Below are 144,179 nucleotides of genomic sequence, written 5' to 3'. Positions count from 1 at the left end.
AAGGAAACAGTTGAGGCTAGCTCATTGAATGTATTCAAGTCACAGATCGATAGATTTTTAACCAATAAGGGAATTAAGGGTTATGTGGAGCGGGCAGGTAAGTGAAACTGATTCCACCGCCAGATCAGCCATGATCTTGTTGAATGGCGGAGCAGGCTCGAGGGGCTAGATGGCCTACTCCTGTTCCTAATTCTTATGTTCTTATGTTCTTAACCCGGGTCGGAAATTACCAAATTAATTGAGGAGTCCCAGTAACGACCACAACTCTGTCACGTTCTGTGGTCTTGGCGCGTTCTTGATGGCCTCTGTCTTGGCGTCGGTGGGTCTGATGCCATCTGCCACGATTCTTCTCCCTAAGACCTTGATCTCTGGTGCCAGGAAAACACACTTCAAGCGTTTCAACCTGAGTCCCACACGATCTAGCTGACTCAGAACCTCTTCCAGGTTCTGAAAGTGTTCAATGGTGTCCCGACCTGTGCCCAGTATGTCGTTCTGGAAAACCATGGTGCGCGGAACCGACTTTGGCAGACTCTCCATGTTCCTTTGAAAAATAGCCACAGCCGATCGAATCCCAAACGGGCATCTATTGTAGATGAACAGACCTTTGTGCGTGTTGATGCAGGTGAGGTCTTTCGAAGATTCTGCCAGCATCTGCATCATGTAGGCCGAGGTCAGGTCCAACTTGGTGAATGTAAGGGCAAAAAACCTTCATTCGGGGTAAAGTAATTCGGTGTAATTAAAATAAAGTAAGAAAGACTGGGAGTAAGGTCTAAAATCCATTCATGGTAGAATAGCTGAATTAGACAGAAAAACTAAGGTCAGAGAAATTCTCTTAGGAGATAAGAACACCCACACGATTTACATAGACAGCTCACAGAAATAATGAGAGAAGGCCATGATGTTCCAGACACAGGAGATAAGAGGGACAAAAGCCTCTATAAAGCAGAGTGTAACCCAGGAAAGTACACATAACCTGCAGGGCTGTTCCCTAGCAACAGCTGTCAGAACTGAATGTACCAATAGAATCATTAGAAATTATTGTAACCAATAAAATTGCCTGTATCAACCAATGTATTAGTAGTAGGTGGGTGGGGACTGTTGGCAAATAACCAATGGAACACTTCCCCGCCTTGTTTTTGTATTTTGACTCTATAACATGTAATTGCACCGCCTGTCCTGTGAGATCGGCGTGGAGAGCACTCAGTAACGGTACTGAAGCGGCCAGATCTCCCTTGATTAATCAGATTTTTATAAACAACTCTTTTCTCTATAAAAGACCTTTCGTGTGAGTGTTATATTTTTAATACTCCACAACATTTGGCGTAGTCGGCAGGATACAATGGGCAGCCTACAGACGAGCGTATACGAATCCATCCCGAGTGAGTATCTTTAACTACCACTCATAATCTGATGTGAGACGTTATGAGACGTGTCTGTTGCCCATGGTGCCAGAATCTGTGAAAGGTCTGTTATGGTGTAAAAGACTTGGGGGAATTGGGAAGTCACGATTGAAACTATCAGAAGTCATCAATAGTTTCTTCTATCGAAGAATGTGGCCTCTGAGTTCAAGGGGAACCGAGTAGAGGCACCATCAGTATCTAGAATATAGATAAATCGATAAGGGTATCAATGGGACTGCAGACTCTAGGGGTAGGGGAAACCGATTAGAGGGACAGTCGGTATCTAGAATACAGTTTAAAATCGATATAAAGTTGGTGAGAGCATAGACACCGGGGTTAGGTGATGAACAGGTAAATCTTGGGGCAGGATTAAAGTCGAGTGAAGGGGCCAGTGCGGTGGGACCGCCCATAGTCAGATCACAGAATGGTGTCAGAGAAAGAGTTAGACTGGGGTGAAGAAGGCACCCTTACTAGATTCTATGCAGGTGACCAGAAGGGCTTAATCGACAAGATGCTTAAGGATAGATAGGATCCAGAGAAGGATCCCACCGAGCAAAAGACCTAGTGGCAAAAGATATTTTTCGGCCGACCATAAAAAAACCTGATAGTGACTATCTTAAGTGACGTATGGATCCAAAAATAGAGCCGGCCAAACAATTAATAAGCTTTGTTGAATGAAAAGAGACTTTTGTGAATGTCTGTCTTTGAATGAAAGTGCTTGTGTGATTTTTGACTGCAGAATATTTGAGGTAGGAATTAATGAATTTTTCATGTGTCTGAAAACCTGTTTGAAAAAATGGTGGAGCTCTCTGTTTCTTTTAGCTCCACCCACTTTTTCAGACAGAGTGCACAATTTTTAACCCTTTGTAGTGTTGTCCTGTATGTGGGAGGTTTTAAGAAAGTGTGAACCTAGAATTGAATTCCATTTTAAGTTAGAAACGCAGGTGCGGATTTATTCGGATGATAAGTTACGGAGCTAGGAAATGCACAACGGATAGGTTTGTTGAGCAAAAGATAAAAAAATACATGATCCCCTTGGTTTTAAAAAAATTTTGGCACGCTCACTTACTTGTCGGATAGAAAACACGCAATCATTGATTACATTGGGTTGAAAGACAATAAATTTAGTCTAGGAATGAGATAAAGAACGGAGAAGGAAAGTTGTAATGCCTTTAAAAAAAAGCCTGTGTGGGTCTCTCGAGGCTGCGGGCTGGGGAAGTATGCTCCCATTTTCCTTTGTGTAAAACCTTGACGTGAAAGCTTCTGGTCCAGTAAAAAAGAGTTTTAAATAAAAGATTGGCAGTACAATATTTGAATTGGGATTTTGAGATATTTTAGGTGATTCTCCTTGATAAACATTTTGGTTGTATTGGAAAATCTTGGGTTTGGAAGCCTTTTGAATAAAAGTACACATACTGCGTCAGAAGCTGAAGCTTAAAAAGATGTAATTTATGAGATACTGTATCACAAAATTGAAGTTACAGAGCAAAAGATTAGAGTTTTCGATGTTCAGCTTCTAAAACAGAAGTTAGGCACATAATTATAAAACAAGTGCTTTGCATTCTGTGATCTGTGAATCACTATAAGCATAAATGAGAAGTCCGATGTTAAAAAAAACAGTTTTACCATATTTGACATTTTGTAATTCAACAATAAATGCAAATACTACAAAAGGGGAGCAGAAATTAGGATGGGAACAGTGAAGAGTTAATTTTGTTGTGAAGGTTTCAAATAACACTGGTTAAGAAAAGGCACAAGAAAATGCGATACATTTAAAATAAAAAGTTAAATCTGATCTCTTTAATAAAAGAGAAATAAAACTAAAAGAATTGGAAACAATCTAGTTGAAATCAGACAAGCCATGGTACAGTACCTGGGACACAAAATATCCCAAGGAACTAGGACCATGTCCAATAATAAAATGGATCTGGAAAAGGGCACATGCCCGGAGAAACGGTGCAAACAATCTAGTTGAAATAAAAATGGTAAGACTCTAACTAAAAACCTAGAATATCCAGGATGTGTTTTATTAACAGAATATAAACTTGATCACCACTGCCCTTCCGATTCTACAAGGATAAGCTACAAAGCTGCACCTAGGGGGCCCAGAAGCATAAACCCACAGCGGACGGTACAACAACTACATAAAGCAGCCCCTAGGGGGCGGCATCCGAGTGTCAGGAGCGTTTATCTTGAAGCCACAAGATAAGTGGGTAACAAAATGTTACCTGAATATTGTAAACCAGGGGAATTAACCTTGGGAAAGTGCGTGGTAATTAAACCTGGAACAGAAGTAATGTTGTTATTTGACAATGTGCAGCATGGAATGTTGCCTTTGAGCATAAATTTAACAGCCCAATACCTGCCAGAAAAGTTTAGCCCCAAGACTAAAGCATTGTACACACGATTGCTCAACACAATCCTGAGAAAAGCTATTGACACATCAGGATCAAGGACGATCACAATCAGCTGAGACACATAGGAGGAAGACAGAGGAGATCTATAGGGAATGACGTATTAACTGGAGTAAGTACAGGGATCTCGCTAGTAGATGCACTAGATATACAGGCGATCCAGGCAGGCGTAGATAGTTTGAGGGGAACGATGGAGGTATTAATGAGGAAACAGGCCAGGATAGGGAAAGAATCTTCAGAGTTAGGATCTAAAACATCTAAAATACGGCTAGAGGGTATATCCATATTGGAAGGTCACGCACGAACAATAAGCAGGAATGAGAGGACGATGCCGAGAATAGGAAAAGAGACACATGACATGCCTAGGGGGAGATGGATGATTGGTCAGGTGAGACACAATATGGATCAGATACAAACTGGCGAGTTCCAGGTAAATAGCACCCAGTTGAAAGAAATGGCACAGCACACTGGGCCATTAGATGCCTGCACCCTAAAGGAATGACTAGGGTGTATGCGGTTACAGGAGGATGTGAGGGGATAATACGAAGGGAAGAGTACATCCGAAATGGACCAGTATGAGATCAAAAAGAATGGAAATTTAAGGGGAGTATCTTTATCCGGGTGCTGGAGAGAAGGAAGCCTAACTATATGCCCTCACCCAGTGGGAGATGGGAGCAAGGAGAGCTGCGGGTTTGACAATACTACGGAAGGATGTGTCATTGGAATAAGCCCTGCCCGAACCGAACCCACACATTACACCTATCAAGGGCGAGGAGAATATTGTGTGGTAACTAGCCTGGGAACTTACGATTACGGAGGCTTGACTTGTAACATTACGATGCCTAACTTTTGCTTTACTCCCAGAGTATCAGTGGCAGTGGGAAGAGCACACGTGACATATATACACGCCAGGAAGACAATGAAATTAAAAATAAGCAATGAGATTAAGCAAGATATTGATGATTACATGGAAGAGCAAGCACTACCAATTCCCATGACGATTTAACTGAACTCAAAGGATTATTAAGAAATAACATTAACGTAGAAATATAGAAACATAGAAAATAGGTGCAGGAGTAGGCCATTCGGCCCTTCGAGCCTGCACCACCATTCAATATGATCATGGCTGATCATTCCCTCAGTATCCCTTTGCCGCCTTCTCTCCATACCCCTTGATCCCCTTAACTGTAAGGACCATATCTAACTCCCTCTTGAATATATCCAACGAATATGCAAAGTTAAAGCACATGGGATTGGGGGTAGTGTGCTGACGTGGATTGAGAACTGGTTGTCAGACAGGAAGCAAAGAGTAGGAGTAAACGGGTACTTTTCAGAATGGCAGGCAGTGACTAGTGGGGTGCCGCAAGGTTCTGTGCTGGGGCCCCAGCTGTTTACATTGTACATTAATGATTTAGACGAGGGGATTAAATGCAGTATCTCCAAATTTGCGGATGACACTAAGTTGGGTGGCAGTGTGAACTGCGAGGAGGATGCTATTAGGCTGCAGAGTGACTTGGATAGGTTAGGTGAGTGGGCAAATGCATGGCAGATGAAGTATAATGTGGATAAATGTGAGGTTATCCACTTTGGTGGTAAAAACAGAGAGACAAACTATTATCTGAATGGTGACAGATTAGGAAAAGGGAAGGTGCAACGAGACCTGGGTGTCATGGTACATCAGTCATTGAAGGTTAGCATGCAGGTACAGCAGGCGGTTAAGAAAGCAAATGGCATGTTGGCCTTCATAGCGAGGGGATTTGAATACAGGGGCAGGGAGGTGTTGCTACAGTTGTACAGGGCCTTGGTGAGGCCACACCTGGAGTATTGTGTACAGTTTTGGTCTCCTAACTTGAGGAAGGACATTCTTGCTATTGACGGAGTGCAGCGAAGATTCACCAGACTGATTCCCGGGATGGCGGGACTGACCTATCAAGAAAGACTGGATCAACTGGGCTTGTATTCACTGGAGTTCAGAAGAATGAGAGGGGACCTCATAGAAACGTTTAAAATTCTGACGGGTTTAGACAGGTTAGATGCAGGAAGAATGTTCCCAATGTTGGGGAAGTCCAGAACCAGGGGTCACAGTCTGAGGATAAGGGGTAAGCCATTTAGGACCGAGATGAGGAGAAACTTCTTCACCTAGAGAGTGGTGAACCTGTGGAATTCTCTACCACAGAAAGTAGTTGAGGCCAATTCACTAAATATATTCAAAAGGGAGTTAGATGAAGTCCTTACTACTCAGGGGATCAAGGGTTATGGCGAGAAAGCAGGAAGGGGGTACTGAAGTTTCATGTTCAGCCATGAACTCATTGAATGGCGGTGCAGGCTAGAAGGGCTGAATGGCCTGCTCCTGCACCTATTTTCTATGTTTCTATGTTTCTATGAACTACCATCAACAACTCTCTGCGGCAGCGAATTCCATAGGTTAACAACTCTCTGAGTGAAGGCGTTTCTCCTCATCTCAGTCCTAAATGGCCTACCCCTTATCCTAAGACTATGTCCCCTGGTTCTGGACTTCCCAGCATCGGGAACATTCTTTCCGCATCTAACTTGTCCAGTCCCATCAGAATCTTATATGTTTCTATGAGATCCCTTCTCATCGTTCTAAACTCTAGTGAATAAAGGCCCAGTTGATCCAGTCTCTCCTCATATGACAGCCCAGCCATCCCTGGAATCAGTCTGGTGAACCTTCGCTGCACTCCCTCAATAGCAAGAATGTCCTTCCTCAGGTTAGGAGACCAAAACTGAACACAATATTCCAGGTGAGGCCTCACTAAGGCCCTGTACAACTGCATTAAGACCTCCCTGCTCCTATACTCAAATCCCTGAGCTATGAAGGCCAACATACCATTTGCCTTCTTTGCCGCCTGCTGTACCTGCATGCCCACTTTCAGTGACTGATGAACCATGACACCCAGGTCTTGCTGCACCTCCCCTTTTCCTAATCTGCCGCCATTCAGATAATATTCTGCCTTCGTGTTTTTGCCACCAAAATGGATAACCTCACATTTATCCACATTATATAGCATCTGCCTTGCATTTGCCCACTCACCTAACCTGTCCAAGTCACCCTGCAGCCTCTTAGCGTCCTCCTCACAGCTCACAACGTAACCCAGTTTAGTGTCATCCGCAAACTTGGAGATTACACTCTATTCCTTCGTCTAAAGCATTAATGTAAATTGTAAAGAGCTGGGGTCCCAGCACTGAGCCCTGCAGCACTCCACTAGTCACTGCCTGCCATTCTGAAAAGGACCCGTTTATCCCGACTCTCTGCTTCCCGTCTGCCAACCAGTTCTCTATCCACGCCAGTACATTACCCCCAATACAATGCGCTTTGATTTTGCCCACTAATCTCTTGTGCGGGACCTTGTCAAAAGCCTTTTGAAAGTCCAAATACACCACATCCACTGGTTCTTCCTTGTCCACTCTGCTAGTTACATCCTCAAAAAATTTGAGAAGATTCGTCAAGCATGATTTCCCTTTCATAAATCTATGCTGACTTGGTCTGATCCTGTCACTGCTTTATAAATGCGCTGCTATTTCATCCTTAATGAATGATTTCAACATTTTCCCCACTACTGATGTCAGGCTAACCGGTCTATAATTACTCGTTTTCTCTCTCCCTCCTTTTTTAAAAAGTGGTGTTACATTAGCTACCCTCCAGTCCATAGGAACTGATCCAGAGTCGATAGACTGTTGCAAAATGATCACCAATGCATCCACTATTTCTAGGGCCACTTCCTTAATACTCTGGGATGCAAACTATCAGGCCTCGGGGATTTATCGGCCTTCAATCTCATCAATTTCCCCAACACAATTTCCCGCCTAATAAGGATATCCTCCAGTTCCTCCTTCTCACTCGACCCACTGTCCTCTAGTACATTCGGAAGGTTATTTGTATCTTCCTTCGTGAAGACAGAACCGAAGTATTGGTTCAATTGGTCTGCCATTTCTTTGCTCCCCATTATAAATTCACCTGAATCCGACTGCAAGGGACCTACATTTGTCTTCACTAATCTTTTTCTCTTCACATATTTATAGAAGCTTTTGCAGTCAGTTTTTATGTTCCCTGCAAGCTTCCTCTCGTACTTTATTTTCCCCTTCTTAATTAGACCCTTTGTCCTCCTCTGTTGAATTCTAAATTTCTTCCAGTCCTCAGGTTTGTTGCTTTTTCTAGCCAATTTATATGCCTCTTCCTTGGCTTAAACACTATTCTTAATTTCCCTTATTAGCCATGGTTGAGCCATCTTCCCAGTTTTATTTTTACTCCAGACAGGGATGGACAATTGCTGAAGTTCATCCATGTGATCTTTAAATGTTTACCATTGCTTATCCACCGTCAACCCTTTAAGTATCCTTTGCCAGTCTATTCTAGCTAATTCACGCCTCATACCGTCGAAGTTCCTTAAGTTCAGGACCCTAGTTTCCGAATTAACTTTGTCACTCTCCATCTTAATAAGGAATTCTACCATATTATGGTCACTCTTCCCCAAGGGGTCTCGCACAACAAGATTGCTAATTAGTCCCTTTTCATTACACATCACCCAGTCTAGGATGGCCAGTTCTCGAGTTGGTTCCTCAACATATTGGTCTAGAAGACCATCCCTAATACACTCCAGGATATCCTCCTCCACCGCATTGCTACCAGTTAGGTTAGCCCAATCAATATGTAGATTAAAGTCGCCCATGATTACTGCTGTACCTTTATTGCACACATCCCTTATTTCTTGTTTGATACTGTCCCCAACCTCACTACTACTATTTGGTGGTCTGTACACAACTCCCACTAGCGTTTTCTGCCCTTTGGAATTCCGGGGCTCCACCCATACCGATTCCACATCATCCAGGCTAATGTCCTTCCTTACAATTGCATTGATTTCCTCTTTAACCAGCAACACCACCCCGCCTCCTTTTCCTTTCTGTCTATCCTTCCTAAATACTGAATACCCTTGGATGTTGAGTTCCCAGCCTTGGTCACCCTGGAGCCATGTCTCCGTATTGCCAATCACATCATATCCGTTAACTGCTATCTGCGCAGTTAATTCATCCACCTTATTCCGAATATTCTTCGCGTTGAGGTACAGAGCATTCAGGCTTGTCTTTTTAACACACTTTGCCGCTTTAGAATTTTGCTGTAATGTGGCCCTTTTAGCTTTTTGCCTTGGGTTTCTCTGCCCTCCACTTTTACTATTCTCCTTTCTGTCTTTTGCTTCTGGCTCCATTTTATTTCCTTCTGTCTCCCTGCATAGGTTCCCATCCCCCTGCCATATTAAATGATATTATGAGCTAAAGGATAAAGGCAAAAGAATTGGACAGCAAAATAAAGGATAACCTGAAAATCCCGCCTTGGTACTTAAGATTATACATCCGTGGATAAGAATCCTCTCACATACCCTAGTGGCTGTACAGATAGGAATAGTCTTGAGTTTGTTGGTGATGTTATGTCACAAGTGCAAAGACAGGAGAGGCATACCCGAGTAAAGATAGGGATTAGAATTATATCCCATGTGTTAGCCCTAGTGCAGCAATAATGGTGCTGATGCTCCGGGGAGAATGTGCAGGCAAATACAAGAGACGCAGAGCAAAGATGTTGGCCAAGACCCGTAACCAAGAAGGCAGAAAACCTTTGCTAGATCCAAAGAGGGGTAATCAAACACAAAGACGGCATGAATACCTGATATGAATCGTGAGTGTCCCAATCCTATCGCCTGATCAACGAAACCGAGGTGGGAGACACACGAATCAGGACAGGTAAAAGCAGGAAAGGAAAAATTGTTGTTCATGGTAGGTATTAGGGGTTACCACCTGATCAAATGGGGGATTGTAAAGGCGAAAAACCTTAATTAGGGGTAAAGTAATTCAGTGTAATTAAAATAAAGTAAGAAAGACTGAGAGTAAGGTTTAAAATGTGTTCATGGTGGAATAGCTGAATTAGGCAGAAAAAGTAAGGTCAGAGAAATTCTCTTAGGAGATAAGAACATCCACACGATTTATGTAGACAGCTCACAGAAATAATGAGAGAAGGCCACGATGTTTCAGACACAGGAGATAAGAGGGACAAAAGCCTCCATAAAGCAGAGTGTAACCAGACTCTGGCAAAGATAACAAGCCTGGGAAGACGTTTCCAGGAAAGTACACATAACCTGCAGGGCTGTTCCCTAGCAACAGCTGTCAGAACTAATGTACCAATAGAACCATTAGAAATGATTGTAACCAATGAAATTGCCTGTAACCTGTATCAACCAATGTATTAGTAGTAGGTGGGGACTGTTGGCAAATAACCAATGGAACACTTCCCCGCCTAGTTTCTGTATTTTGACTCTATAAACATGTAATTGCACTGCCTGTCCTGTGAGATCGGCGTGGAGAGCACTCAGTAGCGGTACTGATGTGGCCAGATCTCCCTTGATTAATCAGTTTTTAATAAACAACTCTTTTCTCTATAAAAGACCTTTCGTGTGAGTGTTATATTTTTAATACTCCACAAAGGTGAATGTCTTCCCTCCTGCCAGTGTCGTAAATAGGTCGTCTGCCTTGGGTAGCGGGTACTGGTCCTGCAGCGAAAAACGGTTAATCGTTACTTTATAGTCCACACAAATTCTGACCGTGCCATCGCCCTTGAGGACTGAAACAATTGGACTGGCCCACTCATTGAACTCCACCGGCACGATGATGCCCTCTCATTGCAGCCTGTCTAGCTCGATCTCCACTTTCTCTAGCATCATATTTGGCACCACCCGTGCCTTGTGGTGGATGGGTCGTGTACCGGGAATCAAGTGGATCTGCACCTTTGTCCCCGAGAAACTTCCGATGCCTGGCTCAAACAATGACGGGAATTTGCTCAGAACCTGGGCACATGAGGCGTCGTCAACGGACGAAAGCACTCGGATGTCGTCTCAGTTCCAGTGGATTTTTCCCAGCCAGCTTCTGCCGAACAGTGTGGGGCCATCTCCTGGTATAATCCATAGTGGTAGTTTGTGCACTGCTCCATCATAGGAGACTTTTACTGCTGCGCTGCCAATTACAGGGATCAACTCTTTAGTGTAAGTTCTCAGCTTGGTATGAATAGGGCTCAGCTTGGGCCTGTGTGCCTTGTTGCACCACAGCCTGTCGAAGGCCTTTTTGCTCAAGATGGACTGACTCGCACCCATGTCCAGTTCCATGGATACTGGAATTCCGTTCAGTTCAACTTTTAACATGATTGGTGGACATTTTGTGGTGAAGGTGTGTACCCCGTACACTTCTGCCTCCTCGGTTTGAGTCTCTAATTCAGTTTGATCTGCCATGGATCCGTCTTCCTCTGCAACATGGTGGTTTGCAGGGTTTGCAGCTCGTCTGCACATTCGCTGGAGGTGTCCCATTGTTCCACAGCCCTTGCATGCATAGTGTTTGAAGTGGCATTGATGGGCTCGATGATCACCTCCGCAGCACCAACAAGATGTTAATTGCCTCGCATTAACGCTTGATGGCGGACTCTGGGTCATCTGATGTCGTGCAGCTGCAGGCATGTACATTCTGCCATATGCATTCCTGCCTGTAAAGGACATTACTTTGTGTACAGTACTTGCCGAAACATCTTTATGTGGCGAAATTTGTTTGGTGTTATCGCTGGTGGACATAAATGCCTGGGCTATCGTTATGGCTTTGCTCAGGTTCGGTGTTTCAACAGTAAATAGTTTGCGAAGGATAACCTCATGGCCAATGCCAAGCACAAAAAGTCTCTGAGCATTTGCTCCAGGAATTCATCGAATTCGCAATGTCCTGCAAGGAGCCTTAGTTCGGCGACGTAGCTTGCCACTTCCTACCCTTCAGACCGTTGACATGTATAAAATACCTTGCCATCAGAATGCTCTCCTTCGGATTTAGGTGCTCCCGGACTAGCGTACACAGTTCTTCATATGATTTGGTTGTTGCTTTCATCGGAGCAAGAGGATTCTTCATGAGGCCATAGGTTGTTGCCCCGCAGACGGTGAGGAGGATTGCCCTTCATTTGACTGCGTTCGCACTCCCTTCCAGCTCGTTGGTCACAAAGTTTTGGCCTCCCTTCTGAGAATTTCTCCAGTATACCAACCGTTCTCTGCATTCTCTGCATGGTTTGTTATCTCATCACCAGTTGTTAAGTCTTGAATAAAGTAATGTAACGGAGTACTGTAGACGTGAGTAAGTGTGACCTTAGTCTCTTTATTCTAACTCCAGAGTACTGGTACAGCATGGGAGGCCTGCTTATATACAGTGCTCCCAAGGGATGCTGGGCTCCCTTGGGACCAACAGATACCCCCTCTGGTGGCAGTAGTATGCAGGTTACATAGGGTTGCATACATAACAGAAAGAGACATGAAATCATTCTGTTGAATACCATTGTCTCTAATTTACCTCAAGTAATTCCTCCACTAGAAAGTTGCCCAAAGTCATGAATTCATTTTGGAAGGTTTGGCATAGATGGACTATCTGTACTGTGCCACAGAGTCATGGAATGCTGATTTTCATCCAACATCCTCCATACATTGTATCTCTGATTACATTGCTGTAAAATCCAAGCATTTTTCACGGGGTTTAAGGGGAAATGTGGAGTAACAGTTAGCCAGAATGGCTGATGTTTTCATCATTCTAGTAGCATGTCTTGGAACAACATCAGTGGTAGTCACCCCTATCAGGTGTGGCGGCTGTGCAGCATAAGGATCTGCAAGAAAGGTGATGAGAGAAAATGATAAAAAAAGGAAGTTTCATCTTGAAGAACTTTGGTTTGAATATTGTAATATCAGGTATGCATAGTAAAATATTGCCTGCACACATGGAATCTGATGAATACGGACATTAGATTTGATGGAGATTGTTACAGGCTCCAGAAACAGACTGAAAGGAAATAACCAAATATTCCATGGAACACAATATTTTCCTTCCTGCAGAAATTATGTTAATATAATCTGGGAGCACTTCTTACATCAGTTTGTCATTTCCAACCTATGTTTAAAGTGATGGCAAAGTTTTAACATTTTTGGACCAAATATATCAATTAATGGCAACTATCGTGAGTGATACTTACACAGTAATTTCTGAATTATGTGATTACTTATTTTGAGTAATAGGTCACAATCGAACCAATCCTGAATTTAAAGCCAGTGGTGGAAGTCATTTTCCATTTTGGAGCTGACATAGAAGTGGGATATAACTGTAAGCATCTGCAGTGGGTTGTCTCACAAATCTAAACCTGCATGATGGAAGCACTAAAGGAAGTGGAGAAATGCTGTTTGAATAGCAAGAATAAACCCTACATTCTTTGTAGTCCAACAGGTGGTCCAGGTAACAAAATGCTCTGGAATAGAGTTGCTTAGGCAGAAGAATGTGTGCAAAACTATCATTGCTATACTCTACTAATGGTTTCAATTTATCTGGAATGCTGAGGTGTAGTTACAAAAGTTATTTTGTTTCTGCCATGGATGTGGAGGTCTGACTTAAGACCTAGAATTTGTTTGGTGTTGCTCCACTCATGAACTTGTAGAGGATGGACTGCCAGGCAATGTTCGCTGAAGGTGGATCCCAACATAGACCACTCCCATTCAGTCAACCAGCTTGCTTAACTTTGAAATTATTTCAGTTTAGCAACAAGAGATTGGTTTTCTCTGCAGCAGGGATATAATATTTTAACAGCGGCAAATATAAAATTTGTAGAATATTGAAGTTACCAATGGTGACAAGTAGACTCAAACCTTTGTTAGATTCAATAATAGTGATCATGAAGCTGTCAGATTGTCAAAAAATCCCAATTGGTTGACTTATGTTCAATCGAGAAAGAAACCTGCTGTCCTTACCTGGTCTGGCCTATATGTGACTCCAGTGTCTCACAACAACCCCCGGAATGTCTGCACTTCTTTAATTCTGCCTTCTTGAGCATCCCTCATTATAATTGCTCAACCATTGATGGCCGTGCATTCAGTTGCCTGAGTCTTAAGATCTAGAATTCCCTGCCTAAACCTCTCTGCCTCTCTACCTCTCTTTCCTCATTCAAGACATTCCTTAAAACCTACCTCTTTGACCAAGCTGTTGGTCACCTGCTAGCGCTCAACTCAGAACTCCTTCATGGCAAACTAGCCAAAGGTGGGCAAAGGAACCGTTACGAGGACACCCTCAAAGCCTCCCTGAAAAAGTGCAACATCACCACCGACACCTGGGAGTCCCTGACCAAAGACCGCCCTAAGTGGAGGAAGTGCATCCGGGAGGGCGCTAAGCACCTTGAGTCTCATCGCCGAGAGCATGCAGAAATCAAGTGCAGGCAGCGGAATGAGCGTGCGGCAAACCTGTGCCACCTACCCTTTCCCTCAATGAGTATCTATCCCACCTATGACAGGGACTGTGGCTCTCGTATTGGATTGTTCAACCACCTAAGGACTCATTTTAAGAGTGCAAGCAAGTCTTCCTCGATTCCAAGGGACTGCCTATGATGATGATGGTCACCTGCCCCAATTTCTGCTTATGTGGCTTGGTGTCAAATTTTTTGTCTGATAATACTCCTGTGAAGCATCTTGGAATGTTTCACTATGTTAAAGATACTAAAGAATTACAAGTTGTTGTTGTTGAGGAAGAGTTACAACAAAGGTACTTCAAACTCAAGTCAACCAACATTTTTTGATAGATATGACATTGAGCTTAGTACAGAAGAGAGTGTAATAGAAGTATAATAGAGGTCCCCCTAGTGGACTACTGCTCCACCTAGTGGACTACTGTGGTAATGCAACTACTGCTTATGTGGCTTGGTGTCAAATTTTTTGTCTGATAATACTCCTGTGAAGCATCTTGGAATGTTTCACTATGTTAAAGATACTAAAGAATTACAAGTTGTTGTTGTTGAGGAAGAGTTACAACAAAGGTACTTCAAACTCAAGTCAACCAACATTTTTTGATAGATATGACATTGAGCTTAGTACAGAAGAGAGTGTAATAGAAGTATAATAGAGGTCCCCCTAGTGGACTACTGCTCCACCTAGTGGACTACTGTGGTAATGCAACTACTGATGTAAATAATGAGTGTCTATTTGCACTAGTTTTTGTGTGTCCTTCCGTGCTTGCGCATATTGGACTCTGCCCCCTTTATGAGCATGGGCCCTCGCTTTGGTCACGCATGCACAGTGCGATGCACGAGGAAGCTGGAAGTCAGAAGCGGGGCCAAAGTATGAGCTGCGTGGTGCTGCTGCTAGAGCTGGAGCTGCTTCCAGCTTTTGGATTATTTGGAACATTTTTGCGGCTTTCTGTGGGAGAGAAAACATCGGAGGTAGTGGTAGAGAGACCGAGAAGGGATAAAGGGAGAGAGACTGGAGGGGAGAGAAAGACTGGGGAGAGAGAGACTGTGGGAGAGAGCTAGAGAGACTGGGGAGACTGGGGGAGAGAGAAAGAGAGACTGGGGGAGAGCGAGACTGGGGGAGAGAGAGAGAGAGAGAGACTGGGGAGAGAGGGAGAGACTGGGGAGGAAAAGAGAGAGAGACTAGAGAGGGAGAGAGAGAGAGAGAGAGAGACTGGAGAGGGAGAGATTTGGGAGGGAGAGACTGGGGGGAGGGAGAGAGAGAGACTGGGGGGGGCAGAGAGAGAGACTGGGAGGGAGAAAGAGAGAGACTGGGGTGGGGGAGGAGAGCGAGAGAGACTGGGGAGGGAGAGAGAAGACTGTGGGGAGAGAGACAGAGACTGGGGGAGAGAGAGCCGAAATGGAAGAGGGGATTGGAGGGCACAGAGATAACTCAGGGAAGACGGATCATGTTCTTCCAACCCCGTTTACACCCACACCCGATTTCTCAATGAGCTCGGTCATGTGTAACAAGGGACATCAGTGGAGTGGATGAAATCCGGAAGTCACGACACAGTCACTATTCGCTTCATACCCAATAAACCTGTTAACAATCCATGACCCACACACAATGCCCCATCTAAGGCGGGGCGGGTGGCGGAAGGGTGGGTAGGTGCGGTCAGGTCAGGAACTTGGGTTGGGGTGGTGGGGAAGGAACTTGGGCTGGGGGTGGGCATGAACTTGGGCTGGAAGGGAGTCAGGAACTTAGGCTGGGATGGGGGAGCTCTATCCTGTCTGGGGTCTGAAGTAAGAATGGCTCGAATTACACTTTGCAAAGTCACTCAGAACTTGGGCTGAGTGGTTCTAATTACTCATTCTGGGTGTGGCTTACCCGTAACAATAAGATCATGTGATCATGTGAGCCTCTCAGAGACAATCAGAGCTTTTTGCGAGTGCAAATAGCTGCGTCCAAATAATAAAGAATCATGTGGCAAGGTCAAATGTTGACAGTTTCTGTATTAGAGCCATCTTGTAGAGTTTGTTTCTTAGTGATGTCGTATTTCCATATTGTCTCTGAATGTGGATATTATTCATTCTAGGCCTTTATTTAAATAATTTCATTTTCAGCGCTGAATCTCTCCCATTTCAATATTTTTTTTGTCCAACTTCATACATTTAATAAAATTAATTAATGTTCTGCCACTTGTCCTCTGCTTCTTCTGTTATTGTATTTGAACATTAAATATCATCTCTGACAAGTGCTCATGAATGACATTGACCAGCAAAAGGCATTACAGAGCTTGCACTGTAATGAGATAATAAAACTGCAGCTGCAGGGAAACAATACATGTAAACCTATGTTTGGTGTATGTTTTAATTTCTGTAACTTTGAGATGCCATGTATTTGTGCTACACAATGTATAACTGAGCCAAAAACAATTGAGGATTAAAAATATAATGCACAGATTTAGAAATCATGTGGCCAATTTTCAACTTCTGTTCAAAATAGGCCCATAGTTGTCGATATGACTTTTCATCGACCTGGAACTTTTACTCTGTTTCTTTCTCCACAGATGCTGTCTGACCTGCTGAGTGTTTTCAGCACTTTTGTTTTTATTTTAGATTTCCAGCATCTGCAGTATTTTGTTTTTGTAGAGAAAGGGAATGGTTGGCTGGGTGGATTAGTATCAGAGGCCAGCATCAACGTCATGGTGATCTAGCACAAAGGACCAGATCACCGTTCATAGCACAATGCCACCTAGTGTCCACAGTCCAAAATTGCAGATTGAATGAAAGCAATTTTTTAAGATTGGAGTTATTTGCACTGGAAAAGTGCTCTGATTGGATCTCCGTTATCACATGACCTGATTGCTGATTGGTCTCTTTGGAGGATAAGCCGCACCCAGAAGTTTCTCTGGAATGTGTAATTGGAACCACCCAGCCCAAGTTCTGAGTGATTTTGAAGCCATTCTGACATCAGAACTCAGAGAGGATAGAGCTCCCCAACCCAGCAAAAGTTTCTGACACCCTCAGCCCAAGTTCCTGTCCCCTTTCCAGCCCAAGTTCATGCCTCCCCAGCCGAAGTTCCTGACCTTAGCTCACCCTCGACCCCCCCCCCTCCCTCCATTTCCCCTTGGATGGGGTATTGTGTGTGGGTTACTGATTGTTAACAGGTTTATTGGGTACAAAGTGAATAGTGACAGTGTCGTGACTTCCGGATTTCATCCACTCCAATGATGTCCCTTATAACACATGCACCGAGCTTTCCGAGAAATCGGATGTGGGTGTAAAAGGGGTAGGGTTGGAAGAACGTGATCTGTCTTCCCCGAGTTCCTCAGATGTTTTCTCTTCCACAGAAGGTCGTGAAAATGTTCCAAATAATGCAAAAGCTAGAGACAAATCCAGCTCCAGCATCATAAAATGTTTTAGCAGGGGACTCCTTGGTGGAAGATCAGCAGCACAACTCCCAGCTCAGTCAACGCGGTCGGAACAATGTGGTCGTTGTGCGTCCCCACTTCCAGTTTTGGGTCCGAGAAGTCTGCGCATGTGCGTGAAGCGGCAGAGGCGGAGTCCAGAGGACACAGGTGCAGAAAAAACAGTGCAAATAGTCACTCTTTTTTTAACCTTAATACTACATATACACATTTACTACATTTTCATAAATATAAAGAGCTTGGCTGTTACATAATATTAGTTCTGAAGCAGAACAGTTAATTACATTGGAACCCCGTCATAGTGCCACCAATAGGTGTAACAGGTAACTGCACTCTTATAATGGATTTTGTCACAGACAGATATATAGGAATAGAGACCATTCAGCCCCTCGCACCACTTGCACCATTCAGTTAGATCATGGCTGATCTGTATCTCAATTCCATTTATCCACCTTTGCACCATGATAGTTTTACCCAACAAATATCTATCAATCTAAGTTTTGAAAAATTTAATTGACAGAGCATCCAAAGACTTTGTGTGAAAATGTTTCCTGCTTTTACTCCTAAATGGCCTAACTCTGATTTTAAGATTATGCCCTTTTGTTTTGGACTCTCCCACCTAAGGAAATGGTTTCTCTGTACCTACCCTATTGAATCCTTTATCATTTTAAACACCTTGATTAGATCACCTCCCAATGTTCCTAAACCCAAGGGAATACAAGGCAAGTTTATGTCACCTGGGTAATGAGCGGGCCATTTTTGATGTGACCCTTTAGGTCAGAGAGAGTGAGGCCACCGAAATGCCACATTCCCGCTTTGTTCCATCTGCTACCATTTTGACACCCGAAATAAAGTCGGAGGACCAAGCCATTTTGATGGTGAAGTACTTGCATGTGGAGCAGCTTGTCAATTGGGGGTGCGGGGGGAGGGATGACAGGCGAGAAATTCAAGGACTCCTCCAAGAGCTGAGCCGAAGTTAAGGGGTGTGGAGGGTTGATTATCAGGCAGGTCAGGCGTTAATGCACTTTCTGGCCCCATGAAAATTGCTAATAAAAAAAACGACATTATTAGAGCGGCCTTCAGCAGTCCGTTTAATGACCATTGGTTTGGATGCTTTATGTCCAGTATCATTATTGGGTGGAGCATGCTCTGCTCATTGTTATTTGACAATTGCAGGACCCCAATTGCATTATACTGTATAATGAAGCTTCTGTTTCCATTTGGAGACTTGGCCTTCTATCTGAAGGTCCCAGTCAAAATGGCAGTGGATGGAACAAAGCGGGAATGTGACAATTAGTACTGCACTCCGATTTTGCGCACATTACTGCCCTGTTCCTACCCATACACGGTGATGAAAACTAGCCCCAAACACTCTTTTAATTCATAACAAGGTTTGGATGGAAAGGGAGTGGCAGGGTAAACCCAGTTAACTTTTACGTTTTTTTTCATCTTGCCACTCCCCTGAAAGTCTGCAGAGATGCAAATCACATCTGTTGTTCAACATTATGGATGTTTGACACAAATAGAGGTATTTGCTCGCATAGTCTGGGCCCTTGCCCCAGTGGGTTGCTGCTATGCAACTCCTGTTGCTACTATAAGTGATTCCGGACATTGCATACTGGTCAGGAATTGTCTGGAGTAGAGTTCCCACCCTCAGTAGTGGGACTCAGGCAAGAGTGGAGTTGGTGGAGGAGGAAGAGGGTAGATACCAGGTACATAAACTTGGAGAGGGGATAAGAAGGCAAAAGCTGGGAGCATCGCTTTGGATATGGGGAGGAAGAGGGGGGTGGCAGGAGTGGTGCAGCTAGAACTCAAAACCTTCTCATTTTGATGCAACAGTGCTACCAAGTAAGACAAGCCGACAATTGGATGTGATGCTTTGAGGGAAGAAGAGAGGAAGAATTGAGATTGGTGCTTTGGCGGCCAGGAGGGGAAAAGCGGAAAAGCAAGGAGCAGAGTGGGGAGGAAGAAGGCTCAGGCTGGAAGGAGCACTTCTGGGAAGTAGAAGCTTGGGGGAGGAGTGGCAAAGATGTCAGCAGCACTTTGAAGGGGTAAGAGCAGGAGAACTGCAGCAGAAGTACCAGTTTAACTTACGACTTGAAATTAGATACATTATTTTCTTTTTAGATGAAACAAATGCAATGTCCATGTTTATTGTAGATTCTAAATAAAGTGTCATTAATCAAACTATTCAGGGATGTCAGCAGGTCATGAGAAGTCTCTGGAAAAGAAATCGGCTTTCAACATTTGATCCCCTTTCAGATTTTCATGTGCTTATTGTGCTTTTTTGACCCTAATATGAGTGAAGGAATGTTAACTTGCAAGTCCAGATCCCCATCACTTTCAGCTCCGCTGCTTCCCCCCTCCCCCCCCCCCCCCCCCCCCCCACCCACTGCCCCTTTTTGTTTGTCTTGACATTGTGTATGCTTCTATTCAGAATTGTTTATGAGTTGTTGCCTTTTTGGGAGGACTGTGTAAGATTTTTTGAAAATGTTGAGGTGAGGGAATCACTCTGCGGTGACAATCCCTGGCATTTACTATGGATAGTGGATGGACCACTTTGATCGAAATATTTGCATTGAATCATAGAATGAGATAGTACAGGAGGCCATTCGGCCCATCGTGCCGACTCTTTGAAAGAACTATCTAATTAGTCCCACTCCCCTGCACTTTCCCCATGGCCCTGCAATATTTTAAATTTCAAGTATTTATTCAATTCTCTTTTGACAATTAAAATTGAATCTGCTTCCACCACCCTTTCAGGCAGTGCATTCCAGATTATAAAAACTCTTTGTGAAAAATGTTTTTTCCTTGTGTTGCCTCTGGTTCTTTTACCAATTTCCTTAAATCTGTGTCCTCTGGTTACTGACCCTTCTGCCTCTGGAAGCAGCTTCTCCTTATTTACTTCATCAAAAGCCTTCATGATTTTGAACACCTCTATCAAATCTCCCCTTAACCGTCTCTGCTCTACGAACAACCACAGCTTCTCCAGTCTCTCCATATAACTAAAGATCCACATCCCTGGCACCATTCCAGTAAATCTCCTCTGCACCCTCTCCAAAACCTTCACATCCTTCCTAAAGTGTGGGGCCCAGAATTGTGCACAATACTCCAGCTGGGGCCCAATCAGTGTTTTATAAAGATTTAGCATAACTTTCATGCTTTTGGACTCATTGTTTTAATTTATAGTGAAGGATCCCTCATGCCTTTTTAACAGCCTTCTCAACTTGTCCTGCAACCCTGAAGGATTTGTGTATATATACCACAAGGTCTCACTGCTCCTGTACCCCCTTTAAAATTGCACTATTTCATTTTTGGATGAGACATTAAACCAAAGCACCATCTGCCCTCTCAGCTGGATGTAAAGATTCGACGGGCACTATTTCGAAGAGCAGGAGTTCTCCCTGGTGTCCTGACCAACATCACTAAACAGATTATCCAGTCATTATTGTTGTGTATAGAGAGTCAGACTGAACACTGAGCTCAAAGTAAAGTGTGACTGTAGTCTTTTATTGCAGGTCTCCAGAGTGCCTTTCCAACCTGTGAAGCCTCCTTAAATACCTGTGCTCCCAAGGGATTATGGGATCCCTTGGGACTCCAGGGGATGAGCCCTCTGGTGGCTGTACAGAGTAAATGCAAGTATACATATATAATAACACTCTCCCCCAAAGTCAATAGTGTAACTATTTACGATGTGAGTCGATCTGGGGCCCTTCTTGCCCTGATTGATTGTCTCGGTGTGAAAGCTGGTGTTGTTGAATCATTTGTTGGGTCCTCGCTGGGCTGCTGTGCAGCTGGCCTTGCTGGGTGGCCTGGTGTGTTGGGCCCTGCAGGACTGCTGTGGATGATGAGTTCTGCTTCGTGGTCAACCGTGGTGCTGGTTGCCACTGGTGTGTGTGTTGGGGGATCAAAAAAGGTAGGGTCCAACATGGGCTGCTCAGAATAGTCCCTGAATCTGAGTTTGATTTGGTCCAAGTGTTTTCGGTGAATGAGTCCATTTGAAAGTTTGACCTGAAACACCCTGCTCCCCTCTTGTTTTGGATCGATAATAATAGACCCAGGTTCGGGATCGAGATGAATGTTAAATAAGAGATAAGACAAATGAAATAAAGATAAAACACCGTTTACTGAGAGAAAAGAAACATAATAATACAGTTTTCGAAGAAAAGAAAAGTATGATAAGATGCAACAAAGCTCACAGCCTTCAGCCCGTCGGGAACTCCGCAACAACGGCTGGTCAGGAGCCTTGGGGGTCCCGGCACCGCTCGCGAATCACGGTCCAAGGTGAAGTTCAAAGAGCTACTGGACAGTTCCGTTTCTTTATACTTTTGAACAAACATGGGTGCATGTGGCTTGTGGCCAACTCCTAATCTGTAAGGCCCCAGCTGTTCTTCCACAAAGCATGAGATCTTGAGGCGCCGACCATCCCATAAACAAGATGGTGTGCGCCTCAAGGTCTCTCTCTCTCTCTCTCTCTCTGCATCAACAACATACCACGAGGCATGTACCAGAAACACACTGTAAATGTCGAAATATCATAATTAACCTTATGTAATTAACCCTATACAATACAATCCACCATTGATATTTAGACATTCTAAGTAATATAATCGAGTTGAAGGTGTAATGCGTCAGTGTTAGCTAACCGCCACCCTATACGGCCATCCCATGCTGTGTTTGAGGATGGAAGTAGCACAGTCACAGATAACGAGACACAGAGACTTGCCAGCACAAGTTGGTAAGTCGCCATTTTGGGCAGAATCCCTGTGGGAGGAAGCATAAGTATATTAATTCAGCCCCGTTTAGTCAATTTACCCTTGTCAACACAGAGAGGAATATCTTGACCAGTCAGGAGCACCCAATAAGTGTTTCCTTCTCCTTTCGCTAAGATTTCCCCTGTTTGTAAGGGTTTCTGGGGGTACTACACGCACACTTTTACACTTTTCCTCCTTCACAAACTGTGTCCTGAGTCTGATTTCCTTTTTCAATAGTAGGGACACTAACTTTGCCTAACATGTGGCTTATGGGAGTTTCCCCCCCCCCGCAATGGTCGGTGATTCAGATTGCGCACTGCTTGCTGTAAGACCTTTAACCACCCTTGCAATGTGTTAGTGGGAGCTAATATTTTAATCTGTTGCTTAAGTAGTCCATTCATGCATTCTATTAACCCTGCAGCTTGCGGATAGTAAGGTATGTGAAACATCCAATAGATCCTGTTGTCTACCGCCCACTGTTCCACTGTTTGACCTGTGAAGTGCAACCCATTATCAGACTGTACTTCTGCTGGCTCACCGTAGTATGTGATTAAATTCTCCAGTCCTTTAATCATACTTTGTTGATTTGCTTTAGTCACTGGATAAGCTATCAAAAGTCCAGAATAGGTATCAACAGCAGTGAGCAAATATTGGAACCGTTGTTGCAATGGTAAAGGTCCTACATAATCAACTTGCCATATTTGTACTGGTTGAGTCCCTCTCTTAATATGGGCACCGAGTTGTCGTTGTAGGGGAAAATGCTTCACCTTTTGACAAATTTCAAAGGTGTTTATGATCTGATTAACACCGTCCGTAGTCAAATGTAACCCCCTATTTTGTGCCCATTGTATCGTACCCTGAATGCCCAAATGTCCAGATTTGTGGTGGGCCTACTTGCCTATCCCATATTCTTCCTCTTCCGCCTCTTTGACAGCCCGTACCCGGGCTATATTATCAATGGTGTTATTATATTCAGAGGTCTTTGAAGTGTTTTTCATGTGAGCGTCCACATGATATACAGTTAATTTCATCTTCTGGGCTTTGGACCATATTTGTTCCCATAGATGCTTTCCCCACAAGTCTTTCCCAGTTATTTGCCAGTTATATTCATGCCAGTTTCGCATCCAGCTCGCCATGCCATTGGCTACTGCCCATGAGTCAATATATATGTGTACTTGTTGTTATTCCTCTTCTAACGCAAGGACTACAGCTGCTAGTTCTGCTAGCTGGATGGAGCCTCCCATGCCCTCATCATGCACAATTGTCTGGGTTTTCGGATTGAAGATAGCGGCTCGCCATCGCCGAAGGCCGTTTCACCAGATCGCTGAGCCATCTGTGAACCAGGCATGGCTACGTTCTTCAGGTGTTAACTGTTCAAAAAACACGCCCCAGGAGATCGGTGACTCTTTGGTTAAACTGACAGACAACTCTCACTCTCAGCTGTTTGTGGGTATTTAACCACATGCTCATGTAATCGGGTGATTCCTTTTTTTCCTTTACTTGCTCTGTCTGCGATATACCATTTCCAGCGCACTATGGTGCTTTGCTGCGCTCGCCCGACCTTGTCTGTCTCATTTTCTGAGAGAACCCAGGATAATATGGGTAGGTCTGGTCTTAAACTGACTTTGTCGTCCCCTGTCTGTCCGTCTGTTTCTGTTAGGGCCCAATAACATGCTAATAATTGTTTCTCAAATGGAGTGTAACGAGTAGCAGCATCTGTCAATTTTCTAGACCAGAACCCTAACGGTATACGAGTGCCATGTTGAACCTGCCACAAATTCCATACTGCAGTATCATTGGTAATAGATACCTGTAGCTCAAAAGGCTGCCCAGGCACTCGCGGGGCTAGGGGTAAAGCTTGAGCTACGGCTTCTTTGGCTGCATCAAAAGCCACTTGATGTTCCTTTCCCCACTCGAAGTGGGCCTTTTTTCTTGTTACGGCATACAACAGTTTTAATAACATCGTGAGGTGAGGTATGTGTCTCCTCCAGTAACTCAATAGTCCCATGAACCGTTGTGTCTCAGTTTTATTCGTGGGGGTGGCCATTTCTTGAATTTTATTCTTCACAGGCTCGGGTATGATGCGCTCACCCCGAGACCATTGGATCCCCAGAAACTGGACAGTCTGGCTAGGGCCCTGCACCTTCTTCGGGTTTATCTCCCAGCCCCTGTCTCGCATGTGTTGGACTAAAGTAGCTAGGGCTTCTAACACCACTGCCTCAGTGGGACCCCTTATTAGTACATCATCGATGTAGTATGCCAGTGAGACATTAGGAGCCAACGTGCACATGTCCAAGTCCCAAGCCACCAATCCGTGACATAGGGTAGGGCTATGTAGGTAACCTTGAGGTAGGCGTTTAAACGTGTATTGCCTCCCTTCCCAAGTGAATGCAAACTGGTCCTGGGATTCTTCCACTATTGGAATGGAGAAAAAGGCATTTGCCAGCTCGATTACCGCATACCACTTCGTACCTTCTTCAGACAATCGCTCTGTTATAGTTACTACATCTGCGACAGCGGTTGCCAGGGGAGGGGCAAATTTGTTCAGTTGTCAGTAGTCCACAGTCATCCTCCAACTTTTGTCGGGTTTCTGCACAGGCCAAACAGGTCTATTGTATGGGGACACCGCATGTCTAATGATAACCGTCTCCAAGAGCCCTTGTATGGTTTCCCCTATTTCTTTGTGTCCCCCAGGTATTCGATACTGTTTCATAGTCACTATACGTGATAGCCGTGGTATTACCACTGGTTCCCACTTTGCTTCCCCTGCAATCACAGTGATCTCCCGTATCCCGAATGAGAATCACCCGAATGAGGTGTTGTGTGTGATTCCCTTTAAAAGGTCCATCCCAATAATATATTCCTTTACTGCTGATATTAAGACCATTACCCAGCGCGGAGGCTCATTTCCCAACGCCATTCTGATAGTTGTTCGGACAGCGGGCGTTTCTGTCCCTCCGAACCCATTAATCATCATACGGGTCCCTGTGTGTTTCCTAGGATTTCCATGGATAATAGTAACTTCTGCCCGTGTCTAGTAAAGCAACATCTCTTTGTATGTTCCCCCCCCCCCCACCGCCAATGTATCGTAATCGGAATGTGTGGCCTCAGGTGCCCAGGAGCTTGGGTTGATGTGGTTCTAAGGGGGGGTACTTCCGGATCCCGACCACACCCCTAGTCGAGGGGATTACTAGCCTTCCACAGCTCTTCTACGTTGGGGTATAGGCTAGCGGAAGGTGGTTTCTCCACATCCGCAGACTTATCGCTATCCGACTTAGTCTCCCTGACCTCCCTCCTTTCACCCTTCCCTGTTCCCGCGATGCAGTGTTGCTTCCACATAGAATACATCGCTCCTGTTGGGATTCCATCAATTTTTTCCTTGGGGACCCCTGCCTTCAGTAAAGCCTCTGCATAATTCTTTTTTTCGTCTTTCCTGACCCTGTACCTTTCCCAGAGGTCGAACCTTGTCGCTGGTCCCGATCCCCCTCTACATTAGCCGTTCTCGATCTCGCACACTATGTTCTACATCCTCTAACTGTCCTAACAATAGGCAAGCGTGCCCCACCCGCTGCCCTTGGGCTGGTCCCAATAATGTGAGTAGCGCACCCCTCATCATAGGAGAGCCATTCTTCATCAGCCTGCTCCGCATTCCTGCCGTAAAGAGCTCCTGATCTGGCCCCCCATATGGTTGGTGATATATTCCTCCCTGTGTTGCCATGTTGCGCAACTGTATCGCACCCTCTACCATAGTATTCCAAGGTTTTACCTCCCCTTCCCAATCAACGGCAGAGGGATATTTTTGCCGGACCCCTATAGTAACCATGTCCCATAGCGAACTTGTGCCCTGGACATTCCATAGCACTGCTGTGATATTGTGGTCCGTAGTCATAGTCCTCATTTTCGTTGACTCTTCGGGGTTAAGTATTACGCCTGATGCTCCCTGGTCCCAAATCCGCGTTAGCCATTCTGACAATGATTCCCCGGGTTTTTGGTGAAATCGAGACCCTATTTCCTGTAACTCACTAGTGGTGAAGTCACACACCCCTCTAATGGTTACCAGCTGTTCCCCATCTTGCTGTTTCGTCTTATTTGTCATAAGGGCTCTCGTTTTTATGCTCGGAGCGTATGGGGGAGGGTTTTTAGTTTCCTCCCGTTCCCCCCCCCTCTCCATCTGTCCATTCATATTCTGAGTCAGAGGAGTACCAGATGTCTCCGTCCCAACGAGCTGGATCTCAAGTGGGTCCAGCTACCAATTCACGTACCTTTGACCGATCTATCTGTAATTTCCATCATCTGGCTTTTAAAAAATTTTGTACTGTAGCCAGACGGCATATTAAAGTTTCTGATTGTTCATTGACTTTATCCGCCTGTTCTTGTGCAGTGCGGACCGCTTCAGTCAGGGTGGAGTTTTGACTTTCCAAAACTTTAACAGCTGTTTTTAACTGGGTTTTCTGCCTCATTTTCCTTAAGTTGTTTACACATCGCCCTTAATGCTGTCAACAAAATCCATCCCATTTGTGGGGGACTATTTTTCTCCTGTGGGAAGCCCGCTTCCTCCAGGAGAGACAGCACCGCGTCTATCTTTGCTCTGTTCCAATAACTGCTGTTCCAATGTTGCGGGGGTCCAAACCGGGCTAGCACATTGGCAAGAGAGCCAAAACCCTCATCCCTCGTGCTCCATCCTGGTATTCTATACTTCTCTCCCACAGGAGGAGACTGCTTCTTGTCTTTTCTCTTAAACATTTTACCAGACCCTGCTCACAGCGCCAAAATGTTCTGGATCGATAATAATAGACCCAGGTTCGGGATCTGGATGAATGTTAAATAAGAGATAAGACAAATGAAGTAAAAATAAAACACCGTTTACTGAGAGAAAAGAAACATAATAATAGTTTACGAAGAAAAGAAAAGTATGATAAGATGCAACAAAGCTCACGGCCTTCAGCCCGTCGGGAACTCCGCAACAACGGCTGGTCAGGAGCCTTGGGGGTCCCGGCACCGCTCGCGAATCATGGTCCAAGGTGAAGTTCAAAGAGCTACTGGACAGTTCCGTTCCTTTATACTATTGAACAAACATGGGTGCATGTGGCTTATGGCCAACTCCTAATCTGTAAGGCCCCAGCTGTTCTTCCACAAAGCATGAGATCTCGAGGCTCCGACCGTCCCATAAACAACCTGGTGTGCGCCTCAAGGTCTCTCTCTCTCTCTCTCTCTCTGCATCAACAACATACCACGAGGCATGTAGCAGAAATACACTGTAAATGTCGAAATATCATAATTAACCTTATGTGATTAACCCTATACAATACACCTCTTTGGCCATGACAGTGCCGAGAAGCCACTTGGGACCATGTCCATAATTTAATACAAATACAGGGTCATTGATTTGAATCTCGTGTGACACATTTGCACTATCATGGTATGCACTTTGTTGAAGCCGCCTGCTCTCTGCCTGTTCATGTAGATCAGGGTGAACTAACGAGAGCCTTGTCTTAAGTGCTCTTTTCATGAGCAGTTCAGCAGGTGGGATCCCAGTGAGTGAGTGGGGTCTCCTGCGGTAGCTAAGCAGGACTCAGGATAGGCGAGTCTGCATTGAGACGTCAGTTACCCTCTTCTAGCCTTGCTTGATGATTTGCACTGCTCTCTCTGCCTGACAATTGGACGCTGGTTTAAATGGGGCAGATGTGATATGTTTGATTCCGTTACGGGTCATGAATTCTTTGAACTCAGCACTGGTAAAACATGACCCGTTGTCACTCACCAGCCAACGAGTAAGCCGTGAGTGGCAAACATGGCCCGCAGGCTTTCAGTAGTGACAGCGGACGTGCTAGCTGACATTATCTCACATTCAATCCACTTGGAGTACGCGTCTACAACCACAAGGAACACTTTACCCAAGAACGGGCCTGCATAGTCGACATGTACCCTAGACCACGGTTTGGAGGGCCAAGACCATAAACTTAGTGGCGCCTCCCTGGGTACATTGCTTAACTGCGAACATGTATTACATCTGTGAACTCAGGACTCTATAAGTCCGCATCGATACCGGGCCACCACACGTGGGATCTGGCTATCACTTTCATTATTACGATGCCTTGGTAGGTACTGTGGAGGTCATTGATGAAGGTGTCTCTGCCCTTCTTGGGGACCACTACTCGATTGCTCTACAGAAGGCAGTCTGCCTGTATAGACATTTCATCTTTGGGCCGCTGGAATGGCTTTATCTCTTCCTGCATTTCCACTGGGTCACTGGACCAGCTCCCGTGAAGCACACGGCTTTTGACTAGAGATAATAAAGGGTCCTGGCTTGTCCAGGTTTTGATCTGCCGGGCAGTAACGGGTGATTGCTCACTCTCAAATGCTTCCATAACCATGGCTAGATCTGCGGGCTGTGCCATTCCACCCCCGTGGTGGGCAATGGCAGCCTACTAAGAGCATCGGCGCAGTTTTCTGTGCCTGGCCTGTGGCGGTCGGATGGGATAGTTGTATGTGGACAACATGAGTGCCCATCTCTGGATGCAGGCTGTGCGTTGGTATTTATCGCTTTATTCTCAGAGAACAGGGATATAAATGGCTTTAGCCCAAACAGGTATTGATGCATTTTCTTTAGCCCATAGACACACGCTAACGTTTCTTTTTCAATCATGATGTAGGCTCTCTCAGCCTTAGACAGACTCCTGGATGCATAAGCAACTGGTTGCAGTTTCCCAAAATGTTGCAATACACACCCGACGCCATATGACGATGCATCACATGCTAGTACCAAACGCTTACATGGATCATACAACACAAGCAATTTGTTTGAGCAGAACAATGTTCTCGCTTTTACAAAGGCATTTTCTTGGCTTTTGCCCCAAACCCACTCGTCCCCTTTTCGTAGTAAGATATGTAGTGGTTCTAGCAGTGTGCTGAGACCCGGTAAGAAGTTACCAAAGTGTTTCAAGAGTCCCAGAAATGACCGCAGCTCCGTCACATTCCGTGGCCTCAGTGCGTTCTCGATTGCTTCCGTCTTCGCGTTGGTGGGCCTGATGCTGTCCGCCACAATCCTCCTTCCCAAAAACTCCACTTCACGCTCCAGGAAAATGCACTTCGAGCGTTTTAACCTGAGCCCCATGCGGTTGAGTCGACTAAGAACCTCCTCCAGGTTCTGCAGGTGCTCAACTGTGTTCCGACCTGTGACCAAGATGTCGTCCTGGAAGACCACAGTGTGCGGGACCGACTTCAGTAAATTTTCCATGTTTCTCTGGAATATCGCCGCCGCTAATCAGATTCCAAACATGCATATGTTATAAACAAAGACCTTTGTGCGTGTTGATGCAGGTGAGGGCCTTCGATGATTCCTCCAGTTCCTGCGTCATGTAGGCTGAAGTCAGATCCAGCTTCGTGAACGTCTTTCCACCCGCCAGCGTTGCAAAGAGATCGTCGGCCTTTGGTAGTGGGTATTGGTCCTGCAGGGAGAAACGATTGATAGTTATTTTGTAATCGCCACAGATTCTGATGGTGCCGTCTCCCTTGAGGACTGGGACAATAGGAGTGGCCCACTCGCTGAACTCGATTGGTGAAATGATGCCCTCTCTTTACAGTCAGTCTAGCTCAATCTCTACCCTTTCTCTCATCATGTACGGTACTGCTCTCGCCTTGTGATGGATGGGTTGCGCCCCCATAATTAGGTGGATCTGCACTTTTGCTCCTTGGAATTTCCAGATCTCTGGTTCAAACAGTGAAGGAAATTTGTTTAAGACCTGGACACACAAAGTGTCGTCAGCGGGCGATAGCGCTCGGATGTCGTCCCAGTTCCAGCGTATCTTTCCCAGCCAGCTCCTGCCGAGCAGCGAGGGACCATCACCCGGTACCACCCAGAGTGGTAGCTTGTGCACCACTCCATCATAGGAGACCTTTACCGTTGCACTGCCGATTACAGGAATCAGTTCTTTAGTTTAAGTTCTTAGTTTCTTGTGAACTGGAGTTAAGACTGGCCTTGAGGCCTTGTTGCACCACAACCTTTCGAAGGTTATTTTGCCCATGATGGACTGGCTCGCGCCCATGTCCAGCTCCACTGACACCGGGAGTCCATTTAGTTCAACATTCAGCATTATCGGGGGACAATTCGTGGTGAATGTGTGCATCCCATGTACCTCTGCCTCCTCGGTCTGAGGGTCTGGTTCGTCGTGATCCTCCGTGGATCTGTCCTCCTCTGCAACATGGTGGTTTGCAGTTTTAACAGGCTTTGCAGCTTGCCTGCACACTCATTGGAGGTGTCCCATTGTTCCACAGCCCTTCCAAACGTACTCTTTGAATCAGCATGAATGGAAACGATGATCACCCCCGCAGCGCCAACAAGGTGTTAATGGCCTTGCATTCATCACCCTTGATGGTGGACTCTGAGTCATCTGCGGATGTGCAGCTGCAGGTATGTGTGAACTGCCCTGTATGTTACGATTCAAAAACAACATCACTTTGTTCACAGTACTTGTAGCAGCACTTGTGTGCTGAGAGATTTGCTTTGTATTGTCACTGGTGGCAATGAACGCCTGGGCTATCGCTATGGCCTTACTCAAGGTTGGGATCTCTATCGTCAAAAGTTGACGAAGTATGGTTTCGTGGCCAATGCCAAGTATGAAAAAGTCTCTGAGCATGTGCTCCAAATGTCCTTCAAATTCACAATGTCCTGCAAGGCGTCTTAGCTCGGCGACATAACTCGCCACTTCCTGGCTTTCAAACCTTTTGTAGGTATAGAGCCGATACCTCGCCATCAGAACGCTTTCCTTCGGGTTCAAATGGTCTCGGACCAGCGTGCACAAATCGTCGTACGATTTCTCTGGAGTGAGCAGATTCTTCATGAGGCCATACGTTGTTGCCCCACAGACGGTGAGGAGGATCGCCTTTCATTTGGCAACGCTCTCTTCCCCATCTAGCTCGTTGGCCACGAAGTATTGGTCGAGTCACTCCACAAAAGTTTCCCAATCATCTCCCTCCGAAAATTTCTCCTGGATGTCCACTGTTCTCTGCATCTTTGGGTTCGCTATCTGTATCTTGTCGCCAGTTGTTGTGTATGGAAAAAGAATCAGACTGAACACTGTGAGCTCAAAGTAAAGTGTGACCTTAGTCTTTTATTGCAGGTTTCCAGAGTGCCTCTCCAACCTGTGAAGCCTCCTTAAATACCTGTACTCCCAAGGGATTATGGGATCTCTTGGGACTCCAGGGGATGAGCCCTCTGGTGGCTCTACAGAGTAAATACAAGTCCACATATATAACAATTATCACATTGCTATTTGTGGGACCTTGCTGTGCACAAATTGGCAGCTACATTTCCTACTTGCTTCAGTGACTATGCTTCAAAAAGTACTTCATTAGCTGTAGTGTTTTGGGACGGCCTGAGGACGTGAAAGGCGCTGTATAAATACAAGGTTTTTTAAAACTGTTAAGAAATATAATGGGGGGAAAATTGTGGTTGGAGGCTTCCTTCGGACGAACGTCTCCCAACCAGAAAATGTTTTGCGAAAATACATGGTGGTCACGGGGGCACCTTCGATTGCGGTCGGAGGCCTTCATTCGATGCGCAGCGTACGGGGAGAGGACTTCCCCGTACGTAGGGAAATGCTGGAGTCACGTGGCCTGGACCACCAGTCTCTAGGTAGTATTCTCATTGATAATAATGGGAACTCCATTTGTGCGAGATCGCATTACTATCAATGAGAAAACCCTGCTAAAACAAGAAACACAGCATTATAAATAAAAAAAACTCCTCACATATTTAAAATTACAGTGACTATTTGTCCTAATTCTCGCTTCTGCATGCGTCGGAGAAGCCGACTCAGCCACTCCCCCAGCACAATTTCCACTAACCCTTTTCTACGCATGCACCCTCCCTCCGCTCCCCCCACCCCCAGAGCCAGAACCGACACTGAACACCACGTTGCGTCCATTGTGCAGACTGATCCTCCGATTCATCAGGCCCGCCCCGAGCAGCCCCAACCCTCCGAATCAGAGAAGAGGGAACTCAGGGAAGACGGATCATGTTCTTCCAAACAACTGGTGCGTGCAAGCTCGGTGCATGTTACAAGGGACATCGTTGGGGTGGAGGAAATCCAGAAGTCACGACACTGTTCACTTTATCAACAATAAACCTGTTAACAATCCATTAACAATGCCCCATCTCCTCCATACTCCCCTCATCCCTTCCCCCCATCCCTCCTCGCCTCCCCCTCCCTATCCCCCTTACCCCTCCTCCCTATACCCCTCACCCCTCCATCCCCATCCCCCTCACTTCTCCTCCCTATCGCTCTTCCATATCCCCATCACCCCTCCTCCCTATCCCCTTACCCCTGCACTCTATCCCTCTCACCCCACCTCCCTATTCCCCTCACCCCTCCTCCCTATCCCCCTCACTCCTCCTCCCTATCCCCCTCAACCCCACCACCCTATTCCCCTCACCCCTCCTCCCTATCCCCCTCACCCCTCAACTCTATCCCCCTCAACCCCCCACCCTATCCCCCTCGCCCCTCCTCCCTATCCCCCTCACCCCTCAACTCTATCCCCCTCAACCCCCCCACCCTATCCCCCTCGCCCCTCCTCCCTATCCCGCTCCCCTCTCCACCCTATCCCCCCTAGCCCCTCCACCCTATCCCTTTCGCTCCTCCTCCCTATCCACTTCGCCCCTCCTCCCTATCCCCCTCACCCCTCCATCATATCGCCCTCATCCGCCCACCCTATCCCCCTCGCCCCTCCTCCCTATCTCCATTGCCCCTCCTCCCTATTCCCCTCACCCCTCCTCCCTATCTCTCTCATCTATCCACCCTATCCCCCTCACCCTACCCTATCTACCTCACCCCTCCACCCTATCCCCCTCACCCCTCCACCCTATCTACCTCCTCCCTATCCCCCCCACCACACCCTATCTCCCTCACCCCTCCTCCCTATCCTCCCCACCCATCTCCCTATCCTCCTCATCCTATCCTGCTTACGCCTCCTCCCTATCCCCCTCACCCCACCTCCCTATCCTCCTCACCCCACCCTATTCCCTCACCCCTCCCTATCCCCCTCACCCTACCCTATACCCCTCACCCCTCCACCCTTTCCACCTCGCCCCCAACCTATCCACCTCACCCCACCTCCCTATCTCCCTCAACCCTCCTTCCTAGGCCCCTCACCCACCCGATTCCCTCGCCCTCCCTACCTATCCCCCTCACCCCACCCATCACCCTCAGCCCTCCTCCTCATCCCCCTCACTCCACCACCCTATACTCTACCGTCCCCCCTACCTATCCCTCTCACCTCCTTCCTATCCCCCTCGCCCCATCCTATCCCCCTCACCCCTCCTCCCTATCCCACTCACCCATCCATCCTATCCCCCGCACCCCTCCACCCGATCACGCTCCCGCCCCCTCACACCACCCTATCCCTCTCGCCCATCCTCCCTATCCCCATCACCCCACCTCCGTATCCCCCTCACCCCTCCTCCCTATCCCCCTCACCCCTCCTCCCTATCCACCTTGCCCCTATCTCCCTCACCTCTCCTTCCTAGGCCCCTCACCACACCCGATTCCGTCGCCCTTCCTCCCTATCTCTCAACCCATCCTATCCCCTCACCCCTCCTCCCTATCACCCCCACCCTATCCCCCTTGCCCCTCATCCCTATCTCCCTCCTTATCTCTCACCCCTCCACCCTATACCGCTCACCCCTACCCCCCTCACCCCTCCACATTATCCCCTCACCCCCACATGCTATTTCCCTCATCCCTCCTCCCAATCCCCCTCACCCCTCGTCCCTATTCCTCTCACCGCTCCCCTATCCCCCTCAACCCCCCATCCTATCCCCCTCGCCCCTCCTCCCAATCTCCCTCGCCACTCCACCCTATCCCTCTCACCCCACCCTATCCCTCCTCCGCCCTATCCACCTCACCCCTCCTCCCTGTCCCCCTCACCCCACCCTATCACCCTCATCCCTCCACCTGATCCCCCTCACCCGCCGACCCTATCCCTCTCACCTCCTCATATCCCTCGCCCCTCCTGCCTAGCCCCCTCACCCCACATTATACCCTTTGCCCCTCCTCCCTATCCCCATCACCCCACCCTATCCTCCTCACCCCACTTCCCTACCCCCTCACCCCACCCTCTTATCCTCCTCACCCCACCCTATCTCCCACACCCCTCCCTATCTCCCTCACCCCTCCACCCGATCCCCCTTGCCCCCCCCACCCTATCCCCCTTGCCCCACCTCCCTATCTCCCTCGCCCCTCCTCCCTAGGCCCCTCACCCACCCTATTCCCTCGCCCTTCCTCTCTATCCTCCACCCCTCCTCCCTATACCCCTCCACCCTATAGCCCCACCCCAGCATATACCCCTCGCCCCCCCCTCCCTATCCCCATCATCCACCCTATCCTACTCACCCCTCCTCCCTATCCTCCTCACCCCATCTCTCAATCCTCCTCACCCCTCCTCTCTATCCCCTCACCCCTCCACCCTATCCCCCTCACCCCTCCACGCTATCCCCCTCGCATCCCCACCCTTTCCCCCTCGCCACACCTCCCTATCTCCCTCGCCCCTCCTCCCTAGGCCCTTCACCCCACACTATTCCATCGCCCTTCCTCCCTATCCCCCTCACTGCACCCTATCACCCTCACCCCTCCTTCCTATCACCCTCACTCCACCACCATATCCTCCTCACCCCACCCACCCTTTCCCCCACCCGCCTCTTCACCCACCCTATCTACCTCACCCTATCCCCCTCGCCCCTCCTCCCTATTGCCCTCAACCCACAATATCCCCTCACCCCTATTCCCCTCACCCCCACCCAATCACCCTCACCCCTCCTCCCTATCTCCCACACCCCTCCACCCTATCCTTCTCACCCCTCCACCTTATCCCCCTCAACCCCCCCCATCCTATCCCTCTCCTCCCAATCTCCCTCGTCCCCCCACCCTATACCCCTCACCACCCCTCCCTATCCCCCTCACCCCTCCTCCCTATCTCCCTCGCTCCTCCTCCCTATCCCCCTCGTCACACCAGCCTATCCCACTCACCCTTCCTCCCTATCCCCCTCGCCCCTCCTCTCTAACACCCTCGCTCCTCCTCCCTATACCCGTCATCACTCCTCCCTATCCGCCTCACCCTTCCACCCTATCCCCCTCCCCTCACCCCTGCTCCCTATCCCCCTCACCCCATCCCCTCACCCCTCCTCCCTATCCCTCACCTCTATCACCCTCACCCCATTCCCCTCCTCCCTATCCCCCTCACCCCTCCACTGTATCCCCCTCACCGCTCCGGCCTATCCTCCTCATCCCATCCCCTTCACTCCACCTATCCCCCTCACTCCACCCTATCCCCCTCACCCCTCCTCCCTATCCCACTCACTCCCCACCCTATCCCGCTCGTCCCACCTCTCTATCTCCCTTGCCCCTCCTCCCTAACCCCTTCACCCCACCCTATACCCCTCAACTCTCCTCCCTATCCCCCTCACCCCTAGCCCCTCACCCCACCCTATCCCCCTCACCCCTCCACCCTATTCCCCTCGCCCCTCCTCCCTATCTCTCTCGCCACTCCTCCCTATTCTGCTCACCCCTCCTCCCAATCCCCTTCACCCCTCCTCCCTATTCCCCTCACCGCTCCCCCATCCCCCTCAACCCCCCATCCTATCCCCCTCATCCCTCCTCCCATTCTTCCTCGCCACTCCACCCTAGCCCCTTCACCCCACCCTATCCCTCTCGCTCCTCCGCCCTATGCACCTCACCCCTCCTCCCTATCCCCTTCACCCCAACCTATCACCCTCACCCCTCCACATGATCCCCCTCACCCGCCGACCCTATCCCTCTCACACCGCCATATCCCTCGCCCCTCCTGCCTAGCCCCCTCACCCCACATTATACCCTTTGCCCCTCCTCCCTATCCCCATCACCCCACCCTATCCTATCCTCCTCACCCCACTTCCCTACCTCCTCACCCCACCCTCCTATCCTCCTCACCCCACCCTATCTCCCACACCCCTCCCTAACCCCCTCACCCCACCCTCCTCACCCCAACCTATCTCCCACACCCCTCCCTAGCCCCCTCACCCCTCCACCCTATCCCCCTTGCCTCCCCCACCCTATCCCCCTCGCCCCACCTCCCTAGCTCCCTCGCCCCTCCTCCCTAGGCCCCTCATCCCACCCTTATACCTTGCCCTTCCTCTCTATCCCCCATTCCTCCTCCCTATACCCCTCACCCCACCTCTCAATCCTCATCACCCCTCCTCTCTATCCCCCTCACCGCTCCACCCTATCCCCCTCACCCCTCCATGCTATCCCCCTCGCAAGCACACCCTATCCCCCTCACCACACCTCCCTATCTCCCTCGCCCCTCCTTCCTAGGCCCTTCACCCCATACTATTACATCGCCCTTCCTCTCGATCCCCCTCACCGCACCCTATCACCCTCACCCCTCCTCCCTATCACCCTCACTCCACCACCATATCCTCCTCACCCCCTCCCGCCTCCTCACCCACCCTATCGCCCTCACCCCACCATATCCCCTCACCCCTCCTCCCTATCCCCCTCACCACACCCTATCGCCTCACTACTCCTCCCTAGCCCCCTCACCCTTCCTCCCTATCCCCCTCACGATCACCCTCACCCCTCCTCCCTATCTCCCACACCCCTCCACCCTATCCTCCTCACCCGCCACCTTATCCCCTCAACCCCCCCACCCTATCCCTCTCCTCCCAATCTCCCTCGCCCCCCCACCCTATACCCCTCGCCACCCCTCCCTATCCCCCTCACCCCTCCTCCCTATCCCCCTCGTCCCGCCCTATCTCCCTCGCCCCTCCTCCCTATCCCCCTCGTCACACCAGCCTATTCCACACACCCTTCCTCCCTATCCCCCTCGCCACTCTTCTCTAACACCCTCGCTCCTCCTCCCTATCCCCCTCACCCTTCACTATTCTCATCACTCCTCCCTACCCGCCTCCCCTCACCCCATCCCCTCACCCCTCCTCCCTATCCCCCTCACCCCTCCTCCATATCCCCCTCATCCCTTCTCCCTATCCCCCTCACTCTATCCCACTCCCGCCCCCTCCCTGGTGCAAGGGTCAAGGATGTCTCGGAGTGGGTGCAGGACATTCTGAAAAGGGAGGGTGAACAGCCAGTTGTCGTGGTACATATAGGTACCAACGATATAGGTAAAAAACAGGATGAGGTCCTACGAGACGAATTTAGGGAGCTAGCAGTTAAATTAAAAAACAGGACCTCAAAGGTAGTAATCTCAGGATTGCTACCAGTGCCACGTGCTAGTCAGAGTAGGAATCGCAGGATAGCTCAGATGAATACGCGGCTTGAGCAGTGATGCAGACGGGAGGGATTCAAATTCCTGGGGCATTGGAACCGGTTCTGGGCGAGGTGGGACCAGTACAAACCGGACAGTCTGCACTTAGGCAGGACCGGAACCAATGCCCTAGGGGGAGTGTTTGCGAATGCTGTTCGGGAGGAATTAAACTAATATGGCAGGGGGATGGGAACCTCTGCAGGGAGACAGAGGGAAACAAAATGGAGACAGAAGCAAAGGCTAGAAAGGAGAATAGTAAAAGTGGAGGGCAGAGAAACCCAAGGCAAAAAACAAAAAGGGCCACTTTACAGCAAAATTCTAAAGGGTCGAAGTGTGTTAAAAAGACAAGCCTGAGGCTCTGTGCCTCAATGCGAGGAGTATTCATAATAAGGTGGATGAATTAACTGCACAGATAGCAGTTAAAGGATACGATGTGATTCGCATCACGGAGACATGGCTCCAGGGTGACCAAGGCTGGGAACTCAACATAGAAGGGTATTCAGCATTTAGGAAGATCAGACAGAAAGGAAAAGGAGGCGGGGTGGCGTTGTTGGTTAAAGAGGAAATTAATGCAATTGCAAGGAAGGACATTAGCTTGGATGAGGTAGAATCGGTATGGGTGGAGCTACGGAATACCAAAAGGCAGAAAATGCTAGTGGGAGTTGTGTACAGGCCACCAAATAGTAGTCGTGAGGTTGGGGACAGCATCAAACAGAAAATAAGGGATGTGTGCAATAAAGGTACAGCAGTAATCATGGGCGACTTTAATCTACATATTGATAGGGCTAACCTAACTGGTAGCAATGCAGTGGAGGAGGATTTCCTGGAGTGTATTAGGGATGGTTTTCTAGACCAGTATGTCGAGGAATCAACCAGAGAGCTGGCCATCCTAGACTGGGTGATGTGTAATGAGAAGGGACTAATTAACAATCTTGTTGTGCGAGGCCCCTTGGGGAAGAGTCACCATAATATTAGAATTCTTTATTAAGATGGAAAGTGACAAAGTTAATTCGGAAACTAGGGTCCTAAACTTAAGGAAAGGTAACTTTGATGGTATGAGGTGCAAATTGGCTAGATTAGACTGGCAAATGATACTTAAAGGGTTGATGGTGGATGGGCAATGGCAAACCTTTAAAGATCATATGGACGAACTTCAGCAATTGTACATCCCTGTCTGGAGTAAAAATAAAACGGGGAAGGTAGCTCAACCGTGGCTAACAAAGGAAATTAAGGATAGTATTAATTCCAAAGAAGAGGCATACAAATTAGCTAGAAAAAGCAACCACCCTGAGGACTGGGAGAAATTTAGAATTCAGCAGAGGAGGACAAAGGGTTTTATTAAGAGGGGGAAAATAGAGTGAGAGGAAGTTTGCCGGAGACATAAAAACTGACTGCAAAAGCTTCTATAGATCTGTGAAGAGAAAAAATTAGTGAAGACAAACATAGGTCCCTTGCAGTCAGATTCAGATGAATTTATAATGGGGAACAAAGAAACGGCAGACCAATTGAACACGTACTTGGTTCTGTCTTCTCATAGGAAGACACAAATAATCTTCCGGATGTACTAGGGGACCGAGGGTCTAGTGAGAAGGAGGAACTGAAGGATATCCTTATTAGGCGGGAAATTGTGTTCGGGAAATTGACGGGATTGAAGGCCGATAAATCCCCAGGGCCTGATAGTCTACATCCCAGAGTACTTAAGGAAGTGGCCCAAGAAATAGTGGATGCATTGGTGATAATTTTCCAACAGTCTATCGACTCTGGATCAGTTCCTAACGACTGGAGGGTTGCTAATGTAACACCAATTTTAAAAAAAGGAGAAAACGGGTAATTATAGACCGGTTAGCCTGACACCGGTGGTGGGGAAAATGTTGGAATCAATTATAAAAGATGAAATAGCAGCGCATTTGGAAAGCAGTGACAGGATTGGTGCAAGTCAGCATGGATTTATGAAAGGGAAATCATGCTTGATAAATCTTCGAGAATTTTTTGAGGATGTAACTGGTAGAGTGGACAAGGGGGAACCAGTGGATGTGGTGTATTTGGACTTTCAAAAGACTTTTGACCAGGTCCCACACACGAGATTGGTGTGCAAAATCAAAGCACATGGTATTGGCGGTAATGTACTGACGTGGATAGAGAACTGGTTGGCAGACAGAAAGCAGAGAATCGGGATTAACAGGTCCTTTTCAGAATGGCAAGCAGTGACTAGTGGAGTGCCGCAGGGCTCAGTGCTGGGACCCCATCTCTTTACAATATATATTAATGATTAAGGTGATAGAATTGAGTGTAATATCTCCAAGTTTGCAGATGACACTAAACTGGGTGGCGGTTTGAGCTGTGAGGAGGACGCTAAGAGGCTGCAGGGTGACTTGGACACGTTAGGCGAGTGTGCAAATACATGGCAGATGCAGTATAATGTGGATAAATGTGAGGTTATCCACTTTGGTGGCAAAAACACGAAGGCAGAATATTATCTGAATGGCGGCAGATTAGGAAAAGGGGAGGTGCAGCGAGACCTGGGTGTCATGGTTCATCAGTCATTGAATGTTGGCATGCAGGTACAGCAGACGGTGAAGAAGGCAAATGGTATGTTGGCCTTCATAGCAAGGGGATTTGAGTATAAGCAGGGAAGTCTTGCTGCAGTTGTACAGGGTCTTGGTGAGGCCCCACCTGGAATATTGTGTTCAGTTTTGGTCTCCTAATCTGAGGAAGGACGTTCATGCTATTGAGGGAGTGCAGCAAAGGTTCACCAAACTGATTCCAGGGATGGCTGGACTGACATATGAGGAGAGACTGGATCAACTGGGCCTTTATACACTGGAGTTTAGAAGGATGAGAGGGGATCTCATAGAAACATATAAGATTCTGACTGGACTGAACAGGCTAGATGCGGGAAGAATGTTCCCGATGTTGGGGAAGTCCAGAACCAGGGGACATAGTCTAATGATAAGGGGTAGGCCATTTAGGACTGAGATGAGGAGAAACTTCTTCACTCAGAGAGTTGTTAACCTGTGGAATTCCCTACCGCAGAGAGTTGTTGATGCCAGTTCATTGGATATATTCAAGGGGGAGTTAGATATGACCCTACGGCTAAAGGAATCAAGGGGTATGGAGAGAAAGCAGGAAAGGGTACTGAAGGAATGATCAGCCATGATCTTTGAATAGTGGTGCAGGCTCGAAGGGCCGAATGGCCTACTCCTGCACCTATTTTCTGTTTCACCCCACCCTATCCCCCTCACCCCTCCACAGTATCCCTCACCGTAACCCCCTCGCCGCTCCTCCCTATTTCCCTCACCCCATCCTATCCCCCGCAACCCTCCACCCTATCCCACTAACACCACCCTATCCCCCCCCCCATTGCCTTCTCCCTATCTACCTCACCGTACCTTAACCTCCTCATCCCTGTTCCCTATCCCCCCTCACCCTACCCTATCCCCCTCACCCCTCCATCCTATCCCCCTCTCGTCCTCTCACCCCACCCTATCCCCCTCACCCCTCGACGCTATCCGCCTCACCCCCCCCACCCTATCCCGCTCGCCCCACCTTCCCCCACTACACTATCCCCTTCACCCCCCACCCTCCTCCCGTCATCCCATCTCCCTCACCCCCCCACCCTATGCCCTTCACCCCTCCTCCCTCACCCCACCCTATCCCCTCCTCCCTATTCCCCCACCCACCCTATCCCGCTCACCCCTCCTCCCTATCCCTCACCCCACCCTATCCCTCTCGCGTCTCCTCCCTATCCCCCTCACCCTACCCTATCCCATCCTCCCTATCTCCCTCGCCCGTCCTCCCTATCCCCCTCACCCCACCCTATCCCCCTCAACTCTCCACCCTATCCCCCTCGCCCCCCCCAAAACTATCCCACTCCCAGCCATCACCCACCCTATTCCCCTCACCCCTGCACCCTATCCCTCTCATCCCCCCCAAACCCTATACCCTCTCCTCCCTACCTCCTCCCTATCCCACTCACACCCTTCTCTATCTCCCTCGCCCCTCCTCCCCTCATCCCTCCTCCCTATCCGCCTCACCCCTCCACCTTATCCTCCTCACCCCTCCTCCCTATCCCCCTCACCACTCCTCCCTATCTTCCTCACCCCTCCTCCCTATACCCCTCCACCCTATCCCCCTCATCCGACCCTATCCCCTTCACCCCTCCTCCCTATCTCCCTCGCCCCTCCTCCCCATCCCCTCGCCCCTCCTCCGTCTCCCTTGCTCCACCCTATTCCTCCTCACCCCTATCCCCCTCACCTCTCCACCCTATCCTCCTCGTCACCCCACCTTATTCCCCTCGTCCCTCCTCCCTATCTTCCTCGCCCCACCCTATCCCCCTCACCACTCCTTCGTATCCGCCTCACCCCTCGTCCCTCGTCCCTCTCACCCCTCCACACTATCCTCCTCACTCCTCACTCCTTCCCGCACGAGCCGGTAACCAAAGGGGGCCGCGCGCTTAAGGCAGGCGCTCTGTGTGACGTCAGACCGGGCGGGGGGAGCGCGCGGTGACGCGGTGACGGGCGCGGAGCGAGCCGCGGGCCGGGATGAAGCAGTCGGTGCCCGTGCCGGCGTTCCTCACCAAACTCTGGGCCCTGGTGGAGGACCCCGACACCAATGAGTTTATCTGCTGGAACCAGGTAATTCCCGCCCGGCTTCCCTTCCTCTGCCCTCAGCAGTGATCGGGCCCAGGCTCGGCCCGATGTAACGGCCTCTCCTCGGCCTGGCCTGGCGCTTGTTGTGGGTCCGGGGACCGGGGGAATACAGGGGCCGAGCCCCGGCTGACGGAGCAGCGAGGCCGCCTCAGTTGGCGGCTGGAGTTCATTGTGCAGCAGGCCCCGAGCCCTCGGTAATGTTTCACTTCTTCCCTTCTCACTAGAATGGCCACGGATTCCTGGTCCTGGACGAGCAAAGGTTCGCTAAAGAAATCCTGCCCAAGTACTTCAAACATAACAACATGGCTAGCTTCGTGCGGCAGCTGAATATGTGTGAGTATAAACCCGGGGTTGACCCTCCATTCACTGCTGCTTGTCGATCAGAGCGGCAGATGGGCCTGGCTTCACCAATAACAACATTCCCACAGTGTGCAGGCAAGATGCACATTGACTGCATGTTATTAAAAGACCCAAACTTGCCGTCACACACAGGTTGGAGAGGGGAGGTGGTGACATCTCTTCGTGGATGACTCCCACCCTCCTCTGTAACACTTGGGGCTAGATTTGCGACCGTTTTTTCGCCTGGGCAAAGCGCAAAAACTACTTTTTGGAGGTGGCTAAATGAGTCACACAGCATTTAAAAAAAAAATGTGGGCTATACTATGTCAGCCATTATTCCTGGCTACTGTATTTATATAGCGTTGAGCTGAAAGAAGGCTATTGATGAGCATTTTAAGTGTAATCGAAGAGGTCGCCGACATATGGGGAGGAGGCCTTACCCCCACGAGTTTACATAGAACATCGCCCATACCTACAGCTCTCTGAGGCACAGTGCATTAGAAGGCTGTGTTTCTGAAAAGAGATGGTCAGCTCTTACAGGCAGACCTACAGCCTACCAGTAGTAACAGGACTGCACTGCCCGTTGAGGTGAAGGTGACTGCAGCACTTGCCTTCTGTGCCTCTGGCTCCTTTCAGGCATCAGCAGAGGACATGTGCTCCATCTTGCAGTATGCTACACAATGCTGCATTCGCCAGGTGACTACTGTACACACACAGGATGGCCATGCAGCCACATGCAACATTGTCAAACAGACAATTGGAGTGCTCAAGCAGCGCCTCCGATGCCTGGATCACTCTGGAGGCAGCCTGCAATACTCCCCTCAGCAGGTCGCTGAGTTCAATGTGGTGTGATGTTTGCTACACAACTTAGCCGTCATGAGGGGACAGAATTTGCCAATGGGGACTGCAGGACCACCTGAGGAGAGAGGAGAGGAGCCTGGCGAGGAACCCATGCCACCACCACCACAGGGGAGGCCTTTTGCAGCTTTCGCTATTGCAAAAGCCTTACGTCAGCAGCTCATAATTCAATGCTTTGCTTGAAGAGTGAACGTTTGACTGTTGCCTGGCCACTCTATCCCACCATCTTGACTATTCCCCCTCTTATTCTGCAAATGAGACACTACACAGGAATGGTTAAGGTGAGCAAAAGAATTTAATAAACATTGTAAACTTGTTGAACATAATTTTGAAACTTAAATAAAATTTGACCGTGAGCAGAATTTGTAAACTTTTTAAAAACAACAAAACAACAACCTCTGCACTGAATGTATTTTATCTCCGGCTTCTTCTTCCCCCACCCCCAACCCCCCTCCCCCTCCTCCTCATCCTCGCCCCACTCCCTCACGTCATGACCCTACCCAAGTTGGCACCAAGAGTTCGTGCAGCACGGCAGCCAGAGTCCTGCTGTATTGGGGGGGAGAGACAATGGAGATGTCATGTGTGGATCCACTGGAAAAGCTCGGGGTATGGAAGGCCCGGCTTCTGAATGGCAAGCCTCTTGCTTGGTGTCTCCACTCACAGGTGATGTGGGTCTGGGTGTGACACTGGGGACTGCAGTGTCACAGATGGAGACCATCAATTGCACGTGGGCATTGACAGCCTCGCAAGTTTCGCGGCTCACACTGACAATCTGCGACCCGAGTGCCGTCATATTTGCAGATAGTGTCGCGATGCTTGTGGGAATCCTACCCAATACCTCTAGGAGCTGTTGAGTGAGCTGGACTCTCTCCCTGGACAGTCCCAACATGTCCAGTTCTGCGTCCGCCTAACTCAGCAGACTGGCTTTGCCGACTCGCCCTCCGGAGATGCGGCATACGCGATTCAACCCCGGGAGTGTGCTGCTGCACGTCACTTGTACTTGGGGCCTCGGATGGACAAAAGCCCAAGAATGTTTCATCCTCGGACTTCGGACAAGATGTTGTCCAGAGGAAAAAGAGGTGTCAAGTGCATCGCCCCCCCCCCCCCCCCCCCCCCCCCCCATGCCTCCCGGAGTAGGCTGCTTCGTCAGCTCCTCTCCAAGTTCCTCATCCTCCTCCTCCTTCCCCCCACCCCCTCCTCCCCTGCCCTCATGAAAGCCTGAGGTGGAGGCTCCCATTGAAGAATTTGGCGTGTGCGACCTCCTCACCTGGGAATGAAAACAACAGACGAGTGGTTAGCAGCAGGGGAGAGGGCAGGGTGACAAAAATAAGATCATATAGCACAGGCTCATTTGAAGAACAGTCGCTACTCCATTATATGTAGTCCAGAGACACTGCCTGACATTGTCCCAACCCTAGTTCACAGGCACTACATCACATTGCCCCAGCCCAGCCCGGGGAGTGTGCAGGACTTAGCCTCACTATCGAATGGGGTGGGGTCCGCCCCCCCAGTCCCTGAGGCACCGATCAGACCAGCTACACTCGCCTCGATGTCTGTCTGAAACATGCTTAGGGGTGGACCGCCGCTGCTTCTGATGGTTGTAGAACATCTTTCCCTGCAAAGATGACCATGGGAATGGTTACCAGAGGGCCCATCTGTTCTTGTGGCACACACAGATAGCCACCAAAGCACTTTTACCATTCTGTGTGCATTTAATACAGTCCTCTGTTTAATGGCCCTGGAAGTTGTACGTGGTTCATGAGGAAGACATCGAAGTGCAGCAACATCTTTTAAGATCTCAGAAAGCAATTTTAATAATGTGTAAAGATCATTCATGGCAAATAAGGTGCAACACTAAGCCTACCTTTACGAATAGCATGAGAACAAATCGTGTCAGATTTATAATTTAATAATGGAGTGCATCATTAAAAATATTACTTTAACGACCCTGCAAAGGTCATTACACCTCTTGTGGCACTGTGTGTGGGTCCTTCGGATGGCGTCGATATAGGAGACCTCAGCTATGCTGGTCCAAATTCTACCAAAAACCACTGGGAGGGGTCTACTTGCACCCCTCCTGTTTAATTCTGCCCATCTCCTTACAACAGCAGTGACAAGGGCCTTATTAGCCTCACTGCTGAACTTTCTGGCTCTCTGCCTGCTCCCATCTCCTTCCACCATGAATTAAATCTAAAAATGGCTGATTCAGCCCTGGGTGTACTGCGCATGCACGGGCGCTCTCTGACAACTGACTGGAAGAAGAAAAAAAATTTGCGCATGTGCAGAAGGTATGATTTTTTTTTTTCCGGTTGCAAATTTCGGCTCCGTCGCACAAATTCAGTGTTTCTTGTTCAAGGTCACCTAAATCTTTCTGAACACCAACATTTAAATGTTTCTCACCATTTAAAATATATTCTGTTTTTCTATTCTTCCTACCAAAGTGAATAACCTCATATTTCCCTACATTATACTCCATCTGCCACCTAAATGCCCATTCCCTTAGTCTATCTATATTCCTTTGCTTTGTGTTCTCCTCACAGCTTACGGTCCCACCTAGCTTTGTATCGTCAGCAAACTTGGATACATTGCACTCGGTCCCTTCATATAGGTCATTAATATAGATTGTAAATAGCTGAGGCCCCAGCACTGATCCTTGCGGCACCCCACTAGTAACAGTCTGGCAACCTGAAAAAGACCTGTTTATCCCCACTCTCTGTTTTCTGTCCGTTAACCGATCCTCTATCCATGTTAATACATTACCTCCAACCCCATGATCCCTCAGCTTGTGTCATAACCTTTTATGTGGCACCTTATCGAATGCCTTTTGGAAATCCAAATTAACTACATCCACTGGTTCCCCTTCATCTACCCTGCTAGTTACATCCTCAAAAAACTCTTAATAAATTTGTCAAACATGATAGCCCTTTCATAAAACCATGCTGACTTTGCCTAATCATGTTATGATTTTTTAAATGCCCTGATACCACTTCCTTAACAATGGATTCCAGCATTTTCACGACGACTGATGTCAGACTAATTGGTCTGTAGTTCCCTGTTTTCTCTTTCCCTCCTTTCATTTGCTATCTTACAATCCGCTGGGACCGTTCTAGAATCTAGGGAATTTTGTATGATTAAAACCAATGCATCCACCTCTTTGAGAACCCGAGGATATAGGCCGTCGGATCCAGGGGAATTGTCGGCTTTTAGTTCATTCGTTTCTCTCATACTTTTTCTCTCCTTATATTAATTATATTAAGTTCCTCACCCTCGTTAGACCTTTGGTTCCCCACCATTTTAGTTATGCTTTTTGCATCTTCTACTGTGAAGACAGATACAAAATATTTGTTTAACATTTCAGCCATTTCCTTATTACCCATAATCATTTCTCCTGCCTCAGCTTCTAAGATCAATCTTTAGTTTTGCTACTCTCTTCTTTTTTACATACTTATAGAAGCTCTAACAATTTGTTTTTATTTCTTGCTAGTTTTCTCTCATAGTCTATTTTTTCCCTTTTGATCAATTTTTAGGTCATCCTTTGCTGGTTTCTGAAATGCTCCCAATCCTCAGGCTTACTACTATTCTTCACAACATTATAAGCTGCTTCTTTCAATCAATCCTTCTTTAGTTAATCATGGATGATTCACTTTTTTCCTGTGTAGTTTTTGTTTCTCAATGAATGTATTTTTGTTGAGAATTATGAAATATTTCTTTAAATGCTAGCCACTGCTTATCTACTGCCATACGTTTTAATCTATTTTTCCAATCTACCTTAGCCAACTTGCCCTTCATATCTATGTAATTGGCTTTATTTAAGGTTAGAAACATAGAAAATAGATGCAGGAGTAGGCCATTCGGCCCTTCGAGCCTGCACTGCTATTCAAATAAGATCATGGCTGATCATTCCCTCAGTACCCCTTTCCTGCTTTCTCTCCATACTTCTTGATCCCCTTAGCCGTAAGGGCCATATCTAACTCCCTCTTGAATATATCCAATGAACTGGCATCAACAACTCTGTGCGGCAGGGAATTTCACAGGTTAACAACTCTCTGAGTGAAGAAGTTTCTCCTCATCTCGGTCCTAAATGGCTACCCCTTATCCTAAGACTGTGTTCCCTGGTTCTGGACTTCCCCAACATCGGGAACATTCTACCCACATCTAACCTGTCCCGTCCCATCAGAATCTTGTATGTTTCTATGAGATCCTTCTAAACTCCAATATATAAAGCCCCAGTTGATCTGGTCGCTCCTCATATATCAGTCCAGCCATCCCGGGATTCAGTCTGGTGAACCTTCGCTGCACTCCCTCAATAGCAAGAACGTCCTTTCTCAGATTAGGAGACCAACACTGAACACAATATTCAAGGTGTGCCCTCACCAAGGCCCTGTACAACTGCAGTAAGACCTCCCTGCTCCTATACTCAAATCCTCTCGCTATGAAGGCCAACATGCCATTTGCCGCCTTCATCGCTTGATGTACCTGTATGCCAACTTTCAATGACTGATGTACTATGACACCCAGGTCTCGTTGCACCTCCCCTTTTCCTAGTCTGCCGCCATTCAGATAATCTGCCTTCCTGTTTTTACCACCAAAGTGGATAACCTCACATTTATCTACATTATACCTCATCTGCCATGCATTTGCCCGCTCACCTAACCTGTGCAAGTCACCCTGCAGCCTCTTAGCATCCTCCTCACAGCTCACACTGCCACCCAGCTTAGTGTCATCTGCAAACTTGGAGATATTACATTCAATTCCTTCGTCTGAATCATTAATGTATATTGTAAATAGCTGGGGTCCCAGCACTGAACCCTGCGGTACCCCACTAGACACTGCCTGCCATTCTGCAAAGGACCTGTTTATTCCTACTCTTTGCTTCCTGTCTGCCAACCAGTTCTCTATCCATGTCAATACATTACCTCCAATACCATTGTGCTTTAATTTTGCACACCAATCTCTTGTGTGGGACCTTGTCAAAAGCCTTTTGAAAGTCTAAATACATCACATCCACTGGTTCTCCCTTGTCCACTCTACTAGTTACATCCTCAAAAAATTCTAGAAGATTTGTCAACCCTTTCATAAATCCATGCTGAATTGGACCGATCCTGTCACTGCCTTCCAAATGTGCTGCTATTTCATCTTTAATAATTGATTCCAACATTTTCCCCACTACTGATGTCAGGCTAACCGGTCTATAATTACCTGTTTTCTCTCCCTTTTTTAAAAAGTGGGGTTACATTAGCTACCCTCCAATCCATAGGATTGGGAAGGCTGTTGAAAAGGCATATGGGATCCATGGCTTTATTAATAGAGTCCAAAAGCAAGGAAGCTGTTGCCAAATCTTTTATCAATTTTTGATCCAAGATGCTTTCTACTATCTTTGGCATTCTTTATTATCAGGCTAACCCCCTCCTTTACCATTCTGCCTGCCTTTTCGAAATGTTAAGTACCCTGGAACATTCAGTTTCCAACCTCGGTCACCTTGCAACCTCATCTCTAGTGGCGATTAGCTCAAACTCATTTATCTCTATTTGTGCCACTAGTTCATCTATCTTGTTACGAATGCTCTGTGCATTCAGATAAAGAGCTTTTAATTTAATTTTTTTAACCATTATTCCCTGCTTTGACCTTATTCTCTGCTGGACTGCTACCATTAAACTCTCTTCCTTCCTATCTCATTCTGCTTATTTTTACCCAAATTGCTACTCTATTGCATTGACCTTTCTCTCTCTAGATGTCTAAATTTCCCCATACCTGACCCCCCCCCACCCCCATTTTTTAGTTTAAGCCCTACTTATTCGATTTGCTAGGACGCTGGTCCTAGTCCCGGTTTAAGTGGAGCCCACCCCGACGGAACAACTCCCTCTTTTCTCCAGTGCTGGTGCCAGTGCCCCATGAATTAAACCCCTTCCTCACATACCACTCTTTGAGCCACGCATTTAATTCTCTGATCTGTTTGACCCAATGCCAATTTGGCCCTGGCTCCCCTACAATCAACATCCTGAGAGTCACCACTAACCCAAAGCTCAACTGGACCAGCCACATAAATGGCATGACTACTATACCGGGTTAGAGGCTGGATATTCTGCAACAAGTGGCTCACCTCCTAACTCTAAACTTTCCACCATCTTTCAGAGCGCAATAAATGACTGTCTTGCCAGTGACACCCACATCTGAAAAATTAAGATTTAAAAGAAAACTTATTGAATTAATGTTCTGAGCTTTTGCTTAAAATTTACAATTTATGTAGATTTGTAAATATATAACTGCATTTGTTAGATGTTTGACAAGTATTCCCAAAAATCTTTCATGGCTATATATCGAGGAACCAACTAGGGGGGAGGCCATCTTCGCCTGGGTGTTGTGTAATGAGAGAGGATTAATTAGCAATTTCGTTGTGTGAGGCCCCTTAGTGAAGAGTGACCATAATATGGTGGAATTCTACATTAGGATGGAGAATGAAAGTTAATTCAGAGACCATGGTCCAGAACTTAAAGAAGGGTAACTTTGAAGGTATGAGGCGTGAATTGGCTAGGATAGATTGGCGAATGATACTTGAGGGGTTGACTGTGGATGGGCATTGGCAGACATTTAGAGACCGCATGGATGAACTACAACAATTGTACATCCCTGTCTGGCATAAAAATAAAAAAGGGAAGGTGGCTCAACCGTGACTATCAAGGGAAATCAGGGATAGTATTAAAGCCAAGGAAGTGGCAAACAAATTGGCTAGAAATAGCAGTGAACCCGGGGACTGGGAGAAATTTAGAACTCAGCAGAGGAGGACAAAGGGTTTGATTAGGGCAGGGAAAATAGAGTACGAGAGGAAGCTTGCAGGGAACATTAAGACGGACTGCAAAAGCTTCTATAGATATGTAAAAGAAAAAGGTTAGTAAAGACAAACGTAGGTCCCCTGCAGTCAGAATCAGGGGAAGTCATAACAGGGAACAAAGAAATGGCAGACCAATTGAACAAGTACTTTGGTTCAGTATTCACTAAGGAGGACACAAACAACCTTCCGGATATAAAAGGGGTCAGAGGGTCTAGTAAGAAGGAGGAACTGTGGGAAATCCTTTATTAGTCGGGAAATTGTGTTGGGGAAATTGATGGGATTGAAGGCCGACTGCATCCCAGAGTACTTAAGGAGATGGCCTTGGAAATAGCGGATGCATTGACAGTCATTTTCCAACATTCCATCGACTCTGGATCAGTTCCTATGGAATGGAGGGTAGCCAATGTAACCCCGCTTTTTAAAAAAGGAGGGAGAGAGAAAACAGGGAATTATACACCGGTCAGTCTGACATCGGTAGTGGGTAAAATGATGGAATCAATTATTAAGGATGTCATAGCAGCGCATTTGGAAAGAGGTGACATGATAGGTCCAAGTCAGCATCGATTTGTGAAAGGAAATCATGCTTGGCAAATCTTCTGGAATTTTTTGAGGATGTTTCCAGTAAAGTGGACAAGGGAGAACCAGTTGATGTGGTGTATTTGGACTTTCAGAAGGCTTTCGACAAGGTCCCACAAAAGAGATTAATGTGTAAAGTTAAAGCACGTGGGATTGGAGGTAGTGTGCTGATATGGATTGAGAACTGGTTGGCAGACAGGAAGCAAAGAGTAGGAGTAAATGGGTACTTTTCAGAATGGTAGGCAGTGACTAGTGGGGTACCGCAAGGTTCTGTGCTGGGGCCCCAGCTGTTTACATTGTACATTAACGATTTAGACGAGGGGATTAAATGTAGTATCTCCAAATCTGCGGATGACACTAAGTTGGGTGGCAGTGTGAGCTGCGAGGAGGATGCTATGAGGCTGCAGAGTGACTTGGATAGGTTTGGTGAGTGGGCAAATGCATGGCAGATCTAATATAATGTGAATAAATGTGAGGTTATCCACTTTGGTGGTAAAAACAGAGACAGATTATTATCTGAATGGTGACAGATTAGCAAAAGAGGAGGTGCAACGAGACCTGAGTGTCATGGTACATCAGTCATTGAAGGTTGGCATGCAGATACAGCAGGCGGTTAAGAAAGTAAATGGCATGTTGGCCTTCACAGCGAGGGGATTTGAGTACAGGGGCAGGGAGGTGTTAGTACAGTTGTACAGGGCCTTGGTGAGGCTACACCTGGAGTATTGTGTACAGTTTTGGTCTCCTAACTTGAGGAAGGACATTCTTGCTATTGAGGGAGTGCAGCGAAGGTTTACCAGACTGATTCCCGGGATGGCGGACTGACCTATCAAGAAAGACTGGATCAACTGGGTTTGTATTCACAGGAGTTCAGAAGAATGAGAGGGGATCTCATAGAAACGTTTAAAATTCTGACGGGTTTAGACAGGTTAGATGCAGGAAGAATGTTCCCAATGCTGGGGAAGTCCAGAACCAGGGGTAACAGTCTAAGGATAGAGGGTAAGCCATTTAGGACCGAGATGAGGAGAAACTTCTTCACCCAGAGAGTGGTGAACCTGTGGAATTTACCACACAAAGTTGTTGAGGCCAATTCACTAACTATATTCAAAAAGGAGTTCGATGTAGACCTTACTATGAGGGGGATCAAGGGGTATGGCGAGAAAGCAGGAATGGGGTACTGAAGTTGCATCTTCAGCCATGAACTCATTGAATGGCGGTGCAGGCTCGAAGGACCGAATGGCCTACTCCTGCACCTATTTTCTATGTTTCTAAATATGTTTTATGTTCTTAATTTTGGAACAACTCAAATAACAAGTTTATTTGAATCAGCAATTCTGAACTAGTTCTAATAGATCATCAAACCTGTTCTGTTGTCATCATGATTCTATAGCCATACTATGGAAAATGTTTTATTTAATCTTTATGGTCTGGATGTGAATTTTGGATCAGTATCCTTTCGCTTTACCCCTTCTATCAATTTATATATTTTGTATTAATTTATAATCATATTTGTCATCTTATTTATCATTTACTGTTGCCTACGTAATTGCACAGTCTCTAGGTATCTGGAACAAAGTAACTTATTAAAGCTTTGAGGACTCCTATCTAAAGATGAAGTAACCTGTAATTGCATTGCAGATGGCTTTCGTAAAGTACTGAATGTTGATGCAGGTATAGTTAAACAAGAACGTGATGGGCCTGTAGAATTTCAACATCCTTATTTCAAGCAAGGGCAAGATGAGTTACTGGAAAATATAAAGCGAAAGGTGAGTTCCATCACTTTCAATGTACTGCGGAAAAAATTGCTATTACTCTTTTTTAGTTATTACCCTTGTCCTTTTTTGTTATGTTTTGTTGACTGTATATTGTTCTTCGGTTTGTGTTCCTTTCAAGAGCTTGTGAAATTGAACAATTTAAGTAACAAGCAGTTGGCAGTGGGAGGGTAAGGGTGGAAATAGAAAATAGCGATAGCTGAGGCTAAAGGGATATGTTCACGCCCCTCTGACTTTAAGTGAATATTGGAGCTGTGCCAGGGGAGTAATGAGGGCAGTAGATAGTGATTTGCTTGTTGGGAATGTGGAAGTTGAAGGCAGAGGCTTGGGAACAGTTCAGCAGCAACAGAGGTACTGTCAGTAGAGGGCCAAAGGCGAGGAAGTTGGAAACTGAATGAGAGTTTTTCCAATGGCGGAAGCAGAGAAAATTTGAGGAGGTTAGGGGTGCTGGGTGACGAGGCAGATGAGGAAGTGGTCATAGATTGCCTTGTCAACAATTGCGATATCAAGGTCTTCAATATAGGTTTTTGACAAAGAATGCATGTGGCTGATTTTGCACCTCCAGGTTACTCAATCATGGGTTGATGTAGGTCAGGGCCACCATCCCTGCATCAGTGTTGTGGAGTTGTGCTGCATTCTTTAAAGCCTACCTACCATTTCTTTATATACTTAAAGCAGGTAAACAAAAACTTGCATCTTTTTAAGCTATTTTCCCATGAATCTGCAGTTTGGATTTGCACATCAAGCTTTGATCAAGGTACTGAAACTTTAGCATTTTATTCTAGCCCAGTTTTTATATATTTATGTATGTATTTGTAACCCTTTTCCTTTTAATCTATCTGTTGCAGTCTTCTTCCTCGCTTCTATAATCTACAGGCACCACCACTTACAGCTTTTTCTTGCTACCTCACCTATTTTAACTTTGCTCCTGCACCTAAGTTTTATTTTAAGAAACACGAGAATTAGGAGCAGGAGTAGGCCATCTAGCCCCTCGAGCCTGCTCCACCATTCAATAAGATCATGGCTGATCTTTGACCTCAACTCCACTTTCCCGCCCGATCCCCATAGTCCTTAATTCCTCTAGAGTCCAAAAATCTATCCCGGTCTTAAATATACTCAATGACTGAGCATCGACAGTCCTTTGCGGCAGGGAATTCCAAAGATTCTGATTGAAGAAATTTCTCCTCATATCAGTCCTAAATGGCCAACCACCTATCCTGAGACTCTGTCCCCTAGTTCTAGACTCTCCAACCAGGGGAAACAGCCTCTCAGCAGCTACACTGTCAAGCCCCCTCAGAATATTGTATGTTTCAATGAGATCACCTCTCATTCTTCTAAACTCCAGAGAGTATAAGCCATTCAATTCAATTTCTGTTCATAGGGCAACCCTCTCATCCCAGGAATTAATCTAGTGAACCTTCGTTGCAGCCCCTTTAAAGCAAGGCAAGTATATCCTTCCTTGGGTACGGAGACCAAAATTGTATACAGTACTCCAGGTGTGGTCTTGTCAAAGCCCTGTACAAATGCAGCAAGACTTCCTTACTCTTGTACTCCAACCCCCCTTGCATTAAAGGCCAACATAGCATTTGCCTTCCTAATTGCTTGCTGTACCTGCATGCTAACTTGTGTTTCGTGTACAAGGGCACCAAATCCCTCTGAACACCAATATTTAATAGTTTTTCACCATTTGAAACATAGTCTGTTTTCTGTTCTTCCTACCAAAGTGAATAACCTCACATTCCCCACATTATACTCCATGTGCCACCTACTTCCCCACTCATCTTAACCTGTCAATGGGGGCAATTTTCGCCACCATTGGGCGCTGGTCTTTTTTTTTGGAGTAATAGGTATTTTGTAAGTTTCCACGAAGTTTGTACGCTGTCGGCTCCGGATTTTTTGGCGGGGTCTGCGTTAAAGATGGATTCCGTACCGTTTTTGGCCATTTATGTAGTGTCCTCAACAACAATTTCTTTTCAGAACGCCGCAGAGTGACCTTAAGTACTGTTCAGAAAAACCCTACCTTAACTTATGGAAATCGGTACTCAGACCCGCTGCAATCCCGGGCCGAATGGCCTACCCACTCCCACCAACTGCAATCCCGGGCTGAAAGGAATGCACAGAGTTTAATCAATTTTTGCACTCATCAATGTGAACGATACAAGTCTTCAATAATAAAGGACTTTTTATTTTGGACACCAGATCTTAACATTTTTCTCCTATGTTGGTATAGAAAGTATTAGAAGGAGATTAAACCTTCTCTCCTCTGGATCAAAAGTGTGCTTAATCCCGACCTCAGAAATGTTTCCACTTCTCACACCAGCCATCCTATCCACTTTCTCAGTGAAATAATTTTATTTGGTGGCCATTTGTATCTCCTATAGAAACATAGAAAATAGGTGCAGGAGTAGACCATTCGGCCCTTCGAGTTCACACCTCCATTCAATAAGATCATGGCTAATCATTCACCTCAGTACCCTTTCCTGCTTTCTCTCCATACCCCTTGATCCCTTAAGCCATAAGGGCCATATCTAACTCTCTCTTGAATATATCCAATGAACTGGCATCAACAACTCTCTGCGGTAGAGAATTCCACAGGTTACCAACTCTGACTGAAGAAGCTTCTCCTCATCTCAGTCCTAAATGGCTTACCCCTTATCCTTAGACAGTGTCCCCTGGTTCTGGACTTCCCCAACATCGGGAACATTCTCCCTACATCTAACCTGTCCCGTCAGAATTTTAGATGTTTCTATGAGATCCCCTCTCATCCTTGTAAACTCCAGTGAATACAGGCCCAGTCGATCCAGTCACTCCTCATAATGTCAGTCCTGCCATCCCGGGAATCAGTCTGGTGAACCTTCACTGCACTCCCTTAATAGCAAGAACGTCCTTCCTCTGATTAGAAGACTAAAACTGAACACAATATTCCAAGTGAGGCCTCACCAAGGCCCTGTACAACTGCAGTAAGACCTCCCTGCTCCTATACTCAAATCCCCTCGCTGTGAAGACCAACATACCATTTGCCGCCTTCACTGCCTGCTGTACCTGCATGCCAGCTTTCAATGACTGATGTACCATGACACCCAGGTCTCGTTGCACCTCCCCTTTTCCTAATCTGCCGCCATTCAGATAATATTCTGCCTTTGTGTTTTTGCCACCAAAGTGGATAACCTCACATTTGTCCACATTATACTGCATCTGCCATGCATTTGCTCACTCACCTAACCAGTCCAAGTCACCCTGTAGCCTTTTAAAATCCTCCTCACAGCTCACACCGCTACCCAGCTTTGTGTAATCTGCAAATTTGGAGATATTACACACAATTCCTTCATCCAAATCATTGATGTATATTGTAAAGAGCTGGGATCCCAGCACTGAGCCCTGCGGCACCCCACTAGTCACTGCCTGCCATTCTGAAAAGGACCCGTTAATCCCGACTCTCTGCTTACTGTCTTCCAACCAGTTCTCTATCCACATCAGTACATTACCATCAATACCATGTGCTTTAATTTTGCACACCAATCTCTTGAGTGGGACCTTGTCAAAAGCCTTTTGAAAGTCCAAATACACCACATCCACTGATTCTCCCTTGTCCACTCTACTAGTTATATCCTCAAAAGAATTCTAGAAAACATAGAAACATAGAAAATAGGTGCAGGAGCAGGCCATTCAGCCCTTCTAGCCTGCACCGCCATTCAATGAGTTCATGGCTGAACATGAAACTTCAGTACCCCCTTCCTGCTTTCTCGCCATAACCCTTGATCCCCCGCGTAGTAAGGACTTCATCTAACTCCCTTTTGAATATATTTAGTGAATTGGCCTCAACTACTTTCTGTGGTAGAGAATTCCACAGGTTCACCACTCTCTGGGTGAAGAAGTTTCTCCTCATCTCGGTCCTAAATGGCTTACCCCTTATCCTCAGACTGTGACCCCTGGTTCTGGACTTCCCCAACATTGGGAACATTCTTTCTGCATCTAACCTGTCTAAACCCGTCAGAATTTTAAACGTTTCTATGAGGTCCCCTCTCATTCTTCTGAACTCCAGTGAATACAAGCCCAGTTGATCCAATCTTTCTTGATAGGTCAGTCCCGCCATCCCGGGAATCAGTCTGGTGAACCTTCGCTGCACTCCCTCAATAGCAAGAATGTCCTTCCTCAAGTTAGGAGACCAAAACTGTACACAATACTCCAGGTGTGGCCTCACCAAGGCCCTGTACAACTGTAGCAACACCTCCCTGCCCCTGTATTCAAATCCTCTCGCTATGAAGGCCAACATGCCATTTGCTTTCTTAACCGCCTGCTGTACCTGCATGCTAACCTTCAATGACTGATGTACCATGACACCCAGGTCTCGTTGCACCTTCCCTTTTCCTAATCTGTCACCATTCAGATAATAGTCTGTCTCTCTGTTTTTACCACCAAAGTGGATAACCTCACATTTATCCACATTATACTTCATCTGCCATGCATTTGCCCACTCACCTAACCTATCCAAGTCACTCTGCAGCCTAATAGCATCCTCCTCGCAGCTCACACTGCCACCCAACTTAGTATCATCCGCAAATTTGGAGATACTGCATTTAATCCCCTCGTCTAAATCATTAATGTACAATGTAAACAGCTGGGGCCCCAGCACAGAACCTTGCGGCACTCCACTAGTCACTGCCTGCCATTCTGAAAAGTACCCGTTTACTCCGACTCTTTGCTTCCTGTCTGACAACCAGTTCTCAATCCACGTCAGCACACTACCCCCAATCCCATGTGCTTTAACTTTGCACATTAATCTCTTGTGTGGGACCTTGTCGAAAGCCTTCTGAAAGTCCAAATATACCACATCAACTGGTTCTCCTTTGTCCACTTTACTGGAAACATCCTCAAAAAATTCCAGAAGATTTGTCAAGCATGATTTCCCTTTCACAAATCCATGCTGACTTGGACCTATCATGTCACCATTTTCCAGATGCACTGCTATGACATCCTTAATAATTGATTCCATCATTTTACCCACTACTGAGGTCAGGCTGACCGGTCTATAATTCCCTGTTTTCTCTCTCCCTCCTTTTTTAAAAAGTGGGGTTACATTGGCTACCCTCCACTCCATAGGAACTGATCCAGAAGATTTGTCAAGCATGATTTTCCTTTCATAAATCCATGCTGACTTGGACTAATTCTGTCATTGCTTTCCAAATGCACTGCTATTTCATCTTTTATAATTGATTCCAACATTTTCCCCACTACTGATGTCAGGTTAACTGGTTATAATTACCCGTTTTCTCTATCCGTCCCTTTTTAAAAAGTGGTGTTACATTCGTTACCCTCCAGACCATAGGAACTGATCCAGAGTCGACAGACTGTTGGGAAATGATCACCAATGCATCAACTATTTCCAGGGCCACTTCTTAAGTACTCTGGGGTGCAGACTATCAGGTCCCGGGGATTTATCAGCCTTCAATCCTATCAATTTCCCGAACACAATTTCCCACCTAATAACGATTTCCTTCAGTTCCTCCTTCTCACTAGACTCTCTGTCCCCTAGTATTTCTGGAAGGTTATTTGTATCTTCCTTCGTGAAGACAGAACCAAAGTATTTGTTCAACTGGTCTGTCATTTGTTTGTTCCCCATTATAAATTCACCTGAATCTGACTGCCAAGGACCTACGTTTGTCTTCACTAATTTTTTTCTATTCACATATCTATAGAAGCTTTTGCAGTTAGTTTTTATGTTCCCAGCAAGCTTCCTCTCATACTCTATTTTCCCCCTCCTAATTAAACACTTTGTCCTCCTCTGCTGGATTCTAAATTTCTCCCAGTCATCAGGTTTGCTGCTTTTTCTGGCCAATTTATATGCCTCTTCCTTGGATTTAACACTATCCTTAATTTCCCTTGTTAGCCATGGTTGAGCTACCTTCCCCATTTTATTTTTACTCCAGATAGGGATGTACAATTGTTGAAGTTCATCCATGTGATCTTTAAATGTTTGCTATTGCCTATCCACCGTCAACCCTTTAAGTATCATTTGCCAGTCTATTCTAGCCATTTCATGTCTCATACCATCAAAGTTACCTTTCCTCAAGTTCAGGACCCTAGTCTCTGAATTAACTGTGTCACTCTCCATCTTAATAAAGAATTCTACTATATTATGGTCACTCTTTCCCAAGGGGCCTCGCACAACAAGATTGCTAATTAGTCTTTTCTCATTACATATCACCCAGTCTAAGATGGCCAGCCCTCTAGTTGGTTCCTCGACATGTTGGTCTAGAAGACCATCCCTAATACACTCCAGGAAATCCTTCTCCACCATATTGCTACCAGTTTGGTTAGCCCAATCTGTATGTAGATTAAAGTTGCCCATGAAAACTGCTGTACCTTTATTGCACGCATCCCTAATTTCTTGTTTAATGCTGTCCCCAACCTCTCTAGTACTGTTTGGTGGTCTGTACACAACTCCCACTAGCGTTTTCTGCCCTTTCGTATTCCGCAGCTCTACAGATTCCACATCATCCAAGCTAATGTCCTTCCTTACTATTGCGTTAATTTCCTCTTTAACCAGCAACGCTATCCCACCTCCTATTTCTTTGTCTATCCTTCCTGAATGTTGAATACTCCTGAATGTTGAATATTGTATGTTGAGTTCCCAGCCTTGGTTACCCTGGAGCCATGTCTCCGTGATGCCAATTATATCATATTCGTTAGTAGCTGCCTGCGTAGTTAATTCGTCCACCTTATTACGAATGCTCCTCGCGTTGAGGCATAGAGCCTTCAGGCTTGTCTTTTTAACACACTTTGAACCTTTAGGATTTTGCTGTAATGTGGCCCTTTTTGATTTTTGCCTTGGGTTTCTCTGCCCTCTACTTTTACTTTTCTTCTTTCTATCTTTTGCTTCTGCCCCATTCTACTTCCCTCTGTCTCCCTGCATAAGTTCCCATCCCCCTGCCATATTAGTTTAACCCCTCCCCAACAGCACTAGCAAACACTCCCCCTAGGACATTGGTTCTGGTCCTGCCCAGGTGCAGACTGTCCGGTTTGTACTGGTCCCACCTCCCCCAGAACCGGTTCCCATGTCCCAGGAATTTGATTCCCTCCTTTTGGCACCACTCCTCAATCCACGTATCCATCTGAGCTATCCTGCGATTCCTACTCTGACTAGCACATGGCACTGGTAGCAACCCTGAGATTACTTCCTTTTGAGATCCTACTTTTTAATTTAACTCCTCGCTCCCTAAATTCAGCTTGTCGGACCTAATCCCGTTTTTTACCTATATGCACCCCTCCAAAATGTCCTGCAGTCACTCCGAGACATCGGGCACGGGTAAAAAAATGTTGTATGGGCAGTTTTTTTACTGTGGACTTGTGCCTATTGGGAACTGCTGATGCACAACATGGGCACATGAAACGCAGATCACATTACTGCAGGAGCTTGAAGGACCATCACACAAACTGGGATGCCATCCTGTAGAACAAATTCCAGGAGTCTGTGGATTTGGCCCAACCCTTTCCAGCCTTTTCCAATGATACTAATAAGTGATTATGTTAGCTCAATGGTTATGGTTTTAGGCCAGCAACCTATGTCATTTAGTTCAACATCCAGCATGGCAAGTTGTACCATTGCTAATAGTTTTATAATAGAATGTACCCAATAAAATGAAAACTATGTTAATGACAGAAGTATAGCTAAAATTACATTAATCAAAGACTGTCATCATTAATGTGCCATAAATCACTGTGCGTCCCGTCTCCACAGTGTTGACTCTTTGCATCTGTTAGTGTGAAAACGTAATGTTGTGTTGCTTTATGTTGTTTTAATTCAAAAAATAATGTACAAGATTCTGGTTAGATTTTAAAAATAAGTAGGTTTATTAAACATTTGTACAGTACGATTGTACTTGACTTTTAACTTTAATAACTTTAATAAAAATGTTGTATCAAACTTTTCAATGAAGAAACAAACAAACAAACAGCCATCTCTCCTCCCCCTTAGCGCTGTGCGCCACTCCTGCCCCTGTTGTTGCCTGTATCCCTACCCGTGCCCGATGTTGCAGACTTCTGCTTCCTTTCCTCCTCACCCCCCCCCCCCCCCCCCCCCCCCCGCCGACTCCAAGGTTTTTTCTGTTTTCTTTCCGATGGTGCATTTGTTGTTGGTGACAGGACAGACCTAGCAGACGTCATTGTGGAAGGCCCGGGTTCCTTTTCAGACTCTTCTTCAGCCTATGGATCAACCCCTGACTTTGGTCTGGGGGTGAGAATGTTACTGGCAGCGATGACAGCTGGGTGTGCCCCCTTATTTGCTGCTACTACCTCTGACATACCCTCCCTCATCTGCACTGACAGTGTTGCTACCTCTAATGACAGTCCTGCAATTTCTCCCCTCACCCATTCTCCAGCCAGTGTTACTACTTCAAGTGCCAGTCCCGCTAATTCTACCCTCACCCCACCCATGGTTTCCAAGAGCGATCTTGTTAGCTGGATGCTGTCCCCACTCATCCCCACGAGCTGTCCTATGTTCCCTGCATCCTGTATTTCAGGTTCAGCTCTCTCCCAACCTCCTCCTCCTGCTGTCTCTCAGGTGTGGCTTGCTGCAACACACTGGAACCCGCAGCCTCAAATGGTACACTTTGAAATGTCACGTCGGTTGAATCATTCAGGAAAGGACTTGGAATCCTCGAGGTGTTCGAATTCCTGTGTAACCATCTCAGTATTGGGGTCTTCCTGCTGCCCTTCATTCTCTTAATCCAGATGAACAATATCTGGACTGACGGCTTCCTGATCATGCTCGTCTTCTACTTCAGATGCATCTTCTGTCTCTTCCTGATGCGTAACATCTGCAAAACATAACCGAGCAGATGTTTGGTTAGCAGCAGGGGAGGAAGCAGAAGCGTAGCTAGCCCACGTAGTACTTAACATTCAGCCAATCCAGGCTGCAATTTGCAAGGGCTTACCCTCTCTTGGTAACCTGGGCCCAGCGTCCACATTGATGGTTGATCTTCTCTTATGAGATTTAATCATATAAGCTATCCTCTGTTCCATGGCTGTTAGTTGCAGCCTACTTGCCGGACCTCCTCCAGTTTTTGACCTTTCTCAGATGATCTGTGACACCATCTTCTGCAAAGATGAAAATAGAACTTTTTTAAGAGAGGGTCCTTCTGCGCACGCGCACACACACACACACACACACAGAGTCACATTTACAAATGTTATTGCAGTGTATAAATATAATAATAATCTAAATAAATTTAAATAAAAATATTACAGCTTGTCCGAGGTCCTGCCACTTTTTGAGCTGTGCGCTGATTCTCGGGGTAATGGACTCTTCTGCAACTTGGTACAGAGGATTTCAGTTTCTTTTGTCCCATTTGCCCATCTCCTCTCAATTATGTCTACTAGGAGCTCAATTTCTTTTGCTAGAAATCTCTTGGCCCTTATAGCTTCCCCTTCTCCTTCTCTGCCCCTTTCTCCTTCTTTGTCCCCTTCCTTTGCATCCATCGTTTGAAAGCTGTAATTTTAATCTCCAAATTCAGCTCTGATACCAATGGGTTCTCACTGTTGATCCAGACCAGGCATACCCGTCACATGTAGAAAGTGATTTTTTTTTTCCCAGCGCATGCGCAGACTTTTCTGCGCACGCTACAAGCTCCTCCCCTAGAATTAAGTTCGGGTAGCGCGGCACCAAATATAATGTTTACTTTGTGAAAGCTACCGATTTTTTTTGTTGCCGCAAACGGGCACCAAAAATCGGGAAGGTGGAAAGTAGGAGCCTATATCCCTTTACAGACTCTGTCCTCCTCACGGCTTACTTTCCCACCTAGCTTTGTATTGTCAGCAAACTTGGATACATTGCAATCAGTCCCTTCATCTAAGTCATCCTTGTGGCACCCCACTTGTAATGGCCTGCCAACCTGAAAATTACCCGTTTATTCATATTCTATGTTTTCTGTCCTTTAGCCAATCTTCTATCCATGCTAATACATTAACCCCATCCCCATGAGCTCTTGTCTTGTGCACCTTATCGAATGCCCTTTGAAAATCCAAATATACTGCATCCAGTGGTTCCCCTTTATCTACCCTGCTAGTTGCATCCTCCAACATAATTTCCCTTTCATATAGCCATGTTGACTCTTCCTAATCATATTTTTTTATAAGTGCCCTGTTACCACTTCCTTAATAATGGATTCTAGCATTTTCTTAATGACTGATGTCGAGCTAGCTGGCTTGCAGTTCTCTGTATTCTCTCTCTCCTTCCTTTCTACACAGTTAATCTATTTTTATTTTTTTACGTGTTTGCAAAATTGCACAACTTTTATAATGAATGTAACATGACTTATTTACCACTAATCTTTTATCAATTTAAAAAAAAAAGCTTGATCAATCCTGCTCCTCTGCCAGACCAGAGCAAAGTGGATGCCTAATGCTGACACAATTCCATGAATGCATGAAACATAGAAAATAGGGCAGGAGTAGGCCATTCGCCCCTTCAAGCCTGCACCACCATTCAATAAGATCATGGCTGATCATTCACCTCCGTACCCCTTTCCTACTTTCTCTCCATACCCCTTGATCCCTTTAGCCATACGGGCTGTATCTAACACCCTCCTGAATATATCCAATGAACGGGCATCAACAACTCTCTGCGGTAGGGAATTCCACAGGTGAACAACTCTGAGTGAAGAAGTTTCTCCTCATCTCGGTCCTAAATGGCTTACCCCTTATCCTTAGACTGTGTCCCCTGGTTCTGGACTTCCCCAACATCAGGAACATTCTTCCTGCATCTAACCTGTCCACTCCCGTCAGTATTTTATATGTTTGTATGAGATCCCCTCAACCTTCTAAACTCCACTGAATACAGGCCCAGTCGATCCAGTCTCTGCTCATATGTCAGTCCTGCCATCCTGGGAATCAGTTTGGTGAACCTTCGCTGCACTCCCTCAATAGCAAGAATGTCCTTCCTCAGATTAGGAGACCAAAACTGAACACAATATTCCAGGTAAGGCCTCACCAAGGCCCTGTACAACTGCAATAAGACCTCCCTGCTCTTATACTCAAATCCCCTAGCTATGAAGGCCAACATACCACTTGCCACCTTCATCCCCTGCTGTACCTGCATGCCAATTTTCAATGACTGATGTACCATGACACCCAGGTCTCGTTGCAGCTCCCCTTTTCCTAATCTGCTGCCATTCAGATAATATTCTGCCTTCGTATTTTTGCCCCCAAAGTGGATAACCTCTCATTTATCCACATTATACTGCACCTGCCAAGCATTTTCCCACTCACCTAACGTGTCCAAGTCACCCTGCAGCCTCTTCGCGTCCTCCTCACACCGCCACCCAACTTAGTGTCATCTGCGAACTTAGAGATATTACACTCAATTCCTTCATCTAAATCATTAATGTTTATTGTAAATAGCTGGGATCCCAGCACTGAGCCCTGCGGCACCCCACTAGTCACTGCCTGCCATTCTGAAAAGGACCCGTTTATCCTGACTCTCTGCTTCCTGTCTTCCAACCAGTTCTCTATCCATGTCAGTACATTACCCCCAATACCATGTGCTTTAATTTTGCACACCAACCTCTTGTGAGGGACCTTGTCAAAGGCCTTTTGAAAGTACAAATGCACCACATCCACTGGTTCTCCCTTGTCCACTCTACTAGTTACATCCTCAAAAAATTCCAGAAGATTTGTCAAGCATGATTTCCCTTTCATAAATCCATGCTGACTTGGACCGATCTTGTCACTACTTTCCAAATGCGCTGCTATTTCATCTTTAATAATTGATTCCAACATTTTCCCCACTACTGATGTCAGGCTAACCGGTCTATAATTCCCCGTTTTCTCTATCCCTCCCTTTTTAAAAAGTGGTGTTACATTAGCTACCCTCCAGTCCATAGGAACTGATCCAGAGTCGATAGACTGTTGGAAAATGGTCACCAATGCATCCACTATTTCTAGGGCCAGTTCCTTAAGTACTCTAGGATGCAGACTATCAGGTCCCGGGGATTTATCAGCCTTCAATCCTATCAATTTCCCGAACACAATTTCCCACCTAATAACGATTTCCTTCAGTTCCTCCTTCTCACTAGACTCTCGGTCCCCTAGTATTTCTGGAAGGTTATTTGTATCTTCCTTCGTGAAGACAGAACCAAAGTATTTGTTCAACTGGTCTGCCATTTCTTTGTTCCCCATTATAAATTCACCTTTATCTGACTGGAAGGGACCTATGTTTGTCTTCACTAATCTTTTTCTCTTCACATATCTATAAAAGCTTTTGCAGTCAGTTTTTATGTTCCAGGCAAGCTTCCTCTCGTACTCTATTTTCCCCCTCCTAATTAAACACCTTGTCCTCCTCTGCTGAATTCCAAATTTCTCCCAGTCCTTAGGCTTGCTGCTTTTTCTGGCCAATTTATATGCCTCTTTCTTGGATTTAACGTTATCCTTAATTTCTCTTGTTAGCCATGGTTGAGCCACCTTCCCCGTTTTATTTTTACTCCAGACAGGGATGTACAATTGTTGAAGTTCATCCATGTGATCTTTAAATGTTTGCCGTTGCCTATCCACCGGCAACCCTTTAAGTATGATTTGCTAGTCTATTCCAGTCAATTTACGTCTCATACCATCGAAGTTACCTTTCCTCAAGTTCAGGACCCTAGTCTCTGAATTAACTGTGTCACTCGCCATGTTTATTAAAGAATTCTACCATATTATGGTCATTCTTCCCCAAGGGGCCTCGCACAACAAGATTGCTAATTAGTCCTTTCTCATTACACATCACCCAGTCTAGGATGGCCAGCCCTCTAGTTGGTTCCTCGACATATTGCTCTAGAAGACCATCCCTAATAGACTCCAGGAAATCCTCCACCATATTGCTACCAGTTTGGGTAGCCCAATCTATATGTAGATTAAAGTTGGCCATGATAACTGCTGTACCTTTATTGCACGCATCCCTAATTTCTTGTTTGATGTCCTCAACCTCACTACTACTGTTTGATGGTCTGTACTCAACTCCCACTAACGTTTTCTGCCCTTTGGTATTCCGCAGCTCCACCCATACAGATTCCATGTCATCCAAGCTAATGTTCTTCCTTACTATTGCGTTAATTTCCTCCTTAACCAGCAACGCTACCCCACCTCCTTTTCCTTTCTGACTATTCTTCCTGAATGTTGAATACCCTTGGATGTTGAGTTCCCAGCCTTGGTCACCCTGGAGCCATGACTCCGTGATGCTAATTATATCATATTCATTAATTGCTGCCTGTGCAGTTAATTCGTCCACCTTATTACAAATACTCCTCGCATTGAGGCACAGAGCCTTCAGGCTTGTCTTTTTAACACTCTTTGCCCTTTAGAATTTTGCTGTAATGTGGCCTGTTTTGATTTTTGCCATGGGTTTCTCCGCCCTCCACTTTTACTTTTTTCTATCTTTTGCTTCTGCCCCCATTCTACTTCCCTCTGTCTCCCTACATAGGTTCCCGTCCCCTTGTATTTTAGTTTAACCCTTCCCCGACAGCACTAGCAAATAGTCCCCCTAGGACATTGGTTCTGGTCCTGCCCAGGTGCAAACGGTCCGCTTTGTACTGGTCCCACCTCCCCCAGAACCGGTTCCAATGTCCCAGGAAATTAAGTCGCTCCCTTCTGCACCAGTCAAGCCACGTATTCATCTGAGCTATCGTGCGATTCCTACTCTGACTAGCACGTGGCACTGGTAGCAATCCTGAGATTACTACCTTTTGAGGTCCTACTTTTTAATTGAACTCCTAGCTCCCTAAATTGATCTTGTAGGACCTCATCCCATTTTTTACCTTTATCGTTGGTACAGTTGAAATATAGTTACAGTTCTCTACGAATCTCAATATCATATCTATCAAAAAAAATTGGTTGACTTGAGTTTGAAGTACCTTTGTTGTAACTCTTGCTCAACAACTTGTATTTATATAGTACTGTTAACATAGTGAAATATCCCAAGGCACTTCACGAGTATTAGGAGATAAAAAATTTGACACCGAACCATGTAAGCAGAAATTGGGACAGGTGACCAAAAGCTTTGTCAAAGAGATAGGTTTTGAAAGAGGAACGAGAGGTTTAGGCAGGAAATTCTTGAACTTGGGGCCCAGGCTGCAGAATGTACGGCCACCAATGGTTGAGCAATTATAATGAGGGATTCTCAAGAGGGCAAAATTAGAGGAGCGCAGACATTTTGGGGGGAGGTTCGCAGGGATGTGGGGCTGAAGGAGATTAGAGTTAAGGAGGGGCGAGACCATGGAGGGATTTGAAAACGAGGAGGAGAATTTTGAAATCGAGGTGTTGCTTAACCGTGAGCCAGTGTAGGTCGGTAAGTACAGGGGTGATGGATGAGCAAGACTTGGTGCGAGTTAGGACACAGGCAGCCAAGTTTTGGATCACCTCTTGGTTACGTAGGGTAGAATGGGAGGCCAGCAAGGAGTGCGTTGGAATAGTCAAATCTACAGGTAATGAAAGGCATGGTTGAGGGCTTCGGCAGCGGATGAGCTGAGGCAAGGGTGGAGATGGACGATGTTACGGAGGTGGAAATAGACGGTCTTAGTTATGCTGTGGATATGTGATCAAAAGCTCATTTCAGGGTCAACTATAACACCAAGGTTGCGAATAGTGTGATTTGGCCTCAGGCAGAAGTTGGGGAGAGGGATGGAGTTTGTGGCGGAGACCGAAAACAATGGCTGCTGTCTTCCCAATATTCAAATGGAGAAAATTTCTGCTCATCCTGAAAGGGATGTCGGACAAGCAGTCTGACAATTTAGACACCGTGGAGGGGTCGGGAGAAGTGGTAGTGAGGTAGAGCTGGGTGTCATCAGCGTACGTGTGGAAACTGACGCTGTGTTTTCAGATGATGTCGCCAAGGGACAACCTGTAGATGAGAAATAGGAGAGGGCCAAGGATAGATCCTTGGGGAACACCAGAAGTAACGGCGCGGGGGTGGGAAGAGAAGCCATTGCAGGTGATTCTCTGGCTACGATTAGATAGATAAGAATGGAACCAGGCAAGTGCAGACCCACCCAATTGGATGATGCAGACAAGTCGAGAAGGACGAGGAGGGATAGTTTGCCTTTGACACAGTCACAAAGGATGTCATTTGTGACTTTGATGGAAGCCGTTTCCGTACTGTGGTAGGCGTGGAAACCAGATTGGAGCAATTCAAACATGGAATTCTGGGAAAGATGAGCATGGATTTGGGAGGCGACAACACGTTCAAAGACTTTGGAGAGGAAAGGGAGGTTGGAGATGGGACGATAGTTTGCAAGGACAGAGGGGTCGAGAGTTTTTTTTTAGAGGCGATGGGTGATGACGGCAGATTTGAGGGAGAGGGGGACAGTACCTGAGGAGAGAGAACCGTTAACAATTTCAGCTAACATGGGAGCCAGTAAAGGATCTTGGGGAGTCAATAGTTTGGTGGGAATAGGATCAAGGGAGCAAGAAGTGGGTCTCATGGACAGCATGGGCTCGGAGAGATCATGAAGGGAGATTGGAGAGAAAGGTGTAATGTCAGGGCTAGGGCAGGGATATATCCTTGGAGGAAGTTTAGCCTGGTGGGCTAGGAGAAGGAAGGGAGGAAGCAGAGGCAGCTGAACGGGTGGTTTCAATCTTGGAGACAAAAGTCCATGAGCTCCTCACGCTTTTTATCGGAGGTGAGGGTGGAAACTGGGGCGAAGGGTTTAAATAGACAGTTAGCAATTGAGAATAGAAGCCGGGGTTTATCTTTACATTCCAGAATGATTCTGAAATAGTGAGCAATTTGGCAGACGAGAGCAGGACCTGATAATGCTTGAGTGGTCCAGCCAGATCTGGCAGTGAATGGCTAAATCAATTGCCCACCATATCCGTTCAAGTCTGCGTCCTCCAGAGAAATTAGTATACATGAAAGTTTATTTGAGCTTTTGTTACATATTTGAATTTTGTGTTCTTTAAGCAGGTCATGTATAGTATAGTATAGTATAGTATGGGTTAGAGGTACTGTAAAACTCTAAATGTTCCAATATAACCTCAGAAATTATGCTCTCTTGTATTAGTGTGATGCTCTAATTTCTTATTTTAACATCGACACATCTTTTTCCAATTGAATTTGGATTCCAGTGTGTATTTGATGCTTGTGCTTGGTAACATAGTTGTGCTTACATTCTCTTAGGTATCCTCGATTAAGCCAGAAGAAGCTAAAATCCAACAGGAAGGCTTGAATGCAATTTTATCCAGTGTTCAAGAAATACAAGGAAAACAAGAGAACCTTGATTCAAGATTAACCTCCTTGAAATGGTATTGCTATGTTCTGCTTTTTTTTTGTAACTAGATTTATTTAAAAAAAAAATAAGCAGCTTGTGTTAATTGGGCAAGCAAAATAGTGCTTGGGGGTCTATTGGATCACTTGGGTACAGCGAATACAGTAATGAAGCGAGAATTGTGTTCCCTTACAAGCGTGTACATTTCCCTGGATACTTTCTTTGACCATTGGACACCACATGAAGGGGCTGAAATTCAGCCTCCCAATAAGGCCTGTTACTGCCGAAAAGCAGCAGCCACGCGGCGGTGTTGAATGGCCGTCGATTCTTTTTTGTCGAATGGCTGCCGCTCTCGAAATTCACCTCTTTAGTTTTTCCGGTGGTCCCCACTTCCGCCCCGCTACTGCCAAACCCTCCTAAGTATGTCATCAAAGCGCGCACCACCGATATCCTGCCCCGAAGCAAAATTTACCTCTCACAATCTTGCGGCCGCCGCTTGGTGTCCCCGACAGTTTTTTCTGTCGGTGCACTGTGCTTGCAGTGTGTGGAAAAATAGCGCTGCGGCTGCCATTAAAGGGGAGGGTGCACTGCTGTGGCCGCCATCTTATTATTTTTTTTGTCGGCTGACTGCCAGGTCGGCCCGACAATTATGCCCCTGGGTTCGGTTGAGCCGCCAACAAGCAGCCTGACATCCCCTCTTGGGTGCGGAGGGGTGCTAGGCTGCTGTCCCGGCCGAAACCCTCCCTGGTGGCCCAGTGGACCTAACTAAAAGAATCGCAGAGCTCACAGCGGCTCTCCCCTTTAAGTGAAGGGGAGAGACGTGGTGACGCGCCAGCGCTATGCTGATGACTAACAGCGGCGGACATGCCACCCGCCCTCACTTTCGCCCCTCTGATGACCGATCTCCAGCTCTCTGCCTTACTTCCACCCCCATTATAACTGACTTCCGGCCCCCTCAGGAAAAAAAGACAATGAGCTGAATTTTGCGCAAGAGGCCACCGCATCCATCCACCGCAGCGGTGAAAACACACCAAACACGGTAGGTGCGCCCCGTTTCCGGCGGGGGTGAATTTCGGCCCCGAAATGTGTTATATTTGCATGAATTTTACCATTTAAAAAAAATATATTGTTTCGAAATAACAGTTTGAGTAGGTGAACTCTCTGAATTCTTTGTAAGGGAGGCACATGTTGATGTATCCTGCAGGAATTGTTTTTTCATAATCCCACAATTTACCATACCATTTCAAAATAGGATCCATTTGTTGTGTACTCATGTTTCCTTATCATGAAGGTACATTACCTAGAGATTTTTCATAGCTCATTGAGTTTATTCAATCAGTAACAGACAAAGAGGTTCCCAGGCTTGATCCCTAGTCTTTTGAGTCATGCAATCTCAGCCATGCTGACAGTATTGTGCTTGAATTTAAAACAGTACCTTTGGATCAGTTGGCCAAAATTTCCTTGCTTGCTTTCAAGGGATGCCTCCAGGATGTATGCATGTGGACAATGGTCAAGGACTTGAATATGTTGTCCCTACCGTGGAAAAATAGCCTGCCAACACTCATTGTCCAGGTTCTCACAAGAATGCTGGTTGTTTGGATAATGTACTGAAGGGTGACCAGTACCTAAGGAGTGTAGTGCAGCAAGGAGCCAATGCCTTCGAGAAGCAAAATATTACTGCAAAGTGATGCAGGCTAGTGAGACCAGAGGTTATAAGTATAAACTTGTGAAAACGAAATTTGAAATTAAATATAAAAAAATGTGATCAATGCCTAGTGGCAGCTTGGTGCAACTTTCACCATTTGAGTTTGAAGGTGAGAATTCAAAGCCCTATACAGATGAGCTGACATCTATCAATATTACCTTCCCTTTCTCTTTCTCCACCCCCCCCTCCCCCCCACCCCCACCATCCCCTCCTTCCCCACAACCCCCAAGCTCTGTAGCACAACGCAAGTCATTGTGTTCCATGGATATTTGATTATCTCCATTTCAGTATGCAACTATTAAGGAAGTGGCAGTACAAGAGGTTTTATTTTAATTTCTGTGTGCCGACAGGGAGAATGAAACACTATGGAGAGAGATTGCAGATCTTAGACAGAAACACGCACAGCAACAACAAGTAATCCGACAGGTAAAATTTTTCCTCATTTACTTAACTCTCACACATAATTTGGACATCTGACTGAAGAAAAACTCACACGAAAAATATTAATGTCATGACCCCCCCTCCCACTTTGTCTATGATGAAATATGTAAAGATAACGTTTTAGTTTTTGACTGCAATCCAGCTTTGAATTTTCTGAGTTTACAGATAAATTATATCAAAACACCAAAGCAATCTTTTCATTTCAGTTGTTCTGGTTGACTCCGTCTCCAACCAGTGCTAGCTCCCAGTTTCAAAATTTCAAAATCAGTCATTGTTTCCTTCATTCCAGTTGTTCCCCTGATACAGCACCCATCTTTTGCTCCCTCAAGTCAGAAGAGTGCAAACTCAAATGTACCTGAACACATTCAGCCCAGTTGTTCATTGTCCAATCTGGCTTAACCATGTTTTGCTTTCATCAGTCACACTGCTTACTACTTCACGATATTGCTGAAGAGTGAGGGCAATCCTGGGCTCTATTTTGCCCCACTATCAACCAATTAACCCCTCTTCTGCCCCCTCTACCCTCGCCTCATACACTTTCCTATCTCAATTCCTCAAATGCATCACTTTCTAGCTCAGGTACTTCTGATAATTTCTGTTTGGCTTCCACCTGTCACAGAGCACTGAAACCGACCTAGCTAAAATTGTAAATGACATGATATGACTCTAATCCTGGTACACTATCTCTCCTACTCATCCTTGACCTCTCTGCAAAGTTGAATACAGTTGTCCACCTCCAATGCCTTTCTTCTGTTGTGGGTTCTATGTGTTGCCCTTGGATGGTTCTATTCCTACCTGTTTTATTTGTCACATTTTAGTTGAGTAGACCTAATAGCATTTTGGTAACCCCAGTGTCACTCTATTGGTCCATTTCAAAATAGTTACACCAACAGGCTGGGTCATTTAAGGTGGAGATAAACAGATTTTTGAACAATAAGGGAATCAAGGGTTATGGGGAGCGGGCAGGGAAGTGGAGTTGAGGCCAAGATCAGATCAGCCATGATATTAAATGACAGAGCAGGCTCAAGGGGCCTCTTGTCAGACCCACTGGGTGAAATTTATTCACCGACATTGATTTGGTAACTGCACACTTTCCTTCCATATACTTGGTAATCTGTTGAGTGAATAAATAATACTGGCAAGGTAGCTAAAATATTGCAACAGACAGTTCTTTGCATTCATATTCCATCAAGGAACTCAGGAGTGAAGCGCTCCCAATTTAGCTTTGGGAGCTTTTTTCACATAGGTACCTCAAAAAACCAATCCTAGCTTGTGAGAATTCTTTTGTTGGTTACATTGAGATACATGCTAGTTTAGTTCATTTTTTGGGAGTTTTAAAATTAGTTCAAACTTTATAACCAAGTGATGAGTTTTATTTATTTTCCTCTTTCCTATCCCCATAACTGTAACTCTTGGGACTTGAACTACAGAAGTCTGTGATTATGCTGATCTTCCAGACTCAAGCCACCAGGTGTTGTTTGATACACTTTGGTTTTGAGGCTCTATTGACTCTGTTTACACCACTTTGTGTTGCAGAAAAGGCTGATGGGGAGGGAAACTGAGTGGAGCGATGGTTTTGCGTACTATTCTGTCACATGGGGAACTTGGATTTAAGTAGGGCAAAGTCCATTTTCTGTTGGCTGTAAGAATGTGCATGAAATTCGTTCATGTTGATGAACCATGCATACTAGGAATTGCGTTGAGGCTGGCTGTTGTGGGAGGTAGAATAATTTATACTAATGCATTTGGGGAAGGTGGGTTAAAGCACATCGCTGAAGTGGAGTAGGGGGTTGTTCCATTCTCTGCCACTGTAACTTGATAGCTAGAGGGATATAAGAGGAGGGGAGAGAGCCTAAGGCGCGCTCTCTCTCCCCTCTCCATCTTCCCCCCCCCCCCACCCCCCCGTTGCGTGTCTCTTCCACCCCCCCCCGTTGCGTGTCTCTTCCACCCCCCTCCGTTGCGTGTCTCTTCCACCCCCCTCCGTTGCGTGTCTCTTCCACCCCCCTCCGTTGCGTGTCTCTTCCACCCCCCTCCGTTGCGTGTCTCTTCCACCCCCCTCCGTTGCGTGTCTCTTCCACCCCCCTCCGTTGCGTGTCTCTTCCACCCCCCTCCGTTGCGTGTCTCTTCCACCCCCCTCCGTTGCGTGTCTCTTCCACCCCCCTCCGTTGCGTGTCTCTTCCACCCCCCTCCGTTGCGTGTCTCTTCCACCCCCCTCCGTTGCGTGTCTCTTCCACCCCCCTCCGTTGCGTGTCTCTTCCACCCCCCTCCGTTGCGTGTCTCTTCCACCCCCCTCCGTTGCGTGTCTCTTCCACCCCCCTCCGTTGCGTGTCTCTTCCACCCCCCTCCGTTGCGTGTCTCTTCCACCCCCCTCCGTTGCGTGTCTCTTCCACCCCCCTCCGTTGCGTGTCTCTTCCACCCCCCTCCGTTGCGTGTCTCTTCCACCCCCCTCCGTTGCGTGTCTCTTCCACCCCCCTCCGTTGCGTGTCTCTTCCACCCCCCTCCGTTGCGTGTCTCTTCCACCCCCCTCCGTTGCGTGTCTCTTCCACCCCCCTCCGTTGCGTGTCTCTTCCACCCCCCTCCGTTGCGTGTCTCTTCCACCCCCCTCCGTTGCGTGTCTCTTCCACCCCCCTCCGTTGCGTGTCTCTTCCACCCCCCTCCGTTGCGTGTCTCTTCCACCCCCCTCCGTTGCGTGTCTCTTCCACCCCCCTCCGTTGCGTGTCTCTTCCACCCCCCTCCGTTGCGTGTCTCTTCCACCCCCCTCCGTTGCGTGTCTCTTCCACCCCCCTCCGTTGCGTGTCTCTTCCACCCCCCTCCGTTGCGTGTCTCTTCCACCCCCCTCCGTTGCGTGTCTCTTCCACCCCCCTCCGTTGCGTGTCTCTTCCACCCCCCTCCGTTGCGTGTCTCTTCCACCCCCCTCCGTTGCGTGTCTCTTCCACCCCCCTCCGTTGTGTGTCTCTTCCACCCCCCTCCGTTGTGTGTCTCTTCCACCCCCCTCCGTTGTGTGTCTCTTCCACCCCCCTCCGTTGTGTGTCTCTTCCACCCCCCTCCGTTGTGTGTCTCTTCCACCCCCCTCCGTTGTGTGTCTCTTCCACCCCCCTCCGTTGTGTGTCTCTTCCACCCCCCTCCGTTGTGTGTCTCTTCCACCCCCCTCCGTTGTGTGTCTCTTCCACCCCCCTCCGTTGTGTGTCTCTTCCACCCCCCTCCGTTGTGTGTCTCTTCCACCCCCCTCCGTTGTGTGTCTCTTCCACCCCCCTCCGTTGTGTGTCTCTTCCACCCCCCTCCGTTGTGTGTCTCTTCCACCCCCCTCCGTTGTGTGTCTCTTCCACCCCCCTCCGTTGTGTGTCTCTTCCACCCCCCTCCGTTGTGTGTCTCTTCCACCCCCCTCCGTTGTGTGTCTCTTCCACCCCCCTCCGTTGTGTGTCTCTTCCACCCCCCTCCGTTGTGTGTCTCTTCCACCCCCCTCCGTTGTGTGTCTCTTCCACCCCACCCCCCCCCTCCGTTGTGTGTCTCTTCCACCCCACCCCCCCCCTCCGTTGTGTGTCTCTTCCACCCCACCCCCCCCCCCTCCGTTGTGTGTCTCTTCCACCCCACCCCCCCCCCTCCGTTGTGTGTCTCTCTTCTCCCCACCCCCCCTCCCCGACCTGCACATGCGCTCTCTCTTTCCCCACCACCCACCCCCCCCCCCCATTCTCTCTCGCACGCGTTCTCCCCTTTGCTGCCCGCGCGTGCTCTCCCCCCTCTTTGTCTCACCCTTTGTGTGTGTCCGTCTCTCTCACACAACTGAACCTCCTCTGTGACCATGACGCACTATTTCTCCTCGCTCTTCACAACCTCTAGCCTTTAACACAGTAGGCCACATCTTCCTCCTCCCACTGTCTCATCTCCATTGTCCAGTTGTGTGGAATTGCCCTGTCCTAGTTCTACACTTACCCATACTATCGTAGCAGTGAATCTTCTGCAATGGTTCTTTTCCTGCCCCCCACACCATTACCTCTGGGATCTCCAAGGATCTATCCTCACCCCCCTCCTATTTCTCATCTACTTGCTGCTCCTCATTGACGTCATCTGAAGACACTGGCCTGGAATTTGCGTTCCCCATGACCATGTGCGCTCAGCGTATGCCAACGTAAGCCTTCTGAAAGGCCCCGCAAGTTCCAGGTTTTTGCATGCGCTGCGCTTGCTGAAAACCTGGAACTTGCGATCTGTCAAAGTATGCATTGAAAGATCTACTGAACTGATTCAATATTCACTTTCGCGACCACAGAGTTGGGCTATTTGCCCAACAACTGCCCAGCAAATGCCCAGGAAAGTGCATGATAAAAGCAGACATATGGCCTTCTTTCATCAGCATAAGGGTTTATATAAATCTTAAATTAAAAATGAACAATAATTGATGCACAAACACTTTGTCCCGGATTGACTTTGAAAATTATGTTTTAAAAAAATGTAAATTTTATTGCCCAGGATCCGAAATCTTCGTAGCTGTGGAGCCAGGAGGTAAGTTCGTGGATCTTTCGCGGGTCGGAGGCGTACTCCGTAGATATGTCAGGTTACACATGTACGCTGATGGCAGCCAGCTCTACCTCACTACCACCCCTCTTGACCTTTCCACTGCCAGTTTATCTGACATCTAGTCCTGAATGGGCTGCAATATCCTCCAATTAAACTTTGGGAAGACTGAAGCCATTGTCTTCAGACCCCACCCCAATGTCCGTTTCCTAGTCACCGATTCCATCGCCCTGTTTGACAGCTGTCTCTCAGTCTGGACCAGACTGGGGAAGAGTGACCATAATATGGTGGAATTCTGCATTAGGATGGAGAATGAAACAGTTAATTCAGAGACCATGGTCCAGAACTTAAAGAAGGGTAACTTTGAAGGTATGAGGCGTGAATTAGCTAGGATAGATTGGCGAATGATACTTAAGGGGTTGACTGTGGATGGGCAATGGCAGACATTTAGAGACCGCATGGATGAACTACAACAATTGTACATTCCTGTCTGGCGTAAAAATAAAAAAGGGAAGTTGGCTCAACCGTGGCTATCAAGGGAAATCAGGGATAGTATTAAAGCCAAGGAAGTGGCATACAAATTGGCCAGAAATAGCAGCGAACCTGGGGACTGGGAGAAATTTAGAACTCAGCAGAGGAGGACAAAGGGTTTGATTAGGGCAGGGAAAATGGAGTACGAGAAGAAGCTTGCAGGGAACATTAAGGCGAATTGCAAAAGTTTCTATAGATATATAAAGAGAAAAAGGTTAGTAAAGACAAACGTAGGTCCCCTGCAGTCAGAATCAGGGGAAGTCATAACGGGGAACAAAGAAATGGCAGACCAATTGAACAAGTACTTTGGTTCGGTATTCACTAAGGAGGACACAAACAACCTTCCGGATATAAAAGAGGTCAGAGGGTCTAGTAGGGAGGAGGAACTGAGGGAAATCTTTATTAGTCGGGAAATTGTGTTGGGGAAATTGATGGGATTGAAGGCCGATAAATCCCCAGAGCCTGATGGACTGCATCCCAGAGTACTTAAGGAGGTGGCCTTGGAAATAGCGGATGCATTGACAGTCATTTTCCAACATTCCATTGATTCTGGATCAGTTCCTATCCAATGTAACCCCACTTTTTTAAAAAGGAGGGAGAGAGAAAACAGGGAATTATACACCGGTCAGCCTGACCTCCGTAGTGGGTAAAATGATGGAATCAATTATTAAGGATGTCATAGCAGTGCATTTGGAAAGAGGTGACATGATAGGTCCAAGTCAGCATGGATTTGTGAAAGGAAAATCATGCTCGACAAATCTTCTGGAATTTTTTGAGGATGTTTCCAGTAAAGTGGACAAGGGAGAACCAGTTGATGTGGTATATTTGGACTTTCAGAAGGCTTTCGACAAGGTCCCACACAAGAGATTAATGTGCAAAGTTAAAGCACATGGGATTGGGGGTAGTGTGCTGACGTGGATTGAGAACTGGTTGTCAGACAGGAAGCAAAGAGTAGGAGTAAATGGGTAATTTTCAGAATGGCAGGCAGTGACTAGTGGGGTACCGCAAGGTTCTGTGCTGCGGCCCCAGCTGTTTACATTGTACATTAATGATTTAGACGAGGGGATTAAATGTAGTATCTCCAAATTTGCGGATGACACTAAGTTGGGTGGCAGTGTGAGCTGCTAGGAGGATGCTATGAGGCTGCAGAGTGACTTGGATAGGTTAGGTGAGTGGGCAAATGCATGGCAGATGAAGTATAATGTGGATAAATGTGAGGTTATCCACTTTGGTGGTAAAAACAGAGAGACAGACTATTATCTGAATGGTGACAGATTAGGAAAAGGGGAGGTGCAATGAGACCTGGGTGTCATGGTACATCAGTCATTGAAGGTTGGCATGCAGGTACAACAGGCGGTTAAGAAAGTAAATGACATGTTGGCCTTCATAGCGAGGGGATTTGAGTACAGGGACAGGGAGGTGTTGCTGCAGTTGTACAGGGCCTTGGTGGGGCCACACCTGGAGTATTGTGTACAGTTTTGGTCTCCTACCTTGAGGAAGGACATTCTTGCTATTGAGGGAGTGCAGCGAAGATTCACCAGACTGATTCCCGGGATGGTGGGACTGACCTATCAAGAAAGACTGGATCAACTGGGCTTGTATTCACTGGAGTTCAGAAGAATGAGAGGGGACCTCATAGAAACGTTTAAAATTCTGACGGGTTTAGACAGGTTAGATGCAGGAAGAATGTTCCCAATGTTGGGGAAGTCCAGAACCAGGGGTCACAGTCTAAGGATAAGGGGTAAGCCATTTAGGACCGAGATGAGGAGAAACTTCTTCACCCAGAGAGTGGTGAACCTATGGAATTCTCTACCACAGAAAGTAGTTGAGGCCAATTCACTAAATATATTCAAAAGGGAGTTAGATGAAGTCCTTACTACTAGAGGGATCAAGGGGTATGGCGAGAAAGCAGGAAGGGGGTACTGAAGTTGCATGTTGAGCCATGAACTCATTGAATGGCGGTGCAGGCTAGAAGGGCTGAATGGCCTATTCCTGCACCTATTTTCTATGTTTCTATGTTCAACTTCCAGATCTTCTTTAACTCTGAGCTGAGCTTTCAACCTTCTATTCTCTCCGTTACAAATACCACCTACTTCTGCCTCTTAACTATTTCTACCTTAAGCAAACCAAGCACTGGGGTTTATTTCGAGAGTTATAGAATTGAAAAGTAGGGACATTATGCTAAGCCAGTGCGAGTCTAGGTGGAGTCGAGGAACAAAGGGATCTCGGAGTACAAATACACAAATCACTAAAAGTTGCGCCACAGGTTAACAAGGCAATAAAAACAACAAACCAAGCACTCGGGTTTATTTCTAGAGGGATAGAATTGAAAAGTAGGGAAGTTATGCTAAACCTATATCGAACCTTGGTTTGACCACCCTTAGAAAACTGCGTGCAGTTTGGTCGCCATATTATAAAAAGGATATAGAGGCACTGGAGAGGGTGCAGAGAAGATTTACAAGGATACCACCAGAAATGCAAGGATATACATATCAAGAAAGGATGAACAGGCTGGGTCTCTTCTCTTGAAAAAAGAAGGCCTAGGGGTGATCTAATAGAGGTCTTTAACATTATGAATGGTTTTGATAGGGTGGATAGAAACATAGAAAATAGGTGCAGGAGTAGGCCATTCGAGCCTGCACTATCATTCAATATCATGGCTGATTCCCTCAGTACTCCTTTCCTGCTTTCTCTCCATACCCATTGATCCCTTTAGCCGTGAGGGCCATATCTCACTCCCTCTTGAATATATCCAATGAACTCCCATCAATAACTCTCTGCGGTAGGCAATTTCACAGGTTAACAACTCTGGCGTATTACGTATCCCCCACTCCCTTTGCCCCAACATTGGCAGCTGTGCTTTTTACCGTCTAGGCTCTAAGCATTCTCTAATCCTTAAAGACCCTCCTTTAAACTACCTATTTGACTAAGCTTTTTGTCACCTTTGTTTTGGTGTCAATTTTTGTCTGATTACAGTCCTGTGAAGCACCTTGGGATGTTTTCCTACATTAAAAGTGATATATAAATGTAAGTTGTTGTCTAGAGGTCTTGTATTTTGAAGAGATCTGTTAACTCTCTTATTTAGTATTAATTCAGCATCATTGAGATCTGCTATCTACTGAAAAGAAAAAGTGGAATGATCTTCAGTCAAAGATGTTAATTTTTTGCTGTCATTAGTCAGTATGGTTCTGGTTGCTTGATTGACCTGTTGCATGGCGTTCTATTAGGACAAAGATGTTGACTTCATTTCAGACTTCATTTGGGATTTTTGATTATAAGTGGTTATATTCCTTGTTTTTCAGATTATTAAATTTATCGTTAGTTTGGTGCAGAATAACCAAATTGTTACCTTGAAGCGGAAAAGGTATGCTTGTTTATTTTGTGAATATTTTAATGTTAGGGCATCATTTTCTTTGCTACTGGGTCCCAGTATGGAAACGTTCCAAGTTTCCGCATAATTGATGTACTTATTTAATTTGTAAATATAATTTTAAAAGTGAAGGCCTTTGAAAGTAGAGTTTTTTAAGATTGCAAACAGTAGATGTTAGAATGGTAACTTTTATTTCATGTGGATTTATTAAATACAAGTATTTGTCAATCAAGTTCCTGAGCTTAATAGATTTACTTAATTTCCTTCAAGAAAACACAAAGTACTTGCACAGCAAGCACGCTACATTATTTGGTACATTGTGGCATTGTTCAAGGTTTGTTAGTTTCCTGAAAGTACCACATATATGAAAATGTGTTCACGACTAGTTTTAAATTTCAATGTTAAACATTAATCTGCAACTCTTCAAGGCAATTGCAGATATAGTCATATTTTAAACACTCCCAAAATAATTGCATTATAAAAACTGACCAATCATAGAATCTTACAATATCTTGCAATTTCCCAGTTATGTTCTGCCTTTGAACACTGAAATTATTTACTTGCACATATTACAGTTCTGCAGTAAATGTTTGTTAATCTCATGATTGCTGATAATTCATAATTATATTATTACTTGTCACCAAAATCAGTCATCTTAGATATTGGAGTTTAGTTTAGACTGCCATTTTAAAATGTATTTTTAAAACCCATCCAATAAATGGATTTAGATTTTTTTCTCGTGTCATTTTAGTAAGGCAAATGCAGAAGCAGTTTAATAAGTTGGAAACTTCACATCACAAACTTCATCTTTAAAAATATTTTGTGACCTCTGCTGATTTTAGAAAAATCTGACACTGATTCTACTTCGAACATGTTACAAATTCAAGCAATATTTTTTAGAAACTTATCAAATGCTGCTTGATCCTGTTAATGAATTGCATTACAAAATAATAGTGAATGTTTAAAATCCTAGGCTGCTAACAAAGTATACAGACTTCACACTGTATAACTGTTCACAACCAGCTATTTTAATCTGGATTTGAATATCACGCAATAACATGAGTTTGTCATGCAGTCACAGTTCTGATTGCAAATTTAGTGCTGATGATTTTCTAAAAAGTTAACAAGATTGGCAGGGCTGTATCTTAGGCTGCCATTGTTCTACAGATTGCCACCTCAGGCAGGGATCAGTCAAGTGCATCACCATCACAGGCAGTCCCTCGAACGAGGATGTCTTGCTTCCACATGAGTTCACAGATGTTTCAATGAAGGACCCGATGTTCCAGTCCTGAACTCCAGTTGAAAGGGTGGAAGATGCCTGTGCATAGATTTTTTTTTTAACGTGTGGTGAATGTTGCATATCAGCCACCACACTGGCTTGACAGAGCTAGGCCTTTATCCAGTGGCAAGGATTAACCAGGACAACTGGAGACCTGTGTTGCTGCACGAACCTAGTACACATATATATCACAGTCAGTGTGGGCTGGCCCGTGCTGCCCCTGGGCCCTCGGATCTTCTGGACCCTGCACCCTCATTTGCCGCACCTCCACCATGATCTCTCGCAGCTCCTCCGCCACAAACATTCGCCGCACGTCCGCCACGATCTCTCGCCGCACCTCCGCCACAAAACATTTGCCGAACCTCCACTATGATCACCCACCAAATCTCAATCAAGTGCATTACACAGCCAGCAGACCTGAGTTGCACAATGCCTTGGGTTCCATTGGGCTAGGTGTGAACTTGCATGTTTAAATGTTTACACAGAAATTGTAACAAGAAATTTGGTGGGGGATTATGCACTTCCTGATAAATTAGAGGGCCGCAAACAAATTTATACAGTCTCCAAGAGGTCTAATGAGTTATCCGGATAGTATTAAAATATGTTGTGTATCAGGCCATAGTTAAATTGCATGTGAAATTATCTATTAGAGGTAATCTGAATGTTTGTACAGTGCTTGGGAGTCTGATTCAAGTTATACTGTCACTTTGGTGTCTCATCGACCTTCACATTGACATACAAGTGGTAGAATAACATCATTAGAATATAATACAATGACCATTATCAAGTGAATGTAATAGTCCAATCCACCACTTGTCCTTACAGTTTGTGTTTTCTCCCATATACATACGTATTAACAACAACAACTTTTATTTATATAGCGCCTTTAACGTAGTAAAATGTCCCAAGGCGCTTCACAGCACTGTTATAAGACAAAACAAATAAATTTGACACCGAGCTTCATAAGAAGAAATTACAGCAGATCTTGGTCATAGAGGTAGGTTTTAAGGAGCGTGTTAAAGAAGGAAAGTGAGGCGGAGAGGTTTAGGGAGGGAGTTTCAGAGCCTAGGGCCCAGGCAGCTGAAGGGCACGGCCACCAATGGTTGAGCAATTATAATCAGGGATGCTCAAGAGGGCAGAATTTGAGGAGCGCAGATATCTCATGGGGTTGGAAGGCTGAAACAGATTACAGAGATAGGGAGGGGCGAGGCCATGGAGGGATTTGTAAAGAAGGATGAGAATTTTGAAATCAAGATGTTGCTTAACCGGGAGCCAATATAGGTCAGCGAGCACAGGGGTGATCGGGACTTGGTGCGAGTTAGGACACGGGCTGTCGAGTTTTGGATGACCTCAAAGTTTATGTTGGGTAGAATGTGGGTGGCCAGCCAGGAGTGCATTGGAGTAGTCAAGTCTAGAGGTAACAAAGGCATGGATGAGGATTTCAGCAGCAGATGAGCTGAGGCAGTGGCAATGGCGAAAAATGTTACAAAGGTGGAAATAGGCGATCTTAGTTATGCCGCGGATATGTGGCTAGAAGCTCATTTCAGGGTCAAATATGACACCTAGGTTGCGAACATTCTGCTTCAGCCTCAGACAGATGCTAGGGAGAGGGATGGAGTCGGTGGTTAGGGAACGCAGTTTGTGGCTGGGACCAAAGACAATGGCTTCGGTCTTCCCAATATTTAATTGGAGAAAATTACTGCTCATCCAGTACTGGATGTCGGACAAGTAGTCTGACAATTTAGAGACCATGGAGGGGTCCAGAGAAGTGCTGGAGAGGTAGAGTTGGATGTCGTCAGCGTACCTGTGGAAACTGACTGTGTTTTTCGGATGATATCGCCAATGGGCAGCATATAGATGAGAAATAGGAGGGGGCTAAGGATAGATCCTTGGGGGACACCAGAGGTAACGATGCGGGAGTGGGAAGAGAGGCCATTGCAGGTGATTTTCTGGCTGCGATTAGATAGATGAACCAGGTGAGTGCCGTCCCACCCAGCTGGATGATGCTGGAGAGACGTTGGAGGAGGATGGAGTGGTCAACCGTGTCAAAGGTTGCAGACCGGTTGAGGAAGATGAGGAGGGATAGTTTACCTTAGTCACAGTCACAAAGGGGATATCATTTTGTGACTTTGATGAGAGCCGTTTCGGTACAGTGGTAGCGGCGGAAACCAGATTGAAGGGATTCAAACATGGAGTTCTGGGAAAGATGGACATGGATTTGGGAGGTGACAACATGTTCAATGACTTTTGGAGAGATGGGCAGTAGCTAGCAAACACTGTGGGGTCAAGGTTGTTTTTTTGAGGAGAGGGGGTATGACAGTAGATTTGAAGGAGAGGGGGATAGTACCTGAGGAGAGAGAACTGTTAACAATGTTGGCTAACATGGGAGCCAGAAAAGGAAGTTGGGTGGTCAGCGGTTTAGTGGAAATAGGGTCAAGGGAGCAGGCAGTCATGGACAAAGATGAGCGTGAAAAGTTTAAGAGGGGAGATCAGAGAAACTGGAGAAAGTTTAATTAACAAATCAGGAAGCAAGAATCACTTAACCTAGTTAGCTTATTTTGACTATTTGAGATAGAACTGCGTGGTGTGTGTGTGCTGTCATAGTTCTGTAAGGGGCTACACACATTAAAATTTGTTTTCTTTGTTCCTAGGCCAATAATGATTAATACCACTGGACCTTCAAAGCCAAAGTATTTTCATCACATAGTAAACGAGCCAGATGATACAACCCATGTAAATATGAACCTTTGTAGTTTTAATTCTTTAATTATTTTTTTAAGATGATGTGAACTTGGAAAGAATTTAAAATAGTATTTTTTCTCTCTCGGTAGGTACCTGTGCATGGACCCAATGGTGTGAAGCAGTGTGTTAGAACCTTAGATGACATTGTTATTTGTGACATCACAGACACACCAACAGAAAAAACTGAAGAGGATGAAGTATCGACATTTGCTGTTCATGAGTAGGAATTCAATTCCCAATTGGTTTTTATGTGTTTTGTGTATTTTAATTGCCAAACTACAGCACTCCACAATTATGGAAATAAGTTCTAAATTGCAAGTATTACAATTTATTTAGTAGAATACTACCTTAAAAACAGCTGCTATTGGTATTCCATTCTCTGATTATTTCATACCATTGTCTAACAAGTACACTAAGGTGTTCTTGTTTTCAATAGACTACCTTTGTACTGTTTAATTCCTAATAGTTTTTAGTATTTTTTTTATTTTGGGGTTCTATACAATGAATTTGACTCAATGGATTCAGAACACATTCTATAAGTGGACCTGTTTCCTATGGTTCAGCTTTATTTTTTTTTACCAATAATCTGCCTTTTTTTTTTAAAGAGTTGCATGATTGATTACCAGCTTAATATAATCAAAGTGTCAGCATGGCTTAAATGGTAACACTTTTGTCTGTATATCTCAATGCCTTCAGCACACACATGGAGGTTGTGAGTTCAAGATCCAATCTTAGTTTGAGCACAATCTAGGCTGATAATTCTGTGCAGTACTGAAGGAAGGCTGTATTGAACATGTACTCTTTCAGTTGCAATGTTAACCTGAGGGCCCATCCACCTATTTGGGTGGATATAAAAGATCCATAACACTTCTCAATCATGCCCTGGCCATCATTCTTCCCACAATACCACAACATCACCAAAACAGATTAACTGGTCATTCATCTCATCTGTTTGTGAGACCTTGCTTTCTGCAAATCGGTTGTTTGCCTGTATAAGTGGCTATGAAGCACTTGAGACATCATAAAGGGGCAACTAGCTTCATCTAAGCACGTGAGCCTGGATTTTCCGCTTCTGCCTTCAACAGCATATTATTTTCCATCCTTTAAATTGAATGGGTGGAAAAACCACAGGATGGTGAACATAGAAATACTGAATCCTGGTCGCATTGTTTTGCTTGATAACCATCGGCGCACCGTGGCTACAGTGTACACCATCTACCAGAAACACTGCAGCAACTCGCCAAGGCTTCTTCGACAGCACCTTCCCAAACCTGCGACCTCTACCACCTAGAAGGACAAAGGCAGCTGGAGCATGGGAACACCACCAACTCCAAGTTCCCCTCCAATTCACACACCATCCTGACTTGTAAATAATCACCATTTCTTCATCATCATTAGGTTAAAATCCTGGAACATCCTCCCTAACAGCACTGTTGGAGTACCTTCACCACAAGGACTCCATCATCATCATCATCATCATCATAGGCAGTCCCTCGGAATCGAGGAAGACTTGCTTCCACTCCCAAAGTGAGTTCTTTGATGGCTGAACAGTCCGATACGAGAGCCACAGACCCTGTCACAGGTGGAACAGACATTCGTCGAGGGAAGGGATCGGTGGGGCTGGTTTGCCGCGTGCTCCTTCCGCTGCCTGTGCTTAGCCTCTTCACGTTCTTTGCGTTGAGACTCGAAGAGCTCAACGCCCTCCCGGATGCACTTTTTCCACCTTGGGCAGCCTTTGGCTAGGGTCTCCCAGGTGTCGGTGGTGATGTCGCACTTTACCAGGGAGGCTTTGAGGGTGTCCTTATAATGTTTCCGCTGTCCTCCTCTGGCTCATTTACCACGAAGGAGCTCCGCATAAAGCATTTGCTTAGGGAGTCTCGTATCTGGCATGCGAACTATGTGGCATGCCCAGCGAAGCTGATCGAGTGTGGTCAGTGTTTCAATACTGGGGATGTTAGCCTGGTTGGTGTGCATGTACTCCCAGAGGATTTGCAGGATCTTGCGGAGACATCGTTGGTGATATATCTCCAGCGACTTGAGGTGCCTTCTGTACATCGTCCATGCCTCAGATCCATACAGGGTATTACTACAGCCCTGTAGACCATGAACTTGGTGGTAGATTTGAGGCCCTGGTCTTCAAACACTTTTCCTCAGATGGCCGAAGGCTGCACTGGCACACTGGAGGCGATGTTGAATCTCCGCATCAATGTCTGCCTTTGTTCATCTGGAGGGAGGCGAGCATGCCGGGGGATCTCAGAGATGCAGTGATCGTGACCATTTTTTAAAAAGGGGACAAGTCCAATTGTGGCAACTGCAGGGGAATCTCCCTGCAATCAGCCACTGGGAAAGTTGTCGCTAGAGTTCTCCTCAATCGACTTCTCTCTCTGACCGAGGAGCTCCTCCCGGAATCACAATGCAGATTTCGTCCCCTACGGGGCACAACAGACATGATCTTTGCAGCTCGACAGCTGCAAGAAAAATGCAGGGAGCAGCGCCAGCCCTTATACATGGCCTTTTTCGATCTTACAAAGGCCTTTGACACTGTCAACCATGAGGGTCTATGGAGCGTCCTCCTCTATTTCAGATGCCCCCAAAAGTTCGTCAACATCCTTCACCTGCTTCACGATGACATGCAGGCCGTGATCCTTACCAACGGATCCATTACAGACCCAATTCATGTCCGGACCGGGGTCAAACAGGGCTGCGTCATCGCTCCAACCCTCTTCTCAATCTTCCTCGCTGCCATGCTCCACCTCACAATCAACAAGCTCCCCGCTGGAGTGGAACTAAATTACAGAACCAGTGGGAAGCTGTTTAACCTACACCGCCTCCAGGCTAGGTCCAAGATCACCCCAATCTCTGTCATTGAGCTGCAGTATGCGGATGACGACTGCGTCTGCGCACATTCAGAGGCTGAACTCCAGGATATAGTCAATGTATTCACTGAGGCATATGAAAGCATGGGCGTTACGCTTAACATCCGTAAGACAAAGGTCTTCCACCAGCCTGTCACCTCCGCACAGCACTGCCCTCCAATCATCAAGATTCACGGGTCGGCCCTCGACAACGTGGACCATTTCCCATATCTCGGGAGCCACAAGGGCTACAGCAGTTCAAGAAGGCGGCACACCACCACCTTCTCGAGAGCAATTAGGAATGGACAATAAATGCTGGCTTTGCCAGAGACGCCCACATCCCATGAACAACATTTTATTAAATGTCCTTGTGAAAGTACATGTTTTCTAACATAACTGTCAGCATCTCCATAGAAAAGTTGAGGCTATAGCTGACAATTGTTGATGGATGTGCCCTGTACGGAATGGTGGTTGCAGGTGTCTTTACAGCCAATGTCGTGACTCTGCAGGTGGCTCTCTGACCTAGACTATGGAGATTGTTTCCTACAGTTGTTGGGTCAGTGTCTGGAGCCTACAGAAGTGGTTGGTGCAGTCTTGGTGATTGTGGCCATTTAGAGTACACTGACATGCCACTTTTCACACAGTACCATTGAAAATGTAAGCTTCTATGATTGGGGTGCTTCTGAGAATACAGCCAAACATTTACATATATTACTGATGCTATTGGGTCTGCTATTCCAGTTTTCTTTGATATTAGGTGCCTCTGCCTGCATTAATTGTCAGCCAACATGAGATGTGTTCATCTCTGTCTGCAGATGCTGATCTGCAGTGGGCACAGAACATCTCTTGTACTGTTGAGCACCCTTCAGTGATCCTCTTCTTCCATAAGTTTAAATGGGAGAAACTCAGTGGTGCTAGTAATGGTATATGGGAAGAAATATATACAACAGCATGCAGAAGGACTCAATAGAACCCAGGTGCCACTAGGAAAGAAACATGGGAGAGCCATTAATTGACATTTGAAGTGACTAATTGTCATTTATCAAATTCATTGCCCTTTGTTTAAAAATGAAGTTCTTGAAAGGTTATGGATTTTGTTCTATAGCTCTATTGATGGAAGAAGAGATTTGTTATTATAACAAAATATTTTGTTCATAGTTTTAGTATACATTTTTTCATAGTCTGTACGAAAAATATACGGCTTAGAGAAATGTTCTGAGTCCTTATATCATCTGTTAAATTCAATATTTTGTGTATTTTTAGTGACCTGTCCAGAGTTGTAGAACAGGATAATTCTTTATGTGAAGAGAATGATAAAAATAAGGAACAACTTTCATCATCTGAGATAATGGATGTATGCAGTACTGACAATGTTATGAACACTATGATGAATGACAATGTTGAAACAACAAATACTGAATCATCTATCAGTTCTGAAGATCCTATCTCTATGATGGACTCCATTTTGAATGAGAGTGCAGTTATTTCGCAGAACATAAACCTACTTGGCAAGTGAGTAAATGTGAAAAATGTTGTGTACCATTTTGATGTATTATGAGTTCTCCTGGTGTCCTGGCGAACTTTCCTCTTAACCAACACCATTGAACATAAATTGTCGGATCATTAATTAATTTACTGTATGTGAGATCTTGCTATGTGCAAATTGGCTGTTGCATTTGCCTGCTGAAGTAATTGCACTAATCCATTGGTTGTAAAGTGCTTTGAGATGTCCTAAGTTGGTATATAAATGCAAGTTTGTTCTTTCCGTGCATTTTAGTACCAGCCTATACCACCATATTTAGGACTCTGGATGTAATCTAAAAATGTGTTCATGTTGAGATCAATGTGTACAAATTACCACCTTGAGGGTTCGTTTTATTACTTTGTAGTTCATAGTGTCAAATGCTAAAGTCTATTTGTATTTGAGCTTGTTAGATCAGCATTGTGAATTGCATGATGCTGAACTGCACACAACTGGCTCTAAATTGCTTTGCGTGTAATTTTCTATAGATGATACATGCAATTATAACCCAAACTATATTTTTCTTGTATTTGATTAAATAGCAAGGTATAACAGTGATTCTGGCCACAGTTTACATAATACAGCCAGTGAATCAGTTCTTGCTTGAAAACTGCCATGAGCTTCAATCAGTACAAATTACCTTATTAATGAATATTATACAATCTCTGATCTTGCAGGATAGAACTTATGGACTATTTGGACAGTATTGACTGTAGTTTAGAAGATTTTCAGGCTACGTTATCAGGAAAGCAGTTCAACGTAGATCCAGATGTTCTATCAGATGTAAGTACCCATCATATAGTTAGGTCTTTGATTTATTTGGAAGTCCAAATCTAAACTGGATTTTCACTTTGTAGTTAATTTTGCTATATGGTTCATGAGCTAAATTGTACTCTAGATAATTGCTCGTGCAGTCATACATCTTGGTTGAATTATGCTTATGGCATTTAACTCGATTTTTGGGGGCTATTGTTCAAAAGTGCTGTCACATTATCTAGTGGTGTGTATATAGAAGCTGATGTGCTTCACTTGGAATCCAGAAACGCGCTACGAGGAAGATTGGAATTTGCCATATCTTGTGCTGAAGGAGCTGTAATCTTGTTTCATAAACCCCTTGCTGTCCTGAAAACGAACTTCATATCAAGCATCATGCTAACTTCTTACAGTAGGTCACACTGCTTTCTGGTTGTTTATCGGGTTTTACTCAGAAATTTCTTTCATTTCCTTTCCCTTGAAGAGAAGGATGATTATTTTAGTTAGTTGGATGAGGAAAGACTTTGTTTTTTTTCATGAGATATAATAACATGGCAGAGGTTCAATACACACACAAGTCTAACATTCATGTCTCATCTTAAAGTCCAGCTGGCCTCATCCATGAACTTGAGGTGCACCTATTTGGTCACCAAATATTTTTGATGGTTTTGCCCATGTGTTTGGTCGTCAACAACCATATGGGAGAACTTGGAACACTCTGAGGCCTCATCCTCACCAGAAAGGATATATGGAGCCTTGCAGGCTTCAGGTGGGGCTCTAATTCCCTATATATTCCTCTAACTTTTCAGGTACAGAAAAGTCAATTACTTCTTGAGAGAGAATTGAAAATGATAACCTTGTTATATTCAAAACCCATTCCAGATAAGAATGGCCTTCCTACCAGACTCGTAGATTCAAAGTTATGCATAAGCAGCCCACCTTGGTTACAGCACATGCTTTTCTTGACTAAAAGTATATTTGAGCCAGTGTAGAAAACATAGCCTTACAGCCACACAAGGATACCCTAAATTATAATATTTTTTAAAAAGCTAAAGTTAAGTGTTCACTGATGACTTGGAAGTTTTTAAAACCCAGCTGGGCCAGGTGATATTAACTATTCACACTGTTGATATTGTTGGTGTAATGGAGTATAGTTGTTTCCTATTTTGGGGGAGGGCGAAATGTATGAAACATTTTTTTTTAAATATACATTCTCCCTGTAACATACACTATTCACAAATAAGGATGACTAATCTACTTCCAGGTTCTACTAGTGCTATTCTGAAAACACCTTTCATGAGGTTGACGAAAGTGACTTTGCCACTTCTGATTTCCTTACTTGCTATCTCCTCTGGCTGAAATTGGGAATTAACTGGTTTCTTAAAATATCTTGCTGTCCTCACTCTTGGAAATATATTCAAGATAGTGTCTTGTTTTCTCTTGTTAAGAAATTAAAATAAACCAAATATACATGTAAAGTTTGTTACTAATCTGGACTTTCCCTACAGTAGAGTAAATGGTGCTTTTTTAAAAAAAAAGCTGCAGAACCATTGATTTGTGGGAAGTAACTGAGGCAGGCAGTGGGCCCGTTATATATAAATAAATAAATATGGCTGTGGATATTTGTTGTTGGAAAACTTGACCGTTATAAAAGGTACAATCTTGTTGACAAATTGTACTTTTCTTTTGTATCCACGCTACTTATGATCATATTTAATATCAATTGGTTTTTCATGGAACCAGGATATAATTTACTTGTATGCCGTATTGTTTAGCGAAATCATATCATTCAGGAGATAATTTTCCGAGTACATTGCAGCAGCAAGGAATCTCACCTGCTACCAGCATATAGGAAAATATCGCCTCTAGTGTTTCGTTTTCACATAGAAAGCTAATTGTAGCTTTGTGTGTGAGGTGCTTGGGTTCTGGAAACTCAATTCCAACCGAAATATCCTTGAATCTGATCTTTATTCCCAAATCTCCCGTCCAACTTGTGCACATGATTTCTACCAGTTTATAGAATAGCTTCTTGATTTCTCCTATATTTTACATGGAAGCATCTGTAAGCATTATTTGTCTTTGTCTTACTTCATCATTTGATATGCTGTGCACTGACTACCATCTGAATGTCCTTGAATTATATGGTTTAGTAACATAATGGCGTTAAGTCAAGAAAGCATACTACAGAAATTTGTCTTCACCTTTAGTAACAATGATCCTAAAAAGAATGAGCCTGTATTAGAGCAAACTGAGATCCACGGGGACAAAATTAATTCTACAGTAGTATTAGGATCACAGTAAAAACCTTAAATGCAAATTGAAGTCCCCTGGATAGAATGGAATGTAACTAGGAAGGTGGTGAGTGAGGTAAGCTGTGCACTCTTAAAAGCTGCTGAACATGTTGCAGCTACGTGTGGGTTACACAGTAATGCCATCATTTAAGTTTAATGTGTTCACGTGTGACTTTTTCTAATTCCAGGTATCGGGAGCAAAAGAAAACCTTACTGGAACAGAATCTAAAGTGGATGAAAGCAAGTCTTCTGATACTGGTTAGTGATTGTAGGATTTGTTGCTTATTAATTGGCATAAGAGTGCAACTGGAAGCAGTTGTAGTGAGATTCGATCTGAATTTTCCTGTTCCTCCTCCTCTGTCCCCTTTTACTGGGTGCTGGATGGGTACAGCATGCCCAAACTACATCATACTTGAGCTATGTGATTATGCAGAACGTGGTAGGTCAGGTCATTAGTGAGACCCATTCGTACTCTGCCCCCAGGCCCACCCCAAGGAGAACATTCAACCTAGAAACTGGCTGATATATAGGCACAGCTATGTGCCCAAGAGGCCAACTATAAGAAGACCTCCAGACTCTTATCCATGGAAAGGTTGGAATAGAAAGTAGAATTGGGCCTCCCTTTCCTTCGAATCTGAGGTGCAATACCAACATTTTCACTTTTTTCACCCACCGTGTCAGAACACTCTTCCAGTAAACAGTACTAATGCAAGTTCTTTTGTTTCTTTAGTGGTGCCTTCCTTGTGGGAAGCACTGCCATGGCAACATAGTGTTGCCCTATTGATCCAAATCAAAATAGTCCGAGAAGGACTTTTGAGCATTATACCATGAACAGCCATCTTGAATGGATGTACTTCCTCTCTGACAGAATGCATCATCTTGAGCCAGCCTTAGGGATTCTTCCTTAGGTATTGGCAGCAATTCAGAAAAGGAGGCAGTCAAAAAGCAGGAAACTAGACCAGTTAGCCGAACATCTGTGATTGGGAAATGTTGGAGTCCATTTATTAAAGAAGCAGTAACAGGATATTTGGATTAGCAACATTTGGTCAGGCAGAGTCCACATGGATTTATGAAGGGGAAGTCATGTTTGACAAATTTGCTGGAATTCTTTGAGAATGTAACGAACTGGGTGGATAAAGGGGAACCAGTGGATGTGGTGTATTTGGACTTCCAGAAGGCATTTGACAAGGTGCCACATAAAAGGTTACTGCGCAAGATAAAAGTTCACGGAGTTGGGGGTAATATATTAGCATGGATAGAAGATTGGCTAACTAACAAAAAACAGATTTGGGATAAATGCCAACCAGAGAATGAACTAATCAGTAACGAGTGGGGTGCCACAGGGATCAGTGCTGGGACCACAACTATTTACATAGAAACATAGGCCCCAAGTTTCCACACGCGGCAAAACAGGCGCCCCTCCGAGCTGGGCGCTCGTTTTTCGCGCCGAAAACGGCGCCTGAAAAAAAACGCGCTTTTCTCGAGCGCTTTGCAGCTCGATGTCAGCTTGGCGCGTCGCCCAGGGGGCGGAGCGTACCACTCACGCCGATTTTGTAAGTAGGAGGGGGCGGGTACCATTTAAATGAGTTTTTTTCGTGCCGGCAACCCTGCGTGTTGGAGCTTTCGCGCACGCGCAGTGTGAAGGAAACATTGGCACTCGGCCATTTTTGTAGTTCTTTGTAGCTGTTCATTTTTTAACATTTTTTAATAAAACCACATTGCCCTTCCATGATCAGCACTGAGGCTTCTTGCAGCAGTGAGAAGGCTGCAGGAAGCCTCAGAAGTTGAGGCAGCCGTTTCACGACGGCCCGACCGACAGCAGGTGGGCCTTCCCCCCCCCCTGCCGTCGGGACTGGCTGCCTCAACTTCTGAGGTTTCCTGCAGCCTTCTCACTGCCTCCCCCCTCCCCTGCCGTTGGGAACGGCTGCCTCCTCCCTGCTTCCCCCCCCCCCGCTGCCGTCGGTCGGGCCCTCATTGCCTCCTCCCCCCCCCCGCCGTCGGTCGGGCCCTCACTGCCTCCTCCCCCCGCCCCCTGCCGTCGGGAACGGCTGCCTCAACTTGTGAGGCTTCCTGCAGCCTTCTCCCTGCCTTGAAGCACTTTCACACAGGTAGGAACATGGTTTATTTAATCTTTTCTTTGCTTATAAATTTTTATTCAGGTTGGAATTATTTGTATAATATTTGTATAAGTATAACTAAGGATTTATTGTAGAATGTAATGACTTCCCTTCCTCCCCCCCCCCCCCACCTCACCTCGTTCTGGACGCCTAATTTGTAACCTGCGCCTGATTTTTTAATGTGTAGACAAGGTTTTTTCAGGCCTACAAAAATCTTCACTCGCTCCATTCTAAGTTAGTTTGGAGTACGTTTTCACTGTGGAAACTTTCAAATCAGGCGTCAGTGGCCGGACACGCCCCCTTTTGAAAAAAAAATTCTGTTCAAAATTGAAACTGTTCTACATGACTAGAACTGCAGAAAACTTAAATGTGGAGAATTGCGATTTCTAAGATACTCCGTTCTCCACCAGTTGCTCCTAAAAAATCAGGAGCAAATCATGTGGAAACTTGGGGCCATAGAAACTAGGTGCAAGAGTAGGCCATTCGGCCCTTTGAGCCTGCACCTTCATTCAATATGATCATGGCTGATCATTCACCTCAGTACCCCTTTCCCGCTTTCTCTCCATACCCCTTGATCCCTTTAGCCGTAAGGGCCATATCTAACTCCCACTTGAATATATCCAATGAACTGGCATCAACAACTCTCTGCGACAGGGAATTCCACAGGTTAACAACTCTCTGCGTGAAGAAGTTTCTGCTCATCTCAGTCCTAAATGGCCTACCCCTTATTCGAAGACTGTGTCCCCTGGTTCTGGACTTCCCCAACATCTGGAACATTCTTCCAGCATCTAACCTGTCCCGTCCCGTCAAAATCTTATACGTTTCTATGAGATCCCCTCTCATCCTTCTAAACTCCAGTGTATAAAGGCCCAGTTGATCCAGTCTCTCCTCATATGTCAGTCCAGCCATCCCTGGAATCAGTCTGGTACAATCTATTAATGACTTGGAAGAAGGGACTGAGTGTAACGTAGCCAAGTTTGATGACGATACAAAGATGGGAGGAAAAGCAATGTGTGAGGAGGACATTAAAAAAAGCTGCAAAAGGACATAGACAGGCTAAGTGAGTGGGCAAAAATTTGGCAGATGGATAGAATGTTGGAAAGTGTGAGGTCATGCACTTTGGCAGAAAAAAATCAAAAGAGCAAGTTATTATTTAAATGGAGAAAGATTGCAAAGTGCCGCAGTATAGCGGGACCTAGGGTTATTTGTGCATGAAACACAGAAGGATAGTATGCAGCCATAGCAAGTGATCTTGGCCTTTATTGCAAAGGGGATGGAGTATAAAAGCAGGGAAGTCTTGTTACAGCTGTACAGGGTATTGGTGAGGCCACACCTGGAATTCTTTGTGCAGTTTTGGTTTCCATATTTACATATTTATGCTTGCTTTGGAGGCAGTTCAGAGAAGGTTCACTAGGTTGGTTCCAGGGATGAGGGGGTTGACTTATGAGGAAAGGTTGAGTAGGTTGGGCCTCTACTCATTGGAATTGAGAAGAATGAGAGGTGATCTTATCGAAACATATAAGATTATGAGGGGGCTTGACAGGGTGGATGCAGAGAAGATGTTTCCACTGGTGGGGGAGACTAGAACTAGAGGGCATGATCTTAGAATAAGGGGCCGCCCATTTAGAACTGAGATGAGGAGAAATTTCTTATGAGGGTTGTGAATCTGTGGAATTTTCTGCTTCAGAGAGCTGTGGAAGCTGGGACATTTAAATAAATTTAAGACAGAAATAGACAGTTTCTTAAATGATAAGGGGTTATGGGGAACGGGGAGGGAAGTGGAGCTGAGTCCATGATCAGATCAGCCATGATCTTATTGAATGGGGAGCAGGCTTGAGGGGCCATATGGCCTACTCCTGTTTCTATTTCCTGTGTTCTTATAATTGTTCCTATTCAGGAAAAAATGTTTTTTTTTTTTACCCGGTTTAATACAGGTACTACAACTTAGTTCTATATACAAAAATTATTTGTTGAAAGATTGCTGTCTCTTGATTTTCTGTCCTTCTTCCTCTCCCCTTTTTAAAAAAAAATCTTTGGTTTATTTGCAGGAAAGCAACTGATGCAATACAATATGTACCCTGTATTAACTTTCTTGGATGGAACTGCATCAACTATATTAGAAAAGGAACACACTACTTCAGGCCTTACGTGTACATATGAAGACAATCGTCTGCAGAGAAATGAGCTAGTTGAAGGGGAAAATGAGAAAAAAAAGACAAGTCAACTTTTTAAATTAGAACCTCTTACAGAAGAAGAAGCAAGAGAAGAAACACTGTTTTACTTGTGTGAATTGGCTCCTTCAAATACTCTAGATGGTGAAAACTCTTTACTGGACAGTTAGCCAATAAGTTAAAGGTTCTTATCCATACATCCAGCTAATGACTAACTTAAAACTTGAAACATTTAATTTATATTGTAAGATTGGTTTGTGTAGTTAATGTCTTGTGTTGATTCTTGTTGTAAATATGTTGCATTCAATTTTTTTGCTAATATATGCAAAATACTTTGTTCCCTGTATTCGAAACATTCCATCAGAAATGCAGCTTTATTTGAGTTTGTCAAGTGACCTTTTGTACAATTGCTGTGACATTACATGGCATTGTTTACTTTTTGTTATTGATGCCAGCAATGTATGAAATTGAAATCTGTACTTTGCAACTTGTGTATTGTGCAAAATGTCACATTGGCCCCCAAATTAGCTTGGGACAACTGAAAGCACCACCCTACATTCCATGACTTTAAAAAAAAACTGTTACAAACTGTGTGTACTACTCCCAGTTTTAGATAAAGCTTGGGTAATGTTCATTGAAATGTATTATAGCTGATGTAACCAAATTCATGAACACCTTCGCAATCATTTTTGAAATGTAGAAATATTGTGTCTTATCTACAAATAAGATTCCATGCAATTCTTTAAGATACTGTCTACATTTTATTTTTTGAGGGGTAATTGCTAAAATGTGTAAAGTATGATAGACTCCTTTTAAAGTTATCCCACGGCCAGGGTGCTACACTGAGATTTCATTTTGTGCTGGCTAAAGTCATACCTCGGAAACATCTTGCTGTTTATTCATAGTAAAATGTGATTATTTTGGCTCTTGTCCTGATTGTAACATTTTTAATGACAACTCTTGCTAGAGAGTCTCTTGGCAGTCAGCTAAGGTTGGACAATGGCAACTGCACTGGTCCAGTGCTCATTACTTGTAGAAAAGTGCAATGTATCCAAGTTTGCTGATACAAAGCTAGGTGGGAAAGTAAGCTGTGAAGAGAACACAAAGGGATCTCAGCTCGTAGGCAATCCCATCAAAATGAGGGTGACCTGCTTCCACATCAAAAGTGGTGTTCACAAGTGTTTCAAGGAAGGAATTATATTCCAGGTCCTGAACTACATCCTGAAGGATGGATTTTTTTTAATGGGGGGTGGCTGTTGCACACCAGCCACCACATGGGCTTGACCGAGCTAGGTCTTGGTCCAGTGGCAAGGGTTAATCAAGACGACTGGAGACATGCTCTGCTGCACAGATAGTGCGTGCACATATTGCAGTGTGTGTTAGTCTCTCCTGGGCCCTGATCACATCCCTTTACAATCTCTCGCTGCTCCTTTGCCTGGACCTTGCCTCTGCTGTAGTATCTGCCCAAACTCCAATCACTGATCTGGACCTTGATGACATCCCTCTTCACTGCCATCGCCCTCCTGCACCAGTTCATGCTGTACCTTGCAGTGGTATGCTGCTTGCTGCTCCTTTTATGGCCCTGACCTGCTGTCCATTACAGTTCTTAAAGGGGATGCTGTTTCTGAGAGCACTTGGTCATTTTCATCATCTCTGGAGTTGACAGAGCTGTTGAATTTCTTGAGGTGCTATGTAGGGTTTCTATGCACCACACTGCTGGCTGACACCTCCACAGCCATCTCTGCCCACATGGTGCTTAAAAACCTGTTGAGTTGGCCTCCCAGATGGAGGGAAGTGCCTGCCTCCCTCCTCTCCACTGCCCCCACCAGTGTCTGCAATGCCAGGTCATTGAACCGAGTGGCTGATGCATGAGGTCTTGGAGAAGCCATCTCACACAACTCCAGAAATAATGAAAATGACAAAGAAATATAGACCGGTTAAGTGAGTGGGCAAGTAAGGCAGCAGATGGAGTATAATGTGGAGAAATGAGAGGTTATTTACTTCAGTAGGAAGAATAGAAAAAGTATTTAAATGGTGAGAAATTATTAAATGTTGGTGTTGAGATTTAGGTGTCCTTGTACAAAACAGTTAGAATAGTTATACAGCAAGCAATTAGGAAAGAAAATTGCATGTTGACCTTTATAAGGTATTTGGAGTGTAAGAGGCCTTGCTACAATTGTACAGGGCTTTGGTGAGACCTACACCTGGAGTACTGTGCAGTTTTAGTCAGAGACAGGACATGTGTGGCTTTGATGCACCACCTCTAAGGTTCACTAACTTGGTCCCTGGGATTAGAGGGTTGTCCTATGATAGATTGAGTAGATTGGACCTATACTCAAGTTTAGGAGAGGTGATCTCATTTGGGGTGATTGACAGGGTAGTTTCCCTTGGCTGGAGAGTCTAGAACTAGGTCATAGTCTTAAATGGCTGACCCGTTATCCTGAAACTCAGGAATTTCCTTCACTGAGGATTGTGAATCTTTGGGGCTGCAGATGCTGAATTGTTGAGTATATGCAAGGCCGAGAGAATTTTGAACTCTAGGGGCATCAAGTGATAAGAATCGGACAGGAAAGTTGAGGTAACTGAGCAGCCGTGATCTTATTGAACAACGGAGCAGACTCGAAGGGCAGTGTGGCCTCCTACTGATTATGTTTAAAAAGTTGTTGAGGGCAGTGCTATTCCAACAAGAACTATGCATCCATACACTGCAGTAGAGGAAAACTAAATATATACACCTTTTTAAAATCAAGTAAATAATGGGGAACAAAAGGTCTTGAGGAAAGAGATGTTCCATTCACTGAGAAAATATAATGTATACTGGGAATAAGGTTAACACACAATAGATAAATGTGACACCAAGTCGCTGGAGAAATACCACCAACGATGTCTCCGCAAGATCCTACAAATCCCCTGGGAGGACAGATGCGCCAACATCCCCAGCATCGAAGCACTGACCACTTGGGCAGGCCACAAAGTTCGCATGCCAGACACGAAACCCCCAAAGCAAGCGCTCGACTCAGAACTCCTTCACGGCAAACGAGCCAAACGTGAGCAGTGGAAACATTACAAGGACACCCTCAAAGCCTCCCTGAAAGTGCAACATCCCCACTGACACCTGGGAGTCCCTGGCCAAAGACCACCCTAAGAGGAGGAAGTGCATCTGGGAGAGGGCTGAGCGCCTCGAGTCTCGTCGCCGAGAGCATGCAGAAATCAAGCACAGGCAGCGGAAAGAGCGTGCGGCAAACCTGTCCCACCTCGTTCCATCAACAACTATCTGTCCCACCTGTGATAGAGACTGGTTCTCGTATTGGACTGTACAGCCACCTAAGAACTCAAGTTAAGAATGGAAGCAAGTCTTCCTTCATCATAGGCAGTCCCTCAGAATCGAGGATGAGGTAAATGTAATTCAAGCATATGTGGCCTGTATCTTTTAGCACTAGGCACATGATCTATTCCTATAGCAGAACTATAGGTTTAAAACTACCTGAATAATAATTTTAAAATGTTTGTACTGAGTTGTGATCAACATTAGTTGAGTTTTGGACTTTAGGCCAATTAATTCCGATTAGGGACAGACAAGTTTTGGGAGAACAAAGAAACTGACTTGCTTTGTCAAAGTTTATTTGAAACAGTTACAACACATAGTTCACAAATAAACAATTCAAAAGTCTTACTACAACATTAGATTTCAAAGTGGCTGATGCTTACAGGTAGAAGTTACATTTTTTTTTTAAATTAAAAATCTTGTTGAATCATCTTTATCTAGTTATCCTGACAAACGTAAACAGCAGTAATTAAAATTAGAAACAAGACTGAGCAGGTGATTTAAGATTAATTCTCTCCACAAAGTGATAGTTTTTTTTAAAAAAACTAATAGGCCAATCAATGCTGATTTTTTTAAAAGAAAATCAGAAGAATGCTTTCAAAACAATCCAATCAATGCCAACATTTTTACCTCGGGTCCTGAAAAGGTCTCAGAAGCATCAAAAACTTGATTAGACTACTTTTCAATGACATTACTATAGCTTTCATCACTCTTACGGACAGATGTATAGTTACTGTTTCATGAGATTATGACGGGTGGGGGGGGGGGGGGGGGGGGGGGGAAAAAGAGGGGTGTCTCAATTATCAATATACACACAGCAAAGACAGTGGGGACTTTGAAGCACAAAAGACAATTAGACAGCAGGCTACATGGAGTTCCTATATAATGAATAAAAATTACACCAACTAATATAGTTTGGAAATTTATACTACTGAAGCGAACAAGCCTAGGGTGAAGTTATCAGTGTCGACATTGGGAACCCATTTATAAATTCACTCTGTAGTTTCTAACATCAAAGAAGATTTTTTTTAATACTGTTTGCAATAAAATCCACAATCAAATTCACTCGGTAAAAAGGGATTATTTTCACAATCGTCTCCATTTTCTTCTAAATGGCTGTACCAAATCACAGTTGAGATTAAAGCAAGACCAGTCAATTATTAAATGTCAGCTGCATTGGCCGATTGTTCAAACTTACATTTAGGTTTAGTAAGTGCACCCCAAAAAGCTAGTGAAAACAGTAACTCCTACAATACTTAAGTGTTGCATTAGAAACAGCACAGCAAGTCAAATTCATTCTGCAGACAGTGGAATCTAAAATGTACACAATGCTGACAAGCCTTTTCCTAGTCACTGCTAAGCCAAGCAGAAAACTTCTACAGACCAGTTACACATTTCAAGATTCAACTGTAATTAAAAGAAAACAAAAAAGTTGCCTTTTCCTCTTCGAAATATTTACTAATTAATCTGAGCACAACAATTCACTTTATTTGGAGATTCAGTCACACTAACATTTAAATAGATGTAAAACATTTAATGACCTGTGTTCATACTATTTCAGCAATCAGTTAAAGATTACAAGAATAATCTGCATTTAGGGTCGAGTTCAGCAAAATCCCTTTAAACATTTCACAGCTATGATGAGTTATTCCAATCATGCAAGAGGGAAAAAATAAATTCTACCACACAGTAGCACACCCATATTTAATTACACAGTCATCTTCAAATACTGCCTTTAATTTGGATTTTAGTCACAAGACAAACTAGGCATGGCAAGAGAAAACCACATGCTTTTTAAATTTAGGCTCTTCAATCAAATTCACGAGTTGTCAAAACAAGTGGAGCAACCAGGGTCCATCCATAGAGCATGATGCAAATCCAGCTGGAAGAAATCTTCACCCAAACTGATGGCCATTTACTAGTCATCATTTCATATGAGGAATCAGGGCTAAAAAGGAAAAAAAAAACAATGTAATATGTATTGTCCTTCGTGCATTCATTTTCTAATGTACACTATACCAGTGGTATCCTTCATAATACCATATTTAGTTACTTTCCCCCTATCCCCTCCTTGCTGGGTTTGGTTAACAGGTGCAAGCTCCCTCCACTACTTTGGCCAAGTAGCTATTCATACGGCTAATTTTCTAACTTTGTGCTCCTTGCCCCAGGAGAGCACATATCAGAAATTCTAAGCATGATTTTCCAAACATTTATGTATAGAAAATGGTGCACAACATGTACTGGAATTTCTGATATGTGCTCTCAGTGGGTAAGGTTTCCTGCCAGGAGCACAAAGTCAGCAAATTACCCAAATGATGGTGAGCATCATGATGCTAAAGGGGCATTGTAGTAGAGTTCAATTCTCTCACCCAAAACCCACATATGCAGCAGGAGTCACCAGAGAGTAATCAGCAGCAGGAACCACAGTTGATTAGGGCCACTGAGACAAAACAGCATTACTAGAAGCCAAGATGAGGGCAAGTATTCTGCACAAACCAGGATCAAATCGGAGAACTCCCTCATATTTATGGCTTAATTCCACAATGGAAAGCAAATTTAACAACTAAGCCATTAGGGGAACCACACATTCTACTTTAGATATAAATACAAAATGTATCATGTCTCATTAAAGCTACAATGCCTATTCATTTCATTCTAAAGCACTTCCTAATATAACAAAAAGGTTTAATAATTTAAAATATTAGCTTCTAATCTTGAATTGAGGGGTTTCAGAATAGAGTTCTACTTTTATTTGTTTTTAATGTTGGACCAGCCAACTGCTATAAATTTGTTGTTTAGGTAATAAGCATCTTAAAATATGTTTCACATATATACAATCACATTATTTGCTTAGAAAAACAAGCAGCATATGGACTATTGAAGCAGTAACAGAAAACTCTCATGTTTTGGTACAAATCTATCGCCAGTTAGTAAGATTTTTTGGCTTAAAATGTTTACATACCTGTACCAGTTGGTTAGTGTCATCATGATATAAAGGGAAGCCAAAAACAGCATAAAGTGAAAGAAGGAGTAGCTGTAGGTGACACCATCTTTCTCATTGTCCTCTGCACGCTGTGCATTATTACCATCATCCAGGGAACCATCATTTCGACCAACTCCTTCTTCTATCAGTGTAGATTCATCACTAGTCAGAGTCAGTTTGTTAACCTGGCTATTGTTTGATGTCCGGATGCTGTGTGAAAATTTAGAAGCTTAATATCATGCAACAGGATCATATCAAAACTTACAAAAGCGGTTACTGAATAGTAAGTTGTCTACTAGGGTACAGTGCCCTTATTAGCTTTCTCTTGCTTGTAATTACTTAATATTTCCTTATTTAGAGTGAAGTATTAACTAATTGTAAAACAATTTAATCGAGGTTGCAACATTCACCCTGGTGTCCAAGGTGTATGACCCATGACCTTTACAGAAAACCTGGAGTTCACACCCATTACCTTTACAACCCAAAGTAAAGATCTAGAATTAATGTTTTGAGTATGTAAAGAACAGAAATAAAACAAGTAAACAACTGGTTTTAGAAGACAGGTACTTTGCAGAAGGTGATGATGGAAACTGTTGTGTGTCTGTAAAGCATGCACTCCCATGTTCCACTCCCAGCATCCCTTGGGAGCACTGTATATAAGCCGGCCCCCCCAAGGCCTGTTCCTGACACTGGAGTGTCTTAATAAAGACTGAGGTCACTGTTACTTTAAGCTCCCTGTGTGCAGTCTCATCTGTGTTAGGAACACAATAACTGGCGACGAGTATACGAATCCAACGCAAAGATGCAGCAAACTGTGGGCATCCTGAAGTAGTTCTCGGAGGGTGAGGACTGAGAAGCCTATGTCAAACGGCTAGACCAGTACTTTGTAGTCAACGAGCTGGACGGAGAAGGAAGCGCTGCAAAAAGGAGCGATCCTCCTCATGGTCTGCAGGGCACCAACCTACAGCCTCATGAAGAATCTTGAGACTCCGTTGAAACCCACAGATAAGTCATAGGAGGAGCTGTGTACACTGGTTCGGGAGCATCTTAACTCGAAGAAGAGCGTGCTGATGGCGAGGTATCGGTTCTACACGTGCCAGCGATCTGAAGGTCAGGAAGTGGCGAGCTACGTCACCGAGCTAAGGCGACTTGCAGGACAATGTGAGTTTGATGGCTACCTGGAGCAGATGCTGAGACTTTTTTGTACTGGGCATTGGCCACGAGACTATCCTACGAAAACTTTTGACTGTAGAGACACCGACCCTCAGTAAGGCCATTGTGATATCACTGGTGGGCATAAATGCCTGTGCTAACACCAAACAAATCTCTCAGCACACAAGTGCTAGCAATGTTCATAAATTAACTGGAACGGTGTTTGTGAGCAGAAATGTACAGGGCAGAAACCACGAGTATGCAACTGCCAGTGGGCCTCAGGTGACCCAGATGACTCAGTCCTTAACAAAGGATGAATGCAAGGCAATTCACACCTTGTTGGTGTTGTGGAGGCTTCCATTCAGCCTATTCATGCCGCTTCAAAGGGTATGTTTGCAAGAGCTGTGGAACAATGGGGCACCTCCAATAAGCTTGCACACTGCAAAACCTGCTAACCACCACGTGGCAGAGGAAGATCGGTCCGTGGTGGATCAAAGCAATTTTGAGCCTCAGAGGAGGCAGATGCTGAAGTACATGGGGTGCACACATTCAACGAATTGTCCACCTAGAATGCTAAATTTCAAATTGAATGGCTTATCCGTAGCCATGGAACTGAACACTAGCACAAGCCAATCCATCATGAGTAAAAAGATGTTTGAGAGACGGTGGTGCAACAAGTCACTCAGACCAGCCCTGAGCCCCATCCACACGAAACTGAGAACGTACACTAAAGAGCTCATCACTGTCCTGGGCAGCGCCATGGTCAAGGTCACATACGAGGGCATGGTGTACGAACTGCCACTCTGGATTGTCCCAGGTGATGGCCCCACACTGCTTGGAAGTAGCTGGCTGGGCAAAATCCGCTGGAACTGGGATGACATCCGAGCGCTATCACATGTCGATGAGGCCTCATGTACCCAAGGTTCTTAACTAAATTTCCTTCCCTTTGAGCCAGGCATTGGAAACTTTTCGGGGCGAAGGTGCGGATCCACTTGGTCCCAGAGGCACGACCCATTTACCACAAGGCGCGAGCGGTACCTCACATGAGGGAGAGTGTAGAAATCGAGCTGGACAAGTTGCAACGCGAGGGCATCACCTCCCCAGTAGAATTCAGCGAGTGGGCCGGCCCGATTGTTCCAGTACTCAAAAGTGATGGCATGGTCAGGATTTGCGGCGATTATAAAGTAACTATTAATCGTTTCTCGCAACAGGACCAATACCCACTACCTAAAGCAGACGACCTATTTGCGACGCTGGCAGGAGGCAAGACGTTCACCAAGCTCGACCTGACTTTGGCCTACATGATGCAGGAATTGGGGGAGTCTTCGAAGGGCCTCACCTGCATCAACACGCACAAGGGACTATTCACCTACAACAGATGCCCGTTTGGAATTCGGTCGGCTGCAGCGATCTTCCAGAGAAACATGGAGAGCCTACTCAAGTCGGTACCACGCACGGTGGTTTTTCAGGACAACATATTGGTCATGGGTCAGGACACCGCGAGCACCTACAAAACCTGGAGGAGGTCCTCCAGCGACTGGATCATATAGGGCTGCGGCTGAAGAGGTCGATATGCGTCTTCATGGCAACAGAAGGGGAGTTTTTGAGGAGAAAGATCGCGGCGGACGGCATTCGGCCCATAGACGCCAAGACAAAGGCTATCAGGAACGCGCCCAGGCTACAGAACGTCACGGAGCTGCGGTCGTTCCTGGGACTCCTCAACTATTTTGTTAACTTTCTACCGGGGTTAAGCACCCTCTTAGAGCCCCTACATGTGTTATTGCGTAAAGGCAAAAACTGGGTATGGGGAAAAAACCAAGTAATTGCTTTTGAGAAAGCCATAAACATTTTATGCTCCAACAAGCTGCTTGTATTGTATAACCCGTGTGAGCATGTGATGTGTCGTCATACGGAGTCGGGTGTGTATAACAAGCAGCTAACATTGCGTGGAAGTTGCAACCTGTCGCCTATGCCTCCAGGAGCTTGTCTAAGGCCGAGAGGGCCTGCAGCATGATTGAGAAAGAGGCATTAGCGTGTGTGTTCGGGGTAAAGAAAATGCATCAGTACCTGTTTGGCCTCAAATATGAGCTGGAAGCTGATCACAAGCCCCTCATATCCCTGTTCGCTGAAAACAAGGGGATAAATACTAATGCCTCAGCCCGCATACAAAGGTGGGCACTCGCGCTATCAGCGTATAACTATACCATCCGCCATAGGCCAGGCACCGAGAACTGTGCGGATGCTCTCAGTCGGCTACCATTGCCCACCACAGGGGTGGAAATGGTGCAGCCTGCAAACTTGTTGATGGTGGCGCAGCCCGCAGACTTGTTGGTCATCATGGAAGCATTTGAAAATGATAAATCACCTGTCACGGCCCGCCAGATTAGGACTTGGACCAGCCAAGATCCTCTGCTGTCCCGAGTAAAAAAACTGTGTACTGCATGGGAGTTGGGCAGGCATCCTAGTTGAAATGCAAGAGCTAATAAAGCCGTTCCAGCGGCGAGAGGATGAGCTGTCCATTCAGGCAGACTGCCTGTTGTGGGGTAACCGCGTAGTGCTATCCAAAAAGGATAGGGAGACGTTCATCTCTGATTTCCACAGCACACACCCGGGTATAGTAATGATGAAAGCAATAGCCAGATCCCACGTGTGGTGGCCCGGTATCGACTCTGACACAGAGTCCTGTGTACGGCAATGCAGTGTGTGTGCTCAGTTGAGCAACGCGCCCAGAGAGGCACCACTAAGTTTGTGGTCCTGGCCCTCCAGACCATGGTCGAGGATCCATGTTGACTATGCGGGCCCGTTTCTCAGTAAAATGTTCCGGGTGGTGGTGGATACTTTTTCAAAATGGATTGAATGTGAAATAATGTCGGGAAGCACTGCCACCGCCACCATTGAAAGCCTGAGGGCCATGTTTGCCACCCACGGCCTGCCTGACGTACTGGTCAGTGACAACGGGCCATGTTTCACCAGTGCCGAATTTAAAGAATTCATGACCCGCAATGGGATTAAACATGTCACCTCGGCCCCGTTTAAACCAGCCTCCAATGAGCAGGCGGAGCAGACAGTACAAACAATCAAACAGAGCCTCAAACGAGTCACAGAAGGCTCACTCCAAACCCGCCTGTCCCGAGTACTGCTCAGCTACCACACGAGACCCCACTCACTCACAGGGGTGTCCCCGGCTGAGCTACTCATGAAAAGGACACTTAAAACCAGACTCTCACTGGTTCACCCCAACCTGCATGATCAGATAGAGAGCAGGCGGCAGCAACAAAATGTAAATGGTGGTCATGCCACTGTATCACGGGAAATTGATCTGAATGACCCCGTCTATGTGCTAAACTATGGACATGGTCGCAAGTGGATCGTGGGCACGGTGATAGCTAAAGAAGGGAGTAAGGTGTTTGTAGTCAAACTAGACAATGGACAAATTTACAGAAAGCACCTGGACCAAACAAGGCTGCGGTTCACAGACTGCCCTGAACAACCCACAGCAGAAACCACCTTTTTCCGAGCCTACAACATACACCCAAAGGATCAACGACACCACGCCGGACCAGGAAATCAAACCCATCACACCCAACAGCCCAGCAAGGCCAGGCTCACCCAGCAGCCCTGCAGGGCCAACAACACGCCAGCCCAGCGAGGGCACAGCCAACACACCAGAACAGACATTTGTACCGAGGCAGTCCACCAGGGAAAGAAAGGCTCCCGACCGCCTCACCTTGTAAATAGTTTTTTTTGGCGGGGGGGGGGGGGGGGGCCGGGAGTGATGGTGTGCATCTGTAAAGCATGCACTTTCATGTTCCACCACTAGGGAGCACATCCCCTGTAGTCCCAAGGGAGCACTGTGTATAAGCCGGCCCCTAAGGTCTGTTCGTCACTCTGAAGTGTCTTAATAAAGACTTGGGTCACTGTTACTTTAACCTTCCTGTGTGCAGTCTCATTTGTATTAGGAACACAATCGAAAGAGTTTAAGTTCTGATTTGCTGGCAGCTCCAGGCATGTTAGAAATCAACTAAGGGACCAAATCCCCAAGTAGATAACTGTTTAGGGGCATTGTACAGAAATTACTTAGTAAGGATCCTATGTGGAAGCATTTGACTGAGTGTGGCATCAAGGAGCCCTAGTAAAATTGAAGCCAATGAGAATCAGTGGTCAAACTCCACTGGCTGGAGTCATATCTCGCACTAAGGAAGATGGTTGTGGTTGTCATCTCAGCCACAGGGGTTGATGTAGGAGTTCCTCAGGGCAGTATACTAGATATTCGCTGATGATTGCACAGTGTTCAGTTCCATTCGCAACTCCTCAGATAATGAAGCAGTCAATGCCCACAAGCAGCAAGACCTGGATGGCATTTAGGCTTGGGCTAATGTGCGACGTGAATGTTACTTGCCACTTAAGTGCTAGGCAATGACCATCTCCAACAAGAAAGCATCCAGCCATCTCCCCGTGACATTCGGCAGGATTACCATTGCTGAATCTCCCAACAACATCCTGGGGGTCACCATTGATCAGAAACTTAACTGGACCAGCCACATAAATACTGTGGCTACAAGGGAAGGTCAGAGGCCAAGTATTCTGCAGCGAGTGACTCACCTCCTGACTCCTCAAAGACTTTTCACCATCTACAAGGCACAAGTCAGAAGTGTGATGGAATACTGTTCACTTGCGTGGATGAGTGCAGCTCCAACACTCAGGAAGCTCGACATCATCTGCGACAAAGCAACCCATCCACCACCTTAAACATTCACTCTACCAACGGCATGTACCATCTACAAGATGGACTTCAGCAACTCGCCAAGGCTTCTTAGACAGCACCTCCCAAACCTGAAACCTCTACCATCTAGAAGGCCAAAGCCAGCAGGCATATGGGAACACCACCACCTGCAAGTTCCCTTTAAGTCACACACCATTCTGACTTGGAACTATATCGCCATTCCTTCATCGTCGCTGGGTCAAGATCCTGCAACACCCTCCCTAACCGCACTGTGGGAGTACCTTCACCTCATGAACTGCCACTGTTGAAGGCAGTTCACCACCACCTTCTCAAAGGAAAGTAGGGATGGGCAATAAATGCTGGTCTTGCCAGCAACACCCACATCCCAGGAATTAATTTTAAAAATCCCCCAGAAGAAAGTTGCAGGATGTCTTAGATTCTGATTCAGAGGAAGTCAAGAGATATATATCTCAGGTACAGAGAATATACAGCACAGAAACAGGCCATTCGGCCCAACCAGTCCATGCCAGCGTTTATGCTCCGCTTGAGCCTCCTTCCATTCTTCCTCATCTAGCACCATCAGCATAACCCTCTATTCCCTTCTCCCTCATATACATATCTAGCCTCCCCTTAAATACATCTACTATTCACCTCAACCACTCCCTGTGGTAGCAAGTTTCATATTCTCACCACTCTCTTATACACTAGAAATTAAAGCAGCTTTTGGAACTTCCTTACAAAGAACTGCTGCATTCAGTGTTCTGTAAATAAGTAGTTCTAACTTTCACCTGTGAGATCCGCTGCAGGATGACTAAGTGAATGCTACAGATTAGATTTGCTGTTGAGATAAAGAGGACTGCACTTGGTACATAGAGGAGAAAGATGCAGAGGAGTCAGGCATTTTTCAGCTCTCCAATCACATATTAATAAGATTGCACATGTTATAATTTACTTCAATAACACCATTTACCAGGAATGAAACTAAAAAATGGAGATGTACCAGCCAATTGGAAACAGGCTAAAATGATATCTATATTCAAAAAGGGTGACACAGCAAACACAGGCAACTACATCTATTGTTCTTACTTTAATCCCATGTAAAATAATTGTACTGATCAGGAGTAAACTCGAAGATTATCTGTGCAATAACCTAGTAAACAGCAATCAATATGGCTTCAAATGGAGACATTCCTGCCTGATAGACTCCTTAATTTCTTTGAGGAATTTCTATGGTAGGATTTCATGATCTAAATTACCCCCCCCCCCAATAAGGTGCAAGTGCAATTCACATGCACAGAGTGACTTTAGCTAACAATTAGTTTGTTGTTACCCTTCGGGCATATACTTTTTAAAAAGAAAAAGCCCTCCTGATCAAACTGAACTCATTTGGAAAAAAGGACAGCTCTTATCAGGAGCTTGGGTCTGATGGTTACTGACCTTGAATAAAGAACACAAAGCAAAAATAGGACCAGTCCTACAATTCCTTGTGCATCCCACCACTGGATGACCTGACCAGGGACATGAGTTCCTGTGCTGTTGTACCCAATCATGCTCAACAAACTGGGATTGCATTTTCGGTCTGTAAGAAATTAAACATAAAAAAGTAAATTCCCCTTGAAGTTACTTACTAATTTTTCATCGCTGTCTAAGCTTCAACTTATTAAATCTAGATATTCAAGCAGAGAGCATTCTCTTTTAAGAACCATTTAAAAAAAAAGCAAAGTGCTTTAAAGATGGACTCGACTGAATTATGAACAAGACAAAGCCGGAGTATGCCAGAGTTTCCAATCTGACCACAAAGAATCAATTATTCAACTAGTTTGTTAATTTAATTGAAGATGGAACACAGAAGGCCTCTAATCTATGCAGATCCATAAAGCATGAGAGGATGAGTGCTTTACTCACTCCTGCTCAGTGCAGCCAAAATAGCCATTATATAATTTCCCAAAGTGCGTCTACCGGACATCCTTTCTATCCAATTACAATGTACAAAGCATATTCAGTTTTATATCACAATCTCAGCCATCATTCTGGTCATTAAAATTAACTATTTAAGAATTTTCATTCTACTGATGTAAATTAAACTTGTGTGATTCTATTAAAAAGGCAAAAAGCAAAAGCAGGTTAGCATTCAATTTATTCAATTAAACAGCTCTAATGAGCCAAACAACTAAATCTAACTACAGGAGCAACACGCTTTTAATTTGTGATTGTTGGTAGTAAAATTGAGATCCTATCTTCAGAAACTGCCAAAAGACAATTTTCCATATTTAAAGTAAAACTGCATCAGTGTTGGTAAACCACCATTTTCAGTGCAGATGGGCTTAGGCAGCACCAGCTACAAGTTCCCAACCACTCTCAGTCTGGCACAATTTTTCCAAGCAACACATGATCCATGATAAGCTTGACTGCAGGTCACTTAGAAATATCATGGATGCAACTATTTAAAAAATACAGTACCATCTGGAGGAATGAATAAGTTTGGATTTTAAAAAAGACAAAGAAAATAAAGCCCATTGCTTAATAAGGTTGCTCCCACTAACATGCCAAATAGGAAAATAAGCTGCTTCAGCATTTCCAGAATATTTCTAAACTGACAGAAATCCAGCACCAAAATATAAACCAACACATTTTTAAAGCAATGCATCAATGCAATTTTCAATACCACCCTTTCAATTCCATAACATTGAAATCAGGATAAAAATAAATGATATAGCAGCATTCTGGAGTAACATGGTCATGGTACACAATGAAAACTTTATCCTTCACTGCTGAGGGACTATTGGACTGGAGTCTGTTTTAAAAAAAAAATTAGATTATATCATGGGGCATTATTTATAGCCAACACAAAAATAATCTGTCTCCTACGAGACATTATTTGAGGATGGAATATATTAACTAAAACACAATAACTAAAATGAACAGAGTACCTGGTTCATTAGTCATAGCTGACCACGTTAGATACATGGTATACAAGGTGATGATAGAGGATTGCAGCAAACCAGAGCGAGGCTGGGACTCCTGAAAATACAACAACAATTTTCAATATATTTATATAAGGTGTAGAATGTATGTATTCCTGGTAGTGATTTTATATGCATGTTCCATTAATACACACAATGATGCTATAAAAGTTAGCCTACTTTATCAGTAGGCCCACCATTTTGTCTTCTTCAGGAAATTTGTACTTGTTCCACATCCACATTTCACTTGCACATTTGTGAAAAGTAGGTCACATCTGACTAATTGTCATGTATGTACATGCTGTTTGTAGCCACCAAATGATGTCATTGTTGGAGGCCACTGAGTAGCACACACATGGTACTGCTCTGCTTTAAAAGCCAAGCATTTTGGGAGTCAGACACTTTGGGTCTAAATAAAGCAGAACCAAGGTTGTACCTTGCTTAGTTAAACAGTACTCAGTTTGAACCTTTATTGCATACGTAACACTAATCTAGTTGCATTTTTTGAGGTCACGGGCATGCTGAATGTCTATGGATATTGTGTATATGAACTACCAGAAGGCATTTTGATAAGGTTCTGCACAGGAGGTTATCAAAGAATGGCAGCACAAAGAATAGGAGAGAACTATGATATGGGTTGATAATTAGTTAGGAGGTTAGAGACATAAGGGATAAAGGGAGCATTCTTTGATTGGCAGGATGTGACAAGTGGTATTCCCCAGGGATCTTTACTAGGGCCTCAGCATTTTCATCATAGAAATTAATTGGATGAAGGAAGAGAATTGTAGATACAAATGTGCAGACGACACTAAGTTAGGAGACATAGCAAAAGGACTTACAGATTAAGTGAGTGGACAAAACTATGGCAAATGGAGTTCAATGTGGGGAAAGTGTGAGGTCATCCACTTTGGATCAAAGAAAGCCAAATCAGAATATTTTCTTCTGGGTAAGCCTTGGAGCTGTGGGATTCAGATGTCCATGTACAAAAGTCACTAAAATCTAGTGCACAGGTACATAAAGTCATCAAAAAAAAAGAGAATGGTAGGTTGGCGTTTATCTCAAGGGGGCTGGAATACAAAAGTAGGACATGATGCATCAGTCAGGCTCCATCTGGAGTACTGCGTTCAGTTCTGAACTCCGCATCTCAGGAAGGATCTATTGGCCTTGGAGGGAGTACAGCATAGATTCACCAGAAAGATACAGAGACCTGAAGGGTTAAATTATGAGGACAGGTTACATAACCATGGTTTGTATTCTCTGGAGTTTAAAAGGGTAATTGAGGGGTTTAAAACGAAAAAGGATTTGATAGGGTAGGATCCTCTGGTGGGGTAATCCACAACAAGAATGCATAATCTTATTAGAGCTAGGCTAGTTAGGAGTGTGTAATGTATTTGCTTCATGGGTTCTTTGCTTAAGAATTCATAGCAACGCACTGCTATTAGGAACTAGTTGGTTTATTAGCAAAGGTTTATCACACTACATATTACTAGTTCAGCCAACAAGCTCACAGCCACATGCCTCATCGTGGATCCCCTGAACCCAACTGGCTGGGGTTTTATGGAGTCTTGAGCACCACATGACTGGCTAAGCCATTCCCAACTCAACAGCTCTACAACTCTTTTGCTGAAACAAAACAAACATTAACTCAAGTGCCCCCTTATTAAAGGGGGGAGACACTTCAAACACTTTTCAAGTGCCCTTGTTTTTTTTTAAAAAAAGGGCACAGAGAGGCAAATTATACAAGTGCCCCCTGACTGGAGGGACATTAAAACAAATTAAACTTTAAAACATATAAAATCAAATAAAAATTTGGTTGCCGGGGGTGATGATGCACTCCAGTCCCTCCGGCACCCACCTCTCGCGGAAGGCCGCGAGCGTACCGGTGGACACCGCGTGCTCCATCTCCAGGGACACCCTGGCTCAGATGTAAGCACGGAAGAGAGGCAGACAGTCGGGCTGAACGACCCCCTCGACCTCCCACTGCCTGGACCGGCTCTTGCACCCTTGGCCGTGCCCAGGAGCAGTCCTACGAGGAGGCCCTCGGACCTACCCACTCCCCTCCGCACAGGGTGCCCAAAGATCAGGAGTGTGGGACTGAAGTGCAACCAGAATTTGAGGAACAGCCCCTTTAAATAGTGGAATAGGGGCTGCAACCTCGCACATTCCATAAAAACATGGAACACGGACTCCTTCAGACCACAGAAATCAACAGCTCTACAAATCTGTGAGCATACTCATAGAAGCATACACTAGAGTGAAATAAGGAAGAATTCACCCCCCCCCCCCCCACACACACACAAAAGGGAGTGGAAATCTGCAACCCTTCCCCCAAAATGCTATGGTCTCTGGGTCAATTGAAATTTAAGACTGTCGGTAGGAGTATCAAGGGATACGGAGAAAATATAGGTAAATGGAGTTGAGATACAGAACTGTCATGATCTAATATAATGGCAGAAAGGGACTACTCCTGTTCCAATAAATATTGGTCATTATCAATTCACTGGGACTCCAAAATAGAATAAAGGTCTACAATTGAAAGTAGTTGTGATTAACAGTCTAAAAATGCTGATTAAGTACCTTTTTCAAACTTTATTCCTTTGACATTGCTTTAATTTTTTCTGTTAAAGTTCTCTGTATTGTCTATTGTATTGTAAATATATTTACTGCTCTAAGACCATGGAATAGTATATTTATTTATTTAGGCAAAACAAAGTTTAAAATTTTGATTCAAGCTCCAAAATTCAGGTCTTTTGTTCTAAAGTTTCTAGATCATACCTGTATCTTCGGGAGGATGGACATGACAGAGGAAGCTATGCATAGCAGCATATTTAAGCTGATGAAGACTTTGTTCTCAGTGCAGCCCTCAGGATGAGTGTAGTAACAGTAGAAAAGGACTATGGCAACCAGCGATAGCAGGTAGTTCATGCCCGTTGCTGACAGCAGTGCTGTAAGAAAGATTATGCAAATTGCTAGCCAACAAGTTCTCTAAACTCTAGAGTACTCATTTCAGAAAACTATGGGGTAGAAATTCTGACGTCCCCACACCCGAACAAAATTTCTACGGACCTGGGAAGATATCGGAAAAGCCAGTTTTCAGCACGCAATGCGCATGCGTTGAAAACCGGCTTTTCCGATCTATCAAGCTGGAGCCCCCAAACACTAATAAAAAAAAATAGAAAATATACACTACATATTTAAGATTCATTTAAATTGAAGATATTAATGTCTTGTATAAAAAAAAAATTGATTTTTTTTTCTTTTTAAAGTTTTTTAATTATGCCTTAAAATAAACTTACCATAGTGAGGAGGATTTTTAAACAATAAAATATGTTTTCATAACTTCATTTTAATATGTTTTTGTGTTTTAAAACACTTGCACCTATAAAAGTAGGCTATGCACCTGCTTTTTTAGGCGCAAGATTTTTGAGGACATTTGCTGGGCAAGATAGGCGTAAATATCGCAATCTTGCACGTACAAATGTCCTCGCTCCCGATATGTGTAGGATCTGTCAAGCTCCAACAGAGTTCCCATTATTATGAATGAAAAAATGCTTACCTGTGATTGGGTGTCCACACCCGTGACTCCTGCGCACGTCCCTACGAGCACACGCTGTGATGCGCAGAGAGGAGGCGGCCTGTGGATCGGGAACTCGAGCGGGCGCAGCAGCTTCAGGTAGGTGCGCATTTTTTCTCTAAAATCTAGTCGAACAACCGCGGGAAGGAGAAAGCGGAATTTCTACACCTATGTTTTTTTTTTAAATCGCCATTTACATTTATTTTGTCTTAAGGTAGACACATTCCGAGACTTGAAGAGAAAGAGCACAGAGCCTTGCCGGTAAGAATGGTACAAAGCAGATGTACTTCAAGAGGATCGCCATGGGAAACATTTTACTTAACAACTCAAAGAATGGAGGAATATCAGTATTAAGAAAAAAAAGCTTTAATGGTGACAGTTCTCCTCCCTCCCCCCCCACCCCATTTATATATCAACACTATAACACGACGCAGGAGCTACTACTCTTCAGTTTGCTTTCCCTACCTGCATACCAGCACCTAGAGTTGCCTTCTTCCATCTTTTCAACCCATGATTCATTCCAGGAGTGGGCAAAGTCAATGAGTAGAACCAGTTGGATTAAGATGAAACAGAATGCGCCAGCCATTCCGACATAGAACCAGACTGTAAATAAGCAAACAAAATAAAGCTCAGGAATATTATACAAGTTTAAAGTATGAAATATGCAAAATCATTTTAGCACATTTATATTGTAAAAATCATACTTAGTAAACACGAATTTAAAAATGAAAAGTAAGACTTTAAGAGCAGTATATATTAAAGTGTTCCAAGTAAAAATGGGCATCTTTTCACAATAGGTTTGTTTAGTGGCTATGTAGAAATTAAAATTCACAGATGTTGAATTATTATTGAATATGCCAGCATTTTCCAAAAATGTAATACAAAGAGAAAGAGATAGTCAATTTAAAATAAACTTAAGCTGCTCATCAATCTCTGCATTCAGTGTCAGCATCAAGCTTCCCAGGTCAAGTACATTATCTTTGATCCTAGTTGTAGTTCGATAAAAAATCATTTTCACTGCTCCCAGTTGGCCTTACGTAGAGCCTTTTCTGTGTTGCTTTGCACTATTTGAATTGACGTCTGCCATTAACACGAGATCATGTGAAAGTTGGTAGACCCAAAGTTACTTATGACAGTAGTAGTGTATTGAAATTCTAACAAGATTTAATCCACATAGATGTACCACGCTGAATAATAGGCAATCAAAATGCTTAATCTAAGTCTGCTTTAAAAAATCTCAGAGTAATATGAACCAGCAGTGTTATCAGTACATCCATTATACAAACCTGTTGTAAAGGGTCCTTCTGGAATGAAGAAAGCACCCACTGTGATAGCAACCACTGTGGCAAATTTAAAAAACCAAAATCTAGAAGAAAAAAATAAAGTTGGTCAGGTTATCATTGACAATGGATGATTCTAAACTACAGGACTAGCTATTATCCTTATTACTGCAGCAGACACAGCACAGCAGCAGGAAGAAGCTTATTTTGATGTGTCTTCACAATTTATCACATCTCTGATTAACATGTTTCATTCCATTTAACCATACATCTTGTTAACATGGTAAAACATAGTAAAAACACAAAAACTTGACAGTATCATTGCAATGTAAAAGGGACAGAGGACATTAAATATTAAGAAGTTAACAGTACATCTCGATCTTTAATAACTGCTGTTCCTTTCAATGTCTCATTATACTGTTCACCCAGTTCTAAAACTGTCACGCGTTCCCATCTTTTAAGTTCTGATAGAGGTGGAACCAGCTAACGGAGAGATAAAAGCAGAGAGTTCTGCCCCTCTGCCCATTTTATCTGCAGATGCCTGCAAGTGTAAAACCAGATCAATCAACAGGGAACATTCATGTGAGGGACGGGAACTTAAAAAGAGAGATCCTCAAAATTTCTACGTCAAACTCTATGGGCACAAAGACATCCAGGCACACCTTACTTGAAGTCAAATTGTGAAATGGGAGGGAGCCCAGAGAAGAGCCACAGGGGTGATCAGTATTGTCAGAGGTTTGAGCTATGAGGAAAAGCTGAAGAAATTTGGGCTTGACAGCCTGGAACAGAAGTATCTTAGAGGTACTCTTATACAGCTATACAAGATAAACAACTTGCATTTATACAGTGCCTTTAATATAGAAAATGCCCAAGAATGCTTCATAAAAGGTGTAAAGAAGAAATGGACACCCAAACCAAATTTTAAAAAATAGATGGGGTGACCAAGGGTTTTAAGGAGAGGAAGATGGAGAGGTGAAGAGGTTTAAGAAAAGAATTTCAGAGCTTGGGACCAAGGTGGCTAAGGCATAACCACCAATGGTAGAGTGAAGGAGGGGGAATACACAAGAGGCCAGAGGCAAGAATGCACATTTAGTGTGTTAATCTGCTAATCTTCATTACTCAAGGCAACTTAATTACAAAACAAACTTAAATCATAGTTCTAATCTTAATGTCATTTGGATTGAATATTCATTATGATAGGCTCCCTCTTGCAAGCCTCCTTGTGGCTGGAGCGAGTGGCACTGGTACAGTCTGGGAGCAGGTCACTTACCCTTTTTGCTGCAGCCATTGGGAGAACAGAGGTACTTCACACCAAAAAATAAAAATATGGTAACAAACTTTGGCTCAAGAGTAGATGTACAGGCAGCACCATAACATAAACCTACTTCCCACCACAAGACTATTGAGCACATTGTACAGCTTGTAGCTGACTACCCAATCGTTACATGAAATCAAATTGCTAGTAACGGAGCCCCTGAAGTAAGCACTGGCTTGCAGCCCACACCCACCCTCCTTTTTAAAATCATGGGAATGGTGCGTATTACCCATTGTGTACTGCAGCCCTCGGATCCTGACTGCTCTTCACTTTAATCATCAGCAAGGAAAAAAGGAGGAAGAACATTGCCATGCCAAAGCAAACCCGGTACACAGCCTTGTATCCAACCAGCACATCACAGTTCACCTGTCCATGGACTCCAGGAATGGATGTGCCCATTCCACCATCGCAAAATCCAGGAATCTGCAAAGAGAGGGTGGGAGAAATTGAAACTACTTAGACTTGTTTTACTCACAGATCTTTAAGTGCCATTTAGAAAAAAAACTTTACTGCTAAGTAGAACTAAAAAACACATTTCTTGTATGAAAGTGGTTTATCTTCATCAGTCTAAAGGACTGGAGTGTTCATCCAAATAAGAGCTTTGAACTTTAATTTATTTTAATCAACACTCTGAGACCATGCAGGGGTTATCCTTGGAGTAATATGGCATCATTCATTGTGCTAAACACAGCTATTGAGTTTATTTGAAGACAATTGACATTCAATTCCTGGACACCGGTTATCCCCCTCCCAGTTGTGTATAAATTGCACAAGATGCTGAACTACAAGGAAACAAAGGAGAAAGGCCACTTTAATGTTCTAAGAATGAGCAAGTGATCCAGTGGCATCCAGAACCAGAGCACATCCCTTGTAACTCTGCTCAAGTTTCAGTCCTGCTTGTACTCAGCATCAACCAGTTACTTGAATTGATGTGGTGTTATTACAATGCATGGTCAAAATGGACATTATCCTTTTCACTATCACTGTAACAGCTGCTGAAATGGAATTTGTGAACCCATACAAGTCTGTGTCCCACTTAAAAGTCCCTCTGTTTAGGCTAAAGAACCCCTTTCAACACACACATTTAATACTTATAAAGATTTGTATTTTACTTCTGCAGCAGAGTTCAAACAAGCCCATTTACTAATAAAATAAAGCTCTACTCTACTCTACTCACCCATTAGTTTTTGTTTAGCAAGAAATAGGAGTAAAAGGATGTCAGTGTTCCTTAGTAAGTAAGGGTGGTAGCGTCGTGGTTATGTTATTGGATTGGTAATGCAGAGGCCTGGGCTAATAAACCACAGAACATGAGTTCAAATCCCACCATGACAGTTCGATCAAATTTAATACTGCTATTGGTAAAAGTGACCACAGATGCTGTAAAAACCCAACTGGTTCACTAATGTCCTGCGTGGAAGGTAACCTGCCAGCCCCACACCAACATGCTTGATTCTTACAAAAGCAAAATACTGCAGATGCTGGAATCTGAAATAAAAACAGAAAATGCTGGAAATCTCAGCAGGTCAGGCAGCATCTGTGGAGAGAAAAACAGAGTTAACGATTCAGGTCAACGACCCTTCGTCGGTACTTGATTCTTAACTGCCCTCTGAAATGGTCGATCAAGCCACTACAAAGAACTGCAGCAGTCTACCACCACCTTTTCAAGAGCAAATAGGGAAGGATGCCAACCTCGCCAATGATGTTAACATGCCAGTAATTTATTTTTTGAAAATCTGCGATTCTCAATGCAAGTGCCAAGATGCACCCACAGGGGGAACTGGTGCTGATTATCTGGTAGAATTTCCAAGATTGGAAGGAAGTTCCCTTATTTGCTTTTTACAAAAGAAAACAAAACCACTTAAAAGGATGAATGTTAAAATGATGTATTAGGAAAGGAGAATTGAGTAAATCATAAAACATGGAATTACACAGAAATAGGACATTTGGCCCAACCAGTCCATGCCAGCACTCATGCTCCACTGGAGCTTCCTCCCAGCCTTCCTCATCGAACTTTGTCAGTATAACCCCCTATTCCTTTCTCCCTCATGTACTTATCTAGCTTATCCTTAAATGCATCTATACTATTTGCCTCAACTACTCGCTGTGGTAGCGAGTTCCACATTCTCACCACTCTCTTCTCACCAGTTTCTTCTTATTTCCCTGACATCTAAAATGTAAAGATTTATTTGTGTGCCTTTCACTTGTAGACCAGGTTATACATACAAGGGGTGTATACTGTAAACTGCCAACAGATACTCAACCTTCTGGAGCTGCTCTTCCATTCCTGGCATTAACATAATACAAGCCACTCCCACTCCTAGCAGCAGAAAGAACGCGAAGATCAAACGAGTCACTGTTGAATTCTTCCCACTTGGACAGCATCCACATAGAAGGCATGGTGCACTACCGCATAAACATGGTATCTACAGAGAGAGAAAAGAACCAATGAAACTGTACCTCCATATAGTCAGACCATGAAAACAGGTATTTGGTGTTGGATATTGTTTTCCAACTACCTGTAATATGAATTTTTGTAATGATTTATTTTTTAGCACTCACTGAAGGTTGTAATTTTAAGTGAATTGTGTAATACTGCACTCTAGCTACAATAAAGAACATATGCTTTTTAAATTAACATTCCCTTCTTTCATAATGTAAAGGGTTTATTTTCAGACATAGCTGAAATGAAGGGTACCTCATTTGGATAAATCATCTGCCTTGACAAATTGGGTGCGTTTTTTAAGCCTTAGAACAGTTGCATAAAGAAAGAGAAAAATACAAGGAGGGTGGGAGGGAAATAATGCTATTATGTCAATCACCCCATAGCAATTTATGCCTCTAGCTCACCAATCGTATTTGCAATTCTTAGAGCAGTTTTGAGTATGAAAAGTAAAGGTAATCAAAAGTAAAGAACAGAAGGTTGTAGGAAGAGGTAACTGAGGTAGACAGAAAAAGGAGGAGGAAGTAATATCTATACAGACTTTTAAAACAGCAGTTGATAATTATTTGAAAATGAAAAAAAAAAATAAGGGTATGGGGAAAAAAGCATAAAAACGGGACCAGTGGATAGTTCTTTCAGAGCTGGTCCAGATGAAATGGGCTGAAAGAATTTTAAAGCACAGATTCAGGCCTATGACGATGTTATAAAAGGCCAGGGCTTTGAATGAGGTGGGAGAGAGAGAAGTCTGATCTGCACATTTTAATTTACAAATTCAAAGAACCTGTATGCACAAAGATCAGATGTTAGCGTGGCACTGCAGTTATGCAATGCTTGTGCCACACTAACATTTTCAGCATGCTAATGCCAAAAAAAAATAGTGCAAGGCTGTCAGTGGAGACTGGCATCAGTGCAAGTGAGAGCACTTCCAAGAGAGCATACATAACGTGTTACTCCATTCGTTTTTTTTTTAAAAACAGAAAACTTGAACAAGATCAGATAATGTTAAAGAGCTTTGGTTAATACTTTTATGAGTCCAACCAAAACAAACTAAATGGAATAATCAGCATGGATTTAGAAGCATTAGGCTATGACTCACTAATCTACAGGAATTCTTTGGGAGCCTTCCTATTTGGAAATAATTCACTTAGAACTTCAATAGCATTTGATAAAAGGTCTAAATATGAGGGGTCCTTTTTTTTTTAAAAAGAAAAAGAATAAGGTTCGTGAAATTAATTACATTTATTAGCTGGATTGAAGACTGGCTCAGCAATAGCAAGCAGATGTGAAATTATATGAACCAGGCTCGGTCTGTGGATAGTAACTTGCGGACATCAGTAAGGATTTATTCGGGGCTGTCTGGTGTGCATGTTTGTCACAAATTCTGTTAAGGAGGGCACGTCTTGTAGCATAGCATTCGCTAATGACTCAATTAAGTAATCAATTGATGTGCACAGAGGCCACTGATAATATTGGGCAAGTTAAATGGTTCAGCTAAGAAAGGCAGATAGAATGTTAGAATTTAGAGTAACGTACTCTTATTTTTGAAATGAACCAATAGATAATGGAAATAAAAAGCTAACTACAGGAAACACACAGGTCAGCCACCATCAATGGAGAAAAAAAAAGAAGGACAGGCTGACTGGAACTTCTAGAATCATAGAAATTTATAGCACAGGAGGCGGCTATTCGGTCCATGCCATACAACCGAATCAAAAAAAATTGGCCGTTCAGCACATGCGCAAATTATTTTTTTTGCCACGCTTCTGGTCAGCTGTCCGATTGCAAACGCTAATGCAGGGTGCAGCCGCCGCGCAAATGCGCAGTACACCCGGGGTTGAATCAGCCATTTTATAACTTGATTTTCATGGATGACAGCCGCAGCATGCCAGAAGATTCATACAGGAGGCTAACAAAGCTCTTGTGGGGGCTGTGGAGAGGAAATGGCAGGAACGCCACAGGAGGAGTGGATCTAGACCCCTGCCAACAATTTTTAAACAGGGTCTGGCGGGAGATAGCTGAGGAGGTCTCTGCCACAGATACAGTAATAAAGACTGCAACAGTGCTGGAAAAATGTCAATGATCTTTCGAGGGTTGTTAGAGTACAATTTTTTATTCATGCACTCCTTTATTACTTAAAATTATAAATCTGACACTATTCGTTCTCATGCTGTTGCTCTCTCTGAACACTGGGTTGCTTTCTAAAATGCATGACATATTAGGTCAGTGGCTTAGTTTGGCACGCTATTTGCCATGAATGATCTTTACACATTATTAAGACTGCTTTCTGAGATCTCCCAAGATGTTTCCACACTTTGATGTCCTCCTGATGAACCATGTGCAACTTCCATGGCCATTAAACAGAGGCCGATGCAAAGGCTCACCAGTCACAAGCTGAGCCTTGCATGTCACGATCTGGTCCAGTGTCTCTCCAGGAGGCATCCCCAAACACAGCAGCGCTCTAGCAATGTGGCTGCACACCATCTTGGTGCCACTTTGGGTACGAGGAGCAGGCAAGGGAGGGAAGCTAAGGATGTAGTGTCCTTGCACCACAGCAAATCCACACGAGGCACATACTGGAGACAAGGTCACTGTGACCCGTACCTTTATTCACAGGATCAAGAAGTGATGACCCTGCGTGGGACCTCCCTTTATATACCTGGATGACCAGGTGAGGAGTGTCTCCCACAAGTTCACCCCCTGTGGTCAAGGTGTGCATTTCTCAGGTGTATACAGTGTACAATGTTGTTACATAAAAGTTAGTTATGTGAAGGTTACAAACATATCACCCCCACCCCCACCCCCCCAACATCTTTCAGGCGGTCGATGCTCTCTCGTGGAGCGCCGGAGTTGGAGCTCTGATTGTTGAGCCTTGGCATGTGTAATTGTCACCTGTGGTGATTCCGGCTCGTCCGGGCTGACCGCAGGGACTATGCATGCTGTCGACGGTTCTTGTTGCTCGTTCACTGGCAGTGGTGTGGGCAGCATCTCATGATTTTCCTTAGGTTCTTCAGTGTCCATGCTGAACCTTTTTTTTTTAAAACTTGGCCCAGATGCTTGCAGCATATCTGTCCATTGTTGAGTCTGACTACAATGACCCTATTCCCCTCTTTACCAGTTACAGTACCCGCAAGCCACTTGGGCCCCAAAGCGTGATTAAGAACAAATACAGGGTCATCGATTTCTATCCATCTCCCCTTTAAGTTACGGTCATGGCACTCATTTTGGGACTGGCACTTGCCCTCAACAATGTCTGACAAGACTGGGTGAATGAGGGACAGCCGAGTTTAAGTGTACGTTTCATGAGTAGTTCTGCTGGCAGGACCCCCGTGAGCGAGTGCGGTCGGGACCTGTAGGCCAGCAGGAGGCGCCAATGACTGTATTAAAGGGAAGGTCCTTGAATCCGGAGCATGCCTTGCTTTATGATTTGGACCGCACATTCCGCCTGGTCATTGGAAGCCGGCTTGAACAGTGCTGTCCTGACATGTTTGATGCCATTATCCGACATGAACTCCCAGAATTCATAGCGAGTGAAACACGGGCCGTTGTCGCTAACTAGGATGTCCGGCAAGCCGTGGGTCGCAAAGACTGCACGCAGACTCTCCACTATGTGGATGTAGTGCACGAATTCAATATGATACACTCTATCCATTTCGAGTACGCATCAACAACAACGAGGAACAATTTTCCCATGAACGGGCCCGCGTGGTCTACGTGAATACGTGACCATGGCTTGGTGGGCCAGGGCTACGGGCTGAGTGGGGCCTCCCTGGGGGCATTGTCCAGCTAGGCACACGTCATGCACCTGCGAACAGTGTTCCAGGTCTATCAATTCCAGGCCACCATACAGGTGACCAGGCATTGGCCTTCATAAGCATGATGCCTGGGTGCTCGCTGTGGAGTTCCCTGATGAATGCTTCCCTACCTCCCTGGGGCATGACTACCCGGCTGCCCCATAGCAGGCAGTCGGCTTGGATGGAGAGTTCATCCATCCGTCTGTGAAACGGTCTGATCTCTTCAGGGCATGCTCAGTGTGTGGGCGCCCAATCCCCAATCAGGACACATTTCTTAATCAGAGATAGGAGGGGATCTTTGATTGTCAAGGTTTTGACCTGGCGGGCTGTGATGGGGGAGTCTGCGCTGTCAAAGGCATCAACGGCCATGACCATCTCAGCGCTTTGCGCCGCTGCCCCCTCAGTGGTGGCCAGTGGAAGCCTGTTGAGCGCGTCAGCACAATATTCGGTGCCTGGCCGGTGCCGTATGGTGTAGTCATACGCAGCCAGCGTGAGAGCCCATCGCTGTATGCGAGCTGATACATTGGAATTGACAGCTTTGCTGTCAGACAACAGGGATGTTAATGGCTTGTGGTCTGTTTCTAACTCGAACCTTCTGCCAAAAAGGTACTGGTGCATCTTTCACATGCGAGTACTTCCTTTTCAACCATCCCATACCCCATTTCTGCTTGGGAGAGCAACCTGGAGGCATAAGCCACAGGTTGGAGTTGGCCCTCATCATTACTCTGCTGCAACACGCACCCAACCCCATAGGATGCTGCATCGCATGTCAAAACCAATTTCTTACAGGGGTCGTACAGGGTCAATAACTTATTACAACAAAGCAGGTTCCGCACCAGATTGAAAGCCCGTTCCTGACAGTCCTCCTCAAAACCAATCGCAACCCTTACGCAGGAGCACGTGTAGCGGCTCCAGCAATGTACTTAAGTTCGGTAGAAAGTTCCCGAAATAGTTCAATAGTCCCAGAAATGAACGCAACTCTGGCGTGTTGCCGGGCCTGGCCGCGCGACGGATCGCCTCAGTTTTGGATTCGGTGGGCCGGATCCCGTCTGCGGCAACCCTCCTGCCCAAAAACTCGACCTCTGGGGCCAAAAACACACACTTGGACTTCTTTAGTCACAGGCCTACCCGGTCCAGTCGGTGTAGCACCTCATCCACGTTGTGGAGGTGTTCCTCGGTGTCTCGACCCATGATAAGGATGTCGTCCTGAAATACGATTGTTCCAGGGATGGATTTGAGCAGGCTTTCCATGTTCCTCTGAAAGATAGCGGCTGCTGAACGAATGCCAAATGGACATCTGTTGTAGACAAACAGCCCCTTGTGCATGGTGATGGTGGTCAGTAGCTTGGATTCTTCGGCTAGTTCCTGGGTCATGTAGGCCGAAGTGAGGTCCAACTTGGTGAACAGCTTGCTGCCTGCCAGCGTGGCAAAAAAGATCCTCCGCTCTCGGAAGCGGGTATTGGTCCTGAATGGACACTCTGTTGATGGTGGCCTTGTAGTCGCCACAGATCCTGACCGAGCCATCCGTTTTTAGAACAGGGACGATGGGGCTTGCCCAGTCGCTGAATTCAACACGCGAAATTATGTCCTCGCTTAGCAACCTGTCCAACTCACACTCAATTTTCTCCCGCATCACATATGGCACAGCTCTGGCTTTGTGATGCACTGGTGTGGCGTCCGGGGTGATGCATATCCTTACTTTGGTGCCTTTGAAAGTCCCGACACCAGGTTGAAATAATGACTCGAACTTTACTAGGACCTGTGAGCATGAACTTCGCTCCGCAGATGAAATGGCGTGCACATCCCCCCCATTTCCAGTTCATCTCGGCTAGCCAGCTCCTCCCCCAAAAGCGCGGGACCATTTCCCGGGACAATCTAGAGTCGCAGCCAGTTCTGAGATCCATTATGTGTGACCACCAACATTGCACTGCCTAGCATGGAGATGATCTCTTTGGTGTACGTCCGTAGTTGCGTGTCAATGCGTTCTAGTTTGGGTCTGCTAGCTCTGAGTGGCCACAGTTTCTCGAATTGTTGGACACTCATAAGTGACTGGCTGGCTCCTGTGTCCAGCTCCATGCGTACCGGGATGCCGTTTAACAGTACTCTCAATCATAGGTGGTGTTTTTGTACGAGCTGTGGATGTTTGCCACCTGGACCTGCTGAACTTCAGCGTCCATTGCTGTGTCCCAGTCATACCCCTGCCTTGCAGATCCCTCTTGTGGTTCATCCACTTCGTAAACCAGCCTCACTGCAGGCTTCCTCCACATCCTGGCAAAATGTCCACTAAGTTACAATTTCTGCAAATGAATTGTTGAAAGCGGCAGGTCTTCGCAGCATGTCTGCCCCCGCACCTCAGCATGAGCTGAGATTGTTGTGAACAAAAGAGCTGTTACCAGGCATTCCTCTCTGATTGTCTCTTTGATTACTCTTGAGCACTCTGTTTGTGGGTATCAATGGTCCCATCCCTGGACATATTGTCTCTTGTGATTGTGTAAATGTCCATTCAACCTGCCATTGTCTTTGTTGAGGGCCCACCCTAGAGTCTGTTACTGCCTGGTTGGTGTTGAATTGCCCTTGCCTGCCTGCGGGGTTCTGAGTCGCGTTTACCATGTTAACTCCCTGCTCCATCGCCACGTTGGGAGCAGAGCTGCGCGCGTATATGATCTTGGTTTCCTCCTCCTCCACCATGAAGGTTTGAGCCATCAATGCCGCTGCTTCCAAGGTCAAGTCCTTGGTCTCAATTAGCTTCCTAAAAATCCCAGCATGATCAATGCCCTCAAATGAAGAAATCCCATAACATCTCCCCCTGCAGGCATCTGTGAACTTAGAGGCTGGCCAAGCGCCGAAGGTCCGCAACAAAGTCCGATATGCTCTGCCCTTCCCGACGTCCGTGCATATAGAATCGGTGTCGGGCCATGTGTATACTACTCGCCGGTTTGAGGTGCTCACCGATCAGTTTGCTGAGCTCCTCGAAGGTCTTGTCCGCTGGCTTCTCGGGTGTGAGCAAGTCTTTCATCAGCGCGTACTTCTTAGGTCCACAGCTGGTCAGTAGATGCGCCCTTCGCTTGTCTGCTGCTGCCGCTCCCAGCCAGTCCTTCGTGACAAAGCTCTGCTGGAGCCTCAACAAAATCGTCCCAGGCCTCACCAACACAGTACCATTCCTCCGTGCTACCGGTGGCCATTCTCGAGTCATTGATTCCCGTTTCTCGTCGCCAAATTTTGTGTCCTTACACACTACAGCAAATCAACATGAGGCACATACTGGAGACAAGGTCACTCTGTGACCTGTACCTTTATTCACAGGACCAAGAAGTGATGACCCTGCTTGGGACCTCCTTTTATATACCTGGATGACCAGGTGAGGAGTGTCTCCCACAAGTTCACCCCCTGTGGTCAAGGTGTGCATTTCTCAGTTGTATACAGTGTACAGTGTTGTTACATAAAGGTTACAGTTATGTGAGGTTACAAACATGACAAAGGGTAAGCCGGTGGTAAAAGACCATGGGGCAGGGGTGTTGGTTATAATGTTGTTGTAATATAATTACAGTTTAATCACAACTGATGTTATTTTATTAAAGTTTCAACATTTTCAAATGATGTTTACAAAGTTAGGTACATTTTTTTGTCCACTTTAACCATTCCTGTGTAATGTCTCATTTGTAGAATAAGAGTGGGAATAGTCAACATGGTGGGATAGAACTGTTAATGCAAGGCTTTTGCAGCGGCGATATTTCCACAAGTCTCTCTCTTTCCCTGCAATCCCTGTCCCCTCATGATGGCTAAGTTGTGTAGTATGAAGCACACCACTGAACTCAGAGACCTGCTGAGGGGAGTATTGCAGGCTGCCTCCAGAGTGGTCCAGGCATCGGAAGCGCTGCTTGAGCACTCCAATTGTCTGTTTGATGATGTTGAGTGTGGCTGCACGGCTCTCATTATAGCGATACTCTGAGGGTTCCAGAGGAGGGTCATGAGCCAGGTGGCGAAGCCGTAACCTTTGTCTCCCAGTATCCAGCTCTGGCCTTGTGGCTGAAACTGGAACAGGCCTGAGATAGTGCTCTCACGCAAGATGAAAGCATCATGGATGCTCCCTGGATATTGGGCATTGACTGCCATAATGTGCTGAGTATGGTTGCAGACGATTTGTTCATTCATAAAGTGGAATCCCTTTCTGTAAACCTCTGGATTATGTAAAGGTACTCGCAGGGCACCCTGAACCTTGGGGAAGCCAGTAAATCGTCCAAAACCCACAGCCCTCTCACTTTGGGGCTCCTTGGTCATTGGGAAGTTTATGAAGTCCATCTTGCATGCGTGCAGTGCAGTAGTCACCTGGCAAATGTAGCAATGTGTAGCATGCTGCAAGATGGAGCATATGTCCCCTGCTGAAGGGGGCCGGAGGCATAGAAGGCAAGTGCCACAGTCACCTTCACCTTGACGGGCAGTGCAGTCCTGTTGCCGCTGGTAGGCTGTAGACCTGCCTGTACGAGCTGGCATAACTGTCTGCACTTCTTTTTGGAAGCACAGCTTTCTAATGCACTGTGCCGCAGAGAGCTGCAGGTATGAGCGATATTCATTGTAATGTCTTTGGGGTTAAGGCCTTCTCCCCATACATCTGTGACCTCTTCGATTACATTCAAAATGATCATCAATAAGCCTTCTTGCAGCTCAACCCCATATAAATATAGTAGCCAGGAATAATGGCTGACAAAGCACAGCCCCCATCTTTTAAAATGTCCTTTAAAACAAACTCTAAACTCACATAAAACCACTATGAAAAACACAGCCTTCTCCAAATCCTTTTATGCACTGAACTTCTCCCGTTTTCAAGATGGCGCTGATAGTGCTAGGTGCGACTGCTTTTTGCTTGCGGGTTCCCAGGCCGACGTTAAATTGGGCGATATCGCCGAAAGTTCCGCCCGGAGCACTAGCGCAGCGTTGCACGCGGATTTGTGTCATCCGTACACCAGTCATTGAAAACAAACATGCAGGTGCGGCAAGCAGTGAGGAAGGCAAATGGTATGTTGGCCTTCATTGCAAGAGGATTTGAGTACAGGAGCAAGGATGTCTTACTACAGTTATACAGGGCCTTGGTGAGACCACACCTGGAGTATTGGTCTCCTTACCCAAGAAAGAATATACTTGCCATGGAGGGAGTGCAGCGAAGGTTCACCAGACTGAGTCCTGGGATAACAGGACTGTCGTCTGAGGAGAGATTGGGTCGACTAGGCCTGTATTCACTAGAGTTTAGATGAATGAGAGGGGATCTAATTGAAACATAAAATTCTGACTGGGTTGGATAGACTGGATGCGGGGGGGGGGAGGATGTTTCCCCTGGCTGGGAAGTCTAGAACAAGGGGTCAGTCTCAGGATGCGGGATAGGAAATTTAGGACCGAGATGAGAAGTGTTTTCACTCAGAGGGTGGTGAACCTGTGGAATTCTCTACTACAGAAGGCTATGGAGGCCAAGTCACTGAATATATTTAAGAGGGAGATAGATAGATTTCTAGAATCAAAAGAAATCAAGGGGTATGGGGAAAAAGCAGGAATATGGTGTTGAGATAGAGGATTAGCCATGATCATATTGAATGGCGGTGTAGACTCGAAGGGCCGAATGGCCTACTGCTGCTCCTGTTTACCATGTTTCTATACAAACGGTGAAAACATCAGGCGGACGCTAATTTTAGCGCCGCGGCAAAACTACCGCAAGTTCCACCCGGTGCAAAATGTTGTGCAGAATCGTTTTTGTGACCCGACCAGGCGCTAAACAGAGTGCAAATTAGCTGAAAATCCAGCCCAAGATATTCACTAAGAACCATACCCATGTCTTCCGCCTCCACACACAGGTTTCCTTTATGGTTCTTAAGCCTTACTCTTGCTCTTTATGTATTTTTTTTAAATTCTGTTTCCCTTGATTTTGCTTGCCAATATTTTTCCATGCCCTCTTTGCTTCCCTAATTTCCTTTTTAATTTCACTCCTGCACATTATATTTTGAGTTTTTACAGTCATCATCATAGGCAGTCCCTCGGAATCGAGGAAGATTTGTTTCCACTCTTAGCATGAGTTCTTAGGTGGTTGTACAGTCCAATACGAGAACCAGTGTCTCGGTCACAGCTGGGACAGACAGTGGTTGAAGGAAAGGGTGGGTGGGACTGGTTTGTCGCACACTCCTTCCGCTGCCTGCGCTTGATTTCTGCATGCTCTCGGCGTTGAGACTCTAGGTGCTCAGCGCCCTCCCGCATGCACTTCCTCCACTTCGGGAAGTCTTTGGCCAGGGACTCCCAGGTGTCAGTGGGGATGTCGCACTTTATCAGGAAGGCTTTGAGGGTGTTCTTGTAACGTTTCCTCTACCCACATTTGGCTCGTTTGCCATGAAGGAGTTCCGAGTAGAGCGCTTGCTTTGGGAGTCTCGTGTCTGGCATGTGAACTATGTGGCCTGCCCAGCAGAGCTGATCAAGAGCGGTCAGTGCTTCAATGCTGGGGATGTTAGCCTGAATGAGGACACTAATGTTGGTGCGTCTGTCCTCCCAGGGGATTTGTAGGATCTTGCGGAGACATCGTTGGTGGTATTTCTCCAGCGACTTGGTGTCTACTATACATGGTCCACGTCTCAGCCATACAGGAGGGCGGGTATTACTATGGCCCTGTAGACCATGAGCTTGGTGACAGTTTTGAGGGCCTGGTCTTCAAACACTCTTTTCCTCAGGAGGCCGAAGGCTGCACTGGCGCACTGGAGGCGGTGTTGGATCACATCATCAATGCCTGCTCTTGTTGATAGGAGGCTCCCAAGATAGGGGAAGTGGTCCACGTTGTCTAGGGCCGCACCGTGGATCTTGATGTCTTGGGGGAGGGGGGGGGGCGGGGCAGTGCTGTGTGGCGAGGACAGGCTGGTGGAGGACCTTTGTATTACTAATGTTTAGCGTAAGGCCCATGCTTTCATACGCCTCGGTAAATACGTCGATTTTGTCCTAGGGTTCAGCCTCTGTGCACAGACGCAGGCATCGTCCGCATACTGTAGCTCGACGACAGAGGTTGGACTGGTCTTGGACCTGGCCTGGAGACGACGAAGGTTGAACAGCTTCCCACTGGTTGTGTAGTTTAGTTCCACTCCAGCGGGGAGCTTGTCAACTGTGAGGTGGAGCATGGCAGCGAGGAAGATTGAGAAGAGGGTTTTTACAGTATTGCGCCCTCGGTATCTGTCATATAATCCTATATGCCCCTTGACATCCAGGGGGCTCGAGATTAATTAGTTCCACCTTTTTTTTTTTTAAAAAAGGGAACATACTTGCTCAGACCCTCACTATCTGCTCCTTGAATGCCTCCCACTGCTCGGACACTGATTTAGCTGAATAGAAACATAGAGAATAGGTGCAGTTGTAATGTAGCAGTTTCCAGTCCACTGTGGCTAAATCACATCTCAGCTTTTACCCAATTGAGAACTTTTATTCATGATCTATCTTTGTCCTTTTCCATAACTACCCTAAATCTAACTGAATTATGATCACTACCACCAAAATGCTCTCCCACGGATACCCATTCCACTTGCCCAACTTCATTCCCTAAAACTAAATCCAGAACCACCCCCTTTGTTGGGCTTGCTACATACTGGCTGAAAAAATTCTCCTGAATGCATTTTATGAATTCTGCTCCCTCTACACCTTTCACACTAGTTCTATCGCAGTTATTAGGATAGTTGAAATCCCCTACTATTACTGCCCTATAGTTATTGCATTCTCAGAAACTTGCCTATGTAACTAGTAGAGTGGACAAGGGAGAACCAATGGATGTGGTACATTTGGACTTTCAAAAGGCCTTTGACAAGGGCCCCACACAAGAGATTGGTGTGCAAAATCAAAGTACATGGTATTGGAGGTAATATACTGACGTGGATAGAGAACTGGTTGGCAGACAGGAAGCAGAGAGTCGGGATAAACGGATTCTTTTCACAATGGCAGGCAGTGACTAGTGGAGTGCCGCAGGGCTCAGTGCTGGGACCCCAGCTCTTTACAATATATATCAATGATTTGGATGAAGGAATTGAATGTAATATCTCCAAGTTTGCAGATGACACTAAACTGGGTGGCAGTGTGAGCTGTGAGGAGGATGCCAAGAGGAGGATGCCAAGAGGCTGCAGGGTGACTTGGACAGATCAGGTGAGTGGGCAAATACATGGCAGATGAAGTATAATGTGGATAAATGTGAGGTTATCCATTTTGGGGGCAAAAACACAAAGGCAGATTATCTGAATGGCGGCAGATTAGGAAAAGGGGAGGTGCAATGAGACCTGGGTGTCATGGTTCATCAGTCATTGAAAGTTGGCATACAAGTACAGCAGGCAGTGAAGGCAGCAAATGATATGTTGGCCTTCATAGCTAGGGGATTTGAGAATAGGAGCAGGGAGGTCTTACTGCAGTTGTACAGGGCCTTGGTGTGGCCTCATCTGAAATACTGTGTTCAGTTTTGGTCTCCTAATCTGAGGAAGGACATTCTTGCTATTGAGGGAGTGCAGCGAAGGTTCACCAGACAGATTCCCGGGATGACAGGACTGACATATGAGGAGAGAGTGGATCAACTGAACCTTTATACATTGGAGTTTAGAAGGATGAGGGGATCTCATAGAAACATAAGATTCTGACGGGATTGGACAGGTTAGATGCAGGTAGAATGTTTCCGATGTTGGGGAAGTCCAGAACCAGGGTCACAGTCTAAGGATAAGGGGTAGGCCATTTAGGACTGAGATGAGGAGAAACTTCTTCACTCAGAGTTGTTAACCTGTGGAATTCCCTGCCGCAGAGAGTTGTTGATGCCAGTTCCTTGGATATATTCAAGAGGGAGTTAGATATGGCCCTTACGGCTAAAGGGATCAAGGGGATGGAGAGAAAACAGGAAAGGGTTACTGAGGGAATGATCAGCCATGATCTTATTGAATGGTGGTGCAGGCTCGAAGGGCCGAATAGCCTACTCCTGCACCTATTTTCTATGTTTGCTCTTCTATCTCCTTCTGACTGTTTAGGGGTCTATAGTACACTCCCAGCAGCGTGATCACCTCTTTTGTTCTTCAATTCAACCCATATGGCCTCATTTGATGATCCTTCTAACATATCATCTCTCCTCACAGCTGCAATCGTTCCTTTAATCAATATTACGACCTGCCCTCCCTTTTTATCCCCCTCTCTATCTCGTCTGAAAACCCTGTAACCAGGAATGTTGAGCTGATATTCCTGCCTTTCTTTTATCCATGTCTCAGTAATAGCTGTAATATCATACTCTCATGTCTAAGAATGCAAGAAATAGGAACAGGTGTAGGCGATACAGCCCTCGAGCCTGCTCCGCCATTCAATAAGATCATTGCTGATCTGATCTTGGCCTCAGTTGATCTGACTTATTCCTAGACTCCTTGCATTGAAGTATATACATTTAGCACTGCCAATCTCCCCAAGTTGTCTATTTTCTAGCCTTTGTTTCCTCTGCCTTCCAAACTCGCTTATTAATTTTCTGCCTGTCATTTCCAACTTTTCTTTTCTCCTTTCTGAATCTACTTTCGGGTTCCCATCCCCTTGCCAAGCTAGTTTCAACCCTCCCTAACAGCACTGGCAAACACCCCCCAAGCAAGGATATTGGTCCTAGCCCTATTGAGGTGCAATCCATCCGGCTTGTACAGGTCCCACCTCCCCAAGAAACAGTTCCAAGGCCTCAGAAATCTAAAGCACTCCCTCCTGCACCATCTCTCCAGCCACGCATGCATCTGCTCTATCCTCCTACAAAGTAAATAATTCTTTAGATCAAGTAAAATTGAAGCATACTGCAACTTTAAAATAATTTAAATTACTGGACATAATTAGTCAGTCAATAATCACTAAAAAAAAAAATCAAGTTGGGAATTAATCATTAACTTTAGCATAAGCAGAAGAATTAGTTGAAAGTGCAGGAGAGTAGAATGCAAGTCACTCAAGAAGTCAATACATTGGGGAGTGTTTAATTTCACACTCGTCAGCAGGGAGAATGCTGAAAGCCGGCCAGTGATTTCCCAAGAGGGGAGAGAAAATCTTCAAACAAATAAAAATCATAGAGCAAGTCACCACGAGTCACTCAACTGCCACCTGTTAGTCAGTTCAAGAACATCACTGGCAGAGGAGTCCCGCAGGTTGCTGTCCCACCCGGTCAGCTAGAGAATGCAATAGTGTGCATATAACCTCTAAAGAGGGAGATGAAAGGCAAACCAGAGGGTTGCAACAAAAAGTGTTCAGTTAGCATTCGCACAGCAAACACAATACTGGACCATACTAAATTATTTTCCTGTGGGTATATGCACCATATAATGCATTGCTTCGTCCATAGCACATGATTTATAGATAGCCACAAAACAACAGTAGCAATTATACTCTGAATGGAAGTTGGATTGGTGCTGTGGAAGACTGGAGGGATCTGGGGATACAGGTTTTTAAGACATTAAAGCCAGCGCCTCAGGTTTAGAAGGCGGTTAAAAAAACCTAATGGAATTCTTTATCACAAGAGGAATAGAATATAAAAAAATTCGAAGTACTGATGAACCTATACAAGACCTTAAATAGACCTCGTAGTGTACTGTGTGTAATATTGGGCTCCACACTATAGGAAGGATATTGAGGCTTTAAAGAAGACACAATGCAGATTCACTAGGATGCTACCTGGTACGAGGAAATAAAAATACGAAGGCAGCCTTGGAAAATTATATATTTTGTTAAATTAGAATAATGCAGATTATGGGGGGGATAATAGAAGTGTTTAAAATTCTGAAAGGATGGGACAGGGTAGATAAAGCAGATTGTTTTCAGTAGTTGAGGGATCAATAACAAGAGGTCCTAGATACAAGATTAAATGTAAGAGATTTAGAACAGAGGGCAAGAGAAACTTCTTTACATTGATATTTGCGAGGTTGTGGATGGAATTTGTTTTCAGGATTAGTAGTTGAGGCAGAAACTATGCCAACATTCATTAGATTGAATTGGTGGGTAAAGGGATATAGGAACAGAGTGAGTAAATGTGATTAGGACTTTTTGCTCAGTGGAGGGTAAATAGCAACAGAGATTGAATGGGCCAAATGGCCTGTTTCTGTATTGTAACATCTATGCATTTCTATTGCTGCCCAATGTATTATAGAATATACTCACTCTTTAATCAGAAAAAGTCATACACCAAAGAGTGAATATTTACCTACCAACCAGAATGCCACAAATGAAAGAGGAAAAAATAAATACATTAGCCAATTCAGCAGTGATGGTCTGTCGTAGCCACGGCAATGACAGACAGAACCAATGATTTTCTTTTCTCCTTCAATACAATGAGGCGCAATATGGCTACTGATACCATCACGTGTCACATTAGAACTATTCCAAGTTTTTATTTTAAAGATTAAATGTTAATCTATACCCAAGTTATAAACAGAAAACATGTCAAGTAAGGTTTTTAACCAACGGGCAAACCACACTCATGATTACAAGATAGTTACAGATGAGTAAAGCCATGAGTCTAACTAAATTCATCCATCCAGAAAGATTCCACCAATTGCAGCATCCACGACCACAGGGCTTTTGCTTTCATTGCTGTTTGGATGTCTATTCCATATATTGATCACCCAAACTGGCCTTCTCCTAGCTTCAATCTATATTGCATTGCAACATAAATTAAATGAATAACCCAGATGTACCTTTTCCATTCCTTTAACACTCATGTATACTTCTGATACAAAAGTCACGAGTTTATGTCATGTTACATCTACCTTTTGGACAAATACAATGTCCAACTGATATGTGGAGTATACCCACTATTTTAACTCAATACTCAAGTATAACCATTTTCTATATAAAATTAATGACCAACATTTGTACAACCAAAGTGAATAATTCACATTCGGCCAATCTCGTTTAGAGATTTTATAGCTCACAGCTGCCATCAACATTTAATCTTTCTAAATACAGGTTCAACCTCCAATCCAGAATTCCTGAATCCAGAATGTTCCGGAATCCGGACACTGGGCTAATCCGTGGTGGGGTCGTCCGGAAACCGGAAAATGCTCCGATATCCGGACTCGCCCCGCCTCGGCGAACCGAGTGCGCCCGCCCCGACTTCGCTAGAGTCCCCCTCCCTCCCTCCCCCTTACCTCGGCTGCCCGACCCCACCTACCTCAGGCCAGACAAGGAACTTCTCCACGGCAGCGGGGCCCCGCCCGATCAGGTCCTCGGCAGTGGGGGCCCCCCCCCCTCCCTTTGACGATCTGAAATCCGGAAATACCCACACCTGGGCTCGGGCGTTTCCAGATTTGTGACGTCAGAAAGACATTCCGAAGTCTGGAAAACACGGAAATCGGCCTCGGTCCCTAGCTTGCCGGATTTGGGAGGTCGAACCTGTATAGATCTTGTGATTTACAGCAATAATCAAAGGGAAATTAGCAGCTCAACTTGGAGTTTTCAAGGTAGGCTACAGCTCCAGGAAAGCCCACTCTGAAAACTCAGGTCAGTTTGTATCCCAACAAACTGGCAGCCAGGGAAGATTTGTTGCTGCAAACACGACATTTGTTGCAGTGCAAACTCATTTGACGCAGTTTTCATGAAGGTCAAATTAAAATTGAATACAATGGGCAGGAAATTAGTCAGAGGCTTCCAGTGATCGAATGCCTTTGATTCACAGAAAAGAATGCACTTACCTGGTGCCTCCGTATCTTCAGACCCTAAAGTCCCACATATCCCAAGGAGTGCATGCGGTTCACAAGTGTCCCTGGGATCATGTGGGCCAGCCCAACTAATCACAAAGGGGGATTCACATTATGCTTATGGGGATTCTATTTACATACAGAATCCTCAAGCATAATAGGAATCATCTAAAAAAAAAACTTTCACTTCACTTTAATAAAAATAAATCGTTAAAATTAAAATGCAATTTAACATTTAAAAACACAATGTAATTTTGACAAAAACATTTTTAATGCAGCCAAAAATAACCCAAACTAATTTTAAAGGTTTTTGAATGTTTAAATGATTTTGAAACATTTTAAGTCGTCCTTACGCCTGCCTTTATCAGGTGCAAGAACTTTGTGGCCATTTGCTGGGCAGTAGTTAGGCAAATAGCCCAACTCTGCGCTGGCGAATGTCCATTTCCAGCCGATTCGTACGATTGGTCAGGCTCAAACTTGACAAATCACAAATTCCGGGTTTTTGCACAGGCGCAACGTGCGGAAATCCAAACTTTGCGGGGCACTTACGAGCGCGTACGCTACGCCGTTCAGCCCCGGAAAATCGGGTCAACGTTAACAACCAACCCCCTCTATTTTTAAAGGATATGCGTCTTGCAGCACTTAACATCCTCCAATGCAATACTTTGTGCTTTCATCAATCTATTGCAGTCAATTATGTGGCTTATATGTTTTCAGGAAACCCTGCATACATTCAAAATGTGACCCTTGGGCACACCTTTCACTGCAACACTAACCCAGCCTCCCTCACAACCTGTCTGTGGAAACATTGGGGCGGGGGGCGAAAGGACATCAAATTTGGGAATTGGTAGACATTTTACACACCACATGCACACAACTCAGCTTTTAAAGCACTAAACTATCTGAAATGTTTACATAATCCGATGAAGACCGTTATCTATTTAAAGGCCTTGTCCACCATGACTCATATCTTCAACATCACATGTCAATTACATCACCAGCCCAGGAAAACCTCTCATCGCAGAGGCAATGCGTCTAAAAATAAGACAGACCGGGTCTTAATAACAGCACTTCAATAAAAATTGCTGCCCCCCAAACCAAGTGCACCCAGGTGAAACAAAAGCCAAGGCACGAGCAGCGGGCGCAGTATCTGCTCTCCCTTTGTTGTCTGCCCCGGCACCGCTCCCGGACACCCAGCCGGCACAGTCTCTCTCTCTCACACACACACACACAGACATTTCCCGGACACCCAGCCGGCACAGTCTCTCTCTCTCACACACACACACAGAGACATTTCCCGGACACCCAGCCGGCACAGTCTCTCTCTCTCACACACACACATTTTCCGGACACCCAGCCGGCACAGTCTCTCTCACACACACACACACACACACAGAGACATTTTCCGGACACCCAGCCGGCACAGTCTCTCTCTCTCACACACACACACACACACACACAGAGACATTTCCCGGACACCCAGCCGGCACAGTCTCTCTCACACACACACACACACACAGAGACATTTCCCGGACACCCAGCCGGCACAGTCTCAGACATTTCCAACGCCTTTATGAATAACACCTTTGCTAAACTATCCGCCGAGCACTGCACTGAAGCTGCGCACCTACCCAGCTGGCTAGAGAACAAGCTCCAAGCACAGCGCCCATGGCTGCGCCGCTCTCGCTGCCGCTCCGGCGCCGGCAGAGTGACAGCTTGTTTACACACGCAACGCTTCCGCTCCGGGCTCATCCCATCCCATTCCTGCTCCTGCAACACCGCCACTTCCGGCTCTGGCCAAGCCACGCCAGGAGCCCCGAGCATCTCTCGTAATAAAATATGTGTCTATATATACATATATATATATATATATATACGTGTGTGTATTTGATGCAAATATGCACTTACATTTTTTGCAATATATTTTTTCCATTATTTCAATATTATGAATTTAGAAGTTGACAAATTTGGACCATTTTATTGAAGGAGATAGCAAGGTGAATTCTCCGCAATTTTATGGCTGCTGCTTTCAGTGAACTTATCAGCAGTATCTCCAAAGCCCTCTCCGTATTGTGTTCTGTAGCCCAGAGCCATTATAAATCCTCCCGTTATAAATCCTCATCCGTTAATCCCTATTTGGCCTTTTCACAACACTATCTTTGCAATCTCCTCCAGCACTACGTATCCCCTCCCAAATAATTCTATTCCTCTACCACCAACCATTTGTGCACCCCCATCCTTTGACCCATCATTGGTGATACATGCTTTAGCCATGTTGGTCCTACTCTTCTGTAATTCCCTTCCTATACCTCTGCACCTCTCGCACCCATTTTAGACCTCCTCAAACCCGTCTCTTCAACCGAACTTTAAATCGTTCCTATTCTCTTCCATTCTGGCTTGGTGTCCACTTCATTACACATATCTGTGAATTACTTTTTTTTTTACATTAAAGGTGCTAAATAAGTCATTATATTCCCATTATTTGTTTCCCTTTTCCAGTCTCATTACATTTATCCATTCCATTAATAACAGACCAAGAGCTAGAAAGTGGGATTACGCTGGATAGCTCTTGGTCGACTGGCTGGCGATGGGCCGAAATAGCCTCCTTCCGGGCTGTAAATTTCTATGATTCTATGAATTACAATTGTCATTCATCAGTACACCTTCCCAATCTATCTAGATCCCTTTGTATTTGGTTTACATGTTCCACATTTTTTAACCCCCTCCCCTCAATTTGTTCATGGCACTCTCCCTTCCCCTCCCATTCGGTTAATGCTGCATTTACCATCATTCCCTATTCCAGTGTGACATTCCCAGCTGCTTCCTTCTTTACTTTAAAGTACTGCCCCTTCCCCCTTCATTACCACCCATTCCCCCTTCCCTCTTTTGCCATCCATTTCCCTTTTTCACTGCCATCTACTATTCCTCTTTGATTGCTATCCACTGCCTATGAGTCTCTATCACCCCTCCTCTTGCCATTCCGTTTCCCCTCCCTATGGAATTCAATTCCTCTGCTGTCCATTACTCTCCTCCCCCCACCCCCACTGCAATCTTTGTTGCCTGATTTTCCTCCATGCACTCTTCCCAGGTGATTATTTAGCACCCAAAAAGGGAAAATCTATGAGCAAAAGAAGAAATGTGGCAAATAGTTGCTCATAATGGTTAGATATGGCAGCCAAACTTACCCGAATACCAAACAGGAATATTTGAAAAGATATATAAAGAAACAAAACATAGTGAGTACAGACAGTTACATAACAGTCAGTTGAGCTAACTAAAACAACATCAACTTGTATCTATATAGCGCCTTTAACATAGTAAAACATCCTGAGGCGTTTCACAGGAGTATTGTAAGACAAAACAAATAAATTTGACACCAAGCCACATAAGGAAAAATTATGGCAGATGAACAAAAGCTTGGTCAAAGAGGTAGATTTTATGGAGCGTCTTAAAGGAGGAAAGAGAGGTAGAGAGGTGAAGAGATCTAAGGAGGGAGTTCCAGAGCTTAGGGCCCAGGCAGCTGAAGGCACGGCAACCAATTATATGAGCAGTTATAATCAGGGGTGCTCAAGATGGAAGAATTTGAGGAGCGCAGACATCTTCAGCGGGTTGTGAGGCTGAAGATTACAGAGATAGGGAGGGGCGAGGCCATGTAAACAAGGATTTGTAAACAAGGATGAGAATTTTGAAATTCAGGTGTTGTTTCACCGGGAGCCAATGTAAGTCAGCGAGCACAGGGGTGATGGATGAGCGGAACTTGATGAGAGTTAGGACATGGGATGCCGAGTTTTGGATGATCTCCGGTTTACGTAGGATATAATGTGGGTGGCCAGCCAGGAGTGCATTGGAGTAGTCAAGTCTAGCGGTAACAAAGGCATGGATGAGGGTTTTAGTTACAGATGAGCTAAGGTAGAGGTGGAGATGGGCAATGTTACCAAGGTGGAAATAGACGGTCTTAGTTATGCCACGGATATGTGGCCGGAAGCTCATTTCAGGGTCAAATATGACATCTAGGTAGTGTACAGTCTGGTTCAGCCTCAGACAGATGCTAGGGAGAGGGATGGAGTCGGTGGCAGTTTGTGGTGGGGACCAAAACCAATGGCTTGGTCTTCCCAATATTTAATTGGAGAAAATTTCTGCTCATCCAGTACTGGATGTCGGATAAGCAGTCTGACAATTTAGAGACCATGGAGGGGTCGAGAGAAGTGGTGGTGAGGTAGAGCTGGGTGTCGTCAGCGTACATGTAGAAACTGACCCTGTGTTTTTGCATGATATCGCCAAGGGGCAGCATATAGATGAGAAATAGGAGGGGACCAAGGATAGATCCTTGGGGGACACCAGAGGTAACGATCATTAGAGGACGTAAAATGACAATAGAAAAACAGATTGCAAAAACAGCCAAAAACCTTTTTTTAATTACTATGTTAGTATTAGGTAGCATGCTAAACATCAGATTGATTGTCTAAGCTATAACTTGAGAAGAGATCAGAAATGACAATTTGGATCACAGCAATCTTTATAAGTGAACATTCTGTACTGTGGACAAATTCCAAATGCAGTGATTATGACTTAACAGTATATAGTATTTGCAACTGTTCCTGAGGACTGAAACATTATTCTGATTTTCATAAAGGACTGAAATCATATTGCAGTTGGCTTGTTTTGAAGAAGATGTTTCATCTAAAGAGCTCAGAGGACGCAAGAAGTAGTCAGCATTGATTTAAAAGCAATGTGCTGGACTTTTTGATCCAGCCCATCCGTTTCCCTGAGCGTTGACCCCCACAGGACATTCTGGGGATTTAAATTCTTTTTAGTGGGTTCCCAGTGGTACTTTCACTGTTGCTGAGTCATTTATCTAGGATGGAGCAGGGAGAAAAATCTCACAATAAGTGTGTGGCCAGCAGCCTCCACTGCTGTCATGAAAAAATTATTCTTTGTCCAATTTTTTTTAAAACAAGCATTTGCTACCGACAAGATGGGATTTTCATTTTTAAAGTCCCTCTCCACCTCCTTCGCAATGTTGAGAGCATAATGACATTCCTGATGCTCAGCACTGCTATGGCATTAATGATTGGAAATTCATCAGCAGAATTTTTGTCTTATTTGAATACATCTGCCCAAATATGGACAGGCTTAGTCAATGTTTGGTGAAAAATCCAGAAGTGATGATGGATGCCGGGTAGCTGGTGGAACAGCTTCCTGCCACTTTTCCACTACAGCCCCATGGGAAATCTAGGCTAATAGCTCATCTCTAAATACATTGCTGTAATTCTCTGTTGAGCTAATGGAAGTGGTGGATGAAGACCATCCGATGGACATTATATATTTGGATTTTCAGAAGATATTTGGTAAAATTTTGCATGTTACTTCTAAAGATAGCTAAGATTCATGGAATTAATGGCAAATCAGCTAGATTTATTATAAACTTGCTTAGCAGTTGGAAGCAGGAGGTGATTATAAACAAAACATTGCTCCCCTTTTCACGTGTCTCTTATGTAGTCTTTGGGTTCACACTATTGACAAATGTCATGGATAAAAGATCTGATCTTTTCCAAACCATAAGAGACTCATAACCATGGCCGAGATTTCCTGCTTGGATAAAATCCTTAGCAGAAAAATGGTGAATTGTGTAGTGCAATATTACACCACCTCTCTGCTCCAGTTCCCATCTCTGCCCATCCAAAATCGGCAGGACTGTGACGGAAAATCTTCACCTAGCTTTTTGATATTTCTTCACAGGAGTTTCTGGCTATTCTGCATTGTAGGCAATTTAAATTGGTTACTTTTGTAAAATTCCTTCCGGGATGTGGGCGTCGCTGGCAAGGCTAGCATTTATTGCCCATCCCTAATTGCCCTTGTGAAGGAGGTGATGAGCTGCCTTCTTGAACTGCTGCAGTCCTTGTAGTGAGGGAGGGAGTTCCATGATTGTGACCCAGCAATAGTGAATGAACGGCGATGTAACTTGCAGGTGATGGTGCTCCCATGTGCCTGCTGCCCTTGTCCTTCTAAGTGGTAGAGGTCGCATGCTTGGGAGGTGGTGCCAAAGAAGCTGTAGTGAGTTGCTGCACTGCATCTTGTCGATGGTACACACTGCAGCCATGGTGCGCCGGTGGTGGAGGGAGTGAATGTTTAAAGTCATGGATGGGGTGCCAATCAAGCGGGCTGCTTTGTCCTGGATGGTGTGAGGCTTCTTGAATGTTGTTGGAGCTGCACTCATCCAGGCAAGTGGAGAGTATTCCAACACTCTTCTGACTTGTGCCTTGTAGATGATGGAAAGACTTTAGGGAGTCAGGGGGTGAGACACGCACCACAGAATACCCAGCCTCTGACCCATAAGAACATAAGAACATAAGAATTAGGAACAGGAGTAGGCCATCCAGTCCCTCGAGCCTGCTCCGCCATTCAATAAGATCATGGCTGATCTGGCCGTGGACTCAGCTCCACTTACCCGCCCGCTCCCCGTAACCCTTAATTCCATTATTGGTTAAAAATCTATCTATCTGTGATTTGAATACATTCAATGAGCTAGCCTCAACTGCTTCCTTGGGCAGAGAATTCCACAGATTCATAACCCTCTGGGAGAAGAAATTCCCTCTCAACTCGGTTTTAAATTGGCTCCCCCGTATTTTGAGGCTGTGCCCCCTAGTTCTAGTCTCCCCTACCAGTGGAAACAACCTCTCCGCCTCTATCTTGTCTATCCCTTTCATTATTTTAAATGTTTCTATAAGATCACCCCTCATCCTTCTGAACTCCAACAAGTAAAGACCCAGTCTACTCAATCTATCATCATAAGGTAACCCCCTCATCTCCGGAATCAGCCTAGTGAATCGTCTCTGTACCCCCTCCAAAGCCAGTATATCCTTCCTTAAGTAAGGTGACTAAAACTGCACACAGTACTCCAGGTGCGGCCTTACCAATACCCTATACAGTTGCAGCAGGACCTCCCTGCTTTTGTACTCCATCCCTCTCGCAATGAAGACCAACATTCCATTCGCCTTCCTGATTACCTGCTGCACCTGCAAACTAACTTTTTGGGATTCATGCACAAGGACTCCCAGGTCCCTCTGCACCTCAGCATGTTGTAATTCCTCCCCATTCAAATAATATTCCCTTTTACTGTTTTTTTTCCCAAGGTGGATGACCTCACACTTTCCGACATTGTATTCCATCTGCCAAACCTTAGCCCATTCGCTTAACCTATCTAAATCTCTTTGCAGCCTCTCTGTGTCCTCTACACAACCCGCTTTCCCTCTAATCTTTGTGTCATCTGCAAATTTTGTTACACTACACTCTGCCCCCTCTTCCAGGTCATCTATGTAGCCACTCTTGTAGCCACAGTATTTATGTGGCTGGTCCAGTTAAGTTTCTGGTCAATGGTGACCACCAAAATGTTGTTGATGGGGGATTCGGCGATTACAATTGTCATGTATGCAACACCTTGTAACCAGCATTCTACCGCCACCAGAGGGTGCATCTGTTGGAGTCCCAAGGGATCCCAGCATCCTTTGGGAGCACTGCATATAAGCAGGCCTCCCATGCTATGCCAGCACTCCGGAGTTAGAATAAAGGGATTAAGGTCACACTTACTCAAGTCTACAGTACTCAGTCACATTGCTTTATTTGAGACATAACAACTGGTGACGAGTAATAGATAATGAACCATCACACGAAAATGCAGAGAACTGTTGGTATCCTGGAGAAATTCTCAGAAGGTGATGATTGGGAAGCCTTCATGGAGCAACTCGACCAATACTTTGTGGCCAATGAGCTGGAAGAGAATGAGAATGCTGCCAAATAAAGGGCGATCCTCCTCACTGTCTGCGGGGCAACAACCAATGACCTCATGAAGAATCTTCTTGCTCCGGTGAAACCAACAACCAAATCATATGAAGAACTGTGTACGCTGGTCTGGGAGCACCTAAATCCGAAGGAGAGCATTCTGATGGCAAGGTATCGATTTTATACATGTCAATGGTCTGAAGGCCAGGAAGTGGCGAGCTATGTCAGGACATTGCAAATTCGATGGATTCCTGGAGCAAATGCTAAGAGACTTTTTTGTGCTTGGCATTGGCCATGAGGTTATTCTTCGCAAACTAGTGACTGTTCAAGCACCGAACCTGAGCAAAACCATAATGATAGCCCAGGCATTTATGTCCACCAGCGATAAGATCAAACAAATTTCACAGCATAGAGATGCATCGGCAAGTACTGTACAGAAAGTAACGTCGTTTTCAGGAAGGAATGCATATGGCAGAACATACATGCTGCAAGACCTCAGATGACTCAGAGTCCGCCATCAAGTGTGAATGCGAGGCAGTTAACACCTTGTTGGCGCTGCGGAGGTGATCATCGAGCCCATCAATGCCGCTTCAAACACTATGCGTGCAAAGGCTGTGGAACAATGGGACACCTCCAGCGAATGTGCAGATGAGCTCCAAACCCTGCAAACCACTACATTGCAGAGGAAGACCGATCAATGGCAGATCAAACTGAACTAGAGACTCAAACCGAGGAGGCAGAAGTGCACGGGGTACACACCTTCACCACGAAATGTCTACCGATCATGCTAAAAGTTGAACTGAACGGAATTCCAGTATCCATGGAATTGGACACGGGTGCAAGTCAGTCTATCATGAGCAAAAAGGCCTTCGAAAGGCTGTGGTGCAATAAGGCACAAAGGCCCAAGCTGAGCCCTATTCCTAGCAAGCTGAGAACTTACACTAAAGAGCTAATCCCTGTAATTGGCAGTGCAGCAGTAAAAGTCTCCTATGATGGAGCGGTGCACGAACTGCCACTATGGATTGTATGAGGAGATGGCACCACACTGTTCGGTAGAAGCTGGC

General features: G+C 45.3%; 2 protein-coding genes across 2 annotated transcripts; one reads left to right on the top strand and one right to left on the bottom strand.

Annotated features, from left to right (window-relative positions):
- Positions 1–41,854: 41,854 nt before the first annotated feature.
- hsf2 (heat shock transcription factor 2) lies at positions 41,855–96,030 on the top strand. Its single transcript, XM_070885298.1, has 12 exons — positions 41,855–42,203; positions 42,443–42,551; positions 52,456–52,583; positions 68,734–68,858; positions 70,877–70,952; positions 79,310–79,371; positions 83,308–83,389; positions 83,488–83,618; positions 87,517–87,765; positions 88,453–88,558; positions 91,008–91,077; positions 94,985–96,030. Exons 1-12 carry the CDS (start codon positions 42,111–42,113, stop codon positions 95,275–95,277), a joined length of 1,524 nt encoding a protein of 507 aa, XP_070741399.1. The 5' UTR covers positions 41,855–42,110; the 3' UTR covers positions 95,278–96,030.
- A 3,414-nt stretch (positions 96,031–99,444) lies between these two features.
- On the bottom strand, positions 99,445–137,087 carry serinc1 (serine incorporator 1). The gene is made up of 10 exons (XM_070885297.1): positions 136,968–137,087; positions 118,684–118,845; positions 116,652–116,845; positions 115,114–115,193; positions 114,293–114,430; positions 113,029–113,198; positions 110,221–110,311; positions 108,728–108,869; positions 101,395–101,625; positions 99,445–100,380 (listed from the first exon to the last, which is right to left on the bottom strand). The coding sequence occupies exons 1-10, from the start codon at positions 137,004–137,006 to the stop codon at positions 100,242–100,244; spliced, it is 1,386 nt and encodes a 461-aa protein (XP_070741398.1). The 5' UTR covers positions 137,007–137,087; the 3' UTR covers positions 99,445–100,241.
- Between the last annotated feature and the right edge of the window lie 7,092 nt (positions 137,088–144,179).

This window comes from Pristiophorus japonicus, chromosome 7 (genome assembly GCF_044704955.1).
Source record: "Pristiophorus japonicus isolate sPriJap1 chromosome 7, sPriJap1.hap1, whole genome shotgun sequence".
Taxonomy (NCBI): domain Eukaryota; kingdom Metazoa; phylum Chordata; class Chondrichthyes; family Pristiophoridae; genus Pristiophorus; species Pristiophorus japonicus.
This window is presented reverse-complemented; position numbering and strand designations above follow the sequence as displayed.

Excerpts from the sequence above, each read along its gene's own strand:
- serinc1 (XM_070885297.1), bottom strand. The coding sequence starts at position 137,006 with ATGGGCGCTGTGCTTGGAGCTTGTTCTCTAGCCAGCTGG. Across the intron at positions 115,194-116,651 it reads AGGGCTGCAGTACACAATGG|ATTTTGGTTTTTTAAATTTG; the intron begins GTAATACGCACC and ends TTTTTCTTCTAG. Across the intron at positions 113,199-114,292 it reads CTCTAGGTGCTGGTATGCAG|CACTGCTGTCAGCAACGGGC; the intron begins GTAGGGAAAGCA and ends TCTTTCTTACAG.
- hsf2 (XM_070885298.1), top strand. The coding sequence starts at position 42,111 with ATGAAGCAGTCGGTGCCCGTGCCGGCGTTCCTCACCAAACTCTGGGCC. Across the intron at positions 68,859-70,876 it reads AGATTAACCTCCTTGAAATG|GGAGAATGAAACACTATGGA; the intron begins GTATTGCTATGT and ends GTGTGCCGACAG. Across the intron at positions 79,372-83,307 it reads GTTACCTTGAAGCGGAAAAG|GCCAATAATGATTAATACCA; the intron begins GTATGCTTGTTT and ends CTTTGTTCCTAG.